The sequence below is a fragment of the Harpia harpyja genome, chromosome 15 (assembly GCF_026419915.1).
Source record: "Harpia harpyja isolate bHarHar1 chromosome 15, bHarHar1 primary haplotype, whole genome shotgun sequence".
Classification (NCBI taxonomy): domain Eukaryota; kingdom Metazoa; phylum Chordata; class Aves; order Accipitriformes; family Accipitridae; genus Harpia; species Harpia harpyja.
The window spans coordinates 30,714,684-30,836,994 of NC_068954.1; the positions used below are offsets into that span (position 1 = coordinate 30,714,684).

A 122,311-nucleotide genomic window follows, 5' to 3' on the forward strand; every position below is an offset into this window, starting at 1 on the left:
AAAAAAAGGCAATTAAATAATTTCCTTCTGTAGCTCCAGGGAGCCCTGTTATTTAGCTGCTTTCCATGAGATTTATTAGACAGCGGATTGACAGCCTCCCAGGAAGATGAAGCACTGCTCCCACATGAGCCCAGCACCAGCCCATGCGTCGATGGTGGCTCTACATGTTGCACATGGATGGATGTAGCGGGTGAAGCTCCCTGTGCTGCTGCACAGTTGGATCCCTCTTGCCACTGCTCACCTTCATTTCTAGGTTGGAAGAACATTTTTTTCTTTTTTTTTTTTTCTTTTTTTTGCAAGACCCAGAGTGGCTGCAACCTCCTGGGAGCTGGCAAGGAGATCTGGAAAGCCTGGCAGCGTCATGAGACTGGTAGTTATTTATTACCTGATGCACATCAACTCATGCCACCCCTTCCTCCACTAATTTGATTAGGTGTAAAACCCTCCTGAAGCCTCTGCTAACACCCCCAGACAAGGCTGGAGGCTCCTCCATGCCAGGCAACACCTAAGCGTGACAACTCCTACCCTGGAGAGCCCAGACACTCCCAGTCTGCAAACAACATGTCACTGCAATGAGGCATTCAGAGGAGGGTCCAGCTGTGTGACAACCAAAGGAGCTACAAAAACTAGTTTCAAGAAGGTCAGAGAGACTTTTAAAAAAATCCCTAAGGAACAGGATGCTAATTGCATTCCTTGTGAGGAATCAGGCACTTATGGGCTCCCTAAACACTTTGTGGTATGGGAGTGAGCAAGCCTGGGGACACACTGAACTCAATTACAGCCACCAGCGCTCCCCAGTAATGCGGTTAGGAGCAGACATCTGCGCAGCCATGTCCCTGGCAGCAAAGCTAAAAAAAAAAAAAAAAAGTGTTGACAGAGCAAGATCAGGTCTGCTCTCAGCCTGGCAGGGCTCTCGCCAGCCCACACTGTGACCCTGCACCTCCAGCATTACGGGGCATCTTTGGCATCACATCCAGAATCTGGGAAACCAGAAGGGAGGAGAGGGGATGGATGCACGGGCCAGTCCCCAAATACACGGGTTTGGGTTTCCAGTGTCATCAACACAGCAACACTACCCTTCCGAACTCTTTTGTGAAGGATGATTGCTCTCCAAAGGTGTCGGAGCAACACCAGGAGTGCCTGCAGGCACACAGGAGCTGCAGAGCGTGCAACCCACTGGGTAGGCTGCAAAACACATCCCGCCACCCACATCCAAAGGCACAGCAACGAGTCCTCAAGCAAACACGTGTGCAAGGCAGGTCTAAGGACGGCGAACGTGCTTCCTCTCGCCTGCTGCAAGACTGGAGCCGGGGGCTGGAGTCCAGGCACAAATTGCATCAACCCTGGCTGGGAAGCGCAGGAGAAGCCTGTTCAACAGCCTGGGAAAGGGGCCAAGGGAGCCGGTGTACGGCAGGGACAAGGGCTGGCCGGAGATGAGCATCACAGTGCCTCTCAGCATGGAGAGGCAGAAGAAGAAAAAAAAACACCTGGCCATTTACAAGCTCTTCTACCACATAAGCCGAGGATCTTTATAGGATCTCACATTGCAATTAGGCAACAAATCCTTACATGTGCAGGTAAAAAGCAGAAAATATTTCTAGGTGCCATTCCCCTGACTGGAAGGAATGAAGTAAACAGATTTCCAGATTATGGCTCGGGCACCGCATCAAAAATACCTCCAACCTGACTCCTCACTGGCACGACGCTTTGTCATTTAAGCCACAAAAATTAGACAGAGCGCACGCTGCAGCAACCCATCTGGATCTGTGAGCCAAGGGGGACCCCACCGGCACTGCGTTAGTGGCAGCTGGATCGCTTTAATATGGGATTTTTATGCGAGCAATGTGTCCTTTCTCAAACTCCCCTTCAACAAATAAATGAAAGCAACTTTTCACACGGCCGCAACTTTGACATGGGCTGGCAGAGCTTCCCTCTTTGCACCTTCCCCGTATTGCGGCTTTTCAGCACAAGCCGGGTACCTATTGATGCCATCTGGACTGGCTGCGGGAAGACAGAAAGGGGCTGTTTGGCTTCAGCCTGTCTCAGGCTCTGCCCTCGTTCCCAACCGATGAGCCTCATCCAAGCACGCGTCCTCTCTGGACCAACTTGATGCAAGAGTTTACAGACGCAGAGCCAGGTCTCGAGACTGTCTGCCAACCGGGATGAGCAAGCCCGGCACACCCCACCTGCAGCAGAGGCCATCGGCTGCCGATAAGAGCAATAACAGAGAGGAGTGCTCAGTTACAGCATCGCAGGAGTGCCCAAAGACCCCCCCGTCCCTGCCGCGAGGAGCGAACACAGCAGAAGAGGCAAGAGCCAGCCCGAAACGCAGCGAGTTTCAATGCTGGTGAATTGTGAGCGCCGTGGCATGGGAACTGGAAACACATACTGGGAAGGGTGGAGCATCCTCGGGCATTGAGTCACGGGCTGCCGTGGGCTCCATCAGACTTTTGGGCTTCCTGAGCAGTCTTTTCTATAGAGACCTCCTGATCTGGGGCTTTTCCTCCTTGTTTGAAACCCCCTTTCTAATTATTAAACCAGCTCGTAATGCCCGTGATCACTAATCATGAAAAAGCAAGGCCCTAAATTGCTTGTAGCATCACATGGAGTAAAGGAGCTGCTGCATTTTAACACTTCACATCCGCAACACTAATTCATTTAGAGATTCAGAGCCCAAAAGCATTTCTAGGGTAAAGCTAATCAAAACAAGCTTTTAGATAGGAGAACAGTTTCAGCAAAGCATTGCTCTCATGGATTTGGATTTCAAAGAAAGCATTGAGTAATGATTCACAACATGACATCATGCAAAGCAGCCTCAAAAACATCACACACTTATTTAAGTATACACATCTACCAGCTACATCAACTGCAGTGGTAGGAATTTTCATTTTCTTGGACAAAGATCCAAAACTACTCAGACCTAAAAAAACCCCTATTCCTACAGACTGGCCATTTCAACCCCACTGCCTCCTCCAGCTTGAGCTGGTGCAGGAACAGCAATGGCTCTTCTCCCTTTGCAGGTCTGAGCGGGCCCAAACTGGGGAGCACTGGTGACCCCAGAGTCAGGGTCCAAGCAGCCCCACGGTCCCCCTGGAGAAGGGGGGGTCAGGGCCGCTGGGATCCCTTCCCATTAGCACGTAGCAGGGCTCTGTCTGGCCAGACCAGCACTGGTTTCCAGGAATGGGCTAAACAATTCTATTTCCCCTGTTGTGGGAAATCACGACTGCTTTCAGGTGGAACAGGAAAGGAGGAGACTTCTCCCGGCCTCGTCTGAGCCCTCCCTACCCTCTCCCCCATTCAGCACCCGAACCACGGGGACTGCCTGCCCCATCCCCAAGAGATGCCTCTTAAACAGAAGATGCCCACGATGTGGGGGAGAGGCAATTTGCAGCGGCTCTAGCTGCTCCAGAGATAAAAAACAGGAAAATAAGGAGAGGGAAGGGTGAAAGTTTGCCAACCGATAGAGCAAACAGCAGGGCAGATCAAACGTACCCATGCTAGGGCAGCACACCCCAGGAACGGGAGAGCACGGAGTCAGAGGAGAAAAAAACCAAGCCCAGCAGCTTCTGAGCTCCCAGCCCTCACAAAGCCAAGCTCAGATACAGAAGAGATGGCAGCCCCACATGTTGGATGAGGCCAGCCATGGTACTGAGGCTCCACAGATGCCATCATTCTCTCCACCACACAACCACAGCAATATTCCTTGTTCACTCGGTCCTCCTATGAGCTGGCACTTCAAACAAGTTGTATTTAATCATTCGATTGACGTACCCCGTGTCTTGAACGAGAAGGGGCACCACCACAGACTACTGCCTCCCAGTTCGATCTGCACATATTTCGGGGGGAAGAAACCTAACCACGCGGGCACATGCTTTGCAAGGGATGCCTCTCCTCCCAGCAAGGATCCCCTGCCCACAGGCACTGCATTCCCTCCCTTTTTGTCAAAGCAAGCAGCGCTGCCTGGGACTTTGCCTCCGAGTCTGCAACCCATGAAGAGCAAAACCCCTTTCCCAATGCATTAGGCTTGAACAGCAATCTAAAAAAGTAGCTAGGCATCTCCAGGAGCAGGGAGACCACCGTGCCTGCAGCGTGCGAGCTGCAGAGTGCCTCATTTCCTGAGCAGTGCCACAGGAGGATGTTAGTCATGAACAAGAAGCGACGGCAGTCACCGAACCCACGCCTCACGGGCCAGAAAGCTTGGGTAAGACGACAGAAAAAACCACACGCATTGGATCCACGCAATGGAAGTCGTGTTGGTTTTCTTTCACTCGGAAGCTGCTGCATGTGTTTATGATTTGTTTAAGGAAAAAAGCAGCTGTAAGGTATTAACTGGATTATCTCGATAATAGCTTAGGTGCTAGTATAGTGCTGTATTTACAACCAGAATTTAAAATTCTGGCACAACTGCCTGTCTGCACTACCTAAAACGTGGTCCCTTGATTACTGCCAAATCCAGTTACACTGCACCCAGAACAAGACAGAGCCACTTTACTCTTATTCTGCTAGAAAAAAACCTGCAAGACACCAGGTTTTCCCAACTTACCATCCCCACCACTTCACTGCATGCTCTGAAAGTGCACGTGGACCTTCCTCTAGACCTAGTCCAGCAGCCAAAGACAAATGCCTCATCAGCTTAGCTGATGTGAGGCTTGACATAAGCACTTCCCAGGTCTCCAGCACAGCTGGGTTAGCCTAAAACTTCCACAGTAGCAGCCTACACCAGGCTGCAATCCCAGTGAGCACCTCTGCCCGAGATAGAGAGCCCAGGAAAGATGCAGTCTGAGTGACAGACTGGTTCATGTGATGAGTTTCAGTCATTACAGCTTTTTCCAGAGTACCTGCATCACTACACCCAAGGGCACTGCAACACCCACAGGGGTGGAGATGGTCAACACCGCTGCAGCTGAGGGGATTGATCTGTGTATGTCTGTCCCTAAATGCTCCCGTTTGTCAAAACTAGTCCACAGACACAGAAAACGTGTTGCATGTTCACACTTGCATGTCAGCCAAGCAGTTACTACAGGCTCCTTCCCGCTGCAGATCGAAGCATGCAACGCTGATTGCGCTGCAGCCGGTTTGGCACCCGTGTGGAAGCCCAGTTTTACATGACTTTTGTGATTGAGGGGCTGAAGCAGATGCTGGAAGACAATCATTCAGCTTTGAAGTTACCAGGAAAATAGGTGCACAAGTGCCAGTTCACAGGAAGGATTCAGCCCGTCCAACTTCCCTTCTGACTCACCAAAACAGCCTGCAAGGCGCTCTGCCCAGATTCAGAGGAAAAGCCTGCTCCCGGCTGCACCTCAGGCACATCCAGCCAGCCTCCTTGCAAGACACCCCGAGCTCCCGTCCCTGCAAAGCTACGGCAGGTCTGCTTACGGAGCGGCAAAAGGAGGCTGCTGAGAGCACCACGCTTGCTTCTCCGGGAAACGCTGCTTAAGGCAAGCCAGCTATCAGCCAGCATAGTCCCTACCCTAAGTGTTCATTAGCTCAGGAGAAAAAAAAAAGAGGGACAAAGTACAGAAGAGAGTTAGTCCCACTAAGAGGGTTTTTTTGCTGTCTTTTATGACTTACCACAGGCTAGGGAAGCAGAGAAAAGTCATGCTTAGCCTGATCCTCGACTGCAGGACATCCTGTTTGACTGTCCTAAGGCGTTCAAGAACTGCAGAATAAAACTAGCTCTGGGAAGCTATCAACAACAACAACAAAAAAAAAAAATCAAAGAGGAAAGAAAAACCAAGTCTGGAGCTACCAAAGGCACCTCATGATGAGCTGAGGCCACTGCAGGGCTTTGCTGCTGAGCCATAAGCAGCAGCGCTTTGTTTGCTTTTCAGATGGATGCAGTGAACAAACACATGTTTACCAGCACAGCCTCTCCCCTACAGCACCACAGCCAGTACAGCTGGCACTTATTTTGCCCACTATGGTTTTATTGAAACGTAAAGATGACGACCTCCACGTGCAGGGTCTGTCCCCTCAGCCAGAGGATGCAGAAGCAGCATTGCCCGATGAAGCACTTGCTCACCCTGGGCTCCTGGATGGCAATCCAGCAGGATCACAGAGCTGGCTGAGCACAAAGCATTTCCAACTGCAGAACAGGCTCCTAAATTTAATCTACACCAGCTGCACTGTGCAGTCTTTGGCATTAAGGTGCTGTAACCCTAACCCATTCACAAATTATCAGCAGCAGATGTCTCTGCCTTTCCTACCCCTTCGGCTTGTAATTTTAACTACAGACAGGAGTAGCACGTAATAGTGATTTCCTCCTTCCACATTTTCACTTCTTATCTAGAAGAGTTATTCCTCCAAGCTAATGTTTCCAATGGAAACTCTGCCTTTAGCTTAGTCAACATGATTTCCATGCTGATATATATCACCGTTGCTCTGCCTGTACCGTTGTGCCTCCAAGTAACACCACCACATTTGCACCCAGCTAATTGCAGGGCACAGCAAGGACAGGTCAAAGGGAATATTCTGCTTGAACAAATTCAGAATGGCAATTATTTCCACAGATGCTTCCCCATGACACTTACTGTCACCTGAACCCTTCCTAGATTTCAGTCATCCCCTCCTCTCGCTCCAAATCTCTCATATGCTTTGTCTGTGCCTTTGTTTCCCAATCACTAATTCCAGGGTAGGAGCAGCCAAGGAATCCTTTCTCTCATATTCCAAAAATTCAGGAAAGGCCAACAGAAAGGAGCTGTCCCTGCATGTGGCAAATACCACACTCCTTAAGAGCTTCTCCCTTATTTCGAAATATATGCAAACAGGTTCTTGCTAAGAATGCAGACTGCTCTATCACTCTCCCCCAGAGAGAGAAATCGCACCAAGAATACACACAACCCCCCAGGAACTCCCCAACAACTTTAATACTGGAAATATTTCATTTATCATATCAAGCCTCCCTTAAGGTTTTTTTTTGCCAGAGATGGAGGAAAAACTTCAGTTGATTAAGCTGCAGAATATTGCTGAAGTCTGCATAGAAATAAAGATCTGCTGAAGGCATGTCCTAGATTTGGGAGAACTGAAGCTTGGCTGAAGAGAGTTTAAACCTTCATCCCCTGAGTTGGAGCAAGTGCCAGGAGTTGAACATCCACTCTTCAGCAGAAGCAACTCCTGGCTGGTTTCAGGCTGCCCAGGAGAGGATGGGAGGACTGGGAGAGCCATGCAAGCTCCCATTTAATGCCCCAGCTAAACCCACACAACCAGGTCAGATATTACAACACAGACATTCCCAGACTTGCTTGAAATAAGTGCATTAAGCCAGGCAAGCCACTCCCAGGGCACTCAGATATCAAGACTAGGCTACAGAAGAACAGCTCCTCTTTGCAAGGCACCAGCCCAGAGCTCTGCCGGAAGAGTCCAGAATTCAAGGTCTTGGGATTCACAAAGTCATATTGTATGTGGGAAAGATAGGACCCTTCTGAGGCTGCCGATCGGCTCCAGTGGCCTTTGAAATAATAAACTAATTTACTAAGATTCCAGGAGATAGAGGACAACATCTGAGGTCATTTCCAGAAGTAGAGACCTGGCAGCTTTGGTCAACCTGTGCTGGAAGCAGATTATGTTAGATGCTTGCTGCAAGATGTCTTAAACACTACACATCTGTGAGCTACACTCACAAGTCTACCTTGTGGCAAGCAAAACCCTCTCATGAAAGAGGACAAATAACTTTTAAAGGCCCTTGCATCTATCTAGGCTTGTCAAGCTGCTCTGATTACAGCTTTTCTACTCAGCTGCATTATTTCCTAAATAGTTGTAAGATTTTATTTGTTAGGGTGGGGAAAGACACTGATATGGAGAAAGCTGCAGTCGGAGAAGCAGCAAGTGACAGAAGAGTTGATTTGTGACGGATTAGTCACCCTAAATCAACACCATACAAACACAAGCCTTGACCAGCCTTCATTACAAGACCTAGATAAACGCAGCAGGCTTCCCCACTGTTTTAAGAAAGTTCCAGCTTCACCACCAAGTATGTTTCCTAGGAATTCGGCATTACAGCAAACAGTAAGTGGCATTACAAGAGTCTTATTGTTAAGGAGAAAAAAAAAATTAGCTCCCAATATACAGCATAACAGGACTGAAAGTCTCATCATTGTGTTCAAGTGGAAGTTACAATATGACCACGGGAGCTGCCAGCTTTTGGGTAAGATAAGACCCAAAAAACAGTGTATCCCTGGCCCTGCTTGCACTGAAGAGACAGAGCAGGAGCATCACAGTGGGATATTTCCAATTTATGAGAGAAAAAAAACCTGAGTCATGTCATCTCCAAGGCCATCCCACAGCCAGGAATATTTGCATGCATGCAGATACAAGAAGATAGGAGCTACAAGTGAGTATCCCCAGGACCAAACTCTCAGCACCTCCTCAGAAAGGATCTTTGCCTTGTGCACAAGCTCCAGAAGCTCAGCTTTTTGTAGCTATGTCTTCTTGTTCATGACATTAATTCTTTGCTTTCTTGCCTCCCAACCTTTCATCCATGCTGAAGTCCAGCCCATGCACCCACACCTCTCTCCAGCCCAAGTGTTCCCAACAAACTTCAGTTTCCGTAAGAGCCACGAGTGGAGCAGTGATTTCTTGGCAGATCTCTGCCAGCTGATTAAAGGACAACTAGAAATGCAGTGGCCACAGGTTAAAAAAGATGAGAGCACCAAGCCAGAAGGGGCAAAAAAGAGCAAGAAGAGAAACAGAAGTCAGACAAAACAAAGAGGACATCCCCATGTCATCTCTCACCAAGGAGACAAAAGATAAAAGGAACCCAGTGACCATTAAACCTTTGCATTAATTGCTATTTTTCCTTGAAGTGAAGTTTTGATAAGAATGACAGCCTACTGCTGCAGATCAGGGACCCTAAGGAAGGAATCAGACCCACAAGCCAAGCTCTGCTGAGCCCCTGGTCCTCCCCAGCCAGCCGGGCTGCTCTCCCGGACCAGGACGGCTGTTCACCTGCAATGGGTGCCCACGGAGCGTGACTGGGAGGAGCTGGCTCCTAGGTCTCTGCTTCTCTTGCCTGTCTGGACGAGCCAACGGATAAATTCAGAGTTAAGCACAGCCACGGCACATGACGCCAAGGCAGAGTCATGCCCTGCCCTCGACAGGCAGTTCCTTCTCCAACGATTTTACTGCTACTTAAGGAAGTGAGTAGGTGAGCAGGGTTAAAATTTTTCCCCTCTACTAAGAAATCTGTGGGTAATTCTGCTTTTCTCCTTCCTAATGAGCTGTAGCAATCCCATTCCCCCACATCAGCCATTTTCAGTTCAGCTTGCCCTGGAGCAGAAAGCACTCTGACCAGATATGTCTGGGCTGCAGAAAGAAACAGAAATTACACTTTCTGTGCTTGCCACTGCAGTGTGTGTGAGCAGAGGAGTCTGCTAAGCACTGTCCCTGACCTGCCAGAAGTTAAGCATCACCCCTGCTATGATTAGGTCTACAAGTTACCCGTGGATTTAGGCACCCAGTGTTGTCAGCGCATTGCCTCAGATCCCACCTCATCCTTTTCCCTGCTAAGGTTTTGTAGCAAAGATCACACAAGCACAGTCACAGACATTTTGTCACAATATACTTCACTGGTTTGAAATTCTGTCATCCATGACAAGTAAAATAAACAGAAGAAAGTGTTTCTTGCAGTGCAGTAGCCCTGTGCACGTGCAATGGTTCTGGTGCAGACCTAGGGTCTCCTCCCCTGCTATGGTGAGTGATAGTTTATATTTCAAGACCATCAGGCAACCCAACCACACTAGTTTTTGTGCCCTCTCCTAGTAATGTGCAGTGTCAACAAGTAGGACAGTGTGGGAGGCCACCCAGGGCAGCAGCCAGAGTACAGAAAAACAGGTTTCTCCTCCTCTGTCCAACACTGACCAGACCACAGAATTACTCGAATGTCTGAGCACGAAGCAGAGACGCTTGGAAAACAATTGCCTCTCCTTTGAGCGTGCCAGCGAGAACACAACTTGAAACTCCAGTTATCAGGCACAGACAGGTACGAGAACTGCCTGCACCCAGATGCCAGGACAAAAGGGGAGAGGAAAGCAACGTGCCAGGACTACTGGGTTGAGAAGGGCTATCCTTCTTATGGAAGAGTCCCCAAAACAGACATTTAAGCTCAGGACTGGGGACTAGTCAGCACCATCTCCACACTCAACATAAGCCAGGCTACAGAAATAAAAATCTCTCTTTTCCTGGTGAAAACAGCACCAAGCTAAAAAAGTCTGTCCAAGAGGGCACAAGGGCCTTGGGAAGATGTGGATCAGTGAAAGACAAGTGCTTCTCAGACCACGTTTCCCAGGGCATTGCATTCAATCTCTACACGTGGCAGCTGGTACTTACCATCCCTCCAGGGACACAAAGGTGAGCTAACGCTCACAGGTCCGATCAAGGACACTGCGTGTTCCGCAAAACTAAGCAAGTCTAAATATAGACCTTGCTTGTATCTTATCTGCGTTCTGTTAAACAGGCATATTTACGGAGATACGAGTGCTTATTTATAAGGAACCCTCCATGTCAGCACTATTGACGTCCCTGCAGCAGGGGAGAGGAGCGAAGCCTTTACAGACCTGGTGTGACACAGCTCCCAAAGCCCTGTCCCTCGCCTGGAAGTGGGTGACAGATGGCACGGGATGCCAGCCTGCCCAGCAGGCAAGGGACCCGTCACTCCCCCCCACCGATCACCTCGCCCATCGCACCAGCTGATGGCGGGAGGCTTCTTGCCCAAGAGAGTCGGAGGAGTGGGAGCACTGATAAAGCAGGAGGTGTTGTGCGTTGCAGCCTGGCATTGAGAAATTGAAAGAGCACCTACACAAGCCACGCATCCAGCTTGCGGTGGTTGGGACAGAAAGGTCTGTAGTAAAGGAGAGCACAGGCTTCTGGTGTGCAAACCCTTAGGAAAAGGCAGAAACTTTTCAAGAGAGAGTAGAAAGGCGTCATGTCTCAAGAACACCCTTTTCAACCTAACTTGCCTCGTCCAGCACACCAAAAATCTGAGAACTATAAATACGCACAGGAGTTTTGTTTAAGACAGGAGAGTCACTCACTAGCATTCCACTTACCGGGAAAATCAGAGCTCAGAAGTCACGTCAGCAGGTCCCAATGCTTTGGGCAGACGGCATGTATTCCTGGCAATGAGGAAACTACTTTGAGATACACAGATAAAGGTTCCAGGTATTGTTTTTCATCACTTTTACACATCGTTTCCATTTATTAGTAGCAAAAATTCACTTACACATGTGAGGTTTACACTGATACTGCCATTAAACACCACAGATAAGAAAATTGTACTTGAGTTGCAGCTGATTCAGCAAACAAAATGAAGGTGGAAGAAGGCGAGAGTGGCACCGGTGACTACCCTGCCACATTGGTCCTTCAACTGAAGTCACACCGAGGTCTCTCGGCTGTAAGAGGAGACCCGTTCCCCAGCCATCGCATCTGCTGCTTCAGGTCACTGCTGAGAAGCTCCATTTTAAAGCCTTTGAGAGTCTCTGACCTTCCTTATCTCCCTGGACTTTTGCTCCCCTTGTCCTTTACGTTCCTCACACCCTGGTTTAACTGTCCTTCCCTCTCCCAACCCCAGGGGCACAAGCTGTCCTCACGGGCTGTCAGCCAAACACCAGCACACAGGTTTTATTCAAAAAAACAGTACTTTTCATTTTTAGAATAGTTCAACTGGAAGCAACCTACAAAGATCAGCTAGTCCAACTCCATTTTTTACCTGGTTCTTCAGTTGTCCTCCTCCACAGTGGGTACAACTTCAGAGACAAAATTTAACACAAACAGCCCAAATTAGAGGGATGCTTTTCACAATCAGTGAATTAACACTCAGCAGTAAATTTTAGGTCAATATATTTATTTTAAGAAGTGGTTCCACTTGCATTTATCTCATTTTGGGGTTATATTTTAATCCCCACCTTTGCAAAACTCTTCTGAATTAACACCACTGCCTCTCATCCCCGCCACAGGGTGCTGCCCCTGATAGCAGGGGGTGCCCACGTGCAGGGACAAGCACCCCGTGTTTGCCATCACACTGGAGTGGGCAACAAAGAGGGTAACTGGGAAACTACAGTGCAGAAGCTGTCACCTCTGGGTCTCCCAAAATACACTGTCATGTGAGGCGGAAGAAAACCATCAACAGAAACCAGATGCTCCGCGCCTGTGCTCTGCGTGCTGCAAGACGAGCAGCCGGCTGTCGCAACAACTTTCACCCGCTGCCTGAAAACACAACAGTTGTTTTGCCCCCCCAGTCTTTCTGCCTTGGTGATGCACGATGAGTGTGAGCCATTTCGCATGAATTATGCAAGCCCCAGAGCAGAGCCCTGAATCGCTCCACTGCCACCTCTTACCCAAGAGACATAACCGGGAGGTTACCCAAAGGGGGAACCACCCCCTTGTAGCTACGGTTAGGAAAGAGTCGGCAGCGAGCAGAGCCATTTCTGCAGGAACTGGGGCAGACGCCATCCGGATCGGTTTCCCAGCATCTCCAGCTGCGAGGAGGAACCGTGACGCAGACAGCTCTCCACCTGGGGCTGCTGCGTCCAGCTCTGGGAGAGATCAGTCCTATGGGATGGGATGAGACCCTGCCCAGCAGCTAGACACGTCCCCACCAACGTAATATCATTATTTAGATGCCACCTGCATTTATTCACTTGCTACCTGCATCATATTCAAATACAGAAGGGCACCACTGAAGACCCACTGCCCACAAGACACTTCCAAAATAGCACACCCCATACAGGACTTCTCCTTCTACAGAAGTGGGATTTAATTCCTCCCACACAACTTAGTTTTAGGAAACTCCCTTGTAGCAGTGTCCAATGCCCACCCACAAAACGGCCCCTGTGCCTGCTGCAACCGTGCACGTCTTTTCTCCAGCCGCAGCATCAGCTGATCACCCTCATTTGTGGACGTAATTGGACCAAGGAGGTTCACGCTAGAGTGCTCAGACCTTACCCCGCACCGCAGATGCGCGTCCCCTTCCTCTCGTAGCTGATGCACTGCCATGGACTCACACTCCCTTGCACAAGGGGAGGAAGATGTGCCACAGCCCGACTGACAGCTTCCCCCCCTCACCTTCATGCTCGGACATCACATGAGGGAGACAAACCCACTTACAACCACCTTTAACTCTGATTATTCCTCTCCCAGTGACTTGATATTTCAGCATTTTCCCTTCACAAGCCACAGGAAGTTGGGCCAGACTGACTTCGCTTTGGCTCAGCAACAGTGGGTTAAAAATTACTCCTGAGTGCACCTCTAGCCACAGAGACAGCCGCTTCTGCACAGTTAGCTATTAAATGGAAAAAGAGGCTAGATTATCCAGTTATTTTGTCTTAAGTACATTGGGATTCAGGAAACAAACATCTAGTGAAAAACTAACTGACCCGAGGCAAATTCTTGCCTTATGAAAAACCTATTTTTGTGTTTCATGCCTTTGTTATTCAAAACCCTGTTGTGAGATCTTCCACCTGATCTGTTTACAGACAAGCATGATCTCAGGCAGACATCTGCCAACACCTCCAGCACCTGACAGGCCTTCCTTGCTCCGCGGAGTGCATGATGCCGGAGGGACGGCTGTCCAAGCCATGCAATGCCAACACATGGCTCCCAGAGCTACCCAATCTCAGCCTGGCACGTATTTTTTTTTTTGCCCTGGCTCCCACTTAAGCACGCTTTCACAAGCCCCATCCGAAAGCCACGGCGCAGCTGACAGCTACCAACCCGATCTGATTTGACTCAGTTTTAACCGGCTGGTTTGGAGAAGGCAGAAGAGGTTTTATTCAAATGAGTAATTACAGCCTTAACTTCCTCCCCCAAAGCAGACAGGTTAAATATTCCTCCCTACCCATGCAGAGGCACTCATAGTATTAACCCAACGCAGCCCGGCTCACTCTCACTCCCCGGCAGACACAGAAGAAACACCGTCAGGGTCCACAGACCAGAGCGGGACACTGAGCAGATCTGTGTCCCATCAGGAGGGGACACGCGTTGCCTTGAGATCGCTGGTGCTCCTTTAACCGAGTCCTCAGAGGAAGATGAGTCACTGCCCAGCTCGTGTGGGAGGAGAGCACGCCACAAAATGCTGCAAAGCCAGGGCTGGCTTCTCGTGAAAACCAGTTTCTGAAGAAACTTTTAATGCTGAAGGGTCCAGCCCCAGGCTCAAATAAGGGGAAAAAAAAAAGAGGAAGCAGCAGTTCACCCCAGAGAACAGGGACATCTACCTACCCTACACCAGCTATCTGCAAACCCCCAAGTCCCTTTGGGTGCTCAGTCCTGGCCCAGGGGTGCCCTGCTTGGTCTGGGGAAAAAGAACACTCCCCCCCACTCCTTCCTTGTGTGGGAGCTGCAGGAAGCTCCCTAGTACCTTCATTTTCTCCCAATTAAGTATAAGATGCATTTTAAAGCTGATTGTTAATCAGGCACTTATCTGAATCAGAAACCAGCCTGTTGATAACAGGCTGGAAACCCTAAAACACCAGTTAAGCACCCCAACAGCAGCCAGGTAATTCACCAGCTTCAAAGCCCCCCAGAAGGGGTTTGGGGAGCCCCAGATGGGGACACACAGGGGCAGGACATGGGGAGAGGGGACAGGGGTGACTTACCACAATGGGCAATGGAGGGTGAAGCTCAGGAGGGGGCTCAGGGCTGTGGAGGAGAAAGGGGGCGTTCACACCAACGTGGGGTACGTGACTGGGTCCAGCTTCTCCCCATCCTCATGCTGACCCCAGGGGGAATCGCCAACCAGCCCAGAAAGGGTTAAGTCAGCCAGAATTTAGGAGGGAAGGAAAGCACCCCCAATACAGTCACATTCACCCCTGAGGACACCCCACATTTCCAAGCTGAACCCTCATTTCTGAGCCCAGAAAGGGGTGATCAGACCTGAGACTGGGCAGTACTGGGGGGACCCTAACACCCCCAAAACCAGGAGCCACCCCCACAACTCACACAGAGGCTGAGAGGGGCAGGGACTCCCCCAACCCTACAGGGACCCCAGTTTTGGCAGGGGAAGCCCTTAACAGCCCCTGAGAGCCCCCAGCTGAGGGGAGACACTGACTGTCAGGGGGTCTCACGTGGGACCTCCAACCTGACGGGGGGCACAGAGTATTGAGAAGCCCAAACATCCATAGGACCCCCAAACCAGGATGGGGAACACAGGGAGCCCCGTGCCCACACGGGACCCCAAACAAGGGAGCACACAGAACACCGGGGAGGCCCAACACCCCCACAGGATCCCCAAACCTCGGGGGGACTCAGTGCACCCCCCCCTAACCCCCACGGGACCCTCCAACCGGCAGGGAGAAGGTAGAGCATACCCGGGGTGACCCACGCCGGTATCCGTCCGGCCACGGGGGGGGGGGGGGGGCACCGGTGTACCCCCACACCCGCATCCCCCGGCCCGTGGGGGCACTGAGAGTTTCCCCACAACAACAGCTACCCCCCCCGACCCACTCCCGGTCCACACCGCCCGTGTCCCGGCGACCACCGGAGCCACTGCCGCCCTCAAGACCCGGCCCACAGTGGGCACCGAGTAGAGGTTTCGCCCACAGAAAGCGGGTCCCCGAGCGTCCCCGGTATCCCCCAGCCCGGGCCCCGGTACCTGCGCTCCCGGCACCACCACCCGCCTCCCCCCTCACCGCCCCGGAGCCGCCTTTTGACGGGAACCGGCATGCTCCCCGCCCCGCCCCTCGCCGGGGCCACGCCCCCTCCGAGACACTCCCCGCCCCCGCCCCTGCCAATGCCAGCACGGCACCGCCTCGGCACCGCCCCCGCGGGGGCGAGCCAGCGCCGGCACCGCCTACCAGCACCGTATAAGGTTCGCGCTGCGCCGATCCCCGCCCACTGGGGGGGTGTGGCGAGGGCTGGCGGGAGATTGCACGTGGCTGCCCGCACCGCGGGAGGTTCCGCCGGGGCTGCCGGGCTTGGGGACCCCAACTGCCGCAACGCCGCTGCCCAGCCCGGTCCCCGCCTTCGGCCCAGCCCCTGCCCTTGCTGCCCCGCTGCCGTGGTTTGTGGGGAGCCCTGTGCTCTGCCAGGGGCTTCAGGGATGCTGCTGGGGGCTTTTGGGGTGCCGCTGCCTGGTACTTTCAGGGGCATAACCCCTACAGAAAGCCCAGTGGGCTAAGGCAGCTTACCCATTTCCTCCTGGCCTGTGGTCAGTCCCTTACCGGGACAGGGCAAACACCACCAATACAATAGTGCCCCCCCCAGCACTCCTGGGCAAACTGTCTCCCTGTAGCATCGGGTCCTGAGCACATTTGAGTGTCCCCGCGCACCTTCGCTCTGGTGTCTCCTGGAAGTCCAGGGGTTGCAGACCTCCATCCACGGAGCTGATGGTGGTTCAGAGGCTGCTTCCCTTCCGGATTTCTAAGTAACAAGCCACCATGTACTCGGAGCGCTCACTGCATTCATCACCTGGCAAGCAAACTCTGGCTTAAGCATCTGCAGTATTTGCTGGGCTCATCTCCCTCCTCTCCCATTTTCAGGAGGACACCTGTGAAATGTATATTGGCTTTCGCAACACGAGAACACTGAAATTTGCCTAACTACTGCATAAGCTACGTCCCGAAAGGATGTTTGCCTCACTGCCACTAAATTAGGCCTTAACACGGGAAATACGTAGTTAATATATTCCAGACATCAATTGTATTTTATAGTTTGTAGGCAATAAATGGGCACAAGCAGAATATGTAGTTTCTTCTGATGAGATAAGACATCCTGTAACTCAAGTAATTAAAGGATGTGTAGATAGATTTGTGAAAACACAGAAAAACAGACATATGGACTCAAGGACAAGTAAAACTGAGAACACAAGTAAGAAGATAAGGAGTGATTTGTTAGCATAAGAACAGCATTTTGGGGGTCAAAGATTATTTGACATGAAAGATACGAGAAGAACAAAGGAAAAACAGAAGTTTAATGTGAAAATATTGAAAAGTGCAACTGGAGGAAAACAACAGGGTGAAAAGTGCAGCCAGAGGAAGACTACTGACTTCATCCCCTGCAGAACCCCGAAGGCCCCTCCGAACCACAAGAGATGCGCGCAAGTAGGGGGTGGTCTGGGGTGGAGTTATGTTAATAGATACCTGAAATATTAAAATAACCCCTTTGAAATGCCACGAACACAGTGTATAAAAAGGCGAGTTCGGGTATAACCGGTGCGCCTCTGGTTTTGACCATGCGCCCAGCGCTGTTTGCCTTTGTTCTATGATAAACTTGTAAAATTCATGAAATTCAGCTTGAGTGCGTTTCTCACACACCCAAGAGACCTGCCACCGCGCACTGCAAAACCTCTCTTTGATTACAGCCTTGAGAGAGTTCTTGTATTTTTCTGATGCTTAGATCAGATTAAGGGCAGAAGGAGAGCTGATTCATCCTCTGCCTCCGGAGTAGAGACAGCGGCATCTGCAAGGGCCTCAGTGCAGCTCCGAGTGCTGGAGACGTGTACAACCAAGGGTGCGCAGGTTCCTGGCAGAGTCGTGGCTGTTTGCAGCCTCCAGGCTGCTCCGGCCAGCCCCGCAGCCACCCTCAGCGTGCCACAGAGCCCAGGGCTTCACGTCCCGAATATGAGCTGAGCCTGTGCGAAGCCCTCGCAGGTCTGGGGACCAAGGACCCGCAGGACACCCGAGTTTGGCCGGTCCCACGGGACCTCGTGGTATTTGGGACAATGCGACCAGCTGGGTCGCAAGTACTGACCTTGACCACCCAAAATCCCATTACTGGTGACATGAGTCAAACTCGGAGCACAGGGGTTTGGGCTGAGCCGGTTCAGCCGGTGTCACAGCCCCAACCCAAAGCTGCTCCATCGCCCAGGCATGTTACACCCCCAGTCTGAAAAACGCAGGTTGTTTGGCAGTTTTTTACCTTTCCATCCTCAAAAACCCATCCAGGGTGCAGCCATCAGCAACATTGAATAAAACAGCAAGAAATGCTTCAAGAAAGCCCCTGCGTGATGCTCCCAGGGTTTATTGTGTCCCCTAAACCCAAAATCCTCAGAGAAAATGAGCCCTCAATGCACACGAACGAGGCAGACGGCAATCACCACCCCTCAGCTGCAATCACCGAGTTCAACAGCTCTAATTTGCGTGGGGGAAGTGTTTTGCTAACTGTTTTTAAATTGATTTAATGAGGCCAATGAGAGAAAACAACGTCTGGGAAGAAATGGGAGTTTATTAGAGATAATTTAGTGGCGGAGAACTTTTTGGGGAGGGCAGGGAGCGGGCTGCGGATGGGGCTGGGGTGATTTTGCATGGGCAAGGCTGCACATACCCATCCCACCGCTGCTGATTTCCACCATCACAGCCATTTAAATGTTAAAATATGTCCCAAGCCTTCGTGCAGCGGATGCCCCACTGACCTCGCCTTGCCTGGACCGGTGCAACGTGCTCCTCAACCCCATAAAAAACTGCTCTGCTGCCAAACCCACCTTTTCCTGCAGCCACAGCCCAGTTTGTGCCCCAAGGTATGGGGAAGGCTTGTGGCTGATGAGAGGTTTAATTTGCTCCCTCTATCATGACCTGTGGTGGTTATAGCTGTTTTCCAGCAGCTCTCCTGCTGATTTTCCTGCCTCGATCCACCTTGCACGAGGGAATCGGGGCCAGATCCTGGTGCTGCTCTGCTCACCATCACATCGCCGTGACTTGCACATCCTCGGTGCCAGTGAGGAGCTGTGCACGTGGGCTGCAAAATCCCTCCCATGCGGGAGCCAGGGGATGCACAGGGATGCAGGAGGATTTAATTCTTGCACGACGCGTGGGGTGGGAATGGCGACTGAAAGCTGCAACCGTGAGCTGGCATCTTTGTGCTGCTCCAGCTTGGGAAAAGGGGACCCTCAGCTCAGTGGGTCTCGGCTGTGGGTCAGCAAGGCTGGGGGAGGATGATGATGGTTCAACAGCCAGGGCGGGATGTTGAGAGGGAGGAATCAAAGCCCTCCTTGGCCACGGGCACAGCCATCATGTCACCTCCCCAGATAACCCTGACGGACACATGGCCATGGGAAAAAAGCACAAACACAACTGGGTTGGAAACCACTTTGCAGCTGCCGGCTTCACCAAAGGAGCTCCACCGCGGTGGCAGCTCTCCCCGGGAGCGCCGATGCCCCATCCCGGGAACGGAGCCGGCTCTGCCAGGGGTGACTCATGTGCTTCCTCCATTCCCTGGTGAGCGAAGGTTTCTTGGGAAGGGGTTGCAAAATCCCACCAGCGTGGCGATGTGCCGGGTGGGGCTTGTCCCCCTGCTTTCTGCCCGTCCCCGCTGGCTTTGAGGGGAGAATGGGTTTAAAACAGGAAGAAAAGGGATTAAGCCCTGGACACAACATGGCAAGAGGGGCTGAGGGGAGGCTGCTGCAGGGTTTTGCACTGTTGTCTTTGGGGGCAGCTTCTTCCCACTCTCTGGGGATTCTCTGTTGTCTAATATAGGGTTGACCTCACCCCGCAGCCCGTCCCCGGAGGGCTCGGTGTGGGTTTCCTCCTCCCCATCCCTTCTCAACGCGCTGTTTGCAGCATCCATCCATGCAGACGTCCATCCACACGGGTCAGTCCTGCACCCAGCACCTTCCTCAGGCGTGCAACAACCATCTCAGGGGCAACAAGAGATGCACAGCCCGCAATTAGGAGATGGCAATTAGTGCGGGGGGAAAGGTGAGCTGGGAAGCCTCCCTCTCCCTGGCATTTTGCTCCTGGGAAGGAGAGAATAAATGATCCATAAAGTTTCCATCAGCGACGTAAGGGAGAGCAGCTCCGATGGCCACGGTGTGCAGGAGGCATCTGCCTCCAGAGCACGCAAGGCCGGTGGAAATATTTAATTGTGCCGTAAACTTTATTTTGATGGTTTCGGTGATTATGAGCGGAAGGAATTCAGTTTTCCACTAAGCTCTCGTGTTTATTGCGGCAGAAAAAAAAAAATCCACCAGCCTTTGCACAGGAGGGAGTTTATTAAATAAATGTTGACCCAAAATGGGGCATTTGCACTTGCTCCTGTCCCAGAGCTGTCAGGACTGGGGGTGGCGGGAGGAAAGAGCTGGTTGGACTTCTTTTCCCCCAAAATTTAGAGGTTTAGAAACACCCAGGATGCTGCATTGCATCAGGGACGGGTTGCAGGGTGCTGGGGGCAATGCTGGGCTGAACCAGCTGCTGCACCAGGGCCTTCAAGCTGTAAAATTGGAAAAAAGTAAGAAATAGAAGTGTCAGGAGCATTGGGGAGGGGATAATAAAGGAGACGGAGCAAAGATCAAGCGCCTGGCACTGCCGTCACAAGGGCAGAGATCCCGCGGAGCTGTTTCGGGGAGGAATTGGGGGGAATTGGGCTTTTTCTGTAGTTTTTTCCCTGCGGCGGAGGCGTCCCCAGGGTGCAGAGCCCAGGGTCAGGGTGCTGAGGACCCCCGGGCTGACAGCCCCAGGCAGCGCTGGGGGAAAATGACTTGATGTCTGGTGAGGTTGCAGCAAAGAACGGAGCGTGCCGGGCTCGCACGTGCGTGCATGGCCTTGCACGTTTTGCACTAGCATCCGCGGTCTTCCACAGCCTCGTACCGGCACGCACAGCCTCGCATTGCCGTGCCACCTTGCACAAGCACACATGAGCGTGCACAAGCACACACAGCCTCACACAAGCACACATGGCTTTGCACAAGCACGCGCAGCCTTGCACAAGCATGCACAGCCTTGCGTGGCACCGCAGAAACGTGCACAAGTGCACACAGCCTTGCATGGCCTCACACAAGCATACACAAACGTGCATGGTGCTGCCCAGCCTCACTCAAGCACGCATGGCCTTGCACGAGCCTGCAAAAGCACACACAGCCTTGCAAAAGCACACATGACCCTGCACGAGCATGCGCAATGTGCGTGGCCTGATACAAGCACACGCAGCCTTGCACAAGCACGCACAAACACGCGCGGCGTTGCATGGCCTCGCATGGGCATGCACGGCTTTGCATGAGCTTGCACGACCATGCACGAGCACACACGGCCTTGCACAAGTACACACGACCTTGCAGGAGCGTGCGCAGCCTTGCATGAGCATGTCCGTGCGTGAGCTTGCATGAGAATGCACAAGCACGCATGAGTGCATGCGGCCTTGCACCAGCACACACAAGTGCACATGGCCTTGCACAAACACATACAGCCTTGCACAAGCTTGCACAGGCACACACAAGTCCTCATACAGGTATGGGAAAGCTCCATACTGGGAGGGGTGCCATCATACTGGTGTGTGAGGGCTCCATACTGGGGCAGGTGCCCTCATACTGGTGTGTGAGGGCTCCATAATGGGGCAGGTGCCCTCATACTGGTGTGTGGGGGTTCTGTACTGGGACAGGTGCCCTCCTACTGGTGCGTGAAGGCTCCATACTGGGACAGGTGCCCTCATACTGGTGGGTGGGGGTTCCGTACTGGGACAGGTGCCCTCATACTGGTGTGGAGGGGGCCCATACTGGAATGGGTGCCCTCATACCGGTGTGGAAGGGTTCACACTGGGTCAGGAGCCCTCAGACTGGTGGGCGCTGGTCCATACTGGGACGGAGGCCCTCATACTGGTGTGGGAAAGTTCCATACTGGCTCCGCCAACCCCCACTGGTTCCCCGGCCCCCTCCCTCCCCGCGCATGCGTGCTCCGTCCCGGCGTCCAGCCCCGCGCGTGCGCATGCGCAAGGCGGGGGTGTGGCGCGCCATGCAGTGCGCATGCGCAAGAAGACACGCCCCCTTACCCAGCCCCTCCCCGTCCGCGGGGACCCCCTCCGCGCGGCCCTAGCGCATGCGCAGTGCTGGACACGCCCCTCGGTCTTGCCCAAAGGGTGGGGCCGTGGGCACCACCCAGTCGCCGTCCGGCGCATGCGCACTGCCGGAAAGCCACGCCCGGGCAGGGCTTTTCGTCACGGCCAGGCGGTGCCTCCGAAGCCCCGCCCATTTCCCTCGTGGGCGGGGCGGCCCCGCAGTGACGAAACACCCACGCCCGGGCGCGGACAGGGCGGGGGCGTCAGCGAGGAGGCGGGCTCTGTGGAAACCCGCCCTCTCCAGCCCCTCCCTGAGCGCTGTGCGCCTGCGCCGGCGTTGGAGGCGGAGGGAGGGGGGTGGGTGGGGCGAGGGCTGGGCTCCGCCCACCGGCGCCTCGCGGCGTTGTCATAGAGACGGCGGCTGCGCGGGAGGAGGTGAGGCTGCGGCGGCGGGTCTGAGGGGCTGCGCTGGGCCGGGGGGGGGGAAGGAGGACGCGGGTTGTGGGGGGGCTTTTGGGGCCCTTCTGGCCGTCGGGGGGTGTCCCTCATGGGGGTGTCGGGGGGCAGGTCCCGGTGGGGTCGTTTGAGCGGAGCATTTCGTTCTGGGGGGGGTCTGAGGGGTCGTGGGTCTCTGTGTGGGGGGTGTTTTTGTGTGTGGTAGCAGATGGGTCCCCGTGGGGAGGGTGTTGGGGGAGCGGTGTGTCTCTTTTTGGGGCGAGGTGGGTGGCTAAGAAGGCATGGCTTTTTGTGGAGGAAGGGTGTGTGTCTCTTTTGGGGGGTCCTGGGGGGTGTAGGGCTGTCTCTGTGGAGGTTGTTGGGTTCTGGGCGGGGGGGGGGGGGGTGTCTGTAGCAGGTGTTTCTGTTTTGAGGGGCTGTGTGGGAATGAGCCCCTATTGAGGTATCCCGAAGCAGGGTGTCTCTTTTTGTTGGGTGCTGTGGAAGTCATCCCTGTGGGGTGAGGCTCTCTGGGGTGGGTGTTGGACCCCCCTGGGAGGGTGTCTCTGTGTGTGGGGGTATTTCTCTAAGGGGTGTTGGGGGTGGGTCTCTGGGTAGGGTTTCCTTGTTGGCTAGAAACAGGTTGAAAACCTGTTTAATGATCAGGACTGCTCTTGCTGCCTCTGTCATAGGTTATGCAGCTTTTCTACAGCAGCTGCGATGGGTTCTGTGCTTTCCTTCTCTGTTAATAATGCTACCTCAAGGCAGAGGAAGAAGGCTGAGGATGACGATGAAGACTTACTCGATAGCCGAGACCGTGTGGAAGACATTGCCAAGTTTCCGTATGTTGAATTCACAGGTCAGGACAGCATCACCTGTCCCACTTGCCAAGGCACTGGCTGCATTCCCACAGGTGACTGCTCCTCTCAGGCTTAAACACAAGAAGAAAATATTGCTTATTTACATGAGCAACCTTGCACACATATGGAATCGGTTAACATCTTCCTTTTGCTTTCCAGAGCAGGTAAATGAGTTGGTGGCTCTGATACCCTACAGCGACCAACGTCTTCGTCCACAGAGAACGTAAGTGTATAGTAAGAGAGTAATTACATCTTTGCAAAGAGCAAACAGGGCTCTTTTGTTGTTTACTGCCACAACTAAATGCTTCACCCGGTCTGCGGCCTCTCCATCATCTAGTGGTTTGTTTTCATCCAAGTATGCCAACAAACACAATTTAAAGTGTAATTTTAAATACTTCCTGTGAAATCCCACTGTGGGGTGAACGTGGAAACAATGATCCTACTCACACGCTTCATCCTGGTGGCCTTTACTGAAGCTCTTAGAAAGAAACTGCCTTACCAACAGCAAAAATACTAGATTGTGAAAACACTATGGGGGCAAAAATGATTCTCTGGTTACTCATTACTGAAAAATAAACCGTTTAAAGGGTGACGCTTTTGAGCAATTTCAGATATCAAAAATGTTAGAGCAGCACTTCTGTGTCTCTTCCAGGGAAGAACAAATATGTGTTGTCTACTGGCTAGGTTGGGTTTCAGATACAAGGTCTCTTGCAGCTGCAGATGCTGTATTAGGGCAAAGGAGGTGACCACTTCCCTGCCTCTTCCAGGAAGCTGTATGTCCTGCTGTCGGTGCTGCTCTGCCTGCTGATATCAGGGCTGGTGGTTTTCTTCCTATTCCCTCACTCCGTCCTGGTGGATGACGACGGTATTAAAGTGGTTCAGGTTTGGTTCGACAAGAAGAACTCCGTTGTCATTCTTGCCATCACGGTAAATTTTTTGTGCACCCGTGTTCCTGAGGGAATAAATTTTGTGCTGAGCTGCCAGGAAGGTTGCTGCCACTCACGTCTCCCCCCTTTCTCCATCCAGGCCACCTTACGGATCAGGAACTCCAACTTCTACTCGGTGTCGGTGCCCAGCCTGACTAGTCAGGTGCAGTACATGAACACTGTGGTGGGAACCCAGCAGATCACCAATGTCTCCAGCATCCAGCCACTGAGTGACAAACTGGTATTCATCTTTCGCTGCACTTACACTATAAGCATCACCAAATCAAGTTTGAAACCTGTGCACCACTGCAAGTTAACTTGATGATAGTCTATCTATACCTTAAAGCTTTGCTTGGCAAAATAGTCTTATGGCTAGAGTAGCCTGTGCTTTATGCATGCCAGCTGAAAGGCAACAGCAAGTAGGGAAGACTCTGAAAGGGGTGGATTTAAGCAAAAGTACTCAAGCTGCATGTGAATGTATTTTTCTTTTACCTTTTGCAGGTGAATTTCACTGTGAAGGCAGAGCTGGGTGGACCCTTCTCCTATGTGTAGTAAGGATTTACTATTCTTTGTATATAGCTGGGAAAGAGGGCAGATTTAAGCTGCTTTAATTAGAATTGGCTCTGGAAATGACTTGTTTTCTGCTAACTTCCTGGAAAGTAACTGTTTGCTAGAAATGACTTGAAAGGCCACTTTGTCGGAATGTTGTGACGTGGTTTTTGGACCGTGTCTCAAGTTGACTTAGCACCAAAGAGAAAACATCATCAGAAGATACCGAGAAACGCAAGTGTCTCTGCAACCCTGCTTAGCCCGTGCTGACCTATTTCTTTGTTTTGGTCTCTTCCAGTTTCTTTTGCACATTTCCCAAGGTGAAGGTACATAACATAGTGATCTTCATGAGGTAGGTGGTTCTCTGCTCAGCTCCTGACTCAAAAGGGAATTGCTGCCACAGCAAATCTAGGGTACACGAAGAAAATCCCGCTTGGCAAGCACCCCAGCCTGGTTCACTGTGTCAGCTTTTAATCCAGGACAGTTGACACAGTTGGGTGAAATGTAAGATAGAGAGGAGAAGACACCAGATTGCTCCACGCTGAGCTTTCATGTGAGGGGTGGTGTGCTCCAGAGGCTGCAGTTGCCAGCTCTGCATATCCCTGCCTGCTGCAGTGAGTGATCTTGAGCAAAAATCTGAGAGGATCTGCAGCTTTCGAGGGGGAGGAGGAGTTATGTGATGAGTGTAAAACCTGCTGGGGTTTTTTATTTTGATGGAGGGGTTGCTGTTGCAGGTCCTGTCCCCACTAAACTGCTCTTCCCCACCCCCTCAGGACATCGGTGAAGCTCTCTTACATCGGCCACGAGACGCAGAGCGCTTTGGAAACGTACCACTACGTGGATTGCAGTACCAACTCCACGGCTGCCCAGGACCCGCTGCCTCCGCTGTCCCCCTTGATATGAGACGCAGCCAAAGCCAAGAGCAAGCCCTGAGGGCACAGCTGATGTTTTCTGTGGGTGGATGGTTGTGCAGATGGGTTTCTAGAAGGGATCAGGAGCTTTCAAATAGAAGCAGAGGGATCACGAGTGACTTTGGGAGATATTTGAAAGCTCTGGGTCCCTTTCGTGCTCTTCCACGTGCAGCTGGGCTGCACTGCTGTCCTGTCCATGAAACCTGCTTGGGGTGGTGTTCATGTGCAAGCCAACAGGCCCCTTCCCAAAGTCAGGGTGCTGCTGGGCCTGCATTCCTCTTCGGTTCCGAAGAACTAGTTTTCGGTAGGGAAACTGGACTCTCAAGCTTCATGCTTTGGGGTCTGAAGATCCCAAAGGTTTAGAGTTGACTTTTGCAGCTGTTTTGAAGCTTCGCACTGTGTCGGATCCTTTCAGGGTAAACTAATTAGTTCTGTGCAATTAATTTATTCCACTTTTGTTCAGTGGCAGCATGTCACTGGCTTGTTTCAAAGCAGATCTTGATAAAAAGGGATAGTTCTTGTAAAGAACACACAGATAAGTCTTCCACCTCCAACTTGCGCTAGAAGGAGGCAAAGGAATCAAAACCTTTGAAACATGCTTTCTCTGTAGCGCAGATTTTGTTTGCTGGCAGCTGAGGCCACCTACAGCAAACCAATACCAAAACATCGCAGTCTTCATGAAGGCGGCCTCAGTAAGCACAGTGCTGCTGGGGACGTGCAAAGGGTCCGTGCAAATTTGACCTTCCTCCTCCTCCGCGCACAGCTCTGAACCTTCCTCTCCCCACGTTCGCAGCTGCAGGGTCTCTGGGGTTTGAAACCAGGGGAACTTGTAGCTCAGTGGTGCTTTGTACTTCTGCTTGCTGCAAACAAGTGCGGATTTAAACTGATTTTTGTGGGAGTTTGGTGTCTCAAAACCTTACCTCCCAGGAGCCCGTCGTTCCCGACAGATCGTATCAACTGCATTCTTAAAGCAAGTAAATGTGAAAGCTCAGCCTGCCGCAGCTCTCGCTGCGGACTTGTACTGTTTGCAGCTTGGAGGATTTCATTTTGCTTCTGCCCTTTGTAGTTTTTCTGGAACTTGATTGCTACAGCTGCCCTCGTTTCCTCTCTGCCTGCACCTACCCCTTTCCCTGGCTGCCTGTTGGATGTGAGGTCGTGTGAGTGTGTGTGGAAAGAAAGCACAGGTAAAGGCTGCAAGGCGAATGGATCGTGGTGTTTTTCAATGAAGGACGCTTTATTTTGTGCAAGTGTGAAACAAAAACACACCTTGCTTTTTTAAGAAGTGGCATTTCTGCCTAGTGGGGTTTCTAGAACTGAATTCTACTCATTAAAGCCGAGTTGTATGTTACTGTGCGGTGTCCTCTGTTTGAAGAAAACAGCTGGCTTTCTCCTGTGCAAATCAAACTTTGTCCTAGAGTTACTGCTCTGTGTTGTGACTGGTATTGTGTCATCTTTTGCCCAGAAGCACATGTCCTCTTGCTGCTGGTTTTTGGGGAATGAGGGCCAAGAAACTCAACCAGGGAGCAGCGAAGCACCTCCACTCCCACCCAGGGCAGCTGGGACCAGCGACCAGAGTCACTGCCCCAACTTTGGTGGCTGTCATGCTGCACAGTCCCTGGTGATCTTGATCACGAGCTTCTCACGTGACTTTCGTAAAACCCCTGATTTATGATGAGTCAAACTTTCTTTTTTAAGGAAGATGAGGAAGTCACAAACTTTGCTCTCTATCCATCTCATTTCCTGAGCTTCCTCCCTCTCAGCAGCCTGGCGGTGCTCAGTTCTGGCTGATTTGGTTTCTCGTGGGGTGACACAGCCTCCTGCTCCCCAATATTGCCTTTCCCACCTGTGTCATTGTTTTTGCAGCCCCAGAGATAACCTAGGATCTTCTGCTCCTCATGGCCAGGTCTTAAAAGCAGCCTGCTGCTGGGGGTTGCTTTTACCTGGGTGATTTTGGGGTGGAAAACCTAGGGTTTAGGAAGGCTAAACCTGCTGCTCAGCTGAACAGGAGAATGGCTTTGCCCTGAATCTAGTTGTGTGACAGCCGGCAGCGGTGAGCCAGAGCACCAATAATTAGGGGTGCCCTTTGGGTCATGTGGCAAAGCACTTGGCCTTTTAAAGGGCATTTTATTTTGAAAATCCTTCTTAATCCTCCAATCCTTTTTAATGAATTTCTTCTGCCAATGTTTTTTAAAGATCCCAGCCCTGCAGAGGCTGCCTCAGGTGCTTTAGCAGGAGCTGGTTGCTGCTGTGTTGCCAGCTGTGAGTGTTTAAAATTGAGATGAGGGCCCCAAAGTAGCATTTTTAAAAGGTTTTTTTTTAATCCTTTAAAGTCGTAATTTCTCTTAATGAAAAACTGCAGTGCCCATGCTATCAACGGATGCAAAAAGCTGAGGTTTTAACAAAAGCACTGTCATGAAACTCATAAACTCCCCAGTCAACAGCTGCCTGTTATGTCCTGCACATAAAGCTCAAGCATGTTTCCAACTCTTGTGGGGTCAGTGGGCTAATTTTCTTTAAGATAGTAAAAAAAAAAAAAAAAAAAAAAATTCAACTACTGAGGCTTTTCCTCTAATTAGCAAGCCTGTTTAAGAGAAGAATTTACATATGTAACTTTTTATGAAACCATAAAGGCACAGCTGCTTTCTAAGAAGACATCAGCGTGTGCACACGAGGGCTGCAAACCCTACCTCCCTCAGTATTGCAAAATGCATCCTGAAATTAGATTTTTACATGCACAAAATGGGACAAATTCCATGGGGAGGAGAGTTCTAGGGCACCCCCTGGCCATGGTCATACTGATTTGCATGAGGATTGGTCTTAGTGTCCCCCTCCCTGCTGGTTTTACTGGTTTCCTTTAACTGGTGTCCCAAGCGCTTGCCTTGAGTCACCCCGGTCTGTTTAGGGGTGCAATGGGACAAGAGATCCCTTAACAGAAACCTTGCGGCTGCTGTGTTGGCTCCTGTTTTCAAGATTTTTCCCTTAAAATGGTTTCCCCATTTCTTTTTTTTGGCTTTTTGGAGGGTTTATTTGTTTTGGGTTTTTTTCCCCTTAGTGTGAGGTAGCTTCAACCCAGAAAAGTTGGAGATTTGACCCAAAACCTTCATTTATCATGGCTGAGAAACGGGGAGAAAGGAGTTAGACCGCAGCAAACACCTCCGGAGAGCGACAAAAACAAAGCCCAGATCGACTTGTACTTTCCACCAAAAGTTTTTTTTTTTTTTATATCAACTGATGTTAAAAAATACAGACTTGTTTTACAAGAATAGCACCATTTTTTTTTGTTGTATTATACATTAGCACTCCTGCTGGTGATACACGGGGAGGGATGGGAGCGGGAGGGGATTTGTGATACCTGGATTTGCGAGATCCCTTTTGCAGGGAAGGGCCGTTGTACCTGCCAGTTAGATTCCCACCTCCACCCGACCTAAAAAATAGGTCTTACAGGAAGAGAATAAATAAATAAGACCGTGGTTTTTTTATTTTGCAGCCTGTCCAGACGGCGTTGGAAAGAGGCGGTGGTCCCCAACGGAAGGGCGTGAATCGAGGGGTCGTTGCAGCCATTCAGTGCAGAAGTCGTACGAGCGATTGGAAAGTACTCAGGTCCTTGGGGTGGGTTTGGGTTTTTTTTAGTTTTCTTTTATGGTATTGGGCTGGATTTAAAAAAAAAAAAACCAAACAAACAACAAACAACAACAACAACAACAAACACACAAATAAAACAATTCTTTTTACAAGAAGCAGACTGGGCCAATATCCACGCCAAACTCCTGATCGGCTCCACCAATGTCCATAGGTGCAATATCTACAATGGGCAGGCGCGAGGTCTTCTGCGATCGGTACTCAATGACTGTCTTGCCCCCATTTGCCAGTGTGTTTCTGGGGAGAAAACAAGGAGGAAGGATGTTATTAGATGCTCGAGCCCTCCAAATCAACAGCAACCTCATGGGTTGAACCCCAACTCATCATCTACATCTTTCTCTCGCAGGCACCCGTGGACTTACCGTGCAACCATCCTCCAAGACGCTGTACGTGAACCTGCTGTTGCCCTCAGCTCTGATCTCTACGTCGTTGGACCCCTGGATGAGGATGGCTTTCTTCAGGTTGCCTGTCTCCTCGTCCATGTAGGCGATGCTGTTCTTGCAGTGGTAAGTGACGTTCTGGGAGCCTTCAGTGGACAGGAGACGGAGGAAGGTCATCTGGATGTTGGCAGTGTTGGGAGCCAGGTCTTCATCGCCGTAGCTAAACTGGAGGGAAGAGGTGAGACATTAAAGCCTGTGGGTGTCGCAACAACCCTGTTTTCAGCCACCTTTTGAGGAGACTTCCATACTTTGTGTTCCCAGATGGCTGCAAAAATCAAAGCCCAACTGACCCAACTCCAAGCTTTCATTACAGTCCTCTAGAACAGCCAGTCCCTCGTATAACGTCCATCAACATAACCCCAAGGAAGGACATCCCAATCCTCCAACCAGACACCCAACACCTTCCACTGCTCAACCTCCCTTCCCGCTCCCAGCGTGCAGCACCAGCCCAGGGGGACACTTACGTGGAAACCGCCATTAATGGTCTCTGCGAACCAGATGTGCTTCTTGTCTTTGGTCTTGCTGGTCCACCAGTTCTTCTTGGGGATGCTGCTGGGGTTGGGGTAGACGCAGGTCTCGCCCGTCTCCATGTTGCAGAAAACTTTGATGGCGTCCAACGTGCAGCCCTGGTTCGGGTCGATCCAGTAGTCTCCTGCAGCAGGGAGGACAAATGGTGTGTGAAGATGAGGTTTTGGAGGTCAGAGCAAAGAGCATCATGGACCTCGCTGTCCTCTTGGGTGCAAGAGGCTGGGGGAGAGAGACAGGAGGGGAGGAGGCAGGGATGGAGGCTCTTACCGCTCTTCCACTCGGGATGGCAAAGCTTGATGTCACGGCAGGTCCTGGCCGGGTTCTTCTTGGAGCCCTCGGGGCTGCGGATGCTCTCAATCTGGTTGTTGAGGGACTTGAGCGTGGCGTCCACCTCGACATCGTGCTGCCGCAGGCTGCCGGCGGCCTCGTCCGCCCGCATGTAGCGGATGGGGTCGGGACCCTTCTCCGGCTGACCCAGGCCAGCAAAAGCTGACATGTCGATGCCAGTGCCGGGGGGGCCGGGAGGACCGGGGGGACCTGGGTTTCCGGGAGGACCCTACGGGAGGAAGAAGATGCAATCCTGATGAGCTGCTCTGCAAGCTGGACTCCCCTTCCCTGCCATTGATGGCATTTTTACTCACCGCAGGACCTGGTTCGCCACTTCGTCCGCGCGGGCCGGGGGGACCGATGGGGCCGGGCATGCCGTTGGAGCCGTCTTTGCCAGAGGGGCCGACGGGCCCAGGGGGACCCTAGGAGAAATCCCCAAAGGTGGGGGTCAGCTCATTGCAAGAAGGCAGGGAAGGTGCTGGGGAGCTGTTAGCTCCTGCCGTCAGCAAGCGAGGCAGGCGACCTGGGGGGCTCAAGGACAGAGATGCCTCCTTTTCGTCGCATATCCCCAAAAGCCACAGGCAGGACTTACCCTGGGACCGGAGGGACCCGCAGGACCAGCAGCACCTTGGTCTCCAGAAGGACCCTGAGGAGGAAGCGAGGGTGGATGGTTACAGCTCCACATCTGACATCGAGGGATGCTCAGCCCTAGCAAAGCCTTTGCACGGGCTTGGGGCTCTGTCCGTGGCCGCAGCCACCCTGAAGGAGCCGCATCCAGCTCCGCGGCAAGATATAGGGGGGGCTGAGTGCTGGGGATCCCAAAAACAACACTTACGGGTGGTCCGGGAAGACCCTGCAGCCCGGTGAAGCCGCGGTGGCCCTTCAGCCCTCTCTCTCCAGCCTCTCCTGTCTCACCCTTGTCACCGCGAGGCCCTTGGGGACCCTGGAAGGGGAGAAGGGGACGTGTCAGGCTTAGGGTGGCAGACCCCTGCCCAACGTGCCCCAGGACCCCGTGCATCACACGTGGGATGCCCTGACGGGCCCGGCACCACTCACCGGCATGCCTCGAGCGCCAGCAGGACCGGAGGGACCCATGGGACCTTGTGCACCCTGGGGAAAGAGAAGAGGGGAGTCAAGAGAGGCCAGGAACACGGGGTGCCAGGGGGTGCCCTGTGCCTTTGGGGGTATCCGAACCAGCCCTGTGGGCTGCCCTGCTCGCAGCACCAGGAATCGGCAGCTGCTGGTGCCGAACGGCATCTTTAAATACTCTCAGACGGAGCATCAGAGCCGAGTAACGACCCTTGCAAATAAATACCCTGGCAGATTTTCCCTGGTTAAGCCTCCTGGTGCTTACAGCTCCCCAGGCAGTGCTTGTGTGTAGGCAGAGCCCGAACTGGGCTCTTGGTGCTCATGAATCCTCGGGAAGATGTTCAGAGCCGCTAATGGCACTCAGGGCACCACTGAATTAGCAACAGCCACTAACGGCACCCGCCTGGCTCTCCCAATTACTTGGAGTAGCTAATTGGTCCCGGGGGGCCACTGCTATTTCTTCATTTATCTGCACTCAGGGTGATTCCCATCACCCCTAATAAGACCTCAAACTCAACGAGCCATTTCCCTCGCCGACGTGCCGGCACTCACCGTCTCGCCTCTGTCTCCTTGTTTTCCGGTGGGACCTACGGGGCCAGGAGCGCCGGGGGCACCGGGAGCGCCGGGGGCACCTACAGGACCGGTCTCGCCACGATCGCCCTGTGCCGAGACAAGGGGATGGTCAGACCCATGGGATTTTTGGCCGGGATGAGGGGGCATGTGGATAGGGAGCACCAGGGGAAGCATGCGGGCAAGCTCACCTTCACACCAGCTGCTCCGTCCCTGCCTGGGGGTCCGTCAGAGCCAGGGTTACCCTGGGAGAAGAAGAGGAGAAATTAAGTCTTGACCCTGGGATGGCAGGACACGTGCAAACTCCCCTTTCAAAGCAAAAACCAACGGTGAAAAGATGCCGGTGATTGCCAGGAGCTGAGTGATGGTGGAGGGCTCTCCGGCCACGGGATCGGCAACGTCCGGCACCACTGTTGGGTTTACACCGGGGTGATCCCGAGCCCGGCACGGACGGAGGCGCCGTCCCGCTTCGCCCCCTCCCCATGCGCTGGGGTGCTGCCTACCTCGCGCCCAGGTTCGCCGGCAGGACCTGTCAGACCGGGGGGACCCACAGGGCCGGGGGGGCCGCGGTCGCCTGCAGAGCCGGGTGCTCCTTGTTTCCCAGGTTCGCCCTAAATGAAGGAGGGGAAAAAAGCCGTGATACAATGCACGTTGAGTGGGAGAGATCCCCGCGCAGCCCTTCACCCAGCTCTTGCTTCATTTTAAGGCTGCCAGACCCCTCTGCCCAAATAAGCATCGGTTATTGCCCAGCGCCGATGCCACTGGCACCGGTGGCTCCTGGTACCTTTGCAAAACCCCAAACTGCGCCCGGGATTGGGGTCCCTGGGGCACTCAGGCTGCACCCCAGGGGCCATGCAGGCTTCAAAGCACCCGAATTCACAGTGCTGAGCTTGGGAAAGCCAAGCTCGGCCGCTCCGACAGCTCTCGGAGAGGGATAATGCCACTGGTGGGCACGGAGTGGGTGGAAAGGGCTGAGCCCGGGGGGGGTGACGACTCACCGATGGTCCCGGCAGCCCGGGGAAGCCTCTCTCGCCACGCTGTCCAGGAAGACCGACGATGCCGCGCTGTCCTGCCAAACCTTGGGGACCGGGGGGACCGTCAGGACCCTGTGGGGAGGCAGAGGCGGGGGATCAGACCCAGTGGGGTGGTGGCACAGCACCGAATGAGCGTGGAGGGAGGTGCCCCCCAAAAAACGTACCGCGGGGCCGTCCTCGCCGGGTTCACCTTTCTCGCCAGGGGGGCCGGCAGGGCCTTGGAGACCGGGGTCACCAGCACGGCCCGGGGGACCGGCATCACCACGAGCACCCTTGGGACCATCTTTGCCAGCAGAGCCGGGGGGACCGGGGGGGCCTGGGTTACCCTGTGGGGGGAGAAGATGGGGTTAGTGCAAATGGAGGCAGCTTTTCCTCCTTCATCACCTGCATCCTGGCACCACCTGGGCCTCTGGGCTGGCTCCTGCACTTGAAGACCCTCAGAAAAAAACCTTTTTATGGGCTGATAAATCATCACCCAGCAGTTATTTAGCTCAGGGACCCTCCACCGCTTGGCCCCCGGCATGGAGCAAGCAGCATCCCCCAAGCCCCTGAACCCGGGGGTGAGCAATCCCAGCTGTTCCCAAGCAATCCCGGCTGCTCCCGAGCTATCCCAGCTGCCCCCAAGAGATCCCGGCTGCCCCCCAACTCACATTAGGGCCGGGTGGTCCCACACGGCCGGCGGCGCCGGGGAATCCGGTGGCTCCCTGGGGAAGGAAAGGAGAAAGGTGGCTCGGGTGCTGCACCGCACTCCCCCCCAGCCACTCCATCCCACAGCCCACCCCCTCATACTCACAGGGGGGCCCTGAGCACCTCGGGCTCCTTTGGGACCAGTTACACCAGTTGGACCCTGGGAAGAGGAAGAAAACAGGTTAGAAAACATGCTGGGGGGGGGCTGCAACATGCCTGCCAGGCGATGCCCCAAATTTCCCAGGGATACAGACACCCGTGGGGTTCAGCCCCCGTTTTGGGGTGCTCCAGCTGTACCCACCTGCGGGCCAGGTGCGCCAGAGGGACCTTGGGGACCGGGAGCACCGGCGTCACCCTTCTGCCCGGGCTCTCCTTGTTCGCCTTTGGCACCGGGTTGCCCGTCGGCACCCTGCAGGGAAGCGGCCGCCGTGAGTGGGTTGAGCCGACGCTGGATCCGTGCCGGGGGGAACGGGGCCAAATACTCACCGGGGGGCCAGCAAATCCGGCGGGACCAGGGGCACCGGGTTCACCGCGCTCGCCCTGTGGGTGAAAGATGGGGGTTAAATGGGGGGGGGGGCATGGGGGGGAGCGAGGCCAGCTGTGGCAGTTGGGGGGCTGTGGGGGGATGGCACTTACAGGGGCACCACGGGCACCGGCAGCACCAGATGGACCAGGAGGGCCAGATTCACCCTGGAAAAGAAAGGATGGAGAGTTGGGGGGGGGGGTAGATGGCATCTCCCTCAGTTGGAAGCAGCCGAGGGGCTGCCCGGGCTCTCACCTTCTCGCCGTTGGGGCCAGCGGGGCCGGGGGGACCGATGGGACCCGTCAGACCCTAAGGAGGAGAGACAGATGAGGACAAGGCCACCACGAGCATCCCTTGCTGGCCACCCCGCTCCTGCCGCGTCCCTGTCCCACTTACGCGTGCGCCGTCCTTTCCAGGGGCTCCCTCGGGGCCCTTCTCTCCGACGTCTCCCTGCAGGGTGAGACAGAGGTGGTGTGAGCCGAGCTGATCCGAGACCTGACGCTGCTCAGGACACCTCCGGGACCCCTCACTTACTTACCCGGTCTCCCTTGGGACCGGCGATGCCGGCTGCTCCTCTCTCACCGGGCATTCCCTGAAGCCCTGGGGGACCCTGGGCACCATTGGGGCCGGCCGGTCCGGTTGCACCCTAAAGCAGAGCGAAGGTGCAATTGTTGGGGTGCCAAGCCCCCCATGGGCAGACCACCAGCCTCACGGCTCCACCAGTGGCACCGAGCCACCAAGCCCTGTCCCCCCTTGTCACCCACCTTGGGTCCGTCGGTGCCCGGTGTGCCGGGGAGCCCACGAGGACCTTGCAGCCCTTGTGCACCAGGAGAGCCACGTTCACCGGGGAAGCCGCGTTCGCCCTGGGGGGGGGGACAACGTTAGGAAGAAGCCACGGTGAGGGTCACAATGTCCTTTGCATGGATGTCCTCAGGGACAGTGGGCAGAACATCCATCCCGCACTGCCCCAAAGGGACTGGGATGTACTGGGAGGAGAGGGGACGGGCTGCAGCGGAGGCTGAGCCACCAGGACTGGGGGAGCTGATGGCCTTGGATGGGGGTGGCTGGGCTCCGCCAACCCCCTCCAGCCCCCCAAAACCCCCCATGTGACAGGGAGAGGCACCCTGTCCCCCCAGCCAGGAGGACAGGTGATACTTACTCTGGGACCGACAAGACCGGGGGCACCGGCTTCTCCAGGAACACCCTGCGGTGGGGGGAAAAAGAGTTGGGGGTCAGGCCTGGGGGCTGCTGGGGGTCCTGACCCCCCCTTTGCAGCCAGGAGATGCCTGCGAAGAGGGAAAAATGGGGCCTCACCTGATCTCCGGGTTTGCCGCTCTCTCCGGGGGGACCTGGTGGCCCGGGCAGCCCCTGGGAGGGGAAAGCAGCGGCGTTAGCACGGCAGCAACGAGACCCCCGGGGACAGGGGCTCGGGGTCACCCACGAGCATGACCCCAACCCTGGCACCCCAAACCCCCCCCCCCCTTCTATGTGCTCACCTGGAAGCCAGAGGGACCGGGGGCTCCTTGCTCTCCTCTCTCACCCGCGGGACCCTGTGGGAAGGATGGTGGTGAAGGACCCCAAAACCTCTCAGTATTTGGGCTTCACCCACCCCAAGATTTTGGGCAAAGCCGGAATCATGGGGGGACCCAAAATCCCAAAGCCCCAGCACCATGAGGGCCAGGCAGCATAGAGGCTCCATCCTCAGCAGACCTGGGGTGGTCTTTTGCACAGATCTGGGGGGGGTACAACCCCCGACCCCCCCCATTTCAAGTGGATTTTGGGCCCGGGTGAACAAGGCTGCGACACTCACGGCAGGTCCTGGGGGGCCGGCAGCTCCCGTCTCACCGTCCTTGCCAGGAAGACCCTACGGAGGAGAAAAACCACTGCTGAGCTCCAGGCGCGATGCTGCAGACCCCACTCCACCCTCCCGGCCCCCGTGCCTCAGTTTCCCCACCCAGAGTCTGCAGGTGCCTCAGGGGATTGTGCTGCTGGAGCAACCCCAAGATGTGTTTTTGGGGGGGGCAGTGAGGGAGGGAAAACAACTCACCCGCAGCCCTGGGGCACCGGGGAGGCCTTTCTCACCGGCTTTTCCAGGCTCACCCTAGAGAGAGGAGAGAGGCGACGGTGATGGGCTCCGTGCCCAGGCTGCAGCCCCGTTTTGGGTGGAAATTGGTCAATACTCACGTTAGCACCTTTGGGACCGGGGAAACCCATCACACCAGGCTGGCCACGAGCACCCTGCGGGCCGGGGGGGCCGGGGCGACCATCCTCGCCAGGAGCACCCTGTGGGGAGGGGGACATCAGGGAGGACCGCGCTGGACCCCGGTCCCCCACCCCACGGCAACTCCCTGCGGAGCATCACTTACGGTTGGGCCGACTTTGCCTTGAGGACCAGCGTCACCTGGGCGGCCGGTGAGACCCTGCGGCGGAGGGAAGGAATTGGGGGGCTGCGGCAGCCGGCCCCGAGGTGGGGGGACGCCGGGCACCCCATCCTGCCCAGCTCTCAGCTGCTGCTCTGGGCCTGGGGCTCACACAGGGGACACAGGGGTCTGCCTAACCCCCGGAGCACGGTGGCTGACCCCAAAGAGCATCTTAACCCTGAAGAGCATCTTTGTTAACCCCAAATGCATCTTAACTAACCCCAAACAGTGCCTTAATTAGCACCAAGGAACATCTTTGCAAATCCCAAAGACCGTCTTCACTAACCCCAGAAAGCATCTTAACCCCAAGGAGCATCTTTGCTAACCCCAAAGAACCTCTTAATTATCACCAAGGAGTATCTTTGCTAACCCCAAATTGCATCTTTGCTAACCCCAAAGGCATGTTCGCTAACCCCAAAGAACACCTTAATTAGCAAAGAGCATCCTAACTAACCCCAAAGAGCATCTTAACTAACCCCAAAGAGCATTTTAACTAATCCCAAAGAATTTCTTAATTAGCACCAAAGAGCATCTTAATTAGCACCAAAGAGCAACTGAACCAACCCCAAGAAACATCTTAAAGCCAAAGAGCATCTTGGCTAACCCCAAAAGCCCCTTAACCAATCCCAAAAGCATCTTATCAACCCCAAAAGCACCTTATTTACCCCAAAAGCATCTTATCAACCCCAAAAGCACCTTAACCAGCCCCAAAGAGCCTCCTCGCTGACCCCAGCAGGTCCCACCAGCGTCCCCACGTGGTCCTGCCCCAGCTGAGCCCCCCCAGCGCAGCGGGGAGCCCCCCCACACCCCAGGCAATCCACCCCCCCTCCCGCTCTGCCCCCTATGGGGGGGTGCAGGATCCGACCCCCCGGCTCTTACCCTGGCTCCGGGCAGCCCGGGCTCTCCGGGGCGCCCGGGATCGCCGGTGGCTCCCTTGGGACCCGCGAGGCCGGCGGGACCGCGCTCGCCCGGAGCACCCTGTGCGGGGTGGGAGGGGGGAGAAGGAGTGAGGGGGGGGGTTCAGGGGGTGGTCACCCCTCTGGACTGCCCCCCACCCATGACCCCGATGTCCCACCTTGGGTCCAGCGAGCCCATCCTGCCCGGGGAAGCCACGATTGCCGGGGGCACCCTATGGAGGAAGAGGAGGAGGAGTGAAGTTGGGGGGGGGTTTTGGGGAGCAGCATCTCACTGGGGGGTGCGGGGGGGCCACGCACCCTCTCTCCAGGTGGTCCCACAGGGCCGGCAGCACCAGGTTCACCGCGGGCTCCTCTCTTGCCTTCCTCGCCAGCCGGCCCGGGGGCACCTTGGGGTCCTGCAGGTCCCTGAGGAAGAGGAGGAAAAGGGGTCATGAGGAGCCTTCCTCCCCCACGGCACACCGGGGGGGGCCCTGCCTGCATTCTCCCCCCACCCCCCAAATAAATCACAGACCCCAGGGGTGCCGGGCAGGAGCCCCTCGCCGGTGCCACGTGTCCCGCCGGCGCCGGGGCTCAGCGGCCACCGCGGCGGGGATCCGGCCCCGCGCATTGAGGCTGGTTAATGAAGCGAGGGGGGAATGTCCCCGGTGGGGGGGGGACGAACACAGCGGCTATTGTTCCCCCGCGGGAGGGGGGACGCTGCCCCTCGAGGGGCCTCGTTAGGGGAAGAGGTTCGTTAGACGCCGACGAGACACTCCGGCCGGCCGTGGATGGGGAGCGAGGGGCCGCGGGATGGACCCCCAGCAGAGGTGTGGGGTGCTGGATGCGGCCCCCCCACCCCGGACTCACCGTCTCGCCCTTCGGTCCCTGTTCGCCTTTGAAGCCCGCAATGCCGGGTTCTCCCTGGGGAGCGAGAGGGCAGTGAGGGACGAGGCTGCAGCATCCCCATGGCTGTCCCCATCCCCGGTCCCTTCCCCACGCCCTGGCCCCCATGCCTGTCTGTCTCCGACTTCTTGCTTGTCCCCATCTGCATCCCTGTCCCCATCCTTGTCCCCATTCCCTCTCCGGTCCCCATCTTCATTCCCATCCCTCATTCCTGCTCCCACCCTTGTCCCCAAGCCCACCCTCAACTTTTTCCCTACCCCATCCCTGTCTCCTTTCCTGTGCCCATCCTCATCCCTGTCCCCACCTCTGTCCCCACTCCTGTCCCCATCCCCTTTCCTCTCCCCCATTCCTGTCCTCATTCCTGACCCCCACCTCAACCCTATCCTTGTCCCCATGCCTGTCCCCATCATCATCCTTGTCCCCATCCCTTTCCTCATCCCCATCTCCATCCCAGTCCTTTTACCTGTCCCCAACCCCATCCCTGTCCCCATCCCATCCTCGACCCATCCCCGTCCCTATCCTGTCCCCATTCCCGTACGCATCCTGTCCCTGTCCTCATCCCACCCTCATCCCATCTCTGTCCCCATCCCCATCCTGTCCCCGTCCTCATCCCATTCCCATCCTGTCCCTGTCCTCATCCCATTCCCGACCCCATCCTGTCCCCGTCCCCATCCCATCCCCATTCCCGGGTGACCGGGACCGGGTGACCTGGGAGTGACCCACGGGCGACTGGGGAGGGGACCCGCAAGGAGTTGGGGAATGGGGGCGTGGCCTGCGCCAGAATGGGCGGGGGATGATGAAGAGTGGGCGGGGCAAGTTGCCGGTGGGCGGGGTGTATCGGCAGTGGGCGGGGCCAGGTGGCAGTGGGTGGGGCCAGGGCCGTGGTCCCCCTCTCGGGGGGCTCTCGGGGGGCTCTTACCGTCTGTCCCTTGGGTCCCAGCGGGCCGGTGGCACCCTGGGGTCCGGGCGGGCCGCGGGGGCCGGGGAAGCCTGGAGCGCCGGCGATGCCCGGGGCACCCTGCGGGCAGCCGGCCACCGTCAGGGGGGGCACGGCTCGGCCCAGTGTCCCCCAACATCCCCATGTCCCCTGTGTCCTCCCGCCTCCCTCAGCATCCCCACCTGCATCCCCCAGTGTCTGCCAGCATCCTCACGGTCTCCCAGTATCTCATGTCCCACAGTGTCCCCCAGCATCCCCCAGCATCCCCCCAGTGTCCCCCAGCATCCCCCAGCAACCCTCAGCATCCCACATCCCCCAGCATCCCCACACCCCTCAGCGTCCCTGTGTCCCACACGCATCCCACAACCCCCAGCATCCCCCAGCATCCTTGCATCCCTCCGCATCCCCATGTCCCCCAGCGTCCCCATGGCCCCCAGCATCCCATGTTCCCCAGCATCCCCCAGTACCTCCCAGCATCCCACATCCCCCAGCATCCCGCATCCTCCGATCCCCCAGCATCCTCCCGCATCCCCATGTCCCCCAGGGTCCCCATGTGTCCCCAAATCCCAGCTCAGCCCTCAGCAGTCCCTCCTCCCTGCCCAGGACCAGACCCCTCCCGAGCCCCGACCCCCCCCAGTGGCTCAGGACACCCTGTCCCCGTCCTCGTCCCCAGCCATACTCACCGCCGAGCCCTTCGCGCCGGGGATGCCGTCAGTCCCTGGGTTACCCTAAAAGAAGACACCGCTGAGCCTGGCTCTGCTCCCCGTGCCTCAGTTTCCCCACCACCAAGCAGAGGGTGTCCCCTTCCCCCCCTCCCTGCTCGCAGGATCAGCCCCATCCCCGTGGCTTCCAGGCCGGGGGACACACGGGGACAAGCCACTGCAGGGGGGGCACAGTGAGTGATGGCACTTACGGGGGCACCGGCAGGGCCAGGAGAGCCGGGGGTGCCGGATTCACCGCGGGGACCCTGGGCACCCTCGGGACCTCGTGCGCCGGTGGGACCAGCTTCACCCTGGAGGGAGGAAAGACGGGGTGAGGGGGGGGACAGCTGACGCTGTGCCTCAGTTTCCCCTGCTGGGAGCAGCCCCTTCCCCCTCACCTTTGAGCCAGGGGCACCGGGGAAGCCGGGGGCTCCGGCTGGGCCGACAGGTCCCTGGGGGGCGAGAAGAGTGTGAGGGTCTGCCCAGGCTCTGGGGGTTCCCGGGGGACCCCGCTGTCCCCCACGGGGTGACACGGGGTCCGGCAGCCGAGGAAGGGGCCGAGCAGCCCTTTACTTACAGGGGGTCCAGCCGGGCCGGGGAGACCATCGTTGCCACGAGCACCCTGGGGAGAGACGGTGGCAGGAGTCACGGGGGGCACCGCGGGGGGACGGGGGACCCCCTCCCGCTGGCAGCCCCCTGCCACCGGGGACCCACACTCACCGCAGCGCCGGAGGGGCCGGGACGTCCTCTCTCTCCAGGCAGCCCACGGGGACCCTGGGGGGGGACACGGCGGCAGGTCAGGCTCTGTGCTGTCCGGCCCAGGGCTGGGGAGGGGGGTGGGCAACACCCCCCACCCCACCCCCCGTGCCTCAGTTTCCCCCTTTCCCAGCCCAAAGACTCACCATGGGGCCGGGGGAGCCGTTCTCGCCAGGTGAGCCGGATTCGCCCTGCAGGGAAGGGCAAAGGGTGAGCCCTGGAGAGCAGCACCCCACCAGCCCCGACGCCACGGGGATGGTCACCCCACCAGCCCTGACACCACGGGGATGGTCCCCCAACACTGACCTTGGCTCCAGGAGCCCCTGCCTCTCCTTTGGCACCGTCCAATCCAGGGTAGCCCTGGGGACAAAGAGATGGGGGGGGGGGGGTCACCCTCTGTGCCACTGGGTGACAGGGACACTGGGAGGGGGGGACACACTTACCCGGTGGCCTTTCACTCCGGGGAGGCCGGGCGTCCCAGGGAAGCCACGAGCACCCTGCAAGTGAGCAGAGAGAAAGCGGGTTGGGGGCAAAGGAGGGACATGGGGGTCTCCATCCTGGGGGGGGGCCAGATCCAGACCTGGTGCTGCCTTACCTGGGGGCCAGGTGGGCCACGCTCGCCAGATTTGCCGGGTTTTCCTGTTTCACCCTGCAGGAAAATGAGATTTGGGGGGGGGGGGTCAGGGAAATAAAATCACCCTTTGGCTTCTGGCTGGGGCTACTACTGCAACGAGCTGCCCGTTCTCAGCCAGGGTTTGCCAGCCAGCGCCGGAGCGGCAAAGGACTCACGTCATCACCGGGTTTCCCAGGAGGTCCCGGTGGTCCCCGGGGACCCATCGGACCCTAAAGGGGACAGAGAGGCAGCGAGTGAGTGGGAGCTTGTGGGTGGCATGTCGCTGAGCCGGGGGGGGGGGGCGATGGGGGGGGACACTCACAGCAGCGCCAGGCTCGCCAGGCTCGCCGGGGTTGCCTTGAAATCCTTGGGGACCCTGGAAGGGAGACGGTGGCATCAGCAGGGTGGCAGGGTGCTCACCCAGAGACCCCCGAGCCTGGGGGGGGGGTTGGACTTACAGGAGCGCCGGAGGGTCCAGGGGGGCCACGGGGTCCCATGGGGCCCTGGGGGGAGAGAGACAACAGTGTCATGGGGGGGGGGGGGGAGGCGAGGCGGCCGCCCCCCCCATCACCTGCCCAACCAGGGGTGTCCTCCCAAAATGGGGACTGTCCCCACAGTCAGTGACGCGGGGTCCCCCATGTCCCAAGACGAGACACCCTGTCCCCCTGGGGTGCGTAGGGGTCTTGGGGGGGGGTCCCTGGACCCGGGGGGGGCCCCTTACCATGGGTCCCTGCATGACGCCCAGCTGCGCGCCCCCAGCCTTCTCGTCGAAGCCGCCTGCCATCTGAGCTGCGAAGTTCTGCAACGGGAAGGGGGCTGAGCATACCGGCTGATCCAAAACCCCCTCGTTTCACCCCAAAAAACCCCCCCAGATAGATACTCACCCCACCAAGGCCGGGGGGGCCGGGAGGTCCAGGGGGGCCAGGGGGGCCAGGATTTCCAGGGGTGCCGGGTTCTCCATCCCTGCCCCGGGGGCCGGGAGCACCCTGTGGGAGAGAGAAAGAGGGGGTTCATCCATGTGGCGAGCGCGACCGTTCTCTGCAGCACCCCACCAGTGCTGGCGGGGGGGCTTTGCTGGGGGTGGTGGGGCACGCTCTCACCTTTTCCCCCTTCTCGCCACGGTCCCCTCGTTGTCCCTGCTCACCTGCCGGGCCCTGCGAGAGGAGGCGGGGGGGGTGTCAACTCTCCCCCGTGCCCCCCCCATCCCCCCAACCCCCTCCCACAAATATTCCAGCAATGCGCCCGGAGAAACGCGCTCCCACCTGCGGTCCCGGAGGCCCTCGGGGTCCTACGACCTGTGGGGGGGGGGGGGAAACACAAGGGTGGGGTGAGACGGGTGCAGGGGGGGACCCCCCCCTCCAGACCACCCTGCAACGGCAGGGCCCCCCCCGTTTTGGGGGTCCCCCAGCACCCATCCTACACTTACATCTTTAATGTCACCGGGCTCGCCCTTCTGCCCCTGCAAGGCAAAGCATGGGGTGAGACAAGGGGGGGCACCCCCAGACCCCCCCCAGATTTCTCCCCCCCCCGGCAACACCCCCCCCGAGGTAATGAACCCCCCCAGGAGGTGACAACCCCAGAGCCGCTCGCCCCATGCAGATGCCATGGGGTCCTGCCTTGAGCCCCCCCCAGTTTTGAGGGAAAACCCCAGGAAATTGGGACCGCGGGGTGGGGGACACACACACCAGCCTCACCTTGGGGCCAGGTTGCCCTGTTGGAAAAAAATAAAGAAATAGAGAAATTAGAGTGGGATGGGCTGGGGGGGGGGACATGAGGTGCCTCCATCCCCAGCCCGGGGGTGGTGATGCTCCTGGGGGGGCTGTGGGGCCAAACCGGGGGGCACAGGAGCGCGGGGGCTCCCCCGAAGCGAGGCAGCGGGGGGGGGTGAAGCGGGGTTCAGCATGCAGGAGCGGGGCCACGCGGTTTTGGGGGGGGGCAGCTGGGTGGGTGCTTAACCCTTCACCCCCCCCCCAGAGGGGGCAGGGAAGGATTAAAAAAGGCAACTTTGGGGGTTTGGGGTCACGGCAATTCCTGGGGGTGGGGGGGCAGAGCTGTTCAATCATTCTGGGTGAATTATCGCAGTTTTGGCGATGGAAACCCCATTTGAATGTCCCTTTTGCCGGGATGCCTTGGGGGGGGTCCATGGCCACGGTCCCCCCCAGCATCACCCCCTGCACCCCAGACCCATCTGCTTTCAATGGCTTTTATAAAAAAAAACACCCCCAAACCCTCCAGGCTTTGAAGCCAGCTGCCATTTGGGGTAAAAAAAAAAAAAAAGGATTTTTCCACCCTGGGATGATTTTTTTTTTTACCCCTCTGGAGGGGCCAAGTTGCCTTTTCCCTGGGGGTCCCCATGGATGTTCCCCCCCCCACAAGCCCATCCATGGCCGGGTAATTTATTTATTAATGAAAGGAGGGGAATAAATAAATTACAACCGCTGGGTTGGTCAGTGGGACATATGGGGCAGCACTCTCCGAAGGGGATTTCGGGGCTGGGACAATCCCGCAGCTCCTCGCAGATGATCTCGTCGCAGAGGACGGTCCCCGTGTCGCACACGCAGATACGGCACGGCTCCGGCTTCCATACGTCCTTATCGCTATAGCTCTGCCCGTCCTGCAGGCAGCTGCCTGCTTCGGCTGTGGGGAGAAGGGCAGGTGGGGGGGGGGATACGGCGGGGAGATGGGGATGGCGTCACCCCCCCGGGAGGGGGTTGAGGGTGGCAAGGGACTGCAGTCACCCATGATGGTGGCGGTGGCACTGCCACCATAGTCCATTATGGGATGATATACCCCCCCCCCGTCAAACCCCATGTAGTTTGGGGGGAGGAGGAAGAGCGAAGCCCCCCCAGGGGTCCCGGAGCAGCAGAGTGGTGGCTCAGCGAGGGGTTTCCAGCCTGAAGCGGGGGGTCCATCCATCCCCCCCCCCCCCCAGGACCCTGACGGCACTCAGTGTCCCCCTGTCTTGGGGGCACTCGGTGTGTCCCCGCAGCCCCTGCACCTCCGGTGGGATGTGGACAGCATCTCCAGTGTCCCCAGTGTCTCGGGGCAGGGGGGGTCTGGTGTCCCCAGGCTGCACCCCTGGGTGCCCGGGATGTGTCTCAGTGTTCCCAGGAGGTACCCCAGGGTGCCCAGGTGTCCCCAGGGTCTCCGGAGGTGCCCCAGGGTCCCTGGGAAGTGTCCTGGTGTCCCCAGGAGGTTCCCCAAGGCGGTCAGGAGGTGCCCCAGGGTCCCCAGGAGGTGCCCCAGTATCCCTGGGATGTGCCCCAGTATCCCTGGGATGTGCCCTGGTGTCCCTGGGATGTGCCCTGGTGTCCCCAGGGACCTTGGGATGTGCTGCGGTGGCCCCAGGAGGTATCCCCAGTATTGCCGGAACGTGCCCCAGGATGTGACCCAGGATCCCCAGGAGATGCCCTGGTGTCCCCAGGATCCCTAGGTTGTTCCCCAGTGTCCTCAGGCCAGTCCCCAGGGTCCCCAGGACGTACCCCAGGGCTGGACCTCAGTGTCTCCAGGCTGGACCCCACCCCGTCCCCAGCTGCACCCCGTGTCCCTAACTGGACCCCATGTCTCAGGCTGGACCCTGCTGTCCCCACGTCCCTGTGCTGTTCCCCACTATCCCAGGGGGTACCCCATGTCCCCAGGCTGTCCCCCATTATCCCCCAACAGTACCCCAGTGTCCCTGCCATGCCCCCTGCCCCAGCCCACCTCCTACACCCCAGGCTGTCCTGTCCCCCACTGTCCCCACACTGTAACCTGCTGTCCCCCAGCTGCACCCCGCTGTCCCATCTGTACCCCATGGTCCTCATGCTGTGTCCCCCAACCCATCCCAGGCTGTCCCCCCGTGTCCCAGGTTGTCCCCTCAGCGTCCCACACTGCCCCTCTCCATCCCAGGCTGGCCTCCCCACTGTCCTTAAACTTTCCCCATCCATCCCACACTGTCCCCCAGTGTTCCCACAGTGTCCCCCCACTCTCCTTATGCTGTCTCCCAGTGTCCCATGCTGTCCCCCAGTGTCCCCATGGTGTCCCCCAGTGTCCCTACGCTGTCCCCCACTCTCCTCATGCTGTCTCCCAGTGCCCCCACACTGTCTCCCAGTGTCCCATGCTGTCTCCCAGTGTCCCCACACTGTCCCCCAGTGTCCCATGCTGTCCTCCAGTGTCCCCAGTGTTCCCACGCTGTCCCCCACTCTCCTCATGCTGTCTCCCAGCATCCCCACACTGTCCCCCAGTGTCCCATGCTGTCCCCCATTGTCCCCAGTGTCCCTACGCTGTCCCCCACTCTCCTCATGCTGTCTCCCAGCGTCCCCACACTGTCCCCCAGTGTCCCCACGGTGCCCCCCACTCTCCTTGTGCTGTTCCCCAGTGTCCCATGCTGTCCCCCAGCGTCCCCCAGTGCTCCTACGCTGTCCCCCACTCTCCTCGTGCTGTCCCCCAGTGTGTCCCCCCCCCGTCCCACGCCATACCCCGGTGCGTCCCCCCCCACCCCCGCCTGTCCCCCCCCCCACTACCCTGAAACTTTTCCCCCCTCCACCCCACGCTGTCCCCCCCACTGCCACGCTGTCCCCCGTGTCCCACGCTGTCCCCCCCCCCCCCCCAATATCCCAGAGCTCCGCTCGAAGGGGGTCGTCGGTCGGAACCGGGGGGGTCGGTACTCACGGAGGTCTCGGTCCTGCGCGGCGGCGGCGGCGAGGAAGAGGATGGCGAGGCCGGCGGCGAGGCGGAGCGGGCGGCGGCCGGGCATGGCGAGGCGGCGGAGCCCCTCACCGTGCGTCGGGCCGAGCAGTGCCCGCACCGCCCCGCCGCCGCGTATATGTCCCGGCGCGGCCCCCCGGGCCGTGTAACCCGAGCCGGGCCGGCCCCCCCGGCCCTCCTCCGGGACGGCACCGGCGGCCAGGGAGGGAGGGAGAGGGGAGGGGGGGACGGGGGGAGCGGGGGGGGGGGGGAACGGGGCTGTGTGTGTGAGAGACCCCCCCCCCCCCACGCCAGCACATCGCGGGAGTCCCGGGGGTGAGACACCCCCCCCCGCCATTCCATCCCGTCCCGGGGGTCGCAGGGGGGCTGAGACCCCCCCACACAAGTTCTCATCCCGTCCCGGGGGTCGCAGGGGGGCTGAGACCCCCCCACAAGTTCTCATCCCGTCCCGGGGGTCGCAGGGGGCCTGAGACCCCCCCACACAAGTTCTCATCCCGTCCCGGGGGTCGCAGGGGGACTGAGACCCCCCCACAACTTCTCATCCCAGGGGACCCGGCGGGTGGAGACACCCTCCCTTTCCAAACCATCCTGGGGGGGGACCCGGACAGCTGAGACACCCCCCACCCAGCCCACCCCAGGGAGCTGACACCCCCCACACCCCCTCCTTCCCCCCCCCCCGTCCCATGCCGGGGGTCCCAGGGAGACTGAGACCCCCAACCCCCCCCATCCCGGGGGTCCTGGAGAGGCTGAACCCCCCCATACACACACACAGGGGTGCCAAGCCCACTCCCTGCCCCAAATCCCCCTCCCCTTCCTGGCCCCCCCAGTCCCTGCTCTAACCCCTACCCAGCTCCCCACAGCCCCCCATCTCTGTCCCGACCCCCCCCCCAGTCCTTTTGCCCCCCCATTTCTGCTTGATTCATAGCAGAAACAGGGGGGACACAAGCTACCCCCCCCCAGTGCAGCGTAGCTCCCCCCCATCATTGCCTGGAACTGGGCCCAGGACCATCATCCCCCCCCCAAAACAGGGGGTGCAAGGGGGGGGTGGGCAGGACCCAGCCTGACCCCTTCAAAGCCCCCTCCCCCCCCCCAGCTTCCCCCCACCCTAGGGAAGGGGTTCAGGAGGTTGGGGGGGGTCCCTGCACCCTGAGGCAGCAGTGGGGGGGCCACAGTGGGGGCTTTGCAGTGAGGCTGGGGGGGGGGCACACACATTTCCCAGCCCAGAGCTGAGCTCCAAAGCGGGGGGCTTGGCCCCCCCGCCACGTGCGCACCCCAGCTCTGCCTGGCCCCGGCGCTGGGGGTGGGGGCCTGGGGATGGGCAAAAAGTGGCCTCCCCTGGCCAGTGACATCTGGGGTCCAGAGAAAATGGGGGGGGGCATACATCCCACCCCTGGGCCACCCCCCAAATGGGGAGGGTGCTGGGTGCAGTCAGGTGATGGTGGGGGCCTGCCCCAGCGTTTAAAAGGGCTTTGGGGCTCCCCCCAGCAGCTCCAGCTGCTGAGTCCAGGCCCTGCCGGACCCCCCCCCATGCTTCCCACCCAGCAGCTGAAATCAGGGGGGTCCCCAAAAAGGGGGGTTCCCAAAAAGGGGGGTCCCCATCCCCCTCCCTTCCACCCATCTCTCACAAATACCCTGTGAAAATAAGGGGGGGGGGCTTTGCAGGTGGGTTTGATGTTGGGGTTCACAGATCTGGGGGGGTCAATGCTTGGGGGGGGGGCTGGGGATGGGCATGGGGTGGTGGGTGCTGCCCCTGGTTGGGAAGGGGATGGGATGGGGAAGGATGGAGCTGGGGGAAGGACAGGACCAGGGAAGGATGAACCCAGGGGAGGGATGGAGCTGGGGAGGGACAGGGATGGATGGACAGACGGATGGACGGACGGACGGACGGATGGATGGATGGATGGACGGATGGATGGATGGATGGACGGATGGATGGATGGACGGACAGACGGACGGACACAGAGTGGGATGGAGCTGGGGATGGCCAGTGCTGGAGGGTCGGCACGCAGCCATGGGCGAGCCAGCCCCTCGCTCCGCAGCCACAGGGCATCTCTGCTGCAGCTGACCCCCCCCAGATCCTCCCCAGCCCCCCCAGAGCCCCCCCAGCCTCCCCGCTGCCCCGGAGCCTCCCGGGAGGCCGCCGCGGACAAAGCCCGTGTGTTACCGGTGCTGCCGCGGGGCACCGGCAAACCCGGCCAAAAATAACTCCCCGGGCTGTTGCTGGGACGGCGGCAGCTCCAGCTGAACCCCCCCCCCCGCCAAAGGGAGTGAACCTGCCTCCCCCAAATCTGCTTTGCACCCCTCTTCCACCTCTGCACCCCCAAAATGCTCCGCAGGTGATGGGTGACCCCCCCCCGTTATTTCCTCCGTGCTCCTGCTCTGCTCCGTGAATCCTCCCCGTGCCTCAGTTTCCCCAGCTGGTGAAGGGGAGCAAAGCCCGTTCTCTGCTGCGTCTTGGGGGGGGTTGTGGGGGGGTCCCACCGCCGAGCAGGTGGAGGAGCCCGTGCTCGGCCCTTGGCGGCGGCCGGCTCTGGCTGGGGATCACACCCGGGAGCGGGGCCAGGACCTGGCTCCGGCCGCCGCTTTCCACTGGAAAACGGGGCTGGGAGTAAATAACAACGCGATGGCTGCCCCCCCCCCGTCCCCACCCCAGCCCTCTCCACCACCGTCACCTCCCCGGCACAGCAGAGCCCGGCGGAGGAGGGTGACGGATGGAGCATCCCTCCGTGCCCCGACTCCGGGTGAGGGGCACATTCCTCCAGGTCTCTGTCAACCCCCCCCCCGAAAAGCACCCAAAGGGGCCGGGGCTCCGCACGGTTCCCACCGTCACCGGCAGCCGCCAGATCTCCCGGCACGGATGGGTGTCGAGGCATTGGCCGGCTGGGGCAGGTGGCCCAAAATTGGGATTTTTTTTTTTTTTTTTTTTTTTTTTACCCAAACCTCATCGCGTAGCCCTGGTCCCCTCCCCCCCAAAAATCCCAACCCGATCCTTTCGGGTTTTGTCCCCCCCTTTTCCAAATCCCGTCCCTGGGCACTTTCCCGGTTTTCCCCGTTTCGGGCTCTGGAAAGGCGATCAGGGAATCGCAGGGAAACATCCAAGTCAGCTCAGGAATTCACCGTGGCGGGAGTGGAAGGAATGAGAGCGCCCGGCCTTAACTCTGCCCGCCCCGGGGGCTCTGCCGCCACCGTCACCATCGTCACCATCGTCACCGTCACCATCAGTCACCGTCACCAGCATCGCCACCGCAAGGCCTGGGATGCCGTCAGGTGGGGATGTCCCTGCCCTGATGCTGCTACCCAAAAGGGATGTCCCCACCCTGGGGCTTTATCCCCACCCTGGGGGTTTGTCCCCAACCTGGGGGTTTGTCCCCAACCTGATGCCACCCACCTGGGTGAACATCCCCACCTTGCTGGTCGGTGCTGGGGACACTGTCCCTGCCCTGATGCCACCGGCCAGGACGTTGTCCCCATCCGCTCTCCCTATGCAGGGGGATTGTCCCCACCTTGATGCCACCAGCAAGGACAAATGTCCCCACCTTGATGCCACCAGCAAGGACACTGTCCATACCTGATGCCACCAGCCAGGGCACGGGTCCCCACCCTGATGCCACCGGCCAGGAGCATCACCCGTCCCCATTCCACCGGCATCACTTGGATTTGGGACCAAACTATTTCCAGGGGAACAAAGCCTCATCCGTCCCCCCACCCCACATGGAGACTTTTACCTAAAGCCCCCCAAATCCCTTCACCCCACTTGGAATCCCCCAAAATCTGCTTCTCCCCCCCCCCCCAAAAAAAAACAACCAATTTTGCTTTTAATTTTTCAAACAAGAACTTGGGGCTTAAAACCACCCAGGGAGGGGATGGGGAAATTCAGACACCAGGCCCCGTTTTGCCCCATTTCAGCCTCATTTCAGCCCCGTTTTTTTGAGATCCCCCAAAATACCCTCAATCCCATAAAAATAGCCTCAAAACAGAGGGACTTCCTCGCCCGCCAGCCCTGACACCCGCTCGGCTGTTTGCTTTACGGGGCAGGCAGGGATGACACCCCCCCCCTTATTTTTTTCTTTAAAAGGAGTGTTTTTCAGTAAAAGGGGAAAAAAATTTAAAAATGCCATTTTTCGATGCTGGCACCTCCCATTAACCTCAGACCTTCCCCCAAATATTTCCCCTGGCCGGCATGGGAACGGGGAGCAGAAAGGAGCTTTGTCCCCCCTGGCTGCGGCTGCGTGGCCAGAAAAAGGACTTTTTTTTTTTTTTTTTCCCCCCTCCTCACTTGTTGCTATTTAATCTTATATTTTAATGATATATATATTTATGATATAATTTATATATCAGAGTGGGTGCAGCAGGGCAGGGGGGGGGCGATGCTCAGCCCCTCCAAAAACGGAGTTTGAGCCCCAAGCTGGTTTGCGGGGGGGGGGGGGGCAACATCCCACCAGCGGCCCTATTTTGGGTGAATTTGCTCCCAAAAAAGCTGGGTTTGGGGACACCCAGGACCTGCCAACGTGACCCCCCACAAGCTCCCAGCCACCTTTAGGCTCAACAAACACCCAGGACCCCCCCCGCTCCCAGGATCCCCAATTCACTCCCATTCCCTTCTCCAGCTGGGAATCCACCCCCAGCTCCTTTCCCAGCTGATCCGGATTCACTCAAAGCTCCAAAAAAGGCCTTTTCCCCCCCATTTTTTTTTTTGGGGGGGGGGGGTAGCACACACAGCCCCTTTGTCCACTGTCCCCCCCCCCCTCCAAGGGGCTCTTCTGCCCTCGGCCCCCGATGGAAAGGTGGGCAGGGGGCCCCGGGGAAGGAGGGGGGGGGGGGAGACGCCGGCATTTTTGTGAGATGATGTCAAATAATTCGCCCTCGTTCAGGCCCCCCGAACCCGGCCTCTTCCTCCTCCTCCTCCTCCTCCTCGCCGAGGTCGGGATGAAAAGGCGACTCTTTGGGGAAGGTAGAGCCGCACAAAGAGCCCCTTTGAGCTCGGAGCCGCCTGGGGGGGGGGGGGTTGAGGGCGATCCTGGTGATTTGGGGTTGGTTTTTTGGTTTTTTTTTTTGGGGGGGGGGGGGATTCACACCCTCGTGCCCCACATCTGGGGAAGGGCTGGGGGCGGGAGGCAGCGTTAAATCTGGGGGTCCGGCGCGTTCCGCCTAAGGGGAAGCTGCGCCCTAAAAATGGGGAGGTTTGCCCCAAGGTTTGGGAGGAGCACTCCAAATCGCAGCCCTTCAGCTCCCCCTTTTAGGAGGCATCAGCCCCCGCCCCCCCCCCCAAAAAAATGTTTGGAGCAGCCCAAGAAAAAGGGGGTGAAGCGAACCCCCACCCCAGGCACAACCATTGTACGAGACATCAGAGAATCCCCAGGGCAAAACCAGCTTCAGGGTGGGGAAAACTCCCGACATCGGGGTATCAGCAGCCCCAAACTTCCTGGGCTGGGGGGGGGGTGTGGCTTCTACCTGCCCCCACCCCAAAAAAGAGGGCGCAAATCTGCGGGCGCCAGTGCCAGGGTGGGGGGGGGCGCAGGGGGCACTGGCAGGCGCGCGCCCCTGCTAATGAGAGCCGCGATTATCCCAAATTAATGAGGGCTGGAAAGAGGCTGGCGACGTTTGTGGGGCCGGGGGGAGGTTTCGAGGTGTCGCGGGGGGTCGGTGGGGCCGGATAAAACCATCCTGGCGCGGGAACGGCCGCTGCCCCTCGGCTTTGGGGCCAAACCCTGGAAGTTTGGGACAGGTGATGCAAAAAGTGCTGGTTTTATTAGTCTAATGACGGATGCAGCCTCGATGCTCTTTATTAGGGTGAAAATAAAAAGGGGGGGGTGTTTTGGGGGGATATCACCTGCTGCCCGTCACCCCGTGCTGGGGATGCTCTGCCACCGCCATCCCCACCTGTCCCCATCCCTGTCCCCCGACACTGGGGCCAAGCGCCCTAAAAAAGGCAGAATAAAGGAGAAACCCCGAATTTGGGGGGTTCAGGGTCCCCGAAGGCAGACCCCAACAGCGGCAGCGGCCATGGGGGCAGGATCCGTCCCCGGAGGGGAACGGCGGGTGTTTCGGGAGCTATAAATACCTCCCGGCCGCCGCCGCCGCCCGCTTGAGGTTAAATAAACCGCCAGAAATAGAAATCCCGATTCCGGCCCCCGTTATCTCCCGTTCCACCGGATCCAGCCCCAGGGGTCCGACCCATCACTGAGCCTGTCACCCCCCCCCACATCACCCACCTGAACCCCCCCCCAGGGTCGGTCCTTGGTGCCGTATCCCTACAGGGGGTGAAGGGGCTGGTTTGGGGGGGCTGGCTGAGATATGGGGTCACCGGCTGCTGGGGCAGGGAACGCATCCCCAACCTCCACCTCCTGGGGACCCCCCCGGCTGCTCAGAGCAACCCAAAGCCCATCCCTGCTGCAACACCCCCCCCCGCCTTTATCCATCCCAAACCCAAGAGCATCCATCCCAAGCCCAAAAGGTGACCCCCAAAAGGCACCCCAAATCCAGGCAGGACTGAGTGCTGTCAAGGTGCAGCCCCCAGCGCCAGGATCAGGGACACCCCAGCATCCCCCAAAACCGCTCCAGCTCCTAACCCCAAGGCACAGGAGGGGGTTTCACCCCCTTTTTCCCTGCCGGAGCAAGGAGGAGGGGAAATAGTGAGGGATTCAGCATCCTTTGATGCCGGGTGCCCCCCCCAAAGGCTACCTATTTGGGGTGGCAAGGAGCCAGGGCCCCAAGCGCTGCCCCGCGGCGTCCTCCAGCCGGCACAAAGCCGCCCTCTGTGTCCCCGGCCGGAGGATGCCGGAAAAAAAAAAGGAAAGAAAAAAAAAATTAAATAAATCAGGGGAAAAAAAAAAAAACCAACCCTAAAAGCAACTTTTCTTACGGGGGCCGGCTCGAGGGTCCCGCGGCTTGAACGGAGACCGGGCTCGGGGCAGGATGGGGCCGCGGGGGGGGTTGGGGGGTTTTTGGGGGGGGTTTTTTGGAAAGGGAGCGGAAAAAAAGCAGCAGGGTCGCGAGGCCTAATGAGGCGCCGGGCATGGAGGGATTAGTGGGGTGTGGGGGGGGGATTTGTGGGGGGACCCTGGCTGGGCGGCGGGGGGCCAGGGCTGGGCAGGGCCCGTCGTTAGGAGAAATTACAATCAGGAGTGTCATGGAGTGTGCAGCCTTCCCCTCCCCGCCCCGACTTGTCTAATTTGGGGACCAAACATTGCACCAGGGTGGCATTTGGGGGGGGGGGGCAGTGACATCTAGAGGGACGGTGTCTCTGGTCGTCCTCCCCCCAGCTGCTGGCAGCTGGGGGGCAAGAGGGGAAACTGAGTCACATCTCGCCCCACCCCACAGTGGGGCCGGGGTCCTCCGGGATGAGCCAGCATCGCTGGCCGGGCCAAATCCTGCATCCCGCCCGGCTCTGAGCTGTGCGGTCCCCAGCTGCGGCAGAGGGGGGGGGGCATTCGGGGATCCCAGGCTGCTAGGGATGGGGGGGGGGGGGAAGAGTCCCAAATCTCCCCCCAAAGTGAATCCAGCGCCCCAGGAAATCAAAGATGGGGGGACAAGAGGGAGGTTGGGATTAAGCCCCTGCCAGGTCGCTAAATGCCAAGAATTGGACCCAAAGCAGAGTCACCCCCTCCCAAGCCATGAGCAACCCCCACATTGGGGTGGGGAGACCCCAAAAGTGCCCAGAGCTCTGACGGCAACTCCTCTCCAGCCATTTTTGGGGCTCATGGTCCAATGCACCCCCAGGGCATCTGCCCCGGGTTTGGGGGCATCTACCCCTGGTTTCGGGGGACAAGGGGCCATGGCCCAGGGATGCCCCCCCCCCGCCTCCATCCACCCCGGCACAAGGGCGTCTGTGTCCACACACGCCGTAAATCTGGGACTCGGCTTTATAGGAGCTCGCCTAATTATTTCGCCGGAGCGCCGGCAGCGAGGCGGCCGGGCTGGACAAAGTTTACCCAACAATGCGGATGCCAATCGCAACACGCGGCCGCTCGCTGCAGCCCACAAAGGGCATTTTTGTCCCAAACAGCTTTTTTTTTTTTCTTCCTTTTTTTTTTTTTTTTTTCATAGCAGCCGTGATGGATTCAGCTTTGAGGGGGTGGGAGATGAACTGATGCTTGTCACCCTCTATGCCCAGGCGGGCTTGGGGGGGGGTGGGGAATGCGCTTTGCCGATGGGATTTGGGGCGATGGGTTGCGGTGGAATGCCTGGGGTGGCTTGATGAGGATCTCCTGGGGATGGGAAGACCTCGGGGACACACGGCACACGCCGTCCACACTTGAGCGTCAAGACTCCCAGCAGTGCCTCCTCCCTGGTCCCTCAACCATCGATACGGACATTGAGCTACTCCAGGCATGGCCATTAGAGATGGTTGCACCCAACCGTCCCCACAAGGGACCTCCTGGTGTCAGGACCTCCGGTCTGGGTCCTGCCCTTTGCTCAAGGGACTTGGGTTGGCAGATCCCAAAACTGCTGCAGCCAGAGCTTAGTATTTGCCTGGATGCTTCACCCACGGGCTAACCCACGGTGAAAGCACAACAGAAAGGAGACCAGATCCACCGCAGCTCTGAAAGCCAGACCTCCTCCATCATCATCAGCGGTTAAAGGTGCTGGGAGGAACCCCACGGCTCAGGGACCCATCTTCCATGGAGAGAAGCTTCTCCACCCAGGAAGGCAAGGATTAGGCTAGGAAGCCCGGAGAGAGGTGGCCCAATGGACCGAGAGATGGTCCTGGCCCTTCCTTACTCTACACCAAGAGCTGGAGATCATCTCTTTACGCACTAAATTCAACAGGAAGCCAGAAGTTCTCCATCGAGGCATCGTATCGAGATGACCCTGATGGTCTCTTGGCAATGGGCTCGCTCCCAGTTTGAATCCACCCGGTCCAGGTCAATATTGGAGTCGCTCAGCACCGGCCGAAGGCAACGCTGGAACCTGCTGCGGAAACCAGCGGGGCCAGTGTGGGGTCCAGGGACGTCCCGCCAAGCCCGGCTGCAGAGGGGAGCCGGGAAAAAGGGACAACCGTGAATTTTCAGCAGATGCGACTCTTGTTTTCCTCCTTTTGGGAACCCAGAAGGACACCTAGAGCAGGAGGGAAGGATGGAGAAGGGTCCCTGGGGCAGAAGCGACCACCTCGCCTGCAGGAGAAAAGAAACAAACCCGGTTCTTTTCAGCAGTAATCTGCAAAGGTTTTTGGCCAGTGCGTTTGCAGAGGCACAACCACGCTCTCACGTGGAAGCGGTTCAGGGAGCGTCGCTCCGAAACACTCCTGCAGCGAGCAGCAGCATCCGGAGAAGCACTGGCTCTCCATCCCACAGCGCTGCTCCTCACATCCACCCCGATACCCACAAGGTTTTGCAAGAAGCCCCCACCAAACCCCCTCCTCGGGGGGGAGACGGATGCAAATCACACCATAGGGGCTTCTGGAGGCATCCGAGCTATAAAAGCTCGTTAGCACATAGAGTAGGGCAGGTAATTCCCGACTTCTAGGCACAGCTTTGGGAGCAGATGAATGGAGCATTGAGCGCTGGGGTGGGAGACAGCGACATGAGTATTTACAGAAACCACGTGTGTGTTTGTGAGGAATGTCAGAGACGCTAATAACTGGCTCTTTGGAAATATCGGGCAAAAATCTTGCTCATGTCTAGGAATAAGGATACAGGAAGGAGGAAAAAGTCAATATGACCTGAAAATCCCCAGACTGGGACGACCAGGCAGGCTGGGCAATATGATTTATTCTATTAATAAGCCAGAAAGAAGGGCAGGAATAAATGCTGAATGCATTTTTGGTAGCCGCAGAGGGCTGGGAGCCGCACGGCCAGGGAGGAGGTGTGAGACTCTTCAGGGTCCCAGCACAGGCGAGGCACAAGCCGCCTTTGACGGGGCCATTTTCTCCCTGGCTTTTTTGGGAGCCAGGAGCCAAGGAAAACATGGGACTTGTTGATTTTGTTCCTGGGACATTGTAAGGGGCTCTTTCAGCCCAGAACTACTGTTCAGAGCGGGGTGGCGGGGGCTGGAAGCTCCTTCCCAGGGGTGGGAAGGGACAAAGCCCTAAAGCAGGTTACTGGGACAGGATCCCCGTTCCCAACTCACCACCGCCAGCTCCAGAAAGGAGCAAAATCAAGGGCGATAACACCCAGCGCACAACTGCAAAGGCCTTTTAACTCCAGCTCACAGCAGCTCTGGCTCCTTCCTCCACCAAATTGGGCTAAAAGACTTCCATATTGGGAGTGCCCGAGCCTGCTGAGAGTGATTTATTTTAACTAGAGGGTGAATTACACAAAACAGCCTTCCCTGAGCAAGGGCTGCTCACTAACAGCGACGCTCCAGCTCCTGGTGCAGGGATGCACCTCACAGCTCGTTTTACTTAACAGGGAATCATGACAGGCGCACAAAAAGAGAAAAGATACCTTACTTTTTTTTTTCCTCAGATCTTTACTTGCAGTAAAAGATAGAAAAAGGTAGTAAATGAACTTGGTATAAAACACACAGAGGGGAGAGAGAGGGGGTACAAACCAGCCTACAAAGAACACAACCTGGTGGGAGCAAGGGGTGAAAGGGAGAAATTTTGTACAAAACTACTGCTTACAGGTAGAGAAAAATGTATAAAATATCCCTCCCTATCTGGAGACAAAAATACAAAAGTGGACATTATTTCATTCTTTACTTATACTTAAAAAGGTTATGTACACGAGAGAAAAGAAGCAGGTTCAGCGGCTTGGGAAGCTTGTCAAACACTCGCCGCTTCCTCCCACATCGCACTTGAGAATAAATTAAAACAGTTGAAAGCATCAGCACAGCCCCATCCAAGACCATCCGAGGAGCCCAGAGGAACGAGGCGCTGGGGGTAAAATGTTCAGAAGCATCAGGGCATCCCCAAAAATCCCATTTTTGGAAGGGTTTAAGTGCTTCTGAATATTTTACTTCTTCCCCCGTGACAGATGGGGATGCAGCTCATCCTCAAGGCTCCTGGGAGTCGCACGCTGAACGTACTCGCAGATACCTTTGGAAGCACTTCTCGAGTTGACTACGGTGCCTGCCTTCAATGCAACCTTTGACCTTGCGTCAGCCTTCATCCCCAGGCAAAACATGTGCAAAATATCACGGAGAGAGAGGAGCAATTCATTCCGCTCAGCTGGGGCCCTCCGCACAAGGACAAAGGTGGCAAGAAGCCGCGGCCCCAGCTCCTGCGAGGAGGCAAAGCCAGGGCAGGAAAAAAAAGAAAACCCAAACAAACAAAAAAACCCAACAAACCCAACGCACACGCAGACTTTGTTCTTTGTCACTCCAGAAAAAAACGTTTGGAAATATATACAAAACAATTCGATGGCGCATCAGCTCTGCTCTACAGTTTTGTACCTGAATTTCCGTAAACGGTTGATGCTAAAGAACTGGGAGACCAATTCCTTGGGAAGAAAAATGACTCTGCAAAAGTGGCGTTTAACAAACAAGTTACTTTCAGAGATCCCCCAGCTCCTGCCTGCCACCCTCGAGGGATGCCCGACCTGCCTCCAGCCCCCTGCCCAGCTCTCTGAAGCCCACAGCCAGGCTGTCCCGAGAACCGAGCGTGCCAGGTTATAATCTTAGGATAGGTGATCAGTTCAGAGTTTGTGATGGGTGAGAAAATGCTGGTTTTGAGGACAGAGGGGTGATAATACAGGAGTAGAGGACACATCAAAAACATTCCTCTACAAGCAAACCCTCCCTACATCCACCCCTAAATAGGCCACTCGACTTACAGCTCTCCCAGTGCGCAGAGCATCCAGAACCATGTAAGTGCCTTCCCCTCCCCTGAAATCCAGCCTCCCCACCCCACGTCACGCCATCAGCTCAGCAAAGCTGGCAGCAAGAGCTGCAAAAAGCAGAAAAATAAAAAGTTCCTTGAATGTCCAAAGCTGCCCCCTCAAGTCTCAGCACCTGAAATTGCTTGTAAAAATAGGTCTTGAAATACAAAAAAAAAAAAAAAAAAAAAAAAAAAGGCAAGTGTGCTTCTGAACATTTCTATTGCGCATTGGTCCGTGAATGGTGTTTATCAAAAATATGATACAGAGTTCATTTGCTGTGTCTTTGACTGAAGCCCTGGGCAGGTCCACGCCTGCCACGGCTCAGGCTGCTGAGCAGGGCAAATCTGGGCACTTCTGATACAATCTCGCAAGGAAGCGGCTTTTGGCGCAACATCATCATAACAGCTTGCGATGAAGGATTTCCCAGGCCATTCGCTTTCGGAAATAGGGCATGTGTTGCTTTGGGTGGGGGGAAAGAGAGAGAAGAGAGAGAAAACATACATCAGCATGTCTTTCACTGCTGGACCACGCATCGAGCAGCTGTTCTCCTGGGTGCAGCTTTTTAAGTGGTGCCTTTCTTGGGGGAAAATTTACTTTCTGATTATTGAAAACAGGACAGCGGATGAGATCTAGGTAATAATGTAACTCTGACGATATTCTCTAATAATTAGAAGTAAAATATTCACGCATGGGATATTCCATGGAGGTCGACAATGTTAACTAACACTGAAGTTCCCTGGGATTCCGGCCACAACACCCCACTTTCATTACCATTGTGAGTGGGTCCCATTATGGGGTTGTGAGCTTTCCCCAGCTACATTGGTGACATGCCCCATGGATTTGGGTACAACAGCATGGATTTGGGTACAACAAAAGACTCGAGGATGGCTTTAGAGGAACAAATTTGCCCCAGTGCCTTGTGTCAGCTCTACTCCAAGGAGCAGCGGTACAATCCCCACACCCACTGGGGGCACTTTAAACCCACAGAGAAGGAAGCAAAGGGCATTTGGAAAAATCAGAATACGCACAAGTAAGTGCCACATGCCTGTCTCCCCAAGAAAAGGGGCATGCCAGGGTGGGGTTTACCTGAGTGAAGTTGATGGGCTTGTCTTTGGTAATGCAGTCAGCGTATTTGCAGGCAAACATCCCGCAGTCGCTGCCATTCATCTGCTGTGGGATCTCCTTTAGTGGAAGTACACAAAACCAAATGTCATTTCCAGAGAAGCCAGCCCCCACACACTCACTTCTAAGGATGAAGAGCTCCAAGTGAAGGACCTCTCTCAAATGAGTCCTGACAAGGCAGCTCTGCATGGATGGGCGAATGCCACCGTGAGCAAAGGGGAGATGAAGAAAATAGAGTGGGCAGGAGGAATCAAGATGGCACTGGGGCACTCCTGGCTCAATAAAGCCTCCCTACTTCCATGTAGGGCTGGCTGGGAATCTGCAGTAAAGCAGCCTGCCACTGAAGATCTGGGATTTGTTCACCCCCTAGAGTCACCACGAGAACGCGTCCGGTGCTTCTGGCTCAAGAACAAACGCGAGGACCAAGAGACCCCTTCTCCAAACCTCTGACTGCACACACCTACCTGACTCTTCTTACTCAGCAACGACCAGCCATTAGTGTCAAACTCTTTCCTTTTCTTGTCAAGACTTTCCTGTTTTAAGTATTGCCTGTAGGAATAAGAGAACAAAGAAAGCTTACTTAGGGGAACAGGGGAAACCAGCCAGTACACTATATGTCAGTTTACCTAAGATGTCCTCTGCCATGTTTGCAGAATTAATGCAAAATTGAAGTCCAATATTTTTGTCTCAGTATTGGCCATTTTAAAAAGGGCTCTATAGACCTGGGCTTTGAGGCGTTCAAAAGAAGAACCAAGCAGAACTTAAAAATTCATCCAAGAAAACTACCTGCCAAGCAGAGAGTCAAAACCACAAATAAACCAGTGAGAACAAATCTAATTCATCAGAGAGTGACTCATGGCAGAGAAAAGCTCAGCAGCCACAGGGCTGCCTCAACAGGCTCCTGCAAGCAGAGCGTTATACTTGAGGGGAGACTGGAGAGCTGAACTCCGTCTCCGACAGTGTCCTGTGAACTGGTGCCTCTAGTCTTTTGAGGATCTTACTTAACAGGAAGATAGACAGAAGCAAATTTGTCACAACCCTAACATCATCCCAGCAGCTCTGGAACAATCACCCTGTGTGTAAAGTGTCAAAAACACCACCACAAAGTTCCTCTCCAGGCCAGTGGTGGGTTCAGCTTGCTGGCGGGTGTTCTCCTGGAGCTCTTCTCCCAGGTTTCTCTTCCACTCCCAATTTGACGACTTCTTACCACAGCAGAAGACAGATGGCAAGTGCTTTCAAGGAGAGGCAAACTAGGGAAGATGACCTGATTTTTCTCAAATAAGGTCCGAGGCTTGGGGATGGAGGGGAGGCAGCCCTGGGAAAAGCCACACCAGTCCTCTCCGAGATGCTTTTATAGGGATCGAGTCAAGCAGGGAGGAAAAGTGGGAGAAGAAGGAGCCAGCCGTGGCGGGCGTGGGATATCCAATACCTTTCACAAGCCTTCAGCAGAGGGAGAAGAGCCACAGAGCCAGTCCCATTCCAGTTCCTAGAACTGGAGAACAAGGAAAGCTCACGGGTACTGGTCCATCTCCTCTGCCCAAAGAGGCTTCCACCAGTTTGGCCTAAATTATACCACTGGAAGAACAGAAAATTAGGGTTTTTTTCCTGCCTCCTTGAAAAAGTTTAGAAACTCTACCAAGACCATGCCCAAAGCATGCCCAAGCAACTGCCAGGCATTCTGCTTTGCAGACATGAACACCGTGAACCATTCCCCTCACTGAGAAGTGTGGAAAGGGAGCTCAGGAAGGACACAGACATAAAGGTAGACTAGAGGGAGCCCAAGGAGACAGGGCGATAGGCCCAAGACATTCTTAATGGCCGTAAAGAACCCCCTCTCTGTTGGCTGCCAACATCATTAAGTGATACTCAGCTTTGCAGAAACCTTCTGCTCATCTTGGTTACCAAAAGGACTCAGAAGATCTACAGAAACCATCTCCTGCACATTTGGCATCTTCTCAAAACAGCCTGAGGAGCCTTCTCACTGTCACGGCTGTGATCAGAAAGTTTGGAAAGGAAAAGCAAGGGATTAGATGCTGCTGGCTCGAACGGAGGGGTCAAGAGAGCATCTGGCGCAGAGAGGGAGGCAGGTTTGGCCGCCAACGCGGAGAGATGTGCCATCTTTCGGAAATCTGATCCACAAAGACTTGGCTAAATCGCATCTTGCTGTTAGTAAACGCCGAAACGCGATGGGAGAAGGGGGTGATGCAACCCGCAGACAAGGCCAAAAGATGTAGGGTCACACTTGGTGTCTTGGTGCCAGTTGGAACTTTTCTCTGTCATAACTTTAAAAAATTGTTCAAGAAAACTCTCCTGGGCTGAGGAGTCCCTGAAACACCCAGGGGCTGCTGAACCAAGTACTCAAAGTGGCAGCAGAACCACCCAGCTGCCTCTGGACATGGAGACAGCCCCATCCTAGTGACTGAATCCCTAGAAAGCAGCCAGAAATAAGTTTTGCTGGATCTAAGAGTGTCAAGGAGGGAAGTCTCCCTCCTGGCAGTCCCCTGAGACCAGATCAGGTCCAGACAAGCATTTTCTATCAGCCTTCATTAGCTGGACACACACTCCCAGCCCAGTTCCCCAGCACAGGGTCTGCTGGCTGCCAGCAACTGCTGTAATTGCTCTTGGGAAGCTCTCTGCTTGGCTGCTTTGACTCAGCTGCAGTTTGGACAAGACAAGATCAGCAGGGGGTAAATCTCAGGAAAAAAACAACAACAAAAAACCCCTTTCACTGAGCATGAGAAGTCTCCATATCTCATCTCCAAAAATAAAACCTAATGGATGGATGAAGAAACTCCTTGCAACAAGTTCAAAATAAGGGTGAACTGACCCTCCAGCACGGTGGCTGGAAGAAGGGAGTAGACTATCTGCATCACAATAAAAACACGGTGAAAACATTAATTAATTAACAGCCTCATTTCAATTGCAATAAAAAAAAAAATCCTGGCAATTACTGCCTACTACAGAACCCACTTGAATCCTCAGCTAAAAAAAGAGCAGCAGCACACGGCCCACTCTGTTCTGCACATTAGAGACAGGGAGTGAGGCTATGCAGATAAATAAAAGGATGCATCACACGAGGAACCGGGACGAGCCTCCAAGCAACGTCTCCGCGTGGACCGGGTCTGCACATATGGAGTGGGGGCGGAGAGAGGATCCGAGTGTGAGACTCGTCTGGCAGACAGGGAAGAAACCAGTGAAGTTTAAATGGTGCTGGAGATTCAGCAAATAAAGCAATCGGGTGGCTTCAGCACATCCAGTTTTATCTGCAACTACTACAAGCCACAGCTGCAATGCTGACACATGCACAGCAGCCAGGAAATTCTGAGTTGTCTTCTAGAAGAGTGAGGAAATAACCCACTACGCACAGTTCACATTAACTGTGACTATCACCTGTGTGGTTTCCTAAAAGCAGCCTCCAGTAATCTAGCTTGCACACAGAGATCAGTGAACATCAGACACATCATGTAAGAAATACAGCACCGGTCCTGCCTAGGAAACAGCCTGAACCACCTTTTTAGGAGGGGACTGAAAGAAAATGCCTTGACTTCAAATCGCGAGACAACTTTGGGAGGCAGAACTTATTTAATGAACTTTGTCAGGACCTCGAGGAGAAAAACCTTGACACAGAATTTTTAAGCAGAATTACAAGCCAAATCAAAACCCAACATGCCTGAGATGCCCCATCAAATACTGCAGGCTCTTAATCTCATTTTCCTAAATCTGAAAATGGATTTTTGCCCTCTACAGTGCTTACACACACACACACAAAAACCTGACCAGGTGCCTTAGGGAATTGTTGAAATCAACTCCACAGCATACTGCTAAATGTCCAAGAGCCTTGAAGTAAAGGGCATGTAAAGGTAAGCATTTCAAGCGCTGCTGCTAGCAGGAGATAAGAAGATTTCACAGGCACGAGTCGCTTTGTGCACTCTATCCCCTACAATTTCCTCCAGCCTTGGTACACTAGAATCAAGTTTTTAACTAATTTTAACAGGCTGGTTTATGTCTGCTCCAAAACACAGACCCTTTCAGCAGAGCTGAGATACTGAGCACCGTGTTTCCCAAGCAGAAACCCCCAAAAAACAGAGGCAGCTTTCTTAAAACCCTCTCCAGGTCTCACACCCAAGTTGCATGAAAGCCCAGATGCTGAAACAAAGCACGGCAGCCACCAAACCATGACTATCTGTGGTCCCTACTCATTCCTAGTCTGGCCAAGTGGCCCTTGTATTTAGTCAGTTACCTTCCCTGTGCCTCAGTTTCCCTCCTCTGTAAAGTCTGGCTAATGGTACAACACTCACCACCTTTAGGAAGCTCTAAAGATTGAAAGCATGAAAGGGTCACTAACCATGAATAGGACCTCCGTCCCTTCTTCCCGGTGTGATCCTCCCACTGCATTCAACCAATAAAAGCCTCCTAAAAGGAAACAGAGGGAAAACAATTATGTCCAGGGCAACAGTGACCTGAAATCCCGGCTCTCTACCACTCACCCTGCGTGGCCGAAGCACTTTGTATCCTCTGGTACTCTCTACCAGCAGGTTGGGGACCTGCTTCCTCGTCCCAGACCCCTAAACGAACCACGGGCAGGACTCCTGGGTCCCCCTCTCACCTCCCAGGTGCTTCACTTCACCAGACATCCATGCCTTCCTCCTTGGAATCAAAGAAATTCAGGCTGAAAGGAACTGATTTCACCCAGACCATCCCTGCCCTAAGGCAGGCCAGCTCTGCTTGCACCATTCTTGAACACAAGAGACAGAAGCCACACTGCAAAGCTAAGAGATGCTGCCCTGAGCCATTTCCAGAGATTTTATACTCTTCCTTTCCCTTTCCTCCCTTTAGGCCAACATAACAGAACAGTGTAGAAAAGGGAAACAGCTATTTTTATAGTTATTTAAGTGAACCCAGTGCACGCAGACTGCAAAGCACCTGAACTGGAAAACGAAGGTGCTAAACGGACTGGAAATGGCATTTGTCTGCTGTCTGTCTTTATCATTATTCACATTCCTTGACTGAATGAGTGACGCCTCCGCTGACATACTCAATCTGATGCCAGAAGACTCAGGATCAGATTCCCAAGTCAGTGTCGGAGCGAAGCTGAGATGAGAAACAGAACCGACGGCCGACCCAGGGTCAACATCGGAACGACAGAGGAGCTGGTGACTGTGTTTCATAAATCACTTTGCAATCTGATTTGTATCAAGCCTGACAGCCCTACGTGACTACGGACCTTCAAAAAGAGGGGGTTTTTTTCACCCCTGCCCAGAGAGTAGCTCATTTTTAATTGCACTCCATTCAGGAGCAGCTTCCAAATATGGGAGAACAGTTCTGGATTTTACATGCAAGCACCTCTCTTCTACAAGGGCTCAGAGAGTAGGCAGCCAGCTCCGCTCCCTCCTGGAGCACCCCTCAGGATGGGAAAACCAAGACCTCCTCTGCAGTCTGAACCCAGGAAGAACAACTTTCACCCAGCTCTGGTTTGGAGGCATGGTACGGCATGTAACGCCTTGCTGGAACTCAGTACAGAAGAGACCCGTGCAAACCTTTATCCACAGCCTGATGCAAGAGACGCTCCCGCACCCTACATATACCATCGCACTCTCCAGAATCTCCTTCTCAAAACAAAGGGCCAAGCTACTGAGGTGATCTTTGCCACAGGCAGGAGAAGCTCCCACCTGGAGGAAGGGGCCAGGAGATGCCATTTCTTCAAGTGGCTGCAGGACAAGGGAAGGACCCCTATCCCTCAGGGTCCAAGAAGCTGTTTTCCTCCTAAAGATGATGCCCAAGATGACTCTGTAAGACTGGTAAAGCCTGATGTCCTTAACAGAACAGGTCTGAAACCTGTCTATACCCACAAAGGTAACACCAGTCTCACTGACAGATCTTCTGGGAAGAGATGAAGACAAGCCATCAGCACAGGACTCTCTCACAGACCAGCGTGGACTGTGTCAGCAACGCATGGTGAAACACAAAGCATGAAAACCAGGATGTTCCTCTGAATCCTCCTTTCAGGACCCAGAAAGGGACTGTCCCCATGGAAGGGTTGTTGCTTCCAGAGCAAGATAAGAAGCTGTCTGATTTTGAAACAGGCACAACTCAAATAAGCGTTACTCACAACAGTATCCTGCAGGCTTCGCTGTTTATTCCACCCATGGAGTCATAATAGGTGATGGTTTTTTTCCTGAAGTCTACAACCTACACGAAGAGAGATTCGTTAATAACGCACAAGACAAGGAGCTCATTGCTTTGCCAGGACACATGCTCTGCCAATAGAAAGAAGTTAAGTTTAGACCATTTCACAGCAGAGAAGGATTTCAGAGGACTTCTAACACCCTTGGTACAGCCCTCCCCAAAATCCTCCCTTGCTGCTGTGTTATTCAACCACTTGAATCTCTAAATCAGGCTCTCCTCAGAGCACCCCAGTAAAACACAAGAGCACTCTGTTATCCTTATTGTTAAAGCCACAGACAGATAAGTTTACAGAGGCTTTGCTCCACCTGACGTGTGCATAACTAAGCAGTTCAAGACATGAGTCCCCCAGGTGGTTTTTCTGGGGCCCCATGCCCCATTTCCACACCACCGCCCACCTGCGTGAGCACCGCCTTTCTGGGCAGCTTAACAATCCGAGGAGGAGGTTCGAGCTAAGGAGGCTGACGCAGGCTTAAAAGCCACGCGCGATCTCTTACTGCACAGGTGCCAGCAGCCAAGAGAAGGGACGGAACAAATCAGGGGCAGGAGGTAGAGAAAGCTGTGCAGTATCTGTCATCTAAATCTCTCTAAAACAATCCTGTGGCAATATCTCTAAAGGTGAGTTTGTGGGAATGTGGAAATGAGATCTTTCTCCGGAGAATAAGCTAGCCTAACGTGACCTTCGCAGCTGTCTATTTTTTCTTTAAAGACTAGAAATGCACCAGAAAGTTGCAGCTACCTTTTTACTCACTCTAGAGTTTGATTTTAGCCACAAACACAAATTTCCCCCCTCCATGCACAAACACCTGACAACTGCATCGCTTAAAAGCCATGAAATTTTAGCCTCAACCACAGGTGAAATTATAGGACAACCTGCTCCAGCTATGCTCTACTGTGAATAACTAAAGCACTCACTGCTAGGCACCAGTGCACTCCCAGATGAATAGGCACCAAGAGGAGATCCACAGAGAAGATATCCACTTTTTTAGTCCACCGTTTCACAGCTTGGTACCCTGCTGTTTTTAATTTGGTAAAGAAGAAAGTATTGAACGCATGAACTGCCGGCAAACCCTTCTCTTTGCTCCGCTCCATCAGCAAATTCATGTAGAAATTAATTATCTGGGAAAGAAAAAGCATCCAGGACATGTTAGAGTGTTGACACGTCTGCATAAGGTGCTCTGTCCCTGTGCAAAATTAGGTAAGAAATTGGTTTTGCCTCCACCTGTCCCTCTGAAGACCTGTCCCCGGGGGGATTTACAACAGCTCAACAGCCTTAAAACCTTCAAAAAATCCAGAAAGACTTAGGAAAGCTGTCTTCTATGTTTAAGATTTACTTTTTTTTTTTCCCCTGATCATGTCCATGGTCAGTCCCACTCCTCCCAATATTATTATTTCTTCAAGTGCCTGGTCTACACAGGGGTTTCCCCACAGATAAACTGCTCCAGAGCGTGAACCACAGCCCACACCTACTACTCACTCTCTGACTTCTTTCAGCATGGAGAAGGCAGACACGTTTGTTCACTTCAACCTACTTTAAACTGCCAGAGAAAAATGTCTTAACAGTCCAAGGTAGATGCCTCACCTCATCATTGAGCCAGTTCAGATTATTGAGGGTCTGAATGTCTTTTCGAGTGATTGTTAACCGAAAAGCTTCACTGAGGACCTCATCCTGGTTCCCACCTCGGAATACATTCTTTATTTCTTTTTCCATTTCCTACAGGGAGGACACAGACAGCATTAGAGGGAGAGTTCCTGCTATTCCCATCACAAAGACTGGATTCAAACCCAGGTTTATTCTTTGCTCCTTGAAGGATAAACTCGCTACAAAATGTACATGGCAAAAGGGAACAGCTACCTGTTTCCGTGCACAGATATCAGGAAATCACATTCGTATTTAGATCTTTTATGCACACAAACACCTGTTTGTGTACACTAGATCCAAGCAGACTTACCTCAGTGATTTCAGGGAACTCCTCTTCACCGTCAGCTGACTTAGCATCTTCTTTCTCTTCTGGGACCACCGTGACAGGGATTTCCTTCTCAAGGGGTACTCGAAGATTTAAATCCACCAGATCCTGCACTGAGTGTTCTTGTTCCTGCAACCGCTGAAGGAGAGACCTTTAAATTAGGTGGTGTCCAAGGGATTCACCTCCCCAGGGCTTGTGAGGGAGCTACATGGGGCCCATTCTTCCAGGAGATGCAGAAAGAGACATGGAGGGTGAGCATTTATCCCGGCCATGGCACTACCAAAAGCTCTGCCATGGGAACGGGAAGGAACAAAGACACCAGACTCCAAAGCAGGAGATTTTTGTCATTTTTCCATTTCAAATTTTCTTTCTATTCTGTGGTTTAACATTCGGACTTGCAAAGACTGTTTTTTCAGTAACTGCTCTCTGTTACCTGGCTTTGCAGCTGCAAGGCCAGTGCTTTCTGCTCTTCAATTTGCCGCCACCTCTCCCGAGCTCGTGAGTCATAGACACTGGTCCTGAAAAGCACAGTTTATGTGAACAAATCAGTGTTTTATTTCTACACACGAACACTCACGACAGGAAAACAGAGCAGGAAACAAGTACTTACAGTTCTTTGATCCACAGTTCTGCCTGGAAGAATGGGAGGCTAGAAAGGGGGAGAAAGGACAGGTGTAAGTGTCCTCCTTCACATGGAAAGTAATTGCTTGAGAAGTGATTTATAAGTATTATCTGAGGACAGCCCTACTGCTAGAGCGATAGTAAGAGCTACAGACAGATCTGCCAGTGATTTGCAGCCAGGTCTCAAGAAAGAGGTTTAATGCATCACACTCAAGTTCCTGTAACTACAGCAAACCGCGCTGTCTTCACGAGACATTCAGAAAGCCACTGGTTACCTCCTACTCTGCATTCTCACCTCTCTGTGGAATTAAAAAAGCTAGTGTAACCCACCCTTTCCTCCAGACACCATTTTACAGCCTCTTACCTTGGTGCTGGCGTTCTGGAATCCTTTACCTTGAGCAAAATGACAGAGTCCGACCCTAAAGAAAGTAAAGTTTGTGAGGATAACAACATTCCATAATTACTACCCATTTCCACAACTGCCGCAGGAGTCCAAATACAGAGGGGGAGGAAAAAGCGTGTTTGCCACATACATTTAAGTCGATTACCAGGTTTTGAGGCTTCATTTTGGGTTTGGTTGTTGGTTGGGATTTTTTTTACCTTCAGACTGTGTGTTAGATGCTGGTAGATTTTCTTGCTGATGCTGGGCTGCAGAGTTACTAGACTCAAAGATATTGGAGGGATAGCTGGGGGTGGAGTAGAGAGACGGTTTGTGTGACGGCTGCTCCTGTGCTCTGAGAATGCTGGTCACTGAACTGGCTGGTGCAACGCTGTGAGCTTCAAACAGCTTTGAGTTCTTGCTGGGAGTTTCTTTCGCTATGGTTTTGCTGGAATTTGAACACCTGGACCTAGGAACAACAGAAAGTAAGCTCCCAGCGAATACATGTGGCGCTGTCAGCTAGGGAAGAGGATTTTACATACTCACAGATGAAAGGGGAATAATGAAGAGGACTTGGACGTGGAAAATTGTTTTCCTGTGACCATCTGAAGCAACTGCCTGTAGATCTCTCGCTCTTCCTCTCGAACAGTCTGCAGGGAAACAACCAGATACATCTAGCCAACATGATTTCAACAAAGACACTGTGAATAGCAAGCAGATACACATGGAAGTAGAGATTTAATTGGTGGAAGCACATCCAGGGGTCTTCAAGAGTTCAGCCATCAGCCTTGATCAGACCAACCGCAGTTGAAGTCTGAACGTGAGCAGAGCTGAAGCCAGCTTCTGCGTGGCAGAAGGAGCAAATCCAGCACAAGACAATCAGTCAGAGCCGCCTCAAGCACTTCATGGTGCCCAAAAGAGATCTCCTCAGAAAAATCCACCCACTAAACGGTCTCCCAGCCTTTTCTTTACCTCTTCTGCTGTGCTGATGAACCGTCGGGGAGTCTTCTTGGGGCTAAGCAGGCTGCGGCGACATGGACCACTCCAGGAAGGACTCTGAGCGGGTTTGATTGGAAAAGCTGATGCATGGCAATGGTGGTTTGATTTTCCTACAAAACTGTTGGACGTCCCACTGTGAGGAGAGAAACAAACCCCACTTTTATTGGACTTTATGCTTGCTTTAACCCGTAATCCATTCTCCCCCATCCCCAAACCCTGCCAAGAACCAGGCTACCTAACCGTGATCAGAAATTGGTATTTTATTTGCATTTTAAGAACCATCTCAAAGCTGAAGTCTGGTGCTCCATCAGCTTGATCTGAAACCATTCCTGAGGCCTGTGCGGCCAAACAGATGCCACCAGGTGGCACTGCGAGGCCGAGGAGCCACAGCCTGGAAACCCCTGGCCAGACCTTCCCGCCAGATCCACCAGCTCCTGCTTCCATCCACGCACCACAAAATGGCTGAACCTCGACTGGAGACACTGCTCTCGGCATTTTTATTTATCGGTAAGGGCAGATGCCCTCCCTCACCTTGCTTCTCCCCACTCCCACGCTCAGGCTCACCCAAGAGCCCGTGAAAAAACACATGGGTCGATTTGGCTTTTCTCCCATTTAAATTAATTTTCCCTATTTGCAAACAAACGCTGGCCACTATGGGGATCTTCAGGAGCAATAAAGACTTGACCCGATCTGGAAAAGTCTGAAGCAACATGACTTTATACCAGCTGCAAAAATAGCTCCTGCACCTAGCACCGCAGGCACTAACCAGCACATTTTCATCACAAAACAACGACACGTTATTTCTCCCCCAATTTCCCAGCGGTGCAATGATGTTCCCGTTCCCATCACAATACACCGATACACTCAAAACCAGTCTGTTACACCACTAGCTTCTGTAAGAGACAGGTTCCTCCAGGCTGTGCGCTACTTCTACTCTCAAAACCAGTGCTCACAACCTTTGTCTTTGCCACGGGGAGGTTATAAACACCAAAAGGCACCTACGGACCCGGCCAACCTTGACCCATGCAACTATTTCCACCCTGAACTCGCTCTATATTGATACCAGTGGCTTGTATAGGTAAAATACCCACCTGAAGCTCCCACAGGGCTCTGCGGGGAGGGTTAAAAGCGGAGGGGATCTGTACGCACCTGGGGTTTTTGCGAGCTTCAAGGTAAGAGCCTCGGCTCACCCTCGGCTTCTGTGGCGCGGAGCCCAGAGGGGGAATCAAGCCCCTCCACTGCCCGTTGGCGCTGGAGCCAAAGGCTCGAGGCTCCCCCACTGCCCGGTAGCTCTCGGGGCAGGGGACTTCTGCAGGCGAGAAACACGGCAGCAGTCAGTAAAGTGCCACATCTTCCTCCCCAAGCTGCTTAGGGGAGGGAACAGCCAAAAAACTGACACTCCAGGGCAGAAAACGATGTCTTACCTGGGCTGTAATTGAGAGCGCAGGATGCATTTCCAGCGGGGCAAGCGAAACCGCTGATCTTGTTGGGTAAAAACTGTGTGAGAAGATCGCAGCTTTTTGTTAGAAGAAAGCACAGCTCAATCTTAAACCCCAGGTGCAGTAAAACTACAGGGTGGGACGCGACACGTTACAGCTCCTCCCCAATCACATCGTTATAAATTAGCGATTACTGAAGCAGACTGGTGTAATAACACACCGGTGCTGGTCTGACAATGCAGCCAAAGTGTCACTCGCTCTCCCGTCCTCTCCTAAAATCCACTCTGCCGGTGTGATGGCAGTTTTAATGAGGAGAGAAAAACCAAACGCTGATTTCATCTTGTTACAGGGCAAAAATTATCAGCTTCACAGCAACGCTGGCAACTCGTCGAGACACAACTGCAGCGTCAAGATACGTGCACGCACTTGCCGAGGCCGTAAGCCGAGCACACCCACGCGCGGGTTTACCATCCACGGGCAGATTCCACGCGTGATTTCCATTTTACACGCTCGCCAGTAACTAACAGCGCAAGCGGGGCTCTCGCAGCGCAGAAGTGCTGGGCGTTACCGAGATGGGGCTGTCAAAACCACCTGGGAGGTTTTGAACTCAAGGCTCAGGGGATGCTGTGCAGAGAGACCCTGCCCACGGGCGCCTCCGACCCACAGGGACACCAAAGGAAGGGCGAAAGGGGGCCAGAGAAGCCACTAGCCCCCAAAACCACGTGTGCCCCCCCCAGGCAGCAATCGGGGGGAGCTTGCCGCAGCAACGCCGGGGCCCGGGGAGCGCGGGCGAGGATCAGCCGGCCTCCGCACCTTGCTGTCCGGCTGGGAGAGCGGATCCCGCAGGCCGGCTCTCGAGGGCAGGGGAAAGGCCTTGAACACGGAGCCGTGGTTGGCCCGCGCCGCGTCCCGGGCCTCCATCCTCATGGGCTCCGCCGCCGCATCTGAGGAAGAAGAGCCCCCGTCAGCCCCCCCGGAGACGGCTGAGGAGAAGCGGCGGAGCAGTCTCTCTCCCGAGGGGTCGGGCCGGCTCGGAGAGCGGCGGGCGGGCGCGGACGACTCCGATTTTCCTTCTAGAAACAAAGATAACGAGAAAAACGTCAGGGAAAGGCACGGTCCCACCGGTCAGCGCCCGAGACGGGCTGACGGCGGCCCCGGTGATCCCGCCGGGCCGAGGGAGCGGCTGGCGGTACCGGTCGAGGCCTCCCGCCGTTTACCCCTGTGGCGGTACCGCCGTCCCGGAGCCGCCGGCCGGGGCAGGCCGAGGCTGAGGCCCACCGCCGCCGCTACCCGCTCCCCCCCCCCACCGGCCCGGCCGCCGTACCGGAAGCGGAAACGTCCCGAGAGCGCGCGCGCCTTTCCCGGGCTCGGTGGCGGCAGCCGGCAACGAGGCGGACGGAAGCAGAACTCGACGCCGGGCGCGGCGGCGCCGGAAGTGACGCTAAGAGAGAGAGGCGGCGGGGAGGGGCGCGGCCCGAGCTGGGCTGGAGAGGCGCATGCGTCGTTTGCGGGTGGAGGGGAAGAGGAGGGCGCCCCCTGGCGGCGCGGCGGTCCCGGGGGTGGCAGCCCGGGGGGGGGGTCTGTGTCCCCCTATAGGGTGTCACCCTGGGGGGGGGGTGACGACCCCTGTGGGGGGCTGCCACCCTATAGCGTGTCCCCCTGTGCGGAGTGGACCACCCTGTGGGCGTGTGTCACCCTGGGGGCGGGGGGGGGGGGCAGTGTCACCCTGTAGGGTGTTCACCCGGGGGGGGGGGGGGGGTGTCACCCTACGGGGTCGTGTCACCCTCTAGTGTGTCACCGTCACCCTACGGGGGTGTCACCCTACGGGGGGCTCACGCTGTGGGGCCGTGTCAGGCTGTGGGGCGCTTCCCCTATGGGACAGTGTCTCGCCATGGGGCAGCCGATCCCGTTACAGCCGATCCCGTTACAGCCGATCCCGTTACAGCTGATCCCCACAGACCATCCCATTACAGCCGATCCCGTTACAGGTGATCCCATTACAGCTGATCCCTACAGCCCATCCCGTTACACCCGATCCCTACAGGTGATCCCGTTACAGCTGATCCCTACAGCTGATCCCATTACAGCTGATCCCGTTACAGGTGATCCCCACAGCCCATCCCATTACAGCCGATCCCGTTACAGGTGATCCCGTTACAGCTGATCCCTACAGCCGATCCCATTACAGCTGATCCCTACAGCCCATCCCGTTACAGCCGATCCCGTTACACCCGATCCCTACAGGTGATCCCGTTACAGGTGATCCCATTACAGCCAATCCCATTACAGCTGATCCCGTTACAGGTGATCCCATTACAGCTGATCCCTACAGCCAATCCCATTACAGCCGATCCCGTTATAGCTGATCCCTATAGCAAATCCCATTACAGCCAATCCCATTACACCCGATCCCTACAGCTGATCCCATTACAGCCGATCCCATTACAGCCAATCCAGTTACAGCCAATCCCGTTACAGCCGATCCCCATAGCCAATCCCATTACAGCCGATCCTGTTACAGCCGATCCCTATAGCCAATCCCATTACAGCCGATCCCGTTACAGCCGATCCCTATAGCCAATCCCATTACAGCCAATCCCATTACAGCTGATCCCTACAGCCAATCTCATTACAGGTGACCCCTACAGCCGATCCCGTTACAGCTGATGCCTACAGCCCATTCTGTTACAGCCGGTTGCAGCACACCCGATCCTGTTACAGCTGATCGCTACGGCCGACCCTGGTACTGATGCTCTTTGCGAGCCCGATCCTGTTACAGCCAGTTGCAGCACAGCCGATCCCATTACAGCCGATCCCGTTACAGCTTGTCCCTGTGGGCGCACCCGCTACAGCCAATCCTGTTACAGCCCATCCCATTACAGCCAATATTGTTACAGACGATACTGTTACAGCTGGTCCCTACAGCCGATCCCATTACATCCGAACCTGTTACAGCCAATCCCATTACAGCCGGTCCCTGTGGGCACTCCCATTACAGCCAATCAATCCCATTACAGCTGATCCCGTTATAGCTGGTCCCCATGGGCGCTCCTGCCACAGCCGATCCCATTACAGCCGATCCCGTTACAGCCGATCCCGTTACAGCTGATCCCTACAGCCCATCCTGTTACAGCCAATACCATTACAGCCGATCGATTCCATTACAGCCGATCCCGTTACAGCTGATCTCGTTACAGCCGATCCCTACAGCCGATCCCATTACAGCCGATCCAGTTTCAGCCACTCGGGTGACAGCAGCTCCGGTGACAGCGGCGGGCGGGCGATGGTGATCATCCCCGAGCTCTCCCCCGAGACCTCCCGGCTCCTCGTCTCGGCCGCACTCTCCCTCGCCGCCATCCTCCTCTTCCTCACCTTCCTCCCCCCTGCCCCAAGGGGGGGACACCCGCCAGGTCAGTGCCTGCTGGTACCAGCAGGGAGGGCAGACTGGTACCAGTAATGCGTACAGACTGGTACCAGCAGTGTGAGCAGACTGGTGCCAGCAAGGAGGACAGACTGGTACCACTAAAGACGACACACTGGCAGGGCATACAGACTGGTGCCAGGAAGGAGGGTAGACTGGAACCCGTAAGGAGGACAGACTAGTACCAGTAAAGAAGACACACTGGCATCAGCAGGGAATACAGACTGGCACCAGTAAGGAGGCCAGACTGGCATCTGCAGGGAATACAGACTGGCACCAGTAAGGAGGGCAGACTAGTACCTGCAGAGAATACAGACTGGTACCAGTAGGGAGAGCAGACCAGTACCAGCAGGGAATACAGACTGGAACCAGTAAGAAGGACAGACTAGCACCAGTAAGGAGGGCAGACCAGTACCTGCAGGATCATGCCCCCCCCCCATGCCCCCACCGTACTGGGGAGGGGACACCCCCCCCCCGCTGCCAGCGGGGCCGTCCCTCCCTCCGGGGGCCCAATTTAGGGGCTGGCGGGGCTGCGGGTGCCAGTCTGCGGGTGCCAGCAGGACCGGGGGGGACCTCGCCACCCTTCCCAGCCTTTATTTACCCAATTTTCCTCTTTTTCCAGCCAAGAAGATGGCGCAGACACCACCGGGACATGGGCACACCGAGAACCTGGGTGCTGGCAAAGCCATCGCCGTCCTCACCTCCGGGGGGGACGCCCAGGGTAAGGGACACACCGGTGACCCCAAAAGCCAGTGGTTGCATGAGGGTGGGGCCCTATTTTGGGGAGAGACCAGGTGAAAACGGGACTTTGTGGCCGGATCCTGTGGATGGTTGCGTTGCTCCAGTGGTTTTCTCCAGGTTGCAGTTTTGCGGGGTGACCTTGGGGGGACGGTGGGGTGAGGAAGCCGTGGGGTAGAGTTAAGGGGAGTTTTGGGGTGGAGGGGGGTGTCTGGGTGCACGTACCCCCTGCCAAAATTTGGGGGGGGCTTGAAGGGACAGCGGCAGCACTCTGGCATGAAGCCAACGCCAGAGAAGCGTTGGCGTTGCCCAAAAACACAGGGATTCAGCCCAAAGCTTGTCCTCTGCCCGAGTGACCCCGGGGATGAGGGGGGTACCCCACAGTTGGGAGGGGTGGGGGCCTCATCCAGCCCGCAGGGGTCTCCGCTTGGCTCCCCACCACCACCACGCTTGTCACCCGGTGTCATGCGGCGCCGCTGCTAAATGTCAACGGGGCAAAAATAACCCGGGCAGCTGCGGGGCCGGATCCGTGCCGGAGGGGGGGGCGGAGGATTTTGGGGGGTGGGGGCAAGCTGGGTGTTGTGCAAGGTGGAGGGAAATGATGGCTGATGGCTTTAGGGGGGGGTCCTTGGGGGCATCCCAGGGTGACGTTCTCCTCCTCCTCCCCCAGGCATGAACGCAGCCGTCCGCGCCGTGGTGCGGGTGGGCATCTACACCGGTGCCAAGGTCTACTTCGTGCATGAGGTCGGTGCTGACACCCACCCACTCTCCCCAATTTTCCCAGACACAGCCCCCCCCCCCCCCCAAACCCTGGAGGGGGGTCGTTTCAACATCAGGTTGTGTGTGTCCCCCCCCCAGGGCTATCAGGGGCTGGTGGACGGTGGGGACAACATCAAGGAGGCCACGTGGGAAAGCGTCTCCATGATGCTGCAGCTGGTGAGCAGCGGCTGAGCCCAGCCAGCTCAGTGCACTGATGGCAGGGGTGGGGGGGTACGGTGTAACCCTACGCCACGGCACCGGGGTCAAGCCTGAAAATAACCCGAAACCGGAGCTGGGATGGGGGGTGGGGGGATGGACAGACGGACACAGGGGTGCTGGGGGTGGGGGGGTGACCCAGCACCCACGCGGGGGTCCCGCAGGGGGGCACGGTCATCGGCAGCGCCCGGTGCCAGGATTTTCGGACTCGGGAGGGACGCCTGAAAGCCGCCCGTAACCTGGTGAAACGCGGCATCACCAACCTCTGCGTCATCGGCGGCGATGGCAGCCTCACCGGCGCCGACACCTTCCGGGCCGAGTGGAGCAGCCTCTTGGCCGAGCTGGTTAAAGTGGGTACGTGTGTGTGTGTGTGTCCCCTTCCATGGGACCCCCCCCCAAGATTTCTTCTGCAGGGTGAAAAGAAAAAGGGAATTTTGTACCAAAATCGGGGGGGTCTGCACCAAAATCGGGGGGTTGTACACAAAAAGGTGGGGTTTTCCCCACGCTGGAGGTTTGTGCTGGTGTTTGGCCCCGTGGGGATGTTTTGGGGGGGGGACAGAGGGAAAAGGGGGTGTCCCACCCTGCGGCAGGGGGAATCACGGCGGAGGAGGCGAAGAAGTCAAGTTACCTGAACATCGTGGGCATGGTGGGCTCCATCGACAACGACTTCTGCGGCACTGACATGACCATCGGCACCGACTCGGCGCTGCACCGTATCATGGAGATTGTAGATGCCATCACCACCACGGCCCAGAGGTGACGGGGACCCCCCCGGGTCCCCCACACCGGGGGGGACCCAGGTGTCCGGGCCCCACTCGGGCTTGCCGTGGGATGAAACTCGTGTCTCCCGCAGCCACCAGCGGACCTTCGTGCTGGAAGTGATGGGTCGCCACTGCGGGTACGTCCCCGCGCCACCACCCAGATCCGGCTCCCGATAAAGAAAGTCAGGAAAAAACCCTCAACGGCCTCTTTTTTACCCGCTCCAGCTACCTGGCGCTCATCACCGCCCTGGCCTGCGGTGCCGACTGGGTCTTCATCCCCGAGGCCCCCCCTGAGGATGACTGGGAAGATCACTTGTGCCGGAGGCTGACGGAGGTAGGATGGGCTCCGGCAGGCGCCTCGTCCCCATCCCCGTCCCTGTCGTGACCCCCCGTCTTCCCCCTCCCAGACCCGCGTGGGCGGCTCGAGGTTGAACATCATCATCGTGGCCGAGGGTGCCATCGACAGGCATGGCAAGGCCATCACCCCCGACGACATCAAAAACGTGAGCGGGGAGGGGGGGAGCAAGCCCCCTTTTTTTTTTTTTTTCCCTGGCCCTTTCCCGGTCCCGCTACAGGGCTGGATCCAGGCGCATCCCTGTCTTGCAGCTGGTGGTGAAGCGTTTGGGTTATGACACCCGGGTCACCATCCTGGGCCACGTCCAGCGTGGCGGGACGCCCTCCGCCTTCGATCGCATCCTGGTAGGCAGCTCCCTCCCACCCCGGCCCTGGGGGAGAAGGGGGTCCCGGGGGGGTAACGTCCCCATCCCTGTCCCCACAGGGCAGCCGGATGGGTGTTGAAGCCGTCATGGCTCTGCTGGAGGGGACCCCCGACACCCCCGCCTGCGTCGTCAGCCTCTCGGGCAACCAAGCCGTGCGCCTGCCCCTTATGGAGTGTGTCCAGGTGGTGAGTATGGGGGGGGACAGGACCCCCAGGAACACCCCCTGCACTCCTCGCAGACGGGTGCGACGCAAACCCGGCCGATATGACGCAAAGCCACGCGGCGCGATGCAAACGTATCCAACGTAGAGCAAAGCCAGCTGGTGCAACGCAAACCCATCCAGTGCGATGCAAAGTCACGCGGCACGATGCAAACCTGGCCGGGCGTGACGCAAAGCCGATCGGTGCGATGCAAACGCCGCGGCACGTTGCAAACCCAGCCGGCGTGGTGCAAACCAATCCATCTTTGCAACCCACCCATCTTTGCTCCCCACAGACCAAAGATGTGACGACGGCGATGAACGAGGGACGCTTTGATGATGCTCTGAAGCTGCGGGGCCGGTGAGCGTCTTGTACCCTGTCCGTGGCAGGGACCGGGGGCTCTGGCCACCCCCGGGGCTCCCACACCCACCTTCCCCCCCTTTGCAGGAGTTTCCAGAACAACTGGAACGTGTACAAGCTGCTGGCACACATCCGCCCTCCCTCCACCAAGGTACGGCAGCGGGGAAGGGGCGATGGGGTCCCCTTGAAGCCCACAACCCCTCCGACGTTGGCTCCTTCGTCCCCGCAGAGCGGCTACACGCTGGCCGTGCTCAACGTGGGCGCCCCGGCTGCCGGCATGAACGCGGCTGTCAGGTCGACCGTGCGGATCGGACTCATCCACGGGCACCGGATGCTGGCGGTGCACGACGGCTTCGAAGGGCTCGCCTACGGGAAGGTGCGATCCCCGAGGAAAAGGGGGTGCATGGGGTATGGCCCCGAAAAGCAGCAGCCACAGCCCCACAGGCAAAGGGGATCCCCTGGGATGGGGGTGCTCGCCCCCCTTCCTAACCCCAGCACCACCGTGCTTCATCCCGCTGTTGTCCCCCGGCCTGGGGGGCAGCGGGTTACCCCAATATCGCTCCAATACGGTCACGGCAAGGCCAGTGCACCCCAAAATCCTTCTCCCCTTCCCCTCTAACTTGCTGCTTTCCCCCCAGCTGGAAGAGATCAGCTGGGAGAGGGTCGGCAGCTGGACAGGGCTGGGAGGATCCAAACTGGGGACAAAGAGGTAATGCACCACCTGGGGGAAACCCCATGGGGGGGGTCCCCAGGTCAAGCCCCCCACCCTGGGCAGGCTCAGCCAGGGAGGTTTCACCCTCCCAGGACCTTGCCCAAGAAACACTTTGAGGAAATCAGCGCCAGCATCAGCAACTTCGGCATCCACGGGCTGATCATTATCGGCGGCTTCGAGGTGAGCGGGGAAGGGGCGGCAGGGTGTAGGCAGCTGCCGGCACCGGCACCGTGCCCGTGCCGACACCCTGCGCCCTGCTGCCCGCAGGCTTTCACGGGCAGCCTGGAGCTGATGGAGGGGAGGGCCAAGTACGAGGAGCTCTGCATCCCGCTCTGCATCATCCCCGCCACCGTCTCCAACAACGTCCCCGGCTCCGACTTCAGCATCGGCGCCGACACCGCGCTCAACACCATCACCACGGTGCGGCCCCGCACCCCCCAGCCCCCCCTCCCCATTTAACAGCAGCAACACCCGTTAATGTAAATCCCTTTTATCCACCCCAATTCTTCCACCTCCACAGACCTGTGACCGCATCAAGCAGTCGGCAGCCGGGACCAAGCGTCGCGTCTTTATCATCGAGACCATGGGCGGCTTCTGCGGCTACTTGGCCACCATGGCGGGGCTGGCGGCCGGTGCCGATGCCGCCTACATCTACGAGGAGCACTTCAACATCCGTGACCTGCAGGTTGAGGACCCCCCCGCACCCCATGTCCCCCCACTCCAGGCATCACCATGGCCCCAGGCCACATTTATTCCCAATTCCAAGCTCCCCAACGCCCATTTCATGATCCGTGTAGGTCAACGTGGAGCATTTAACTGAGAAGATGAAGACGACAGTGAAGAGGGGGCTGGTGCTCAGGTACGTCCCTGGGGTGGGATGGGAGCAGGGGGGCGACTGAGACCTGCCGCGCTCACGTCACCCCCTCATGAGCCCATCTCCCTCCCCTGGTGCAGGAATGAGCGGTGCAACGAGAACTACACCACCGACTTCATCTACAACCTCTACTCGGAGGAGGGGAAGGGTACCTTCGACTGCCGGAAAAATGTGCTGGGGCACATGCAGCAGGTACAGACCCTCCCCAGGGAACAGGAATGTGGCCCCCAGGGATGGGGCTGCAGGTTGGGAGACCCTTGCTCGGGGCTTCCCTGCGTTCACCCGGTGACTTTTCCGGTGCAGGGCGGCACCCCGACCCCCTTCGACAGGAACTTCGGCACCAAAATGGGTGCCAAGGCAGTGGCCTGGATCACCGGGAAGATCAAGGAGTGCTCCCGGCACGGTGGGTGCCGCACCTGGGGGGTTTCTCTGCCTTGTTTCCAAAGGCCCCTACCCTTCCCCACAGCCACAGGGTGGGAGGGCCAAAAGAAAACGCCCGGCTCTTTCCCAATGTGCACGCACATTCCGATATCTCAATACAAAGGGCTCCCCTGCAGATTTTGGGGGGTGCTCTCCCCTCCTCAAGGGTCCAAAATGCTGAGCTCGCTCCCCACCTCCCCTCACAGGTCGGATCTTCGCCAACACGGCCGACTCGGCTTGTCTGCTGGGTATGCGCAAGCGCAGCCTCGTCTTCCAGCCCATCACCGACCTCAAGGAGCAGACGGATTTCGAGTAGGTGCCCCCCTTCCCCCTCCACCCCGAGACCATGCCCCAAGCCCGGGAAGGATAAATGCAGGCTGGGAATGCTTCCCCAGGCGATGCAGCATTGTTTCCACCCAGGACCATCACACCACCCTCTCTCTCTCTCCCAGGCACCGCATCCCCAAGGAGCAGTGGTGGCTGAAGCTTCGTCCCATCCTAAAAATCCTGGCCAAGTACAACATCGAGCTGGACACCTCGGAGAAAGCCCACCTGGAGCATGTCACACGCAAGAGGATCTCACTCGAGTCCAACATCTAAGAGGCGATCACCAGCATGGCTTCCCCCGTCCCGGAGCATGTCCCTGTGTCGCTCTGGGGAACCTCCGAAACAAGCGCTCCCCGTTGTAGCTCACACCCCCCGGGAAGCCAGGCAGCACCTCCATGCCCCGAGGGCACCCACTGCCTCAGCAAAAGACCAGTTTTACTGAAGCAGAGGGTTTCCTCAGGGTTGGTTTAGGTATTTTATGGGCTTTTTAAACAGAGAAGTGGTTCCCCAAGCGTTGCAGCAGGATGTTGCGATGAGCTGAGAGCAAACGGTCCGGGTAGAGTCCCTAGGGCACCACTTTAGTCTTAAAAATTCAGAATTAAAATGCTTCAATAAACTCACCACTCGCTCGTGGTGGCAAACATGAATCATGATCCAACCCTCCAGTGCTCAACCCCCGGGGAAGGGGAACATGGCTCCCACAGCCCTGCAGGCACCCCTGGTCCCGACAGCTTCATTTCCCAGCACAACAGGGAGGAATAAAATACATATAATCTGATTTTTCTCCTCCAAGTTTCTCCTGTAAAGTAACTATCAAAGTTTACCCTCCTCACTTCACCTCCGAGAGCACAGGGCAGCTCTCCCAGAGGATCCCTGGGTGAGGAACATGCACGTGGAGGATGATGCAGCTCAGTGCATCATCAAGATCCAAAAAAACCCCAGACAAGGGCAGAGGCACGGGTGTGAAGGGTGGGCTGGGAGCAGCAAGGGGGACTGGAGGGGGCAGGCTGCAGTCGGAGGTAAAACCCACACAGAACTCATCAGCATGAGGGTTTAACACGGCGTCATCACAGACAAGGTGACGTTACTGTTCTCAGAGGTGTGACGGGAACTGTACGTCATGCCGAAAACAAGCACGGGAACAAAACCACCAGCAGCAGCACCCCCAAACTCCACCCTGACGCACCCTCCCTGTTCGGGGAGGACCCCAAAGGAGCAGGGCCAACCCCTTGCGCTCCCTCAATGACCCCATCCACAAGTGTGCGACACACACACCTTCCAGCACGCGGTGAGCCATTTATTTCTGTGAATACATGACGGTGCGTGCGGGGATGCCGTTGCCACCGGGAGCGAGCCGTGCCGAACAGAGAGCAGGCGCTGCCCACGGGGGTCCTGCCTGGTGCCCCGCTGCCAGCACATCCTCACGCCTCCTCCTAAAATCTGTATATACACACACGTACATAAAATCAACAACAAAATGGTGAGTTGATGGTGCAAAACCAAAGCAAAGGAAGAGCTCGGGTGGGTTATCGTATGGCAGATGGGAGGGAAACCCTCTGCTCAGGGGCATGGAGCGTTCTGCACTCTGAGCAGAGCTACTCCGGAGAGGGAGGGAAACATTTCCTCCGCTCACATGAATTACAGCCCCACAAAGTGTTGGCTTTTGAGGTGTTCCCACCCTCTTCCCCTCTACAGCACTGATGCATCTTAAAAATTATAGATAAGAAGGGAAAAATACACTTCCATGCGTTGAAGGGAAGCCCCACGTCTGCCTGAAGCACCAGGAGCCACGGACACACAAGGCCTGCCCTGTCTGCGGGGTGTCGTGCTGGGGCAGCCGTGGCTGTGTGCAGGTGTTTGCACCAAGCAAAGGTGCCAGCCTGCACATTTACACAACGTACAGGCTCGCTACACGCACTTAAGGTGAGTTTTTCCACCAGACTTCCAGCCAACACATCCCACAGGACTTCTCTGGGTCTGACAACACCTTCTCTTGACTTCCTGCCCCAGGTCCTTCAAAGAAGGAGGGTTTCCCTGTTCTCCCCACACTCAGAAAGCCTTCCTTTCCCAGAGTCTGCCCCAATGCAAAAAAAGGGGAAAAAAACCTAGGTTAATCCAACAGCTGGGATATAATTTGCCATTAAAGGGGGATCACTCATCTCACGAGGCCAAAATCGAGGGGAGAGCGCATCGGAGGAGCCACCAAGCAGGCATTGTGGGCAGAGACACAACATGGAGACGTCTGTGAGTGGCACTGGTGGATCCCTCCTGCCCTGCACCAGCCCAGGTGGAAGAGCAGAGCAGGATGAAAACTGGGACAGTGACCGGGGAGGGGAATCCGGCACCCACAAGTCCCAAACCAAGCGGTCAACCTCATCCCCAGTGCTGCCGCGAGGAAGCGGTGACGAAGGGAGCCGAATGCCGGCGCAGAAGAGCCCTGGCGCCTTGTCTTTTGCTTAACTAAGGAGCAACACGTACTCCTTCAGGCAGGTGGGCAAGGGCAGCTGCTTCACCGCCTCCGGCAGGAACCGCACGCCCAGGCTGCGGCGTACGGCATAACGCGACAGCGTCTGTAGGGTACCAGGGGCCGAGCAGAGCAGCGTGAGCTTTTCGCAGAGCTGCTGATCCCTGGTCACCTCCCAGGGCATGCTGCCATTTTTTCTCAGCTCAAAATGTCCGATAGCTCGATGGAGAAGATCGAAGCAGGAATCCTCACGCTCCGTACCCAATCCCCGAACCAGCAATGCCACCAACCGCGAGATGGGGGTTTGGCCTTTCAAATTAACCACCCGAACCTCCGCCCCGAAGTCGAGCAGGATGCTGACGCTCTCCAGGTTACCCTTCATGGCCGCCCAGCTGAGCGGCGTGTCGTTGTTGTAATCGCGGGCATTCACCAAGGCGCCGTTCTCCAGCAGCGACCGCACACACTCGGCGTTGTTCTTGAAGGCGGCCCAGTGGAGCGGGGTGTCCTTATTGCCGTCCAGAGCGTTTGGGTTGGCTCCGTACTCCAGGAGGATTTCCACACAGGTTTCATCCTTTTCTGCTGCGTAGTGAAGGGCTGTGCGGTTGTAGCCATCCAGGGCATTGACCTGCAGGAGAAGGGGAGGGAGAAGAAAGGACTTGGGGGTCACTGAGGTACCCCAGCTCCTGCCGGCATCAGGGGAAGCTCTGCCAGCGCCGCACGGAACTGTTTCCACATCACAAATTTAGTGGATGGGAAAACGAGGCAGGTAGTGGGGGGTACGATCTCCCAGCAGCCAGAAGGAGCTGCCAAAGATCAGGCAACATACAGGTTTCAATTCTTCCCTCAGGTTTCCACTGCAAAACTATCCTCCCTCCCCAGAGAAGCGGGCACCCCCAAGATCCTGGGCCCAAACATTTCGCTCCCTACTGGGATGATAAACCTTCACCTGGGCCCATTTTGCCCTGCGAGGGGGCACAAAACCGGCACCGCTTAAAACAGTCAGCTCAAATCTCAGCTGTTTTGTCAGCACACACTGCCGCCTCCCGACCCTTTTCAAAGGGACCTTTGCATATTTAACGTGGTTTTGTTCTTTAAAAGCCTTTACCTCCGCTCCCTTCTGCAGCAGCAGCTCGACGCAGTCAGCGTCAGCCACCATACAGGCGCAGTGCAGCGGTTTCAGGGTGCCGTGCATGCAGTTCACGTCCGCGCCCTGCGAGAGCACAGGAAACCGCAGCCGGGATTAGCAAACCCACCCGTTCTTGGCCCTTTTCCACCCCCAAGCCAGCAGCTGATGCGCCTCAATTTGCATCGTTAGAAAAGATTTATTAATAGATATCCAGCATAATGCTCCCGCGCAAGCCCTGGGGTTTGTTTTCAGGCCGGGAACTGCAGTTGCACAGAGCTCGCTGCCGGGCAAAAGCACTTGACAGTCTGCATCCCTGCTCCCAGGCTTGATTTTAATTAATTCATCATCACTAAACGATGCCTGAAGAAACCTGGGTGCCGCAGGGGTCTGGTATAACCCGTGCAGCCGCTCTCTGTCTGTCAGCTCTCTGCTCCGGCAGGATCACGAGGAATGGCTGGTGCGAGGCCGACAGCGGGCACAGTGCGGGGGGGGGGGGGGTTGGAAAGGCAAGCGGGGTGCTCTGCCTCTGGTAAATAAACTGGCAGCCGTTTAAAAGCCACCGGCAAGGTTCCGGCACGGCCTGAGCTGCCCTGGGAGCATTCTCAGGTGGGACACAGCCCCGGGCTGAACCCGGGAGCTTGTCGGTTTTGAAAGGGCGTCTCCAAGGAGGTTTAAGACGCTCCACGGAGCCCTCGCCACCCGAAATAGCTCAGCAGCTGCCCGGATCAGCCAGGTTTAGCCAGGGCTCTCCGCTGCCCGCAAGAGTGACCCGGGCAGAGGCAAACCTCCCCGACCCCCCCCCTCCGCGGGGCCAAGGGGGGGGCCCAGCCGCAAGAACCTCACCCCGGCAGGCGTTCAAGCAGCGGGGAGCGATGCCCGCAGCCCGGCCTGGCCCTTCAGCCGCCAAACGGGGGCAGACACCCCCCCCCCTACCGCCCCCGCAGCACCGGGGCACCCCGTTGGCTCACGGAGGAGGTTCTCCACCTCGGCCCCCCCTCCCCTACAAACCCTCCGTTTCCTTCCCGAGCGTTTCGCAGCGACCCAGAGCCGGGCCGGGGGGGGTGGGGGGGGCTCACCCTGCCGATGAGATCCTCCACGTTGTCCCGCGGGAAGGAGCGGATGGCGGCGATGGTGCGGATGAGCCGCTCCGACAGCGAATACTTGCTCTGGATGCTCTGCATGATGTACCACATAGTGCGGGTCGGCCGGCCTCCTCCTCCTTCTCCTCCTCATGCCCCGGGCGGCTCTCACCGAGCCCCCGGCGCCAGGCCCACGCCGGGCCCCCCCGCTAAGGCGGGGAGGGGCCGGAAGAGCTGCCCGGGCCGCACCGAGCGCCGCGGGGAGAAGCAGGGGGTCCCAGGGTGGGGGTCCGGGGGGGGGATCCCGGAGGGTCCCGCGGGGCGGCCCAGGGGGTCCGCGCGGTCTCGGCGCGGCCGCTCCAGGCCCAGCGGGAGGCGGAAACGCCCCGCCACCCGGAAGTGACGTGCCTGCGCAGCGGCGCATGCGCAGGAAGAGGCCGTGCCCCCCCCCCCCTTCCCCCGGTCTGACCTCTCCGCCAATCCGGATCCCGGCGTCCCTCGAGGCTCCGCCTCCTCCCGGCTTTTCCGCCCCCGCCCTCGGGGGTCCCGCCCCCCGCTCTTTGCTCTGCTCCAATCGCCAGCCGCTCCCGCCCGTAAGCCCCGCCCCACCTCCCGGCTCTCCACCAATCCGCCCTCTCCCTGCGCAGCCGCTGGGTTCCGGCGGCCCCAGCTGGGAGCGCTGAGGGGGGCCCTGGGGACCCGCCCCCCCCCCCGGCCCCGCCGTCACCATGGCAACGGGGCCTGGCGCGCCCCCGGAGCGCCCCGGGCCCCGGCCCGCGGGGACGGACGGTGCCGGCTGACACCGGGGCGTCCCCGCGGGGGTGACACCAGGGTGTCTCTACAGTGGGTGACACCGGGATGTCCCTGTGAGGGTGACACCAGGGTGTCTACACTGGGTGACACTGGGATGTCCCTGCGAGGGTGACACCAGGGTGTCTCTACACTGGGTGACACCGGGATGTCCCTGCGAGGGTGACACCAGGGTGTCTACACTGGGTGACACCGGGATGTCCCTGCGAGGGTGACACCAGGGTGTCTCTACACTGGGTGACACTGGGATGTCCCTGTGAGGGTGACACCAGGGTGTCTCTACACTGGGTGACACTGGGATGTCCCTGCGAGGGTGACACCAGGGTGTCTCTACACTGGGTGACACTGGGATGTCCCTGTGAGGGTGACACCAGGGTGTCTCTACGCTGGGTGACACTGGGATGTCCCTGCGATGGTGACACCAGGGTGTCTCTACACTGGGTGACACTGGGATGTCCCTGTGAGGGTGACACCAGGGTGTCTCTACGCTGGGTGACACTGGGATGTCCCTGCGATGGTGACACCAGGGTGTCTCTACACTGGGTGACACCGGGATGTCCCTGCGAGGGTGACACTGGGGTGTCCTCGAGCTGTGTGACACCGGGGCACCACTGTGGGGACAGGGTTTGGGTGTTTTTCCGCCTGTTGGGGACAGTCAGACAGCGGCTGAGCTGGGGACAGGTCTGTGCCCGGGTGTGACGACTCCTCCTGCGGCGGACGCCTGAGCGGGCTGTCACCGCAGCCCAGCGCTGTCACACGGGATGGCTCGGCACCCTGAGGGGTGACAGCCCAGCTTGGGGGGTGACCCAGCACCCCGAAAGGGCGACTCTCCAGCCTGAGGGTGACCCGACAGCCTGATGGGTGACAGCTGAGCTTGAGGGGTGACCCAGCCAGGTGACAGTGGGACTCGCACCCCCAAACCCGTCCCCCCAAGGGGACACCGAGCCGCCTGTGCCGTGGCACCAAACCCCCACGGTGACCATCGCTGCTGGCTCACGCCGCCACCAGTTCAAACCAGTGACTCCCAGTCTGGCTGCCCGCTTCCCCCAGCCAACAGCCACCGGCCCAACCCTCGCTCGGGCTGGGAAGGGTTAAAATCATAGAGCTGAGTGGGGAGCCGGTGGGAGCTGGGGGTCCCTCCTGCCCGGGGGGGGGTCCCCAATGGAGGGGGGGGGGGCATTGGGTGCCCCCGTCTCCCTCACGTGTTGTCCCCCCCCCCGGTGGCTTCATCCAGCTGCAAAGACCTGGTGGGAGAGTTTGGGGGGGCTGGAGGACCCCGACTCTCAGCCCAACGCCCCCCCCAGCTGCCAACGTCTGGTTGAATTGGGGTGCTGGGGGGGGGGGCACTGGCTCCCCCCCCATTTTGTCCTGTCGCCCCCTCCAGCTGCAAGCACTTGATAGGGTGTTTTGGGGGTGCAGGGGGAGCTGTGTCCCCCCCCCAGATGTCAACACTTGGCACCAGGCGGGGGGGGGGCGGCAAAAGACCCCCCCCGCCCCCCAACGACCCCCCCCAGCCACAAAACCCCAGCGCCAGCGGGACCCCCAGCAGGGCCCCGTTCCCCCCAGTGCCCCCACAAAGCCGGACACATCGTAGGAGGGGACACCCCAACCCCCCCCCCCCAGACACACCGGGGTGGGGGGGGGGGACACCCCAAAACCCCCCCCAACCCAGGCTCGTCCCGCTGCCGAGCCCAGGCCCGCAATGGCGGTGGGGGGGGGCCACCTCCTCCCGCACCCCTTGGCCATACCCCCCTGGGGGGGGGATGTCCGTTCCCCATGGCGGGGTGGGGGGAACAAATTTGGGGTCGGTGGCGGGGGGTCGAAGCCCCCCGACCATAGAGCTGCGCCATCCGGCAGCCGGCGGGAGCCGAGGGCGGCCATGCGGGAAGGCCCTTCCGCTCGCGGCCTCCCCGCTCCCCGCTCCCGCTCCAGCCCACCCATCGCTCCCCCCCGGGCCCCCCCGGCCCCCCGGCCAGGCCGGCCGCAGCGGTGAGTCGGGGCCAGGGACCCCCCCCTAAAAAGAAGGGCAGACAGGCCCCCCCCCCCCCTTTTTCCCCTTCCCGGTGCCCCCCGAGATGGCGGCGATGCTCGGGGCAGAGTCGGGGGGGGGGAGCGTAGCCCTCCCCCCCCAAACCTTGGGGGCCCCCTCCATGAGAGGGGTGGGGGGACATGGCGGGGGGGGGGGATGCTGTTGGGATGGGGAGGGGGATGCTTCAAGACCCAACCCATGGCCTTGGTGCCCCCCCCCCCCCAGCATCAGGAGGGGAAACTGAGGCATGGAGGTGTTCGGGACCCCCCCTTGGGGTGCAGCCGGGACCCCCCCCGGGGGTGCCCCCATGTCACCCCATCTCTTTGCCTGCTCCTTCTCACCGCCCCGGGCAGGGTCCCCCCGTCTGAGCGTGCTGGGACAGCGGCGATGGACACGGAGGGGGAGCCGTCCGCCCGGGACCCCCGGGACCCCCAGGATGCCGAGCTGCCGGAGGGGACCTCCGCAGGTGAGCCCCCCCAAAGCGGCACCTGGCCACAGTGAGGGGCTCGGCCGAGGTGTCCCCACGCGGCGTGTCCCCGTGGCATTGTGGGGAGTGGGGTGGTGACTCCTTTTTGGGGGTCCCCCGTGGACCTGCCCCGACCCAGCTATGTGGGGATACCCTGACCTTGCGGCATGGGGATCCCCAAATCCTGGAGGGTGGGGGGGACCCTGATCCCGGAGGGTGTGGGTGTCCCACTCCCTTGGTACGGGGATACCCTGATCCCAGGATATGGGGTGTCCCAGGGATGTGGGGTTATCCTATTCCCATGGCACAGGGATACCACGATCCCACAGCACAGGGATACCCCAGTGCTGGGGTGTAGGGATGTCCCATTCCCATGGCATGGGTGTACCCCAATCCCAGCGTATGGGGGTACCACAATTCCACAGCACGGGGGTACCCCAGTCTTGGGGTGCAGGGATGTGCTATTCCCATGGCATGGGGTTATCCCGATCCCTTGGCGTGGGGATGCCCTGATCCTATAAGGAGAAGATGCTCCGGTCCTGGGGTGCAGATGTCCTGGTCTCGTAGCATGGGGATACCCCGATCCCAGCGTGTGGGGATGCGTCAGTCCCTCGGAGTGGGGATACCCCCTTCTCCCGGCGTAGGGATACCCCAATCCCTGGGTACAGGGATACCCCAACCCCACAGCATGGGGATGCCCCGATCCTGAGGTGCAGGGATGTCCTGACTGCACGGTGTGGGGATGCCCCAGTTTGGGGGTTCAGGAATGTCCTATTTCTGTGGCACAGGTATGTTCCAATCCCGGGGTGCAGGGGTACCTCATTCCTGTGGCATTGGGATACCCTGATCTGGGGGTGTAGGGATGTCCTGATCACACGACATGGGAACGCCCTGATTTGGGGGTACAGGGATGCCCCATTGCTGTGGCCTGGGGACACTCTGATCCTGAGGTGCAGGGATGTCCTGATCACACAGCATGGAGATGCTCTGATCTCGGGGTGCAGGGATGCCGTGCTCCCACACCATGGGGATGGTCCCAGTCATGGGGTGCAGGGATGTCCCGACCCCACAGTGTGGGGATGCCCCGATCCTGGGGTGCAGGCATGCCCTGATCCTGGGGTGCAGAGGTGTCCCAATCCCATGTCATGGGGATTCCCCGATCCTGGGGGGCAGGGATGCCCTGCTCCTGCACCATGGGGTTTCCTGGTACCCCAACTCCAGCCACGGTTTGCAGAGGGAATTTGGGCTCCGAGTCCCCCTCGGTGGTGCCATCCGCACGCATCCTGCCCGGTGCGTGAACCTCCTCCTGCCCCCCGAGCCCGGACACTTGTCCTTGGGGTGGGATGGGGCGGGTTGGTGGGGACACACAGTGGGGGCTGAGCTGGGAGTTAAACCGGGGCTTGGGAGCAGGACAGGGGTGTCACTGCTGTCCCCAAACCAGAGAGGGGATGGGGAAGCTGGAAAAGGGATGGAGAGGGGGCAGCAGGGATGGAGAAGGGACAGAGGGGCTGGAGAAGGGGAAGAGGGAATGGAGCAGCTATCAACGGGATGGAGAAGGGGATGAGGGGATGGGGAAGGGACAGAGGGGCCAGAGAGATGAAGAAGGGGCAAAAGGGATGGAGAAGGGCAAAAGGTGGAGAAGGGACTGACTGGACGGAGAAGGTGCCAATGGGACGGGAAAGGCACAGCGGGACACAGCCCTGGGCCCATCCCCTTGCCCTCGGTGCCACCCGCCCCCACGCCGTCCCGCCGGTGCCCAGCTCTCCTCTCCCCGCAGCCCACCCCAGCCCACCGGCCTCCGGCAGCGAGCCACCTGGCCGCCCGGCGAGGCCGCGACGGAAAGCGCCGGCACGTCGACCGGCCAAAACGCCGGGACACCCGGGGGGCCTGGGACCGCTGAAGGAGCTGCTGGGGCTGCGGGGGGGTCGCCTGCGCCCCACCATCTGCAGCGAGTGCGGGAAGGGTTTCAGCCGCAGCTCGGACCTGGCACGTCACCAGATCACCCACACCGGCGAGAAGCCCTACACCTGCGGCGCCTGCGGCAAAGGCTTCAGCCAAAACTCCAACCTGGTCACCCACCAACGTATCCACACCGGCGAAAAGCCCTACGCCTGCGGCGCTTGCGGCAAACGGTTCAGTGAGAGCTCGGCCCTCATCCAGCATCAGCGGACCCACACCGGCGAGAAACCCTATAGCTGCGGCGAGTGCGGGAAACGCTTCAGCGTCAGCTCCAACCTCATCCGTCACCGCCGCACCCACACCGACGAGAAGCCCTACATCTGTGGGGAGTGCGGGGACGGCTTTCGCCACAAGTCCCAGCTCCATCGGCATCAGAAGCTTCACGCCGCGTGATGGGGATGGGGACACCGGGATGGGGACGGGGATGCCGGGATGGAGATAGAGGGATGGGGATGCAAGGGTGGGGATGGATTTTGGGGTGCATCCCCAGCAAGGGGGACTGGCATTGCCCTGGTAAGGGCTGGGGACTGCAGCGGCTGGGAACGGGGCTGGATGCTCCCGCAGCGGAGCCGGGGTTCGGCACCTGCACCCCAAGCACCCCCAAAGCCAAGGAGGGTTGTGGGGGGAGTGGGTACAGGGTTGGGGCGCGCGGGTCTGCCGATGAGATCAATAAAAGGTCCCTGAGCATCGGCGTTTGCTGAGCATCGTCCTGCCACGCGGTTCCAGGGACACCCCCGGCAGCGTCAACCCTAGGGGACGAGGCGACGGTCGTGGCGGTGGTGGCACGATTCCGGTGACGCCAACGCCACCGTGGAAAGGTTTTTCCCATCCTTCTGGTCGGGGCTGGAGCGGAGCCGGGTGCCGCAGCGCCAGGTGCCCCGCGGGGACGGCTCCCACGCCGGCTGCCGCCACGCGCCCGCACGCGCCACCCAACTTCCCCAGGGCAGGGATGGGGATGGGGACCCGCTGCTCCCCACCCTTGCACCCCCAGACCCTCCCGGGGGCTGCGGGGTCTCAGCGGGGTGGTGGTGGGGGTGCAGAAGGGGATGTCGAAGGCACCCCAAAACCCTGACGCCCAGGGCCGGTGCCGAGCTGGGCTCAATCCCGTTAATGAAGGCGCCGGCCTCGTTGCATAATTTCCAACCATTTTTTTGCTGGAGCGGGGCGGGGGGGGGAATGCACGGGGTTGGAGGCAGAGCCATTACACAAAGTGGGGGGGTTAGGGGGGCTCTGGCTGCTCATTTTTCCCCCCCATCCCCCCATCTCCCCCAAAAATGAGCCTCGTGTACTCCCCCCAAATCCTCCTGCCCGGGAATATTTTCCAAGCGGAGCAGGGAAAAAAAAAAAAAAAAAAACCCGAATCCACGATTCCCGTCACCGAAGGGGCCGAGGCCCCTCGTCCTCCCCACCAGGATCCATCGCTCGGCTGTGGGGTTTGAGGGTGTCGTGGTTGGGGACCCCCCCTCCCAAGGTTTCACCCCTATTTTTGCTCGCCGAGTGGAAAAAAGCATCCGGCTCGCGGCGAGGCGGCAGCAGGGCCGGGGGAATGGGATGACGCTGGGACCTTCCTGTTCCCGGCCTCCCCCGAACGCCAGCCTCACGCTCGGGGGCCAGCGCCAGCCCTCGCACCCCCAAACCCCTCACCAGGGACCCCCCAAACCCTTCGCCATCCCCTCCCAGACCCCATCGCGCCACCCCATCCTTCGGCCTCGGAGAGGTGAGTCGAAGGCCGGCGGGTCTTGCGGGGCGGAGGGGGGGGGGAACGACACACATGGATGAGCCGCTGTCCTTGGGGTTGGCTGGTGGGGGGGGGGAGGCAGGAGATTGGGAAGCCCCCCCCAAAAATGGGACACCCCCCCATCTTGGGTTGGGGCTGGGGGGAGCTGCTGGGGGGGGCAGGGAAGCGGTGGTGGATGGAGGGGGGGTCCTGGTGCTTCGGCTTTCCTTTGTGCCTTGCGGCCCCGGCGCTGTGGCCCCCACCCCAAAAATAAATGGGGGGGGGGGGGAACTGAGGGAGGGAGAGGGGATGGAGGGAACAAAGGTGGGGGGCTGGGGGCTGCATCGGCCTTGCAGCACCCGTGCCCCCTCCCAGGGCGATGTGCAAGACCCCTTCCCCCCCCAGATGCAGGTGGGGGGCTTGGCGTTCCTCCCCCAGACCCATTTGCCCCCCCCGGAATGGGCCAGTTCACGTGGGAAGCGGCTCCAGCCCCTCTTTCTCGTGCCCCACCAATTTGGGGGGGCCCAGTTTAGAGTCAAAGGACACATGGGGGTCCGGCGGGATTGCTGTGCCATGCCTCAGTTTCCCCCACCGTGGGGTGCGGGGGCGGCACTAGGCTGGAAATTCATCTTTTTCAGCCCATTTAGACCACAAAGTGCCACAGGGCCCCCCCCAAAACCCCTGAGCAGGGCCCCGAGTGCTGGCAGGGAGAGCTGGGGGTCTTGAGTGTGGGGAGGGGTCCCTGGGAGAGGACCGGCACCCCCCCAACACCCTGGGGGGGCATTTGGGCTCTGTGTGCCCTGAGCACCTGGGGTGGGGGTGAGGCAGGGTCCCTGGGGGGGCACTGGGCACCTTTGGGGTGCACTGGGCAACCTGGGGGGTGCACTAGGCAGCTCTGGGGGCGCACTGGGCATCTTTGGTTGGGCACTGGGAAAGCTGGGGGGTGCACTGGGCAGCTTTGGCGAGGGGGTGCACCCCTTTGGGGTGCCCCAGGCATTTGAGGGGGTCACGGACACTTTTGGGGTGCACCGCACTCCATCGCAGGAGGGTGCAGGTGGCTTTGGGGTGCACCGGGCACCAATGGGGCACCCTGGGGGGGGGTGACGGTGGGCACCTTTAAGGTGCACTGGGCATGCTGAATGGGGGGGTGCAGGCATTTTTGGGGTGCACCAGGCTTCCTGGAGGGGTGTGGGCATGTTCGGGTGCAGCGGGCACCTCCAGGGCTCCCCAAGGGGGGACCGCGAGCAACTTTGGGGTGCACAAGGCACCCTGGGGGGGATGTAGGCAACTTTGGGGTACACTGAGCATCTTTGGGGGGGTACAGGCAATGCTAGGGGACCCTGGGAGGGGGGTACAGGCACCTTTAGGGTGCAGCTGGCAGCCTGGGGGGAGTGCAGGCACTTTTTGGGGTGCACTAGGCACCCCAGGAGAAGGGTGCAGGCACGGCAGGGGTGCACCAGGCATCTGGGGAGGGGTGCAGGTTCTTTTGGGGTGCTCCGGGCATCTTTGGGGAGGTAGAGGCAGCAACGGAGCGCCCTGGGAGGGGGGGTACAGGCGCTTCTGGGGTGCCGTGGTCATCGTGGGGGGGGGATGCAGGCACTTTTGGGGTGCACGAGGCACCCTGGGAGGGGGGTACAGGCACCGCTGGGGTGCCCCGAGCACCCTGGGGAGGAGGATGCAGCCACTTTTGGGGTGCATTGGGCACCCCAGGAGAGCAGTACAGGCACCTTAGGGGTGAATTGGGAATCCTGGGGGGGGGGGGCACCCCCGGAGGGGGGGGGGGTACCGGCACTTTTGGGGTGCAGCGAGCATCCTGGGGGGGGGGGGTGCGGGTGCTTTTGGGGGACTGCGGGCACCCTGGCGACGCACACCCGCTCCCGGGGGGGGGGGTCGCTCCGCGATGCCGTGGGGGTCTCTGCGGCTCGCCCCCCCCCTCCCTTCGGCGGGGGCCGGGCCCGGGCGGAGCCGCCGCCCCCTCGAGCCGGGCGGGCGGCGGAAGCGGCGGAGGCGCCGCCGCGCCGGGGCCGGTGAGCGCGGGGGGACGGGGGGGGCACGGGGGGGGCAGCGGCGGGGCCGCCCCCCTCCCGGCCCCGGGGATGCTCGGGGGTCCCCGCGCCTCCCCCCCCCCCCCCCCCCAACCGGGTCCCCTCCGCCGGTTCCCTCCGGCCAAAATGGCCCCGGCCGCCGCCCGGCACCGGCCCCCCCCCCCGCCCCGGGCTGTGAGGGCTCAGGGACCCCCCCCGGGACGGATCCATCCCTCCCCCCCCGGTGCTGCAGGACCCCCGGACGGAGCGGGGAGGGGGGGGGAGGGTGGGACACGACTCGTCCGGCAGGAAAACGGCGGGGGGAGCACCCCGGGGAGGCGGGGGGGGGGATGCGCAAGGGCTAAGGGGAGGTTGCAGCCCCCCCATCAGTCCTGGGGGGGGGGGGGGGGGCAGATCCATAGGGTGGGGGACAAGTGTCGTCCCCCCCCTCGCAGCTGCAGGGCCATAACCACCCGTGTCCGTGTGCCCCCCCCCCAGATCTCGGGAGCCAACGCCAGGGCAGAGCAGCGGGGCCGTAGTCCGGAGAAGCAGCGGGACCCCCCGAGCCCCCCGGGAGCCCAGGTAACGCGGCGGAATGGGGCCCCGGAGGGATTTAGGGGGGGGCACGAAGGGATTTGGGGTCACACAGAGGGAATTGGGGGGGGCACGAAGGGATTTGGGGGTCGCACAAAGGGATTTTGGGGCAGCACAAGGGGATTTGGGGTGGCACAGTGGGATTTGGGGGCGGCACGACGGGACCTGGGGTGGCACAAGGGAATTTGGGGCAGCGGAGAGGGATATGGGGCAGCATAAGGGGACTTGGGATGGCATGAAGGGACCTGGGGGGCACAAAGGGACTGGGGGCCCCCCCAGCAGCTCTGAGCCCAGCTCCCGCATGCTCCAGTGTGGCCCGAGCACACAGGAACTGGCCATGGCGCAACAGGAAACGAGATGCAAATTGTCATCAGGGAGGAGGAATTCAGGATGAGTTTCTGGAGCCTGAGGGGGGGTCTCGGGCCGGGGAGGGGGGTGGTGGGGGAGCTCAGGGCTCCCCACTGCCCTGCAGGACACCGGGGTCCGCCGGCCGCCCCCATGGAGCAGGAGGAGCCCTGCGTGGTGGAGCTGCACGACTCGGACGAGGGGGACATGGTCCGGAGGGTCTACATCGGTGAGGAGGGGGCGAGGGTGGGCTGGGGAGGGGGGACCCATCTCTGGGGGAGGGCGCCTGTCCCCGGGGTGAGGGTGCCAGCCCCCTCCCCAGCCTCTCTACCCCCCCTCCCCCCCCGCAGCCGACGACGGCATCGTGAGCGACTGCGAGGACGAGGTCCTGCCCCACGAGATCATCCAGACCGTCATCCCCCACAGCCCCCTGGCCCCCAAAAGCAAGAAACGAGGAGGGCAGCCCAGCTCCGGTGCCGCGACGTCGGCGGGGGGCTACGGTGAGGAGGAAGAGGGGGAGGGCGTGGGGGGACGGCACCGGGGTGGCCGTCAGCGCCCCTTTATCTGCAACGAGTGCGGGAAGAGCTTCAGCCACTGGTCGAAGCTGCTGCGGCACCAGCGGACTCACACCGGGGAACGGCCCAGCACCTGCGGGGAGTGCGGCAAGAGCTTCAGCCAAAACTCGCACCTGGTTCAGCACCGTCGGACGCACACCGGGGAGAAGCCGTATCGCTGCGGGGACTGCGGCAAGAGCTTCAGCTGGAGCTCCAACCTCATCCAACACCAGCGCATCCACACCGGGGAGAAGCCCTACACCTGCGGGCAGTGCGGCAAGAGCTTCACCCAAAGCAAGAACCTCATCAAGCACCAACGCACCCACTCGGGCGCCCGGCCCCACCGCTGCGGGCAGTGCGGCCGCGGCTTCGCCCAGAGCACCAACCTGCTGAAGCATCAGCGGGTTCACGCTGCCCGCGGCCAACCCTCGCCCTGCCCGGAGTGCGGGCAGAGCTGCCGCGACGGGGCCGAGCTGGAGCGTCACCGGGCGCAGGCTCACGGCCACGAGCCCTACATCTGCGTGGAGTGCGGCGAGAGCTTCGCCAAGAGTGCCACGCTCAACCGCCACAAGCGCGTCCACAAGCCCCTCTTCGTCCGCTGAGACCGGCTGGGGGGACACGAGGGGGGACGCACGGACTGCGCTGCGGGCAGGGGGACGAGGTGACGCCAAGCCACGCCGGACACTGTTATGGTTCGTGTGGCCCCCAACGGACACAGGCTGGACCTCGGTGACCCCCCTTGTAGGGGATGGACCCTATAGATGTATATACCGGGGTTGGGGGCGGGGGGGGACGGGATGGACACACGTAGGGTAGAAGCCATGGGGCACCACCAGGCAGACCCCGCGCCGGGGGAGCGGAGCACGGCTGGATGGGGCCTTGGCCACGGAATAAAGTTGTTCTGTTTGGGGGAAGGTGGATTATTTTGTCTCAGGGGGGTAAAAAGCCCCACAGGGGTGTTGGGGGGGACCTAGCTGAGGCCTTGCAAAGCTGGGCGAGAGAGGCTGGAGACGGAGGGAGCAGCAGGATTCCTGGGATAAGGCTGCCCCAAATCGCGTGGCCACAGACCTGCCAGAGCCCCCCCCAACACCACCCCCAAAAGCACCCCGGTTTGAGAAGTCAATTCATTTATTCCGCACCGTGGCAGCAAGATGCTGCCTACAAAAAGGGGGGGCTGGTGCTGCCGGGCACCATGGGGGTGGAAAGAGGCGCTGGAGAACTGGGACAGGGAGAGCCAGGACGGGGTCGGGGGCTGCGCTGCGCCCCACGGCTCCCTCCAGCCTCGGCTCCCATCCCAGCGGCGATGGCGAGGAGGACGGCCTGTGAGGCTGAAGGCTAAGCCTTGGTGGTCGCACCCTGCGTGGCTCCCAAGGCCGTGAGCTGCTGGATCTTCTGGCTCATCATTTCCACCACGGCTGCAGGGAGAGAAGGGGGCTGGGGAGTCGGGGGGGGGGGCTTCTGGGGGTGCCCCCCAAGAGCGAGGAGGGAGCCAGCTGCTTACCCTGCTTCATGGCGTGTTTCTCCTGCAGCGCTGGCTGGATCTTCTCCATCTGCTTTGTCAGGAAGTCGATTTTCCGCTTGAAAAAGTCTCGGGCGTCGTCTGCCGTCTGAGGGAAGGGGCAGCAAGGGAGTTAAGGGGGGCCTCCGTGGCACAAACACGGGGAGCAGTTCCACCAGGAAAGGCACCGAGCCACCCCCCCCAAACCCGACAGTGTCCCTCACGCACGCCCCTCACCTTCTCCACATAGTAGCCGGTTCCGACATCAATCAGGACACGCTCAACATCCGAGAGCTTCCCTGGGACATACATCTGGGACGGGGTGTTAGGGAAAGCGGGGAACCGGGAGGGTTACACAGCTCTGGCAGGAAAGGCAGGGACAGAGCCTGGGTGTGCCGGGTAGCGGCACCACGGCATGATGGCGGCGGCACTGGTTTGGCACAAACAGCCCCAAGGGGAGTGAATTTGGGGGGGGTGAGAAAGGATACAGAGCTGGTGAGGGGCACCAGCAGGTCCTTCCCTGTGAAAAAGCAAGCAGAGGCGAGTGAGGGGAGCCCACAGGGCCACAACTCAACATCTGGGCCACTCCAGCAGCCCCCTCAGCCTCCCTGCCGGGCACGAGGTGGCAGAGCCTGGGCCAAAAGAGCTGACACGGGGGCTCTGGGTGGTTTGCTCAGAGCAGGACTTGGTACGTCTCAGCCCTAGGGAGGAAGGAGTGATTTGGGGGAGCAGCCGGGGCCGGCAAGGCCAGGGAAGAGGGTACCAGCCTCTGGGGGCTTGGCACAGCCCCCCCTGGTCCAGCTGGGATGGGGGGGGATCCCACTCGCCTTCATTGCTCTTGTTGAGCACGTTGAGGCAGTCCTTGGCTTCCACATACTTGGTCTGCACCACCTTGAGCTGAGCGATGGAGGACGAGAGGAACTCCACCTCCTGGCAGAGAGCACAGCCCTGTCAGTGGGGAGGGGGCCCCCGGGGCTGGGGGGAGCAGGAGGGAGCCTGGAACAGCCCCAAAGAGCGAATGCCAGAGCCCCAAGAGATGTCACGGAGGGGGGGCCACAGTCCCACACCCAGCGGTGTCCCCAAGCCAGTGTCACACAGGGTGACATGGGGCTGAGGCACCTCACCCGGTCACCTCCAGCCTTGTCACCCCCTCAACCCAGCCACCCAGCTTCTACCTCAGTATTCCCCAGACCCCAGTCTGGTCCAGCACACCTCCCCCAGTTCCAAACAGCTCAGTCTGCCTCCACACATCCCCCCGCCCCGAGTCCGGGCCTGTCACTCCCACCCCAGCCCAGCCTGGTGCCACACATCCCCTCCCGCCTCCACAGCCCAGTCTGGTCCACTACAGCCCAGTCTGGTCCAGTATAGCCCCCCCCCCCCGCCCAGTCAGGCCCCACACATCATCCCCCAGCCCAACCCGTTCCCACACAGCCCCAGGCGGGCGGGCCCGACCCCACAGAGCCCCCCTCGGCCCCACACAGCCCCCCCCGACCCGACCCCACCTGGTCCAGCTGCCCCTTGAGCAGCTCCAGCTGCGGCAGCGGCAGCTCCCCCACGTTCACCGTCTGCGCCATCTTGGGCCGCCGCGACGCTCTAGCACCCCTCACGCCTCTCGCTGCTCCGCCGGACGCGCGCCCCCTAGCGGCCGGCGGCCGGCAGCGCGCCAAGGGGGGGGCAGCAGCCTCCCCCCAAGTCGGGGGGGGGGGGGGGGGCAGCCCAATAACACCCCCCCCAGGGAAAAGGGTCCTTCCCCCCATGGAAGGGGCATCCAAGGTGCCCCCCCAGGGGCAGAGGCTAAAAGCCCAGCACTGTCATGGCGATGGAACCCTGAGCAAGCAGCCCCCCCCCCCCTTTCCCAGGGCTCCTGGGGACCCCCCAACACCAAAACCCAAGGGATGGAGGGGGGCAGCAGCAAAGGCTGGGGGCTCTGGGTCACCTCCAGCAGCAGAGGAGGAGGGCAGGAGTCTTGGAGACCTTCCCTGGGGGGGGGGGTCCAGCCCTGGGGACAGGGGACAAATGGGCAACAGGGTGGGGGGGCAATAGGAGGGAGCAGGGCAATAGCTTTATTGTCACAGAACACGCAAATAAAAACACTTTTGTTAAAATAAATTAAAGCAGTTGCAAACACAGACACCCACCCACCCACCCCGCGAGTCCCCAGCTGCCTCCCCGCGGGGACGGCGGCCCCCCCCCAGCCCTCACTGCAGGCAGACGGGCAGCCCGTAGGCAACGGGGGCTGCCCCGACGAGGTACTTGAGTTTGGGGGCTTGGCGGGCCTGGGTGACGTAGGAGAGGAGCGGGGCACCCGAGCCCCCCCTCAGCCAGCCCTGCAGCAGCGCTTGGGCATAGCGGTCGATCTCCCGGTCTGTCACGTCCCACAGGTTCCCCAGGACGAAGGGGCTGGAAAGGAGGAGGGCGTTAGACCCGTTCCCACCCCAAAAAAACCCCAGCACCATGCATGCAAAGCCTCTGCCCCCCTCACAGAGACACCCCCCCCCCCCAACTCCGTAACTCACCAGCCGGCCATGATGTACTTGAGGACGATGCCGGAGCCCTCCAGGCTGCCACGGACGGCGAGCGCGGCGCTGCTGCAGCCGAAAAGCAGGGCGACGGCGCGGCAATCCAGCCGGGCGATCGTCTGTCCGTCCAGCAAGCGGGCTCCTGCTCCGTGGCCCGCGTAACTACGGGAAGAAGCCCCCCCCCAGGTGAGCTCCGGCTGCCCTCGTAGACCCCCCCCAGGGTCTCCCCAAGCAGCCCTGGTGATGCTCACATGTAGAGGTCGTGCTCCAGGAGGGCTGCCTGCATCTGCTCCGGCCTTGGGACGGCTCCTGTCACACCTCTCCAGCCAGGTTCGCTGCGGGAGAGCTGGTGAGAAGGGGGTGGGGGGCACAGACCATTGCCCCCTAAACCCTGTAGCCCCCCCAAGATCTCCACCCACCTCTCGAACCAGCCCCGAAATCGTTCCTCAGTGCCCAGGAGGTTGCTGTGCGGGTTGAGGACGTAGAAGGTGCTGCTGGGGTTCACGCCGCGGCTCAGCACGGACCCTGACTGCTGCCGGAGCAGGGGAGACGAGTGGGTCCCAGCCCGGCGCAAGGTTTGGGGGGTTCCCCCAAACCCCGGGGCTGGGGTACGCGGGGTCTCCCATCCTCTCACCTCCTGTGCCAGGGAGTAGCTGACCAGGAAGCGCAGGGAAGGGAGCCTGGTTACAGGCACAGCCTTCAGGCACGCCATGCTCTCCCAGGGCAGCTTCTGCAGGTGCTGGGAGGAAGAGGAGGAGGAGGAAGGCGTGAGCAGGAGGGAGGTTAGCAGAGCCCGGAGGAGGTGAAGCAGGAGCTGGGGTCTCACCTTATCCAGAACCAGGACGAGGGAGCCGTCCGTCTGCGTGGCGCAGGCTCTCCGCTCCTCCACCGCCTCCTGCAAGAGGAGCTGAGCCTTGCGGGGCTGCGCTGGGCAGAGGCTGAAGGCCAGGGCTTGTACATCGTGGGGGCCAAGAAGGGGAGCAGCATTCAGCACCACCTGCGAGGAGGAGGAAGGGTTGAGCACCGGCAAAGCAGGGGTTCAGTTCCCCCAAACCCTGCCCCAGCCCAGGCACCTTGAGCAGCGTGGGATCCGAGTCCCTCCAGCCGCACTGGCAGAGCTGGGTGTGCAAACGGGCGGCTTCCTCTGCCAGACCGGGCTGGGGGACGGTGGGGATCAGGGCCCCCCTCCAGCAGCCCAGCACCTGCGTCTCCAGGGTCTCGATGAGGCTCTGCAAGAGGTCAGAGAGTCACTGGGGGGGCTCCAGACCCCCCAGCCTCCTCTGAAGCATGCCCCATGTCAGGGTGCAGGGTGGTTTTCCCCCACCTTCATCCTGCGGTCCAGCTCGGAGCGGCGCAGCCACCACTCTCGCTTGTCCGTGCAGCTGTTGACTTCCTTCTGCTCCTTCTGGATGGCGTCGAAGTCGCTCAGCACCGAGCGCAGCGGGGCCTGGAGGAGGAAGAGAGCCATGATCCGAGCCCCAAACATGGCTGGGCTGCCCCTCTCCCATCCCTGCCCTCACCTTGGCGAGCGCGGTGGGGATGCGGATGTTCACAGGAGTAGTGCCCTTCTCCAGCCGTGCCAGCAGCAGCGTGTCCCCTACGGAGCCAGGCTGGATGCTGACGATGGTCAACACGCACACCGTCACCCCTGAAAGTCACACCCAGACCTTAAGGACAGCCCCAAGGGCACCATCCATCACTTAACACCCTCCCGGGCGATGAGCTGCCTGGTCCCTCTGCTCCCATCTGCCCTTACCGCTGGGGATCTGCTGCAGCTGCGTCTGGAAGCTGTCCCGCTCCTCAGACCCCAGCCCTGTGGAGCTGAACATGAAGAGTCTCTCAAGCTCAGTGAGGTGGTGGCTGCGTCGGTCAGCGCTCCCCTCCTGCAAGGAGAGCCCCCGGAGCTGCTCAGCCACGTCCCCCGCTGACTTCTTCTCTTTGCTGCAGAGGGAAAGGCAGTCAGGGGGGAATAACCACCCCAAAATCACCTTTGCTGGGGCTCTGCTGGTGTTGGGTGAGCCCCTTCTCCGTGATGCTCTGTGGATGGAGGGAGGTGAGACCGAGGCACTCACTGAATCTTCCTGTGGATGATGCTGAGCAGCTGATGGCGAGTGGTGACGGAGACCGACTCGGAGAGCAGGTACGCGGTGAGGAGGGGGTCCTGGTTCCCCATAGCCAGAGCCAGGAGCTGGCAGAGCTGGCTGTAGAGCGCACCGGGAGGGCAGTGGCTGATACAGTTGAAAGCATCTTTCAGGAGCTCAAGGACCGTGTCCAGCAAGGAGACATCTGGAACGGACAAAGCAGCAAAACCCCAGGATCAGCCGCCGAGCCCTTGGGCAACACTCGGAGCAGCGGCGAGGGGAGGTGGAGCAGGGAGCAGAGGGGACAGACCTGGCGTCCCCATCACAGCCACCAGCTCCCAGCCCAAGACCAGCATCCCACGCACTGGAGGCTTGCAGACCAGCCCCATGTTACCCTTGGCCAGCATTATTTTTTTCAATAATGGGATGGCCTAAATGGCACCAGGCCTGCTGGCATCTGATGGAATTCACCTTTCTCAAAGGGGGAAGATGATCTTTGTTCATGAGCTAGCGGGGCTCATTGACAGAGCTTTAAACTAGACTTGGAGGGGAGTGGGATGAAATCAGGCTTGCCCGCGACAAGCTGTGGGACAACAGGACAAGGCTAGCGGGATGGGGTGCTAGCGAGGAACCTCAGCCTGTTGCTCTGAGACATGCTGGGTACACTGGAAGTCTTACAGAGATGAGCCAGGGGCTCCTGAGGTAATAGGAGCCAAGAGGGAAACACTGGTGAAACACCTCAAAGGAATTAAGGGGTGTTCCTCTAAGAAGGTGACAACAGCCCAGATGAAGTGCCTCCACACCAACACATGCGGCACGGGCAACAAACAGGAGCTGGAAGCCACCGTGCTGCTAGAAAGCTATGACCTAGTTGCCATTACTGAAATTTGGTGGGATGAATCCCATGACTGGAGTGTGGCTGTCAAAGGCTACCGGCTGTTCAGAAGGGACAGGTGAGGAAGGAGGGGCAGAGGGGTTGTCCTCTACATCAAAAAATAGATCGATTGTGAAGAGCTGTCTCCGAAGAACAGCCACGAGCAGGTTGAAAGCTTATGGGTAAGGATTAGAGACCAAGGCAACAAAGGAAACTTTGAGGTTGGTGTCTACTGCAGGCTGCCCGATCGAGCGGAGCCTATTGGCAAAGGCTTCGTATTCCAGCTACAGGAGGCATCGTGCTCACAGGCTCTCGTCCTGCTGGGGGACTTCAACCACCCCAATGTCTGCTGGAAAAGTAGCACGGCGAGCTGTAGGCAATCCAGGAGACTTCTAGAATGCATTGAGGATAACTTCTTAACGCAGGTAACAGACAGCCCTACCAGAGGGGATGCGATACCGGAGCTGTTGGTCACGAATGCAAATGAGCTAATCGGTGACATCAAGACTGGAGGCAGCCTGGGCTGCAGTGATCATGCACTGGTGGAGTTCGCAGTCCTGAGGGATATGGGTCGGGCGAAGAGTGAAGTCAGGACCCTGAATTTACGGAAAGCAAACTGCCAGCTGATCAAGGAGTTAGTCAACAGGATCCCCTGGGAATCTGCCTCCAGGGACAAGGTTGCAGAACAGAGCTGGCCGATCTTTAAGGATGCTTTCTATAGAGCGCAAGAGCTCTCAATCCCCAGGTGTAAGAAATCAGGAAAGGAAAGCAAGAGACCAGCATGGGTAAGTCAAGACCTACTGGTCAAACTAAAGGGCAAGAAGGAAACGCACAGGCAGTGGAAGCAGGGACAGGTATCCTGGGAAGAGTATAGGGACGTTGTTGGGACGGTGTCAGGAAGGCCAAGGCACTGCTTGAGCTGAACTTGGCAAGGGACACATAGAATAAGAAGAGCTTTGACAGGTATGTCAGCCAGAAAAGGAAGGTCAAAGAAAGCATAGCCCCCCCCGATCAACACAACTGGTAACAAAGGATGGGGAGAAGGCTGAGGTACTCGACAACTTTTGCCTCAGTCTTCACCGGCATCCCCTCTTCCCATACCTCTCCGGTGGATGGACCACAAGACAGGGACTGGGGGAGCAAAGTCCCTTCCACGGTAAGAGAAGATCAGGTTTGTGACCACTTGAGGAACCTGAACATACATAAGTCTATGGGACCTGACGAGATGCATCCCAGAGTCCTGAGGGAATTGGCCGATGTAGTTGCCAACCCACTCTCCATGATATTTGAAAAGTCATGGCAGTCAGGTGAAGTCCCCAGCGACTGGAAAAAAGGGAAACATTGCACCCATTTTTAAAAAGGGTAGAAAGAAGGACCCTGGGAACTACCGACCCATCAGCCTCACCTCTGTGCCTGGGAAGATCATGGAACAGATCCTCCTAGAAGCTCTGCTGAGGCACATGGAGGACAGGGAGGCGATTTGAGACAATAGTTCCATGTCCGGATGGAGATCAGTGACAAGTGGTGTCCCTCAGGGGGACGTACTGGGACCAGTACTGTTTAATATCTTCTTCAAAGACATAGACAGTGGGATCAAATGCACCCTCAGTAAGTTTGGGGATGACACCAAGCTGGGGGGGGCTGACATGCCTGAGGGAGGGAATGCCATCCAGAGGGACCTGGACAAGCTCGAGAAGGGGGCCCCTGTGAACCTCATGAAGTTCAACAAGGCCAAGCGCAAGGTCCTGCCCCCGGGTCGGGGCAACCCCCAGTATCAGCCCAGGCTGGGGGCTGAAGGGATGGAGAGCAGCCCTGCCCAGCAGGAACTGGGTGTACTGGGGGACAAAAAGCTGGACATGAGCCGGCCATGTGCGCTCACAGCCCGGAAAGCCAACTGTCTCCTGGGCTACATCACCAGTCGAGGGAGGGGGTTCTGCCCCTCTGCTCTGCTCTGCCCAGACCCCCCCCCAGAGCACTGCGTCCAGCTCTGGGGTCCTCAGCACAGGAAGGATGCGGACCTGCTGGAGCGGGTCTGGAAACTCCTTCTCCCGGTGCCGGGGAGCAGCCCCCCCTCCTCTTCCTCAGTTCTTTTGCCCTCTGCCCCCACAGTGGGTTTTACCCATTTTAAATGTTTTTGCAGAGGTGCCACTGATTTCACCGAAAGGCTCAGCTTCAGATTTCCTCCCCCTACAGCTCCCCAACACCAAAACCTCCCCACCCACACGGGGCCGGGCGCTCACCGCCAGCCGTGGGCAGGGTGGAGGACAGGGTCCCCTCCAGGCGCAGGGGGTCCCCGCTGCCCGGCCACCGCGCTGCCAGGACGTCCTCGCCGGCCTCTTGCTGCAGGACCTCGTGCTCCCCGTCTGCGCCCTCCTGCCTGCGCCGAGGCAGCCGTCTCCTGCCTGCGGGGAGAGACAGAGGCACTTGGTCCCTGGGACTGGTGGCAGCAGTGGGGACAGCAACTGCTTAGGGGTGCACGAAGGCAGGACAGCCCCCCTCACCAATCCCTGGGGTAGCCCAGCTCACCTGGAGCTCCCTCCTCTTCCTCGGAGGCCCGCAAGACCTCAAAGCTGATCTCAAGCTCTTCCTCCACCTTCTCCTCTTCCTCAATGGTCCTCAGAAGCTCCCGTTCCTCCACTCTCTTTCTGGGAGCCCTACGGGTCATCCGCTCCCTCTTCTCCTCCGCAGCCCCGGCTCGGCGGGTGCCCGGCCGCCCTCCCCGGGGCTGGGCACTGCTGCTCTGGCCGCCGAACCCCAGCGAGCTTGCCTGGGACCCCATGGATTTGGCAGGCAGAGGTTTTCGGGCACAGGATGTCTTGCGGGCAGCTGTGGGGGTCAGCCCCGCTTCAGGATCCTCCATGTCGCTGTCGTCGCTGAATGTCACCTAAAGCGGAGGGACAGGGGGGTGTCGGGGCTGGTGCCGGGCGTACCGGGCTGCCCCTCGCCTCCCTCCTCGCTCACCTTTAGGCGAGACTTGACTTTCCCCAAGACTTTGGGCGCTCGTGGGTGCCGGGACTTGCCGGCCGGCGGGGAGGATTCGCTGAAGATGGTGAAGGGAGTCCTGGGGCCAAGGGCTGCACGTGCCTTGGCGAGGGGACAGGCTTTCTGGTGCGGGGTGCAGGGCACTGTCACCGGCTGGATGACGATGGGGGGCACCTCACTGTCCGAGTCACCTAGAGCAAAGGCGTCATCGGTGTTCGGCACAACCAGGGGCTTCGCTCTCTGGCTCTTCTTCACTCTGGGCTTGGGCACGGCAGGGGCCAACGCCATCTTCTTTTTGCGCCTTTGAGGTTCAGCCTTGCCCATCTTGAGGGTCTGGGGCACGGCCGCCACTTTGGGCTCCATCGGAGTCAGCGTGGGCAGCTGGTGGTTCTGAGAGCTGGCAAAAACACCATCCACGGAGCTGCCGTGCTTGGAAGCCAGGCGGCAAACGGCGGCTGTGGCTTTGGTGAGCAGCAGGCTGGCCCTGGAGACCTCCAGGCTGGGCAGGTGGGGGCTGCAGGACGCTAAGGTGGTCAACCCCGTCTGCAGCTCCTCCTGCAGCTCCTCTGCCGGCCGGGGGCTGGCCAGGCTCTGAAGGGCCAACGCAGCGTAGCCAGTGGCCACCAGATTGTCCAGCAGCTCCAGCGCAGGCAGGTCCCGGCCGATGGAGCCGCCCCACAGCTTGTCTCGCAGCACGGCAGCGAAGCGCGTGGCCACGGCGGCGCAGCGCGGCAGCACCTCGTGGATCAGACCCAGCCCCTCGGCCGTGCTGCCCGCCGCCAGCTCGCCCTGGGCACAGGAGAGGAGCCAGCGCAGGCAGAGAGCCGAGAGGGCCAAGTCGGAGCAGAGGCGGCACAGGCAGGCTGCCGGGTGGGTGAGGAAGGCCAGTCTCTTCCTCCTCTCAGGCTTCAGCTCCGGTGAGGCGGTGAGAGCATCCGCCTTCTCCAGCCCACTCACCGTGGCCACAAACTCCAGTGCGGGGCCCTTCAGGAAACCTTCCTCTTCCCTGAGGGGCTCAGAGATGGAGTCCCTTGGCTTCTTGCCCTCAAGTTCGCCTTTCCTGGGCAGGATCTTCATCTGGCCTTTCTGCCTCTGGCTGGCTCCAAGGTCTGTGGGCGGAGGGGAGGGTTATTTCGGTGTCTTCTCTGCACAGCCCTCCCCCAGCTCCCACCACAGACAGCCCAAGGAGGCGTGCAGAAGGCCAGACCCAACGCTCTGCTTTCCCCAGCTATGCCTTTATCGGCTGGAGGAGTCACTCGATGAACCGAAACGTGGCCCAGAGTCGTCCCCCACCTCTGCACCCTCCGGGGTGTCGAGGCTCAGCTGCTCCAGCAGCATCTGTGCAAGGCTGATCTTTCACCCCAGCCCAAAAGTGGGTGCAAGAGGGGTCGTCCCTGGCACGGGCTGAGCTTGGCGCTTACCTCGGCCCCCCCATTCCCCTCCAAGCCCAGAGCAGGGACTCACCAGCATCAGACTCCAGGAGGAAGAGAGCCTGCTGGAGGTCAAAGTGGCTCAGCTCCAGCTCACTCTGCTGCAGCTCCAGCTGAGCCTTCAGCACCAGGAAAGAAGTACACCTGGGAGGGGGAGAAAAACAGCCCTCAGAGCCCCCCCACAACAGCCGTCGCTCCGTTCCCAGGGCCATGCAGGAGGCAGGCAGCGAGGAACAAGCTCACGTCTGGCCTGGCAAGCTGAATTCACGGGATAACACACCCCAGAGCAGCTGCTTGTTCCAGACCAAGCTGAGAAGGTGCCAAACCCTCCCACCGGGGCCAGTCCCCCACCAAGGGACACAGACACCAGTGTCCCCTGTGGCTGCAGGGCAGCTCATCCCTAACCTAGCATTCCCCAAGTTCAGGGCCAGGCTGTCCCCCCCACTCCACAGTCAACTCACCACCGGGTGGCTTGCAGTTTCACGGCCAGCTTGATGGCCTCCAAGCAGAAGGCTTTGGCTTTACACACCACCTCCAACCTGCCGAGGAGAGCCACGAGGTGCTCCGAACAGGCCAGCGTGTCAGCCAGCACTTGCCACTTCAGCAGCAGGTTGTCCCCTGCGAGGGAGGACAAGAAGGTGACCGGAGCTGCTCCTCCAGGAGAGGCAGGCAAGGAGCCCGACTCTTTCCGGAGGAGCACTTGGGTTTTGGTCCACGCCAACAACCGGCTCACCGTAATCCACAAACTGGACATCGGCCGCTGTTTTCTGACAGCCCAGCACATCGCTGCCCATCAGCAGGAGGATGATGCTGCGGAAAAGCTTCTGGGCTTCGACGAGAGCCGTCTTGGGACTCTTCCACCCTGTGCGAGGGCAGTTGTGGGTATCTGCACTAACCAAGACCCTCCCCAGACCCAGCACAGAGCAACTCCCCCAGATTCCCTCTCCTTGCCCCAAAGGGGCTGCTCTGGAGAAACCCAGAGGTGAGATGTTTGCACGGAGCTTCGTCCATGACCCCTGTCAACCTGGTGCTCACTGGCAGGGTTTTAAACATCCCCTGCTACTCACCTTGCACAAAGATCTGCTGCCGGAGCTTGAGTGAGAGGCGGGCAGCGGGGAGGCTCAGGTAGACGGCCACCAGCTGAAGGACGTGGGCTCGCAGCATGTACCAGACCTTTGTGCTTTTTTGCAGAGCTGGGTTCTGGAGCACCTCCAGCAACAGGGTGAGACCCTCTTCAATCTGCAGAGGGAGAAAAAGAGTCACCATTTGTGGTCCAGGGTGTCTCCACACCCAAGGTCCCTAGCGAGAGGTACTGAGATAGCCAGACAGAGCTGCTGCAGTCTCTTCTTGCCCTCTGACACTACTTTGAGGCAGAAAAGTGTTTTTAGGAGCCTTACCCGGTGGTTGACACAACACAGCTGGCTGCGGAGCAGGAGGCAGGTTTGCTGCAGCAGCAGGTAGGAATCGTTGCCGCTGTCAGCTTTCTGCAGGCAGGACTCCAACTCCTCCAGGAAAAGCTGGAAACCAACGCACCAGCCTGAGGGCTGCAGCCTCGGGGATCAGCCAAGCTCGCCCCACAGCCCTTTCCCTCCCTGCCAGACTTACCTGGGCATAGCTGGGGCACTCCAGCTGGAAGAGCAGCTTGGTGAGCTGGCACAGGGCACTGGCCATGCCCAGGCTGTCCCCGAGTACGCTGCACAGGGCTCTGACCAGCAGGTAGCTCTCCATGGCTTGCAAGGGCTGGGGTCAGGAAAACCCTCATGGTTACTCTCAGAGACCACCTCAGAGGGACTCTGTGTGCTTGGGGAGGCTGCCATCCCACTGACCACCTCCCCAGCAGCATTACCTTGGCCATCAGCTTGTAGAGAGCTGCCAGGAGGTGCAGGGAGGCTACAGTCTGCTCAGGGCTGCGCACGGCCGGGACACCCGGCGTGGCCAGGAGCTGCTTCCACAAGGCGAAGGCGTCGTCCAGGCTTTTGGACAGAGCTGAGGGCACACCACAGGTCTGAGACACCCTGACCCAAAACCAGGCGCTCCTGGAAAGCCTCTTCACGAAGGGCCCAAACCCACCAGCCTCCTCACCGGTCTCTGTCACCAGGTTGAAGGAGATGCCGTTGTACAGGAACCTGTTCTCCAGCAGCCTGCCTTCGTAGTTGAGGTCGTTGGGCTCGAAGTCACCCAGGTTCGTTAGCCCCTGAGCTTTGGCTCTCTGGTCCCTCTCTATGCTCTGCAGCGTGGGAGAAGGCAGCAGTAACGCATGTTAAGAGACACCATAGTGTTTATCAGCGGGGTCTGGGTGGCTTTTGGTGGCCCCAGTGCAGAGCTGAGCATCGCCAGCAAGGCTGAGGAGGGCACCCGACACGTGCACGGAGCCCCATGGCGTTTCTAGATCTGGACCCGTTTCAGCATCCCACAGCCCCCCTCCGCCACCCCCCACCCACCTGCTCCAGCTTGGACTCTAGGGTGCAGATGTAGAGCCAGAGCAGAGCCTGCGCCTGGTCATCGAGGAGTCGGTCCCGGTTCTGGGCGCTCCTGGGCACCAACTCCAGCAGCCGCAAGGCTTCCTGGATGGAGTCCAGGGAGGAGCTGCCAGACAGAGGGATTAGAAACAGCCTTCTACCCCCAAAACCCCTGAAGCATTTTAAGGGGAGGGATAGATACACCCCAGAACCCCAAACAGAGCAAACAGCCAGAGCACTAACACTCCAGATCCTTAAAACTCCCCCCGAGGACCCTCAAATGCTCCCTGGTGATGTTCAGGGACACAGGGAGGTGATCCCGGCGCACCAGCGTCCACCCACCAGTCCGTCTGCTGGGCGTAGCTGTGGTAGCACAAGACCTGGGCCAACTCTGTCAAGCCGATAGCTCGCTCATGCAGGCGGCCGCTCTCCTCCGAGCAGATCTCCAGCAGGTCACAGAGGACGTTGTAGCGTTCCTGCCCCGTGTCGGCTCGCACAGCCTTGTAGGCCTTCAACTCCGCAAAGAGGACAGTCACCAAGGTCTCTGCGTCCAGGCTGTGCCCCTCCAAGCCTTCCTTCAGGGTCCTGGGGGAAACAGGAGCTGTAAGGGGGGGCTCTGTGCAGAGCGCAGCGGAGCCGGGCGCATCTCGCAGGGAGAAACATCGTCATTTTATTGGCTTGGGAACCGCAGCTCTCAAGACTTCCACCCCCCACGCACCAGGCAGCCCTCCAGGTCTTACCGTAACCGTAACTCCTCGGCCCCCTGTTTCGCAGCATCTGTTTTGACTCTGACCCAGAGGGAGATGGGCTCTGCCAGCAGCTCCCCAATCTGGCCCTGCAGCGCAGCCAGCCACTGCACCACACATGCCAGGGCTCTCTCCAGCCGCCCCAGCTTGCGGTAACTTTCCACCTGCAGCCTGAAGCATTTGTGCAGCTGCGGGGAGACCACAGAGAACTGGCTTCAGCGCCCAGTGGGAGCAAAATCCCTCCATCCCATGTCCTGTACCGCAGCCCTCTTCCCCGCCTGGGTGAAGGGAAACCTGGGAGCAGGGAACTGGGGTTGTTCCAGGAGCAAAAGCTGGCCCCATCCTCTCCTTTGCTCCCCTGGCCCTGGGACCAGATGGTTCAGTTTTGCCAGAAGCATCAGGCAAGCGCTTACCCTCTCCGGGGGTATCTCTGGACACGCGTAGGCATCTGCTGTCTGCAGCCTCTTGCAGAGGAGCTCGCAGACAGAGCTGGCCTCCTCGTGAAGGTTCTGGTTGTAGAAGATATAGGCCAGCTTGAACGTGCACGAGACTGCCACAGGTGAAAGCCGAATATTAAAGATGTGGTGGAGAGAGAACGACCCCTCTCTCCCTGTCCAGCCGGGGACCGTCACCCTCTGCCCTGGCCCCACCAGCCATGCGTTTTGCATGACGGAGAACCCCCTCGTTGCTCCCCAGGTACACAGACCCCGGGCTCTGTGACTGCGTTCGACCCCAGCCGGGGCCGCGATGCTGAGTTTGGTCCCACCCGCCGCAGCACTGACCAGTGACATCGAGGTACTGGGCTCGCTCGCTCTCGGGGAGCCCCTCCAGTGCCTCCAGCATCCACGCCACGCTCCTCCTGCAGCCCGCCGTCAGCCGCTCCAGACCCGGCCAGCCCGCTGCCTGCAATGGCTGCGGGGGAGAGGGAGAGGGTGGCTAGCAAGAGGCCACTGGGGACCCACAGCCCCCCAAACCCCCCCTCAGGGTGGCTTGAGCAGCCCCTTCCAACCCCACCAACGTGCTGCCTCCGAAGGGAAAAGCCACCCAGCACCACGAGGGTCCCACCCACCCCCAGTGCCAGCAACCGTCCCCTCCACTGCCGGTACCTGGGAGCACTGGAAGGTGTCGTAGGCCACACTGGCAAAGAGCTGGAGGCTGCGGTAGAGCAGCTGCTTCACCATGAGCTTCTGTTTGACGCCATTGGGAGGAATCTGCAGAGGGGAGGGAAAGAGAAAAGCGGCGTTCGTGGGGCCTGGGCAGCACTAGGCGCTGCTGCTCAGGACGGGGACGCCGGACAGGGACACTCCGCTGATGGATTAAGGGGAGCATCGAGCCTGGAGTGGGGTAACGAACCTCCCAGCTGCTAACAGAAGCTCTGGTTGCCCACGCTACGTGGTCACCCCACTCCCAGCCCCAGTCTTACCCTCTCCAGCAGCCGGTGGAGGACACGGCAGTGCCCCTCGGTGAAGGCACAGAAGCCGAGCACGTCCTCCCGGCCAAAGGGCCACTGCTTGCTCCTCTTCGCGTACTCGCCCAGGGAGGAGACGATGAGCTGGCAGCTCTCAGCCAGCACCCTGAGGAACCGCTCCGATGCCTCCGCTGCCGAGCCGAGAGCCGCCGCAGCCTGGGAGAAGGGCGGCCCGGCAGGGCAAGCGCTCTCAGCCAGCACCTGGCTCAGCTGAACCCCGGCCTCCAGGAGGGACAGAGGATCACCAAAAGAGTTCACAGAGCTGCCGGTGGCCCCTAGGAAGCCCCTCACGTCCTTTACCGCCTTCTTGGCTGCCCTGTACTGGCCGCTCTTGCAGAGATGCCAGCACTGCTCCAGGGTGAGCTCGAAGAAGCAGAAGGATTGCTGGAGGGTGGGCGGCTCCGTCGCCTCTTTTCGCAGAGCTGCGAGCAAGCAGTCCCCAAGCTGCCGGCCGAGGAAAGCCGAGGACGGCGCCCGCTGGGCTTCGTACAAGGCGGCGGCGGCAGCTGCCTGCTGCGCCGTCTGGGAGGTGAAGAAGGGGGGCTGCAGCGGCAGCGAGGCCGCCCCGTCCTCTTCCAGCAACAGAAGGAAGCGCAGGGCTCGCAGACGGATTGAGAGGACAGCTCTACCCTCCTCCTGTGGCCGGTCGGGCTCAGCCAAAGCGTCCGCCCCTCTCCAGAGCACACTGAAGCTGCTGTGGACGATGGCTGTGAAGTCCTTGGAGGGTGCCTGGCCAGGGTGGTAGGTCAGCAGCCGGGCACGGAGGAGATCAGCCACCCTCCAGCAGGCATCGCCGCTGCCCCGGCCGGCCGTGTTCCTCAGCAGGTGGTAGAGGATCTTCTCCAGGTAGAGGGGAGCAGGCTGCGGCACGGCGGTCAGGTAGCCCCGGCACGCGGCCTCGGCCACGGCCACCAGGCTGGCGGTGTGTGCCGGGCAGCCCCCGGGTTTGGCCATCTGCTCGACACAAATCCGCAGGACCCTGTCGCAGACCTGGCTTTTCTGCAGCCGGGAGGCCTGGCTGGCATCGGAGGCACCTCCCGGGGAGTGTAAGAGCCATTTCTGGGGAGGGGAGGATGTCAGACCTCTGGCACCCAGCCCAGAGCCTTCCAGGGGAGGGTTTCCCCCCCCCCACAGTGCCGGCAGCGGAGCCCCCCCCCGGTCCCCGGCTTACCCACAGCTTGGCGAGCAGCTCGGATATGCCCTCCCAGCCATCCATCCGGGCGGCGAAATCAGCTCCTTTTGGGTGTTTCCAATGTGACACCAGGCTGGGGCAGGCAGGGAAAGGTGTGGGAGCCCCACAGCTCCCAGCCCCCCCTCCGGGCTCGCAGCCTCCCCAGTGCTCACAGCCCCCCACCACACCATTCTCCAGACCCCTGGGAGCCCCCAGCTCCATCTCCAGTCCCCCCAAGACCCACAGCCCCGCTCCCCAGCCCCTTGGGGGACCACACAACCCCCCCAGCCCCACTCTCTGCCCCCCCCCCCGCTGCCCAAAGCCCCACTCCCCGGCCCCCCTACGGGCTCACGGCCCCCCTAGCTCCACTCCCCGGCCCCCCCATGGGCTCACAGCCCCTCCCAGCTCCATTCCCCAGCCCCCCCGGTGCCCAAAGCCCCACTCCCAGCCCCACTACGGGCTCACAGCCCCCCCCCAGCCCCACTCTTCGGCCACCCCGGTGCCCAAAGCCCCACTCCCCGGCCCCCCTACGGGCTCACAGCCCCCCACCCCAGCCCCGCTACGGGCTCACAGCCCCCCCCAGCCCCACTCTCCGGCCCCTCTACGGGCTCACAGCCCCCCCCAGCTCCATACCCCGGCTCCCCTACGGGCTCACAGCCCCCCCCCCAACCCCCTACGGGCTCACAGCCCCCCCCAGCCCCACTCTCCGGCCCCTCTACGGGCTCACAGCCCCCCCCAGCTCCATACCCCGGCTCCCCTACGGGCTCACAGCCCCCCCCCCAACCCCCTACGGGGTCACAGCCCCCCCCAGCCCCACTCTCCGGCCCCCCTATGGGCTCACAGCCCCCCCAGCCCCACTCTCCGGCCCCTCTACGGGCTCACAGCCCCCCCCAGCTCCATACCCCGGCTCCCCTACGGGCTCACAGGCCCCCCCCAAACCCCCTACGGGCTCACAGCCCCCCCAGCCCCACTCCCCGGCCCCCCCGGTGCCCAAAGCCCCACTCCTCACACTCCCACAGCCCCCCCCGCCCCATCCTCACTCCTCGGCCCCGCAGACTCACGCCGCTGCCGCTCCGCCGCCGCCTGGGTGCCGGCCCCCGCCGCGCGCCCGTTCAAATAACCTCGGCAGCCAATCAGCGCGCGGCTCCAACGGCCCGCCCGCGCGGGGCACGCCGGTAGTTGTAGTCCCCGCCCGAGGGGGATGCGCATGCGCACTGCGACCCGTGCCACGGGGGTTGGGGCGGGGGGGGGATGGCTGCTCCGGGACCCCCGGTGCGATGGCGGGGATTGTGCGGGGACCTCTGTGTGACGAGGGGAGGGTGCACGGGGGCTCTTGTGCAATAGGAGCCGGTGTGCAAGGCCCCTGTGCAACGGGGGCTGGTGTGCAGGGACCCCCGTGCGATGGCAGTGGTTGTGCAGGGACCCTCGTGCAATGGGGGTGGTGGTTCAGGGACCCTTGTGCAATGGGAGTCGGTGTGCAGGGACCCTTGTGCAACGGGGGTGGTTGTGCAAGGCCCCTGTGCAACGGAGACCAGTGTGCAGGGACCCCCGTGCGATGGGAGCGGTGGTGCAGGGACCCTTGTGCAACGGGGGCTGGTGTGCAGGGACCCTTGTGCAATGGGGGTGGTTGTGCAAGGCCCCTGGCAACGGAGACTGGTGTGCAGGGACCCCCCGTGCGATGGGAGTGGGTGTGCAGGGACCCTTGTGCAATGGGGGTGGTTGTGCAAGGCCCCTGTGCAGTGTGGGCTGGTGCGCAGGGACCCTTGTGTGATGGGGACAATTGTGCAAGACCCCTGTGCAATGGGGGCTGGTGCGCAGGGACCCCCGTGCGATGGCAGTGGTTGTGCAGGGACCCTCGTGCAATGGGAGTCGGTGTGCAGGGACCCTTGTGCAATGGGGGGTGGTTGTGCAAGGCCCCTGTGCAACGGAGACCAGTGTGCAGGGACCCCCGTGCAATGGGAGTCCGTGTGCAAGACCCCTGTGCAATGGGGGCTGGTGTGCAGGGACCCCCGTGCGATGGGAGTGGTTGTGCAGGGACCCTTGTGCAATGGGGGTGGTTGTGCAGGCCCCCCCCCCCCCGTACTGCTCTGGCCAGGACAGAGTTATTTTTCTCGGCAGCAGCCTTGGGTTCGGCAGCAAAACGGCCGGTGTCTGATACCGCCGGCGTGTTTTGGCTGCTGCCGAGCGGCCTCAAGGCCACCTCCGGTTCCCACGTGGCTCCCACGGTGTGCGGGACCCCCCCCTGCAGTGGGTGCGGGTGTGCGGGGACCCCCACGCAGCAGCACCTGGGGTTGTTACAGAAGAAGTTGGAATAACTGCGTTCTTCTCTCCGAAGAGTCGTTTCGCAGGAGCAGCTCGGAGCCAGCGGCCGAAGGAGCCGACCCAGCCTCGGCTCGCTGATAAAACCAGCGCTGCAAACACAGAACTGGCCGAATCCGGCAGATGGGAGTGGGACGAGGAGATGAGGAGCGAGGGAACAATTCATGGAATCACAGAATGGTTTGGGTGGGAAGGGACATTTAAAGGACATCTGGTCAGATGGGGCAGAGGGGTTCCAGCCCTCCGATCATTTCCGTGGCCCCCTCCAGACCCGCTCCAGCAGGTCCACGTCTTTCCCGTGCTGAGGACCCCAGAGCTGGACGCAGTGCTCCGGGGGGGTCTGGGCAGAGCGGAGCAGAGGGGCAGAACCCCCTCCCTCGACCTGCCGGCCACTCGGTCCCTGAAATTCTCCCGTGTTCCCGTCCCCTGCAGCTGTGGGTCGGCTGCCCAGCAAATGGGTGACAGCTCGGGGCTCTGGGGGGGTCCAGGCCCAGCCCCCCCAGCTGATGGTGGTGTCACTTCCAGAGCCTCTGATGGCAGAAATCAACCCCGTCCCTCCGGTCTGGCCTCAGCCCTGAGCCCGCTGACACCGAGGATGCGGTTGTGCCCTGAGTGAGTGCCGGGGGGTGCAGAGCCCTTCTGGGCCCCCTGTCCCCCCCCCCAAGCGTTCAGGGGAGTGGGGGTCCCCCCAGGAGGAGAGCGTGGTGCAAGACTTTAAGGGGGATGAGGACCAGGGGGACCCCGAGGTGGCGGCACCGGCTCTTCCCAGTGTCTCCCCAGGCACCCGCCGTGCTGGGGGGGGGGGTGGGGGTGTCTCGGGGCTGGGGGTGACCCTGGGGCTGGGGGGAGGAAAACTGGGGTCAGGGAGGGACCCTGGGAGTGGGTCTGGGGGACGTTTGGGGACAGGGGTGCTTCTCGAGAGGTTGGGGACACCACGTGGGGGATGACCCTGGGGAGGTGGACGGCACCCTGGGCAGGTGGGTCTTACCACAGGGAGGAGGGATCCCACACCCCCCCCCGCACCCACAGCCACCCCGGGGGGCAGCCGGGACCCTGACCCACCGGGGGACCAGGAAGGGGACGATGGGGACGCACCCACGGACACCGCACGGACAATAAAATCGTTGATGCTGCACCTTGTGGCAGGGTTTCTTGGGTTGCCGTGGGCTCGGGGGGGGGGGGGGGCGACCCCCCAGCCCTGCCAGCCCTTCCTGGGGGTCCCCATGCTGCCGGGCCCCCCCCCAGCCCCAAGCCAGCGGGAGCCGTGTCCTCCCGGCCGGTGGCCACGCGATGGCGGCACCGGCCCACGGCCACGCGGGGACAAGGGCTGGGGACCGGGGTCTGCAGGGCTCGGGTGGGGGGATCCGGCGTCCCGCGGCTCCGCTCCCACCCCGGGGACCCCAAACACCCCCGGGGCAGGCGCTGTCCCCAGCGTGTCCCCCGACGGTGGCAGCCGGAACGGCGTGGGGGGGGTGGGAAAGTGACAGTGAGGGTCCCCACCGGTGGCCCGGAGCCCCTCACCGCTGCGGGGACAGGGGACAGCCGGGGACAGCCAAGGAGCGATGGTGGCACAGCCCCCTCCCCAAAGGTCCCCTCCGTGTGTCCCCCCTCCACCCGGGGAGGCGAAGGCAGCAGCTGCACATCCAAACCCAGAGTGTTTTATTGGGGGGGACAGGGAGCCCAACGATCGGCCGCGGGGACGGGGACAGCAGCGGGACACCCCGACACCCTTGGGGGTGCTGGCATGCGGGGGTGGGGGGACACTGATGGGGGCGTGGGAGTGATTTTTTGGGGGGGGGGGAGTGTGGAGGAGCCAAGAGGTGCGGGGTGCGCGGGGCAGCGTGCGGTGGAGGGGGGGGCACGTGTGTCCTCGCGGGTGTCTCATCACACCCATCGCTATCGTGGGGGACGGTCACACCAGCGGGAGCTGGGACACCCCCCCTCCAAACACAACACCCCCCCCCAATGCCCACAGCCCCGTCCCCACGCCGGGGTGGTCGGGGGGGGTGGTGGGGGGGCTCAGTCGGGGTAGATGATGAAGCCGGAGAAGGTGCTGTACTTGTTGGTGTTGCCGCCGTGCACTTTGCCGCCGTCCAGCTTGACGAAGACCTCGTCGCCCACGTCCAGGTGCAGGATGACGCTGTTGCTGGCGTAGTCGTAGTTCTGGTCCGCGTCCTGCGCGATGGCGCTGGCCCGCACCTGGGGGGCACGGCCGTCAGGGACAGCCCCCCCCACCCACCACCCCGCCGTCCCTGGGGAGGGAGCCTGGGAGTGGGGTGTGGGGCTGGGAATGGGGGGGCTGAGCTGCTCTGGACCCCCCCCCAGCCTGCTCAGCCCCTCTGTCCATCACCGCTCAAGGTCACGTCGCCCGTCTGCGGCAGAAGCGGGCAAGGGAGCCAGCGTTCCCCCCCACCCCGCTCCCTAAATGTTGCCGGCCGGTGGCAGCGGCGACAGGAGGGGACAGGGACAGAGCCCCTCCCGCACCCCGGGGTCCCCCAGGATAGGGCCACCCAAGGCCGGCTGTCGGAGCTGGGTCTCACCATCGGTGCTCGGTCCCGAGGACCTGCTGGTGACCGGATCCGGAGACCCCCGGGACCCTGTGGGACCCCAGGGCCCTCTCCTGCCCCACGCTCCTGTGCTGCCCCTGGGGACCAGGGATGCCCCGGGGGGGGGGGGGGGCAGCTCCTGGGGCAGGGGGGCGGTGGCGAAGCTGGCATCGACCGCGCCGGATCGATCCTTGTTTCTCCAATAATAAATGGGAAGCGTCCGGGGCGAGGCGGCGCAGGAGCTGCTGGCCGGGCTACGCCTCCGTGAACAAAGGGACCGGCTGGGGGGCACAGCCTGTCCCCCCAGATGTTGGTGGCTGTCCCAGTTGGGGGGCACAGCCGGTTATCTCCGGTGATGGCGGCTGTCCCAGCCAGCCCCGACAGACCCCACTCCCCACTGGCTCCGAGCCTGGCACTCCTGGGGGAGTGTGTCCCCCCCGTCCCTGTGGCAGGAGCCCCGGGAATGGGGCTTTCGTGTTCCCGGAGGTGATGGCAGGGGGCAGAGGTGATGGCAGGGATGGGTGCAGGGTGGCTCCCCCAGCCACCCCTTCCATGGTCCTAGAGGAGGAATGGGATGGGGGGGAGATGGGGATGGGGGTACTGGGTGGGGGGGGGGAGCAGGGATGGGGAATCAGGGATAGGGGGAAATAGGATGGAGGAAGAGGGATGGGGAGAAGAGGATGGGAATGGGGTGGGGGAATCGGATGGGGGAAACAGAATTTGGGGACTGGGGTGGGGGCAATTGGGGATGGGGGGTGAGGATGGGTGGAGCCGGGATGGGGGATCAGGAATGGGGGGAACCAGTGATGGGGGAACTGAGATTAAGGGAAACGAGAATGGGGAAACCAGGATGGGGGGAGCAGGTGGGGGAAGCTGGGATGGGGGAGCAGGCAGGGGCAGCAGGCAGGGGGAGCGGGGCTGGAGAAGCCAGGTGGAGACGCACAGAGAAACCGGGGCCGGAGGAGCCGGGCTGGAACAGGGCGAGGGACCGGCTGGGGGGAGCAGGATGGGGGGCACGGGGATACCAGCAGGAGCTGTCGCAGGCGTGCCGGTCCCGGCTCGTACCTGCCCGTTCTTCATGAGGTCGGCCCACATGCTGGTGCCGTCGCCGCCGCGCATGAGGACGTGGTAGGTGAAGAAGTAGATGCCGGGCAGGGGGCAGGTGAACTTCCCGCTCGAGGGCTCGTAGTAGTTGCCCACGTTGGTGACCACATCGTCGAAGCGCAGCACCTCGTAGCCCTCGTGGGGCTTCCGCAGCCCCGCGTAGAAGGCGATCTTGGGGCTATAGAAGGAGGGGATGTACCCCCCGGGACCCGGCCCCGGTGGCCCTGGTGGCCCTGGCCGGCCCGGCTCGCCCGGTGGCCCCCGTGGTCCCGGTGGTCCGGGGGGACCCCGCACGCCGGCACGGCCCTTGCGCCCCGGCTCGCCCTTGGCGCCGGGCAGGAAGGGCGGCGGGGAGGCGGCGGGCAGCTCGGGGCCGGGGTAGGGGTCGCAGACCATGCGGCAGCTGCCCAGCATCTCGTAGTGCGCGGCCGCCTTGGAGCTGTGCACCAGCAGCGGGATGGCCACCAGAAGCACCAGCACCATGGCCACGCCAACGGCCGCCCCGGCCACCCGCTTCCTGCGGCTCAGCCGGGAGGCGGCCAGCGCCAGCAGGTCCTCCTCGCCCTTGGGAGCGATGGTGATGCCGGGGGGGCGGACGGCACCCAGCCGCCCACTGAGCCTTACGCCCCGGCGGGGACCGGGCTGGGAGCGGGGATGGAGCGGGATGGGGCTGCGGCCGGCAGCGGGGCTGGGCGTGGGGACGGGAGCAGGGATGAGGATGGGGACGGGGACAGGGATGGAGATGGGGATAAGGATGGGGACAGGGATGGAGATGGGGATAGGGATGAGGATGGGGACAGGGATGAGGTCGGGGATAGGGATGGTCACAGCAGCGGGGCTGGGGATGGAGCCGGCAGAGGGGCTGGCAGTGGGGATGGGAGCAGGGGTGGGAGTGGGAACAGCAGCAGGGCTGGGGACAGGGACAGGGACAGGCACGGGGACGGTCACAGCAGCAGGGCTGGGGCTGGCGAGGGGCGCGGAGCTGCGGCTGGAGCCGGGACTTGAGCTGGTGAAGGGGACGAGACCGGAGCCGACGATGGAACCGGGAGCGGAGCCACCAACGGAGCCGGGAGCGGAGCCGGGACCCGAGACGGTGACAGAGGCGGGAGCGGAGCCGGGAAGGGGCTGAGACCGGAGCCGGGGACGGAGTCGAGACCGGAGCTCCTGCAGCAGCCAGGACCGGAGCCGGTGTTGGAGTCGAGACCGGAGCCGATGATGCAACCAGGACCGGAGCCGGTGTTGGAGCTGGTGATGTAACCGGAGCCGGGATGGAGCCGGGACCGAGCCGGGATGGAGGCGGGATGGAGCCGGGATTGGTAGCCGGGACCGGAGCCGGCACCGAGCCGGGATGGAGCCGGGACCGGAGCCGGCACCGAGCCGGGATGGAGCCGCCGCGACACGCGGGGCAACTTCTCGCCAAGTTGCCCGGGAGCAGCACCCCGGGGAGCGGGACCCCCCCCCCCCCTCCCCCGGGAGCGGCACCCGAGCGGCCCCACCGCTACCCCGCGCCGCGCTCTCCCCGGTGCGCACCGGCGGGACCGGGACCGGGACCGGGACCGGGACCGGTCAACACCGCCCGGCGCTGTTCTCCGGGAGCAGCCCCCGCACCCCGCTCGGGGTCCCCGGGGACGCGGAGCCCCGGGCCCGCGGCGGAGCCCCCCCCCCCATCCCGCCTCCGCTCCCCCCCCCGCCGCCGCCGGTGCCCGCCGGTACCTGCCGCCCGCGGCGCCGGGAGCCACGTGCCGGGGCCGCCGCCCGCACCGCGCCGCGCCCGCAGCCCCGCTCCGCCCGCCCCGCTCGACGGCACCGGGCACGGCGGGGGGGGGGGGGGGGGGGGGCGGTGGGGAGGGACGGGAGAGCGGGGGGGGTGCACGGGGAGGGGAGGGTGTGCAGGGTTGTGATGGGTGCACGGCCGGGGGGGGGGTGAGTGTGCAAGGTGGGGGGGGGTGCGTGTGCACAGCGCTGGGTGGGTGTGAGCGTGCGGGGGGGGGCAGGGCTGTGTGGGTGCAAGGGGGGGTGCTGGGTGCGGGTGTGGGGGGGTGTGTGGGGGGGTGGGTGCACGGCTGTGCGTGGCATGGGACCTGGGGGTGCGGGGGGTGCACAGGGATACCCCCCCCCCACGCTGACACAGCCCCGCGCAGGGGTCGGGCAGGCTGGAGGCCGCAGGTCGGTTTTTGGGGACCCCCTCCCCAGGGCTCACCCCGATTGCACACCCCCAGACCGGGGCGGGGGGGGGGTCTGCCGGGGTGCGTGGTCCCTTCCCAGCCCCAGAATTGGGGCAGAACCCCCGTCCCACCCCCGTCCCTGGGGGGCTCCGGTCCCCCCAGCTGCCATCGAGGTGCCCGTGAGGCCGGGGCTGCTGGGGGTGTCCGGATCCAGCCCCAGTTGCTCCCAGCACCGCGGCGGATCCGGTGCTCTGGGAGCTGATTTACGGCTGCTCTTTTCAAATCTTGCCTGAATTTGCTCCGTTATGCAAAATGAAGTCTTGCCCTCTGCGCTCCCGGGAGAGGAGCCGCTTCCCCCCGCTGCCACCGGCCCCTCGCCTGCGGCTTCCCGGCAATTGGAAAAATAGTAGGGAAAAAGAGGAGAAATCGGGCAAGAGCCACCGGCCACCCTGCTCAGCCCCCCGCGCCGGTGCTGCCCCTCACCGGGGACGCCTCGGGTCCCTCCGTGGGGGAGCGTGGGCCGAGGGCGTCCCCCTGCATGGAGCCACTGGGGTGGGGACGGGCCCGTGGGTGGCTTTGCACACGCGTGTCTGTGTGCGGGGGTCCACGCGTGTCATTGCGGTATCAGCGGCCGGTCCTCCGCGTCCATATGCGTGCATAGATGCAAGCTGGGGGGTGCGTGGGGGTGCGTGGGGGTGTGTGCATGCATGTGCATGCTCTGTGCGTGTGTGTGCGTGCTCTGTGCGTGTGTACGTATGCTCTGTGCGTGTGTGCATGCATATGTATGCTGTGTGCATGCTCTTCGCACGCGTGTGTATGCTCTGTGTGTGTGTGTGTGCATGCTCAGTGCATGTGTGTGCGTGCCGCATGCGTGTGCATATGCATGCCGGGGTGCGGGGGGGGACAGGCAGGGGAGATGCTCCCACCGTAGCGACCGCGGGTGTAATTTATCCGTATAGTTTTTAAATTTGCAGGCCTGGCCAGCTCCCTCCAAAGGGCGGCGATCAATCAGCCGGGATATTGGATGGATTTATGGGCCCTTTATGCAGGAGGATCAATGCAATCCTGAAAAACCCGGCAATGTTTGTGCAACAAATTACAGCGGCTGGAGCATCTCCCTCGCTCGCCCCCGTGGGGACGGGGACGGGGTCCGGGTGCCATCGATGCCACCCGTCCTGCTCCCCAGGTACCGGGGACGCCGGAGTCCCGCCACCGCTACCCCCTCACTGGCTGATCCTAATGAGCAGCAACAGTGAATTAATTAGCCAGGCTGCGAGGGGAAGCCCGAGTGCTAATTAGCCGGCACCGAGGGCTGGTGGGGAGCGCGTGCCCGGTGGCAGGGCCCTGGCTGCAGGGATGTGAGGGGACGCGAGGGGACACCGGGGGTCCTGGCTGTCCCCAGCCCTGCCGGCAGCGGGGCGAGGGGGGGGGACCCAACGCTGGGGGTAAAAATAGCGGCGGCGGCGAGAAAGGTCAGCCCCGGCAAGAGCAGCCGTGGGGGAGACGGGGAGGGATGGGGGGGTCAGGGCCGGATCCTGCCCGCGGCTCCCAGGCTGGGCCTGGATCCGGTGCCCAGCTGCCGCGGGGGGCGGCTGGGCTCGGAGGGGCTCGGCCCCATCCATGGGGGCTGCGAGCCCAGCGCCGGCGCTGAGCCCCTGTGGCGTGCCAGCAGCCACGGCGGGGGTGTCC

General features: G+C 59.4%; 10 protein-coding genes across 16 annotated transcripts in view; 3 read left to right on the top strand and 7 right to left on the bottom strand.

Annotated features, from left to right (window-relative positions):
* Positions 1 to 15,606, bottom strand: part of VDR (vitamin D receptor) — a 39,550-nt gene extending 23,944 nt beyond the window's left edge. Inside the window, exons 1-2 of one of the 2 annotated variants that reach the window (XM_052809379.1) lie at positions 15,581 to 15,606; positions 11,043 to 11,108 (exon numbers count right to left, since the gene is read on the bottom strand). The gene's annotated coding sequence lies outside the window, so the exon portion shown is untranslated. Of the gene's footprint in view, positions 54 to 11,042; positions 11,109 to 15,580 lie in introns of those variants that run through there. The other variant, XM_052809380.1, reaches the window with a different exon arrangement.
* Positions 15,607 to 22,036: 6,430 nt separating this feature from the next.
* On the top strand, positions 22,037 to 26,716 carry TMEM106C (transmembrane protein 106C). 2 transcript variants are annotated; one of them, XM_052809388.1, is made up of 8 exons: positions 22,037 to 22,122; positions 22,815 to 23,035; positions 23,142 to 23,205; positions 23,750 to 23,909; positions 24,009 to 24,149; positions 24,410 to 24,459; positions 24,756 to 24,809; positions 25,231 to 26,716. In XM_052809388.1, exons 2-8 carry the CDS (start codon positions 22,843 to 22,845, stop codon positions 25,358 to 25,360), a joined length of 792 nt encoding a protein of 263 aa, XP_052665348.1. In that variant the 5' UTR covers positions 22,037 to 22,122; positions 22,815 to 22,842; the 3' UTR covers positions 25,361 to 26,716. The 2 variants fall into 2 exon arrangements, with proteins under 2 accessions (XP_052665348.1, XP_052665349.1); XM_052809389.1 differs by having other exon boundaries at positions 22,101 to 22,140.
* A 1,852-nt stretch (positions 26,717 to 28,568) lies between these two features.
* COL2A1 (collagen type II alpha 1 chain) lies at positions 28,569 to 46,230 on the bottom strand. The gene is given in 55 exon segments (XM_052809369.1): positions 28,569 to 29,225; positions 29,227 to 29,244; positions 29,370 to 29,612; positions 29,912 to 30,099; positions 30,243 to 30,531; positions 30,617 to 30,724; positions 30,895 to 30,948; positions 31,138 to 31,245; positions 31,359 to 31,412; positions 31,944 to 32,051; positions 32,153 to 32,206; positions 32,465 to 32,572; positions 32,960 to 33,067; positions 33,160 to 33,321; positions 33,646 to 33,699; positions 33,789 to 33,842; positions 33,984 to 34,091; positions 34,169 to 34,222; positions 34,319 to 34,372; positions 34,461 to 34,514; positions 34,602 to 34,655; positions 34,744 to 34,851; positions 34,970 to 35,068; positions 35,365 to 35,409; positions 35,520 to 35,573; positions 35,702 to 35,755; positions 36,016 to 36,069; positions 36,253 to 36,306; positions 36,390 to 36,488; positions 36,572 to 36,625; positions 37,505 to 37,603; positions 37,701 to 37,754; positions 37,840 to 37,947; positions 38,389 to 38,442; positions 39,344 to 39,442; positions 40,045 to 40,089; positions 40,275 to 40,373; positions 40,461 to 40,514; positions 40,640 to 40,684; positions 40,783 to 40,836; positions 40,965 to 41,009; positions 41,125 to 41,178; positions 41,262 to 41,315; positions 41,414 to 41,467; positions 41,608 to 41,661; positions 41,754 to 41,807; positions 41,890 to 41,934; positions 42,153 to 42,230; positions 42,316 to 42,417; positions 42,532 to 42,585; positions 42,694 to 42,726; positions 42,858 to 42,890; positions 43,126 to 43,142; positions 43,868 to 44,068; positions 46,082 to 46,230. Coding segments are annotated over 55 exon segments (4,458 nt in total). The 5' UTR covers positions 46,167 to 46,230; the 3' UTR covers positions 28,569 to 29,096.
* Positions 46,231 to 56,496: 10,266 nt separating this feature from the next.
* SENP1 (SUMO specific peptidase 1) lies at positions 56,497 to 72,039 on the bottom strand. Of its 4 annotated transcripts, none has more exons than XM_052809374.1 (16): positions 71,911 to 72,039; positions 71,400 to 71,659; positions 70,572 to 70,644; positions 70,297 to 70,456; positions 69,121 to 69,280; positions 68,695 to 68,798; positions 68,370 to 68,617; positions 68,134 to 68,188; positions 67,759 to 67,797; positions 67,582 to 67,666; positions 67,134 to 67,286; positions 66,764 to 66,895; positions 66,097 to 66,300; positions 65,108 to 65,187; positions 59,463 to 59,547; positions 56,497 to 59,058 (listed from the first exon to the last, which is right to left on the bottom strand). In XM_052809374.1, exons 2-16 carry the CDS (start codon positions 71,511 to 71,513, stop codon positions 58,852 to 58,854), a joined length of 1,899 nt encoding a protein of 632 aa, XP_052665334.1. In that variant the 5' UTR covers positions 71,514 to 71,659; positions 71,911 to 72,039; the 3' UTR covers positions 56,497 to 58,851. The 4 variants fall into 4 exon arrangements, 3 of the variants coding, with proteins under 3 accessions (XP_052665334.1, XP_052665335.1, XP_052665333.1); XM_052809375.1 differs by lacking the exon at positions 71,911 to 72,039 and adding an exon at positions 71,780 to 71,866; XM_052809373.1 differs by lacking the exon at positions 71,911 to 72,039 and having other exon boundaries at positions 56,498 to 58,335; positions 58,963 to 59,058; positions 71,400 to 71,651.
* Positions 72,040 to 74,500: 2,461 nt separating this feature from the next.
* Positions 74,501 to 80,871, top strand: PFKM (phosphofructokinase, muscle). The gene is made up of 22 exons (XM_052809371.1): positions 74,501 to 74,728; positions 75,416 to 75,489; positions 75,604 to 75,681; positions 75,885 to 76,074; positions 76,311 to 76,476; positions 76,574 to 76,618; positions 76,707 to 76,815; positions 76,889 to 76,984; positions 77,088 to 77,180; positions 77,260 to 77,385; positions 77,696 to 77,760; positions 77,848 to 77,911; positions 77,990 to 78,136; positions 78,399 to 78,469; positions 78,565 to 78,652; positions 78,740 to 78,892; positions 78,993 to 79,157; positions 79,270 to 79,331; positions 79,427 to 79,538; positions 79,650 to 79,749; positions 79,973 to 80,078; positions 80,219 to 80,871. The coding sequence occupies exons 1-22, from the start codon at positions 74,638 to 74,640 to the stop codon at positions 80,364 to 80,366; spliced, it is 2,349 nt and encodes a 782-aa protein (XP_052665331.1). The 5' UTR covers positions 74,501 to 74,637; the 3' UTR covers positions 80,367 to 80,871.
* A 498-nt stretch (positions 80,872 to 81,369) lies between these two features.
* Positions 81,370 to 85,068, bottom strand: ASB8 (ankyrin repeat and SOCS box containing 8). 2 transcript variants are annotated; one of them, XM_052809386.1, is made up of 3 exons: positions 84,760 to 85,068; positions 83,663 to 83,767; positions 81,370 to 83,182 (listed from the first exon to the last, which is right to left on the bottom strand). In XM_052809386.1, the coding sequence occupies exons 1-3, from the start codon at positions 84,874 to 84,876 to the stop codon at positions 82,550 to 82,552; spliced, it is 855 nt and encodes a 284-aa protein (XP_052665346.1). In that variant the 5' UTR covers positions 84,877 to 85,068; the 3' UTR covers positions 81,370 to 82,549. The 2 variants fall into 2 exon arrangements, with proteins under 2 accessions (XP_052665346.1, XP_052665347.1); XM_052809387.1 differs by lacking the exon at positions 83,663 to 83,767.
* Positions 85,069 to 87,347: 2,279 nt separating this feature from the next.
* LOC128151742 (zinc finger protein 883-like) lies at positions 87,348 to 96,174 on the top strand. The gene is made up of 4 exons (XM_052809390.1): positions 87,348 to 87,561; positions 87,955 to 88,067; positions 89,845 to 90,414; positions 95,255 to 96,174. The coding sequence occupies exons 1-4, from the start codon at positions 87,452 to 87,454 to the stop codon at positions 95,860 to 95,862; spliced, it is 1,401 nt and encodes a 466-aa protein (XP_052665350.1). The 5' UTR covers positions 87,348 to 87,451; the 3' UTR covers positions 95,863 to 96,174.
* Positions 96,175 to 96,370: 196 nt separating this feature from the next.
* Positions 96,371 to 98,381, bottom strand: PFDN5 (prefoldin subunit 5). The gene is made up of 6 exons (XM_052810322.1): positions 98,261 to 98,381; positions 97,586 to 97,688; positions 97,247 to 97,278; positions 96,996 to 97,070; positions 96,762 to 96,867; positions 96,371 to 96,675 (listed from the first exon to the last, which is right to left on the bottom strand). The coding sequence occupies exons 1-6, from the start codon at positions 98,330 to 98,332 to the stop codon at positions 96,596 to 96,598; spliced, it is 468 nt and encodes a 155-aa protein (XP_052666282.1). The 5' UTR covers positions 98,333 to 98,381; the 3' UTR covers positions 96,371 to 96,595.
* A 398-nt stretch (positions 98,382 to 98,779) lies between these two features.
* On the bottom strand, positions 98,780 to 112,576 carry ESPL1 (extra spindle pole bodies like 1, separase). The gene is made up of 30 exons (XM_052810247.1): positions 112,489 to 112,576; positions 111,273 to 112,376; positions 110,956 to 111,060; positions 110,632 to 110,761; positions 110,263 to 110,399; positions 109,844 to 110,037; positions 109,446 to 109,688; positions 109,086 to 109,230; positions 108,727 to 108,871; positions 108,491 to 108,630; positions 108,250 to 108,384; positions 108,042 to 108,161; positions 107,712 to 107,883; positions 107,378 to 107,506; positions 107,106 to 107,262; positions 106,679 to 106,788; positions 105,194 to 106,323; positions 104,759 to 105,116; positions 104,473 to 104,634; positions 101,350 to 101,563; positions 101,034 to 101,218; positions 100,798 to 100,925; positions 100,602 to 100,724; positions 100,351 to 100,506; positions 100,104 to 100,274; positions 99,912 to 100,016; positions 99,697 to 99,809; positions 99,529 to 99,612; positions 99,275 to 99,439; positions 98,780 to 99,158 (listed from the first exon to the last, which is right to left on the bottom strand). Exons 1-30 carry the CDS (start codon positions 112,531 to 112,533, stop codon positions 98,957 to 98,959), a joined length of 6,507 nt encoding a protein of 2,168 aa, XP_052666207.1. The 5' UTR covers positions 112,534 to 112,576; the 3' UTR covers positions 98,780 to 98,956.
* Positions 112,577 to 116,478: 3,902 nt separating this feature from the next.
* C1QL4 (complement C1q like 4) lies at positions 116,479 to 120,263 on the bottom strand. The gene is made up of 3 exons (XM_052810179.1): positions 120,171 to 120,263; positions 118,419 to 119,702; positions 116,479 to 117,006 (listed from the first exon to the last, which is right to left on the bottom strand). Exons 2-3 carry the CDS (start codon positions 118,938 to 118,940, stop codon positions 116,827 to 116,829), a joined length of 702 nt encoding a protein of 233 aa, XP_052666139.1. The 5' UTR covers positions 118,941 to 119,702; positions 120,171 to 120,263; the 3' UTR covers positions 116,479 to 116,826.
* Positions 120,264 to 122,311: the final 2,048 nt, after the last annotated feature.

Coding starts and splice junctions, on each gene's coding strand:
- TMEM106C (XM_052809388.1), top strand. CDS start 22,843: ATGGGTTCTGTGCTTTCCTTCTCTGTTAATAATGCTACCTCAAGGCAG. Junction 23,036..23,141: donor CACTGGCTGCATTCCCACAG/GTGACTGCTCCT, acceptor TTTGCTTTCCAG/AGCAGGTAAATGAGTTGGTG. Junction 24,460..24,755: donor GGACCCTTCTCCTATGTGTA/GTAAGGATTTAC, acceptor GGTCTCTTCCAG/TTTCTTTTGCACATTTCCCA.
- SENP1 (XM_052809374.1), bottom strand. CDS start 71,513: ATGAGGATGGAGGCCCGGGACGCGGCGCGGGCCAACCACGGCTCCGTG. Junction 68,618..68,694: donor TCATTATTCCCCTTTCATCT/GTGAGTATGTAA, acceptor TGTTGTTCCTAG/GTCCAGGTGTTCAAATTCCA. Junction 68,189..68,369: donor ATCTAACACACAGTCTGAAG/GTAAAAAAAATC, acceptor TACTTTCTTTAG/GGTCGGACTCTGTCATTTTG.
- PFKM (XM_052809371.1), top strand. CDS start 74,638: ATGGCGCAGACACCACCGGGACATGGGCACACCGAGAACCTGGGTGCT. Junction 74,729..75,415: donor CTCCGGGGGGGACGCCCAGG/GTAAGGGACACA, acceptor CTCCTCCCCCAG/GCATGAACGCAGCCGTCCGC. Junction 76,985..77,087: donor CCCCCGACGACATCAAAAAC/GTGAGCGGGGAG, acceptor CCTGTCTTGCAG/CTGGTGGTGAAGCGTTTGGG.
- ASB8 (XM_052809386.1), bottom strand. CDS start 84,876: ATGTGGTACATCATGCAGAGCATCCAGAGCAAGTATTCGCTGTCGGAG. Junction 83,768..84,759: donor TGGAGGATCTCATCGGCAGG/GTGAGCCCCCCC, acceptor GTGCTCTCGCAG/GGCGCGGACGTGAACTGCAT. Junction 83,183..83,662: donor TGCTGCAGAAGGGAGCGGAG/GTAAAGGCTTTT, acceptor CTTCTCCTGCAG/GTCAATGCCCTGGATGGCTA.
- LOC128151742 (XM_052809390.1), top strand. CDS start 87,452: ATGCGGGAAGGCCCTTCCGCTCGCGGCCTCCCCGCTCCCCGCTCCCGC. Junction 87,562..87,954: donor CGGCCAGGCCGGCCGCAGCG/GTGAGTCGGGGC, acceptor CGCCCCGGGCAG/GGTCCCCCCGTCTGAGCGTG. Junction 90,415..95,254: donor GCATCAGAAGCTTCACGCCG/CGTGATGGGGAT, acceptor ACCGGGGTGGCC/GTCAGCGCCCCTTTATCTGC.
- PFDN5 (XM_052810322.1), bottom strand. CDS start 98,332: ATGGCGCAGACGGTGAACGTGGGGGAGCTGCCGCTGCCGCAGCTGGAG. Junction 97,279..97,585: donor GCTCAACAAGAGCAATGAAG/GCGAGTGGGATC, acceptor GCTTTTTCACAG/GGAAGGACCTGCTGGTGCCC. Junction 96,676..96,761: donor GAAACACGCCATGAAGCAGG/GTAAGCAGCTGG, acceptor CTCTCCCTGCAG/CCGTGGTGGAAATGATGAGC.
- ESPL1 (XM_052810247.1), bottom strand. CDS start 112,533: ATGGATGGCTGGGAGGGCATATCCGAGCTGCTCGCCAAGCTGTGG. Junction 101,219..101,349: donor ATCATCCACAGGAAGATTCA/GTGAGTGCCTCG, acceptor TTCCCTCTGCAG/CAAAGAGAAGAAGTCAGCGG. Junction 99,159..99,274: donor AAGTACATCATGGCCGGCTG/GTGAGTTACGGA, acceptor CCTCCTTTCCAG/CCCCTTCGTCCTGGGGAACC.
- C1QL4 (XM_052810179.1), bottom strand. CDS start 118,940: ATGGTGCTGGTGCTTCTGGTGGCCATCCCGCTGCTGGTGCACAGCTCC. Junction 117,007..118,418: donor ACCTCATGAAGAACGGGCAG/GTACGAGCCGGG, acceptor CGTGCCCCCCAG/GTGCGGGCCAGCGCCATCGC.